The 131266-nt window shown below is 41.9% G+C and overlaps 5 protein-coding genes and 1 pseudogene across 7 annotated transcripts; 4 read left to right on the plus strand and 2 right to left on the minus strand.

Annotated features, from left to right (window-relative positions):
* Nucleotides 1-2974: 2974 nt before the first annotated feature.
* LOC133022114 (transmembrane protein 163a-like) lies at nucleotides 2975-49471 on the minus strand. The gene is made up of 8 exons (XM_061089123.1): nucleotides 49261-49471; nucleotides 44904-45023; nucleotides 12406-12449; nucleotides 11569-11660; nucleotides 9688-9784; nucleotides 4895-5006; nucleotides 3314-3455; nucleotides 2975-3120 (listed from the first exon to the last, which is right to left on the minus strand). Exons 1-8 carry the CDS (start codon nucleotides 49469-49471, stop codon nucleotides 3060-3062), a joined length of 879 nt encoding a protein of 292 aa, XP_060945106.1. The 3' UTR covers nucleotides 2975-3059.
* A 1725-nt stretch (nucleotides 49472-51196) lies between these two features.
* Nucleotides 51197-55757, plus strand: acmsd (aminocarboxymuconate semialdehyde decarboxylase). Its single transcript, XM_061088322.1, has 10 exons — nucleotides 51197-51349; nucleotides 52809-52853; nucleotides 53320-53416; nucleotides 53501-53550; nucleotides 53799-54035; nucleotides 54193-54286; nucleotides 54641-54736; nucleotides 54850-55022; nucleotides 55250-55348; nucleotides 55559-55757. The coding sequence occupies exons 1-10, from the start codon at nucleotides 51293-51295 to the stop codon at nucleotides 55619-55621; spliced, it is 1011 nt and encodes a 336-aa protein (XP_060944305.1). The 5' UTR covers nucleotides 51197-51292; the 3' UTR covers nucleotides 55622-55757.
* A 1402-nt stretch (nucleotides 55758-57159) lies between these two features.
* Nucleotides 57160-62505, plus strand: LOC133021210 (cyclin-T2-like). The gene is made up of 7 exons (XM_061087973.1): nucleotides 57160-57338; nucleotides 57992-58073; nucleotides 58194-58322; nucleotides 58662-58722; nucleotides 59250-59312; nucleotides 60016-60456; nucleotides 62436-62505. Exons 1-6 carry the CDS (start codon nucleotides 57181-57183, stop codon nucleotides 60093-60095), a joined length of 573 nt encoding a protein of 190 aa, XP_060943956.1. The 5' UTR covers nucleotides 57160-57180; the 3' UTR covers nucleotides 60096-60456; nucleotides 62436-62505.
* LOC133021289 (cyclin-T2-like) lies at nucleotides 62269-64525 on the plus strand (annotated as a pseudogene).
* A 978-nt stretch (nucleotides 64526-65503) lies between these two features.
* Nucleotides 65504-73848, minus strand: map3k19 (mitogen-activated protein kinase kinase kinase 19). 2 transcript variants are annotated; one of them, XM_061087972.1, is made up of 11 exons: nucleotides 73669-73848; nucleotides 73297-73384; nucleotides 72377-72499; nucleotides 71746-71903; nucleotides 71405-71439; nucleotides 69139-71286; nucleotides 68739-68843; nucleotides 67778-68016; nucleotides 67392-67644; nucleotides 67081-67289; nucleotides 65504-66908 (listed from the first exon to the last, which is right to left on the minus strand). In XM_061087972.1, the coding sequence occupies exons 2-11, from the start codon at nucleotides 73350-73352 to the stop codon at nucleotides 66788-66790; spliced, it is 3447 nt and encodes a 1148-aa protein (XP_060943955.1). In that variant the 5' UTR covers nucleotides 73353-73384; nucleotides 73669-73848; the 3' UTR covers nucleotides 65504-66787. The 2 variants fall into 2 exon arrangements, with proteins under 2 accessions (XP_060943955.1, XP_060943954.1); XM_061087971.1 differs by having other exon boundaries at nucleotides 72377-72502.
* A 9747-nt stretch (nucleotides 73849-83595) lies between these two features.
* Nucleotides 83596-123195, plus strand: LOC133021781 (receptor activity-modifying protein 1-like). 2 transcript variants are annotated; one of them, XM_061088758.1, is made up of 3 exons: nucleotides 83596-83955; nucleotides 108903-109041; nucleotides 121290-123195. In XM_061088758.1, exons 1-3 carry the CDS (start codon nucleotides 83898-83900, stop codon nucleotides 121543-121545), a joined length of 453 nt encoding a protein of 150 aa, XP_060944741.1. In that variant the 5' UTR covers nucleotides 83596-83897; the 3' UTR covers nucleotides 121546-123195. The 2 variants fall into 2 exon arrangements, with proteins under 2 accessions (XP_060944741.1, XP_060944742.1); XM_061088759.1 differs by having other exon boundaries at nucleotides 108906-109041.
* Nucleotides 123196-131266: the final 8071 nt, after the last annotated feature.

A 131266-nucleotide genomic window follows, 5' to 3' on the forward strand; every position in this document is an offset into this window, starting at 1 on the left:
TGTGTGGTTTCGGGGATTTGGCACAAGGTCATTCAGCTGCAGAATCTGTTTCTGAACTATTTCAACAAAACAATGACACAAATCCTATTCTGTACCACTCATCAATAATGATTTGAGGTTTAGGATTTGTGCAAACAAGAAATAAATAATCATGAGTAATTTTTACACAGATATAGAACAGTCTTAGTTAGCTGGAGTGTGAGCGTTGACACATGTCATGGGACAAGGGGGAAAAAACATTTTTTTTATGAATGAAATACAAATGCAACCGTTGTGATTATGGGCTTACAGACAGATTGTACTCCTTTTTTCAGTTGTTGTACTTTTCCAGTGATTTACAATGAGCACAGAAGATTCCAACAGCACTGAGGAGATAGAGCAATGTTTCTGTAGCATTTATCTTAACAAGAGAAGTGGCCTGAAAACAAAAGCAAAGTGACGATAGAGAGGTAGAAAGGATTGTGTTAACGAGATTGAAAGTCTCCACTTTATCCGATCACAACGGTTTTACCATATGGGCGAAAGAGCCAGTAAAGTGTACTGTCACCGAGACTGTGTTAGGATGAGTTTGTTCTGTGCCGTATGTGGTGGCGTCAGCATGTAAACACTGTGCTTTGCTTGTAGAAGTCATGGTAAAGATTGTCATCTATGCATCGGAGAGGGGGGGGGGGACATTACCAATCAGTATGCTGTTGGTGAGTTGAACTGGTATGAGCTTCACACCTTCAGTTTCTGGCTTATACTTCAAACAATGCAACTGAAGACAACATCGAGGATTTTGCACCTTGTCCAGTGTGTCGACTCACAATTGATAATTACAATGTAGAGAGGATGTAGGTCCATTCGGAGTCGCTGTCCAAGACCTTGTTACTGTCTTCAGCCTGGGATCGATTCCAACTCTCTCCCCTGGTATCCAGTGCACTGAATACTAATGGGCTCCTTTTTTATGTGTCTTATGAACACAAGGGGGCGTACAAGCATTATAAATCCACATTCACAGGAAGTAACTAGGCCTCAAACTGTTTACGTTCACTTAAGGGAATTTAAATGAGGAGGCAATGAGCTCATCCAATATATTTGCATATAATAAAGCATTTGTGCATTGTTTACATCTGTTAATTTATCATAAAATGTGTCTCATTACATTCGTATAAAATTAGTCGAGCAAATTAAATCAAATTTGTGAACGAAATAGGTCATTTAAATAAGACACAGCTGAGCCTTGGACAGCACTGACAGATCACACCTACACCCAATCTGAGGTTTCCACTTACAGTGCAAAAAACGTACAGTTAGAACTCGTCGTTTCATTTCACCAATAATCTACAGTAATATGTAAAACAACATTTACAGTATATGCACAATAGAGTAAACATGTTTAACTATATGCAACACAGATCATACTGCAACTATGAGCTGTCTACTTCAAAAAGCCTGTTTATGTTGGCCTTAAATCGCTACGACTATTTGTGTCTTCGGTTACTGATGCACCTGAACAGTGTAATAAACATATTTACAGAGCGCGTTGTGTGTATTAACATTCTGTTCATGTCACATAATAAAGAATGATAACAATGGGAACATGCAGAACAGAGCAGACACATGGAGGAAACACGATCTCTGCTCATGATACTCAGTGTAAATGATGATATTCCCACAGGCGGCCTTATCTTTGTTATTGTGCTTAGATTCATCTGAAGTTTCATATTCCTCAATATATATAAATGTAATAAATAACCCGAATTGATCAAGTACATAAAGAAAATGCGGATAATAGCCAATGTTATTTTTGTGATTTCTCATCTATTAATTATCTAAGCCTGATAGGTTTTTACAGCAATATTAATATTCATGTGCTTTTTTCATCTCACCCTTATAAAAACATTGCAAATGATTTGCTTTTAACTGGTAAAACTTTGTAATGTCACTGTAATTTTCAAGTAAAAAATGGTTTGATTATGGATTACAGTTAATAACTAACCAAGGTATGTGTTTGTGTATGTAAACAAATCAAAAGACTATGCATGTACAATGTGTGGCATGGAAACATTACAGTCACTCAGACAAAACAGGCTCAATACCCTGAACTCATATCATGGTTAGGTGTTTTCTTTCTAGGCACTGAGCTAAACTGGGAGCAACTACTGGTGAAAACGTTGCTAATTGTACTATACTGTACAGTGCAGAAGGTTGTGCAATATAACACCAATAGGTCAAATAATGCAGCTTTGTGCAATCAGGTTTCCTGCCATAGTCTGGTAAATATGTGTCATTAAGAGACTCCTGTTGATTTCAGGCCCGGGGGTTTCAGACCGAGGCTGACCTCCCCGCGGACACCGCTGCTTTTCACCTTTCGGACAAAGGGCTGCTGACTCAGCAGAGGCGCTTTCTTTCTCTCTCTTTTCCACTCCCTCTCTCTTTCTCTCAGGAAACTATTACGATCTACAGTGGCTGCATTGAAGGGAGGAGGCTGGTGAGGTGTTGACTGCTTCTCTTTTGTGTTACAGTAAAGGAGCCGCTGTACTTAAGTATAACTGATGATAATAATAATCGGATAAATAAATAAATCAGGGGGCAGCTCAAGATGGAGTTTAGCTACGTCACTTTACAGCATATTAGCAGCACCTACTGTATTTTACAGGCCGTACAAACCGATTACTCTTGTTGGTTCGTGAGTCTTTTCCTTATTCTACGAGTGTTTCTTATGTATTTGTGGTTTTATGGATCAAAAGTGAAGAAGAGTGGAAAAGAAGACTTGAACTGAGCAGGTCTTCAATCATGTCCTTTCCCCTCAAGGTCTCTCAGACATTTCTGTGTGTGTGTGTGTGTGTGTGTGTGTGTGTGTTTGCATGTGACTGTGCTATCTACAGTAAATACAGCATGTTTGTAGACTGTATGCATGTGTTTGAGAACATGTGTGTGAAACGTCCCTCTGTTATGCAGAAGTGTAGGTTTAAGTAACTAGAAAGACAGAGATGAGGGAATAGAACAGGAGGCAGTCAGGATGTGTATGATGTGTGTGTCTGTGTGTGTAGAATTGCTCTTTTGGTCAACAACTCTCACTCAAAACGTTCATAGTTCCTTGTCTGCCTCACACGGGGCACCATGTCCCTCAGGAGTCTGTGGAGACAGAAGCATAATCTCATTGGAAAGTGAGGAATCTAGTATCTTAGCCTGGTTTAACACAAGTCACCCTAGATAACACAAAGCTTTAATATGATTAATAGAATAATGATGGCACTGGAATGCACCTGGAAGAAACAATGAAATAGGTCTAATAAATGTAGAGGATTGTTGCTAGCTTATCTCTTACTTGACACCGTATCCGAAAATGAGGAGTGCCATGAGAACTCCGATGGTGCCGTCCAGGAACCAGACATCGGGATGCTGCTTGTAGACTTCAGCACTGATCAGAATTGAAAATCCCATGACAGCTCCAATCATAGAGTTAAAGGCTGTGACACACAGAATGTGGAAAATATTAGGCCATGTCTACACAGAAATGAACATGGCCAATGATCTCAGCACTTTACAGGGCTGTCAGATATTGGGTTTAATACAACTCTGTATGCCATACTGTTCCTTATCCATAATTATTTATTGAGGTGACTTTAGTTCCTCCTTTATTGTAAACTAATCTACAGAAGTGTGCGTGGTAATAATACTATCACTGAAAAATAGTTGTGTTTCCAAATGGTGGCAGTATTCCTTTAAACAAACCTGTAGCGTGCAGGTGGCAAATGACGGATATTTTTGAGTGGTTGAGTGTTGTGTTGCTATTTTTTAAAAACCTCAAAGATATAAATGTCCATATGGACTACTGTAATTGTTGACTGTACTTGAGTTACCCTCTATGTTCTTCCATAATTACATTTCTCCTTGTGAAAGCGTGCACTATGCGTTATTGTCTGGCCTGCAGAAGGTAAAGTCTTGAGGGAAATAAATCCTGGCTCTGAGAACAGCAGACTCAGGTTTACTAGATTGATGTGTTGTGCGTTCTGAGACCTGAGTATTTCAGTGTATGTTGGTGAATGTGTGAATGTGGGTGTTGTACTTTTGTTAACTTGTGTCTATGAGCCACTAGTGATAACCAATTACTTCTTTCAATTCAGTTGTATAAGCAACTTAAACCATTGAATACATAAAGGCTTACTGTGTTTTGTGGTTTTGGTTAAATTATTTAAGATACTGTTTTCTTTTGATTTTCACACTTGTTTTTATTTGTGTGAGGTTACTGTGTTCTTATCCTGCCCCTGGCCTGTCAAACTTAATTTAATTTGAATGACATTATTGTCATTACTTCTACTCATCCCAGGGGCAGTTCCAGCTTCCTTTGTACTTTGCGTACTGACACTTTTAAAGCATTTATATTGAGCATATGAAATGTGTTTTTGAAATATGTTGTTAATAATTATGTTTATGACCACTTTGCATTATATAATTATTGCTATTATTTATTGCCAAACAATGTAAATATTTAGAAATTAGAATTTGATGCAAATGTTTGAATTCAACTATCTTATATATATATAAAATTAATACATCAAGGTGATTTTCTGTTTATGCATATTTTTTGTTACTTCCTCTTTTATTTTGTTACCTACCCTTGTCTCTCGTTTCAGATCATTTAACTTCCCTTCCTCCCCACTGAGGGTTTGGTTTTCGCCGTTATTAGTTTCACCCGGCAACATTTTTCTCTCTCAAAACCAACACAACTGAAGTGACTGACCCTATTAAAAACTGATCCCATAAGTGAAGAGTGATGTTCTGCTCAGTATAGATTCAGATAATAAAAGTTAACTCAGAAAAATACTACTTTTCTAGAGCAATTGTACAGTCTGATGAATGACTATGATTGTTGTGGTATTGCATGTGTCTGTATGTTGCATCCTACCATCAGTGAAAAGTGCCCGACTAGTAAGCACTCTTCCCAGCATGAACTTGGCCACGGCCAGCAGAATACAGGTGAACCCGCTCACTATGGACACACTGAAGAGGAAGTCATCCTGTGGAAAGACAGGAGGAGAGAAGCTGCATGAAATACGCACGTCGAATGATAGAACAGGAAGCAAAGCAAAAGAGCACAACAAACAATTGGTTGTGAGGACAGCACCATCATTATCAGCAAGACTGAAGGACCCACAGCTTTACCCATTAATAAAATATGCAGACTTGACTTGGCGTGTCAACCCAAGGACAACGAGAGGATGCCTCAAAGTGCAGCGGGGTGTAGTGTTGTCAGCATTAGTCTCAAACAGGCTCAGCAAAAAAACAACGCATGACCCAGGAGTATCTCCCTTTCACATTTAATTGGCTGCGGAGATGAGAAGAAGGAAAAGAAAGGAACAAAGAGTGCCATATAATTTAACCTCCAACCTCCCAACCACTGAATAGTAGTGATGGTTGTCTTGGGCCTCTGCTAACACACAGAGTCAAAATACTTGCATTCTGTTGCTAACCTGTGTCCTTTAATCTTCTCTTTGCAAAAGCAACTGCACATTTTTCTGAGGACTAGTTGGGACTGTGTGGGTGGAGAAACTAGTTGTCTTCTCTATGTGACACCACAGCTGTCTGCACTGGAGTTTGTATTTGCACAAATAATATGATGTTCTGTTCAAATAGTAATGCGACTGTCGGCGCGGCAGTGATGTGCTCCAGTGTGACTCAAGTGGATGTAAAATGCTTTCACATGTCTGCCTGAAATAAACTGTCTGACAAGCATCTGCACATTAATTAAAAAACCTGCACTATGTATTTGTATTGTGAATATTCTGCAGCTCAAATGCTTTACAGGGGTTAATTTCTTTCTGCTTATATAAGTTTATATGTCTGTAAAAATGGATGTTGATTGCAGATCTGAAAAGTGAAGCCAATGCATTGGTGCCTGAAACCTGCACTCTCTCAAATGACCAACAGAGGGCCACTCCAGAGAATGCAAAAAGAAGTCTATAAAAAAATTAACTCTGGTGATGTTCATTTAGTAAATTATGGTCCCATTCAGAGTCAAATAGATGATAAAGCCAATATGCATTAGAGCATGGATAATGTGTGATTGACAGCTAGCACTGTCCAATGGGTGCAGGTCACAGGTGTAAGTAAGTTGGGGTACAGCGTCTTTGAGCTCCGTCAGGTCACTTCTGGATTTAAAGAAAATAAGACGGTGCCGGACAAAACGCCAAACTTCAGGCTTCAAAACAAGAGTTTGAGAGAGTGGAAGGACAGGTTTCCCTTTCTGTTCCTCACAGGTGATCCCTCATGTGTATATCTGCTTGTAGCATCAGTATGTGTAGCCATCTCTCGCTCTCCAGCAGGCGAGGAGAGCCAATCTGAGTTCTCTGTGTTTTCATCAGCTGCTGGATGCAGACAGCCTGCTATGAGAGCAGAAACCCAGGACGTGAGGGGGATGAGGATTCCTACATTTTCTGCAATGCTCCGTCTACTCATGAGATTTTACAGGCCAATATGTCAGAGGTATAACAGCACTTTACAGTCCACGTATTGTGCAGCAGATTTAGTAAGGATGTTGGATTTACTCAAGAACAGTGTGTATTCCACAGGGCTCATTCTGTCCTATAGACATGTAGAAACTGAGCACATATGATAAATCATCTCTGACTGCGGTCTGATGAAGACATCTGCCAAAACGTCTGTTGCAAAACGTCTGAACACATGACCAAGCAGATGAAAGATAGACACGTTAATGGAGGGAGACAGACTGGGTGAGCTTGTAGGGAGAGGTTAAGGAAAGAGAGATGAAAGAGGGCTGAGGGAAACAAAGAGAGATAGGATGTGGAAGGAGGGAGGGGGGGGGTTAATAAACGAATGAGGCAAAGAGAAATTCTGGACAAATGAGACTAAGCTTAAGAAGACGCCAGACTTTAAACCACCACATCTACAAATTCAGAAAGACAAGATATCTCTTCAATACATAGATGATCAACTACATGCACTGGGTTACATACCCAGGATACAGAGTTTCTATTCTGTTATCAAGCAGAAAAAGAAGGAGAGGTAGGTAGGACAGACGGTGTTGGCAGGAAGCAATTGGAGTATAAAAGGAAAAGATGAGGGATAGGAAAAGGGAGCGAGCTGCTGAAGGGACGTCGGGGAGCGTCAGTGAGACAGACAGTGGTAATAGGCTCTTGCTTGTGTCAGGAAGCTCCTCTGAGGCCAACCACCCACAGTTTCTATTAACATAATGGCACTGGAGCATCAAACACAGTCTGCGGAGAAGCTGCTGCCCTCGTTCTGCCTCTCCACCGGCTCCGTACTCTCTCTGGTTTATGGTTCAATCATAACAAGCACACACTTAAAGAGAAGAGGACACACACTTTGTTTGTCCACTATGATAATGACACAATCTCACATGAAGCCTCCCCACATTCATCCTTCCCTTAAATCTAGCCGACATAGGCTTCTCCTTCTAATCCATGTGTCTGAACTGAGTACCCTGTTAGTCTGTTGCTATATTTACTTTTACTTTAAGGGAGTAATCGATTATTAATTTAGTTTTAAATTACCACATGTCCTATTGATATAACTTAGCCTATTTATAAAAATGGAGGTTGTGCTTATACGCTGAAGCATCTGAGAAACAAATTTGTTGGAAATAAAAAATTTAAAACAGTTATATAACTTAATTTATCATAATGACTTTGGGGGCCACAGGCAAAAGGGACCTTGGGGGCTATAAACAATTATCATTGCTGCTGACTAGCGCAATAATCCATTGACCCTTCTCAGCTCAGGGACACAGCTACTAGCAAGGTACAGGGCACAACATGGAAGATAAGGTTCAAAGAGTTATAAACAAAACAGGTTTGAATATGTATTTAAAGAAAAATCTACTTTACAAATGGGCTATGAGGAAGGAAACTGATTTAACAACTATGTGAGGCACCAAACATAGACAGACCTTTTTTATTTATTAACAAATAGACTCCACAGGGTTTAGATAAACTCTTTAAATGCTGTCAAATGAATGAATAAATAATGATGGTACCCCAAGTCTCAAATGTCCTCTAATTAGAGTGTGTGTTGACTTTAAACATCATCAACAGGGGGGAGTGAAGATACTGTGGGTGGTGAGGGAGCTGCTGGCTCTTTAGCTAAATCAGGAAGTGGATCTTAGCTTTTAAGCGACGCGATAGGACACTTCAGTGAGGAGGATTTGGTGGCATCTTGTGGTGAGGGTGCAGATAACCCTAACCCAGATTGCAGATTTGACTTGGTGCCATGGCTTCACTGGTTAGTTAGTCACCTGGACAGATTGTGAGGGTTAAATATTTGACAAGCCAAAAAACAGGGTTCAAAGTAGAGAACTGGAAACGACGTGCTGGACACTCCCCAAAGAGAGTGAGGGTGGAAGAGCTGGGCAGTGCCCCAGCAACAGAAGGAAGAGCAGTTTTCAAGCCTTATTCATAGTCTTAACACCTCTAGAGAGCTGTGTGTGTGTGTGTGTGTCTGTGTGTGTGTGTGTGTGTGTGTGTGTGTGTGTGTGTGTGTGTGTGTGTGTGTGTGTGTGTGTGTGTGTGTGTGTGTGTCTCTGTGTGTATGTGTCAAAGAGGAAAAAAGGAAAACAAGTCAGGTGGAGGGAGACAAAAACTCTGACGTCTAAAAAGCAACGGCACAGAGCTAAAAAAAGACACAGAGCCCACAAGGATAAATGATGCGTCTGTGTGAGTTTGCCTGTGTGTACAAGTGCTGGGTGTGTTTGCCCTGATTCAAACTAAGTGGGTATTGTTCATATTCATCTATTTTTGAATGTCTATATAAATGTGTGTATGTGGGGTGCAGGCTGCCTGGAACTCACACACACACACCTGCATCTGTGTACGCCTCTTATTGTTTCATTATGATTAAATGAATAACTAGCATACTTACAACTATGTAAGAGCTGCTCTCGACCTGGATCGGACAAACCAGATCTTTTGCTGTGTGAATCTTTTCTTTTTTGTTATAATGACATAAGGTGTGGAATTGCCCTCAGTCTGACATCACATCACAACTGGCTCACTGAGATATACATCAATATTTTGACAGTTCTAAAATTATCACAGTCAGTTTCTGGAATCACTTGATAGTGCACTATCTGGTACTTATGGCTTTGAATTTTGAATGAGAAATAAATATATTATGTAGCCTCACCATGGAACATCATGCTCATGGCATGTGCACTACTTTCTACTCACAATTAACCAATAGAATTACACTACAGCTGTGATGATGATGGAAAAACCACTGATAATTAATTCAGCCTGAACTTGCTGCTCATTAAAGAGCAGAACACTAAGTGTCCATTATTTCGGGAATAGAGAGCAGGAGATTACTTCCCGACATAACTTCTATAAGAAGTAATATCGTCTATCTTGAAGCAATGATGACAATAGTTCAGGTACAGGGTTATGGTTAAGGTTAGATAACAAAACTGAGGTAAGGTAAAGATTGTGTGTATGATTATAAATAGAAAAGCCTAAATTAAGTATTGGTCTAAGATGTGATCTGCAGCAGAATCAAACCTATCACCTCCACATTTTCACCTTTTTACTAAAACTACTGTACATACTGCACATTAAACACACATGTTGAAATTGTTTTTTTATGCATATTGGGTTTGTGCGTGTGTGTGTGTGTGTGTGTGTGTGTGTGTGTGTGTGTGTGTGTGTGTGTGTGTGTGTGTGTTCTTACCACTTCTGGGAGCATCTTGGTTGCCAGATTATGGATTGCCTTTCCAAGGATGCACAAGGACGAGAGAACAAACACGACCCCAAGAACTACACACGCTCTGTAAGAGACAGAAAGACAGGGCAAGTTTTAGGTTGTTCCACAAAGTGGAGCCAAGCAACAACTTTAAAAGGTTGACACTAGCACAGTGACACTTGTCTCCCAGTGCTTGGGTATTTCACCTGCATTTGAATCAATATCAACTATTTGTTTATCAATAAATCTAGGTGACGGTGAGTTGAATGGTGGTCTACAAGATGCTTGCATATGTACTCTCTCTTGTTCTTATTTTAATGGAATAAGATATTTAATCTGTGTCCCTTGCTTTTGCATTTAAACTGTCTCTTCCTCTGACACATTCTGAGCCCATCTTTCTCACCACAGAGCAGAGACACTGTAGCTTGACAAGTGCAGCGATGTGGTGTTTCCCGTGTTTTCCCCTGGTTTTGATGGTTGAGGTAAAACTGTAGTAATTCACTGAGAAAAAGGCAACTTTTTGCTTCTCTTCTTGCCTTGAAAAATCTCTTTAATTTCGTGGCAATTCCGAGTTTCAGTAAAACAAATTAAACTATTATTGCTGTAAAGTGCTATAGGCATGCATGCATTAAAAAAAGGAACTGGGCAACTCCTGCAGACCACATAGTTAACATTATAATGGGAGACAGACTTTACTCTCCAACCAACAACATCATATCTCTTCATCAGCTCAGCCCTAACTTTCTCAAATGGGTGTAAATATCTCTCTGTCTCTTTGGCATCTACGTGATATGCGTCTGTTGTTTGAATACAGCACATGTGGATACGTGAGAGAAAGAGTCTGTGTGTGTGTGTGTGTGTGTGTGTGTGTGTGTGTGTGTGTGTGTGTGTGTGTGTGTGTGTGTGTGTGTGTGTGTGTGTGTGTGTGTGTGTGTGTGTGTGTGTGTGTTAATGGATGGTAGAGTGGCAGATTGATCTCTCATAATCTGCCACCCAAGCCGAGGTGCTGGAGTAAGACGAAGGAGGCTCTCAGCGACCTGACAGCCACTTGATGAACTCTCCTGAGCTGGCGCGGCCCTGACAACTGATTGGTGGAGGCGAATGTTAAGCAGTGATGTACACTCTTATAACAGTGGGTTACTCAGTTCAATAAGAAATGAATAAACAGACATGCTAAAAAACTTTATTTCTGAGCTCCGGGTATTTGCCTAAAACAACGGAAAAGCCTAAAATAACAGGGCTTGGTAAGTAACATGAAGTGTAAAAATGTCAGTAATAAATCCAGCAAACTCTTGATATGAAAGAGGAGTAGGATGGAGAGACAAGGCCTGAGAAACAGATCACTACACCTCTCTGCATCCATTCATCCTCACATCTATTTATCGCCAACACCTGCAGCAGATGCTAGATGTTCACATCATAATCAATTTAATCAACCCTTGTTGTTCCATCAATTTGTAGACACGACACACAGGAAAGGAAAGATAAATGTAACTGATAGATTGGTGAAGACATGAATATAAACAGTGATGAGAGGAAGCTCTTCCGTTAAAGCAGATTTGGTTTCCTTGTTTTCTGCCCTATTTCCCCTTTCTTCTTGCGTGCAGTTGGTCCCCGTTTGGTCCGTGTGCCTTTCTGGCTGTATGTGGCAGTTTGTTATTATGTGTTTGCCTGATCTCCCAGTGTGTAGGTTCACCTGCCTCCTTACAGCACCTCTGTTTGGATCCCATTGTTTTATATGAAACATCTTAAAGCTTCATCCCTATGTTTACTTCCTGGTTTGCACTCTTTCTCCACTTGGTTCCTAACCAATTCATCATTAACCTCATTAACATCAACATTAAGTTCAGCGCTGTGTTCTGTACTCACATGTACTCTCTGTGTGCAGAGTGCACCGCTGCTGCGTTGCTGTAGCGCCAGAGGACAATGAATGATGACATGACGTCCAGTGAGGCATCAAACTGCAACAGAAGAAAAAATCAAGTAACCAAGGAGAGAAAGGAAAGAGCGGGAAGCTGGAGCATTAGAGTTAGTTAACATCTTTGCATGGGAGTAACTCTCAAATGGGTTTTTGAAAATGTCCCATCTTTATCAAGAGCATGTCCTTTCAGTTCAACTGTGCTGACTTTACTTTCTTTTAAAGGCTCCATATAGGTGGTTGCCACAGTATATGACTTTGTGCTTGATTTTCCAAAAAACAGCATGATCATTATCTTCATCATCACATATAGAAACCAGTAAAATCATTGTGTAAAGATACCCATGATGAGCTGCTGTGATCTAACCCCTCTGAACTGTGGTCTCTCATAAATAGCCAAGCACTTTCTAATTAAAATCTGCTCTTAAATAAAGAGATAGCTCGCACTGCAGATTACAGCTCATTACATTTCATTCACGTTATGCTAATCACATTTTTCTGTGTGTTGATGATTTTCTCTGATTAGTTCTTAAACTAATCACACTCTCAAGTCTCTTCTTGAAGTGGTGAGAAGCTTTATTTTGGCAAAGGGCAGCAAATCTCTCCAGCAAACACAAACAGCAGTTTGACATTCAACCTGGGCTGTGAGAACAGTCTCTGCCCTGTTACCTTGGAGACAAAGGGACCAATAACCCTTTGGATAGCGAGATTCATTAATAAATCACCGGGACCCAGGTTATGACTAATTGATCAATGAAAATGGAGGAAAAAAGTAAGGTGGAACTCACGGCAAATCCAAAGGCTGAGGCGCTGTGTCTCATGAATGATAAAGCTGTAGAAAGAGAGAGGGAGAGGGAGAGGGAGAGGGAGAGGGAGAGGGAGAGGGAGAGGGAGAGGGAGAGAGGAGAGAGAGAGAGAGAGAGAGAGAGAGAGAGAGAGAGAGAGAGAGAGAGAGAGAGAGAGAGAGAGAGAGTTTGTTATAACATTAACATAAAGGAGGGTTTGAGAAAACATCTGCTTGATGGTGTTAGATTACTCATATCAGGAGCACAACATATATATACTGTATATATACACACACACAACATATACATATCCACATGCCACAAGGGAGACAGTCAACTCTCAATCTGTGTGCAGGAAGGAAAACTTATTCAGTGTTCAAAGCCCAACATCTTGCTTCTGGCCATGAATCACTCACTGTTTAGTCTCCACCAACTAATGAAGAAACTGTCAGGCTCTGCAGCAGCTGCTGAATTCTCCTCTATACGTTAACGTTTTATGTTTAAATAGCTGCCTATTGCATCGGTAAACAACCAGGCTGATGACAGTGCTGAACTCAAATGTTGCTGTAGCCAGTAAAACCAACATAATGAGTTAAGAGTTTAGATATTAGTATGTGGAGCTGAGGGAAACTGCAGAAGAGATGTGGGATAATTCTCAGTCACATGAGCAACACCTTTTAAATTAGACAAAGCCATTTGATCCATTTTTCATATAAAAAATATGTGCTTCTTTAAATTCTTCATATTATTAATCACGTTCACGTTTTTATTTGCATTGAGGTATTAGATGTTGTTATGTATAAGCTAAATAAGCTCATAAAAAAAAGGGTGTAGCTGAGTGATTTCTCGATGGAATTACATTACTTAATAAATAATAAACACAATTGTGGCATTTTGTGAAGATATAGTTTTGTTATACAACAAAAATCCTTCAGTCAAAACCATCTGAAGGCTCCAGCGAGTCTGAATGCACAGTGTTTTCATGGAGCTGAGGAGGACTTTACTTCACATTTGTTGGAGAGCACTCCTCTATCCCACCTTTGCTATTTTGCCCTTCTGTCCGTCCTTGTGTTTCTTTCTCTCTCTCTCTCTCTCTCTCTCTCTCTCTCTCTCTCTCTCTCTCTCTCTCTCTCTCTCTCTCTCTCTCTCTCTCTCTCTCTCTCTCTCTCTCTCTCTCTCTCTCTCTCTCTCTCTCTCTCTCTCTCTCTCTCTCTCCCTCATCCCCATGTTTTCCGGACAGCGTCTCGGGGGACACCATATCGGCTGTTAAATCACCATGGTAACAGGAGATTCGAGGGCAAGCTGGGACTCGGTTTGAAGTAAACAGAGCTTTCATCGCTCCGCTCGTTCTTTGTCATCTCAATCTTTTTCTCCTGATGTCCCTTTTCTCTGCAACTGACAGATTATTAATTCATTTGACACAGATCTCTTTCTGTGTTTCTTTCTTATCCTGTCTCAATGTCTCTCACCACCACATCGTTGGGAGTTGGACTTATTGGCTGATTTGTCTTAATTATTTTCTGGCAACACCTTTCTATGTTACAGTGCCAGGAAATTGAGTGACACAGCATTTTGCCTGGTACTGATGAATACTTATAGAACCACTAATTTTAAAAAGAGCAGCTTCACTTCACTTAATTTACATAAAAACAGAAACACAGCACGGAAAACAAAGAGAGAAAAAGAAGTGAGCAGAAGGAAAAGAACAACATAGAGGGAAGAGGGGACATTGAAGGGAGCGGAGAGGAGAGGCCAGACCCCGGATACAAGACAGCTGGTTCCACTCAGGCCGGGTGCGTAACACATGACTGCCCACCAGGGCACACTCGCACACACACACACATATGCTGTCTCTCTGTTTCTCGCTCTGACACCATCACCCCGAGTCTCCCTCTCTCTTCTCCAAGTCTCTCAATTGTCTTCTCTCTCACGTACGAGCTCGATGTCTGTCTCTCACACGCAGAGTCTCTGGAGACCTCTGACCCATCTGGACAGTCCAGAAACGCAGCCGAGAGGCGAGTGCGGTTGATTATACGCAAGAACCAAATACAGGCAAATCAAAACAGGGTGCCGCTTCTCTCCCTTCTGCATGTCATGTCATGATGGGTTAGCCTATTTTCCTTTGTCCATTTTGGTCTTGTGAGGCTTGTGAGCTTGTCAGATTTGCAAATATTTGATAGCAAAGCCATGTTGTGGAACATTCTGCTTTGTGCATACATTACATATGTTCTTAACAAACCTCTAAAGTCATGCTTTACTTGCAGAGGCCTCAGCTTTAACCATGAATCTTAAATTAAGCAAGAAACCATTAGATTGGGGATGATTACCTCTTTCTGGAACCCTTGAGCTACAGCTACAGAATACTGGTCGCCTGTTTTATCAAATGTATTAATATTGAACATATTGCGTGTCCAAATCACACCAAATTCAACAGGGCACTTCCTTCAACCCTTAACAATACACATGCCAAGCATGACACCAATAATATGAACGGTTCTCGAGATATGCCTTCCACATACACACAAACAGAGATTCTGGAATTGGTAGATGAAAAAGAGATGCATGATATGTCACAGGGAACCTAACAGCAGACAAATCTTTTAATGCTTATTACTCAATGGAACCCTTCTCCAGGAGTTTCAAGTTGCTACAAGAGCCAAGCCAATATATATGTCGTAAAAGTGAAGGTGTAATCTTCTAGAAAACGAAGCTAAACAATTCACATCTCTTTCTTTCTTTAACCCCACATGCCCTTTGTTATAAATCTTGTGATTTTTCACTACCGGGTGAACATGCAGTAACATGGTGGGTTGTGACCTGTGGTTATTGGCACGTGGATGCATAAAGCCTTTGTGTGTGACCGTCTACATTCCAGTGAGAGGCTCTGGTATGAGAGTTCAGAGTAGCACCGAGCCAGAACCCTGTCATGGTTTTAACCTCGTTTTGTAGGTTTCCTCAGATACACTCTGATATCACTGCTCAGGAACAGATGCCATAACAAATCGTCTGTGCTGTGTAATAAATAATTTATCTGAATCTCTGGATTCAAAATCGATGAAGTGAGTCAGCTAGAATGCTAATCAACACTTTACTGGGGGAAGCAGTCTGCGCATCTTTTTTTCCGCAATGTTTGAACACGAGTTCAGCTCCATAAAGAACAGATGTCCCCCCTCTCTCTCTGTCAAACTCATTTGGGAAGCAGTTAAATCTCCTCTGCTACATCACCACCTTGGGGCGTGTTTCTACTTTCATGCACATCATGTCTGCCCCAACTTTGGTATGTTGTAAAAAAGTAACTCAGTTCAGCTTTTATACACAAGGTCATCAAGCCAAAAGAATCCTCTCTTGAAGATGTACGTTTCGGGCAGTTAGCTCTCAGCAAATCGATGCCTCTCACAGGGAGAGCAGACATTACTCTGTGCAACATCCTTTGGGTTGTTAGTTAATCAGGGAGGCAAGTGTGCATGACCGGTGCTAACAAGAATGGTGGAAAAAAAAAGATGGAAGGGAGGGAAGGAGGAGGAAGTGTGAGTGGAGCGAGAAGGGAGGGAAAGGGGAGAGGATGGGAGAAAACTCTCAAGGATCTGGAGGAAATGTAAAGAGGTTACAGGGATCAGGAAACGTAGGCCCACTTATCCACTGGGAAGGTTCTGGTTGGCTTCTGTGATGTAATTTTTCATGATGGCACCACCTTCTCCAAAGGACAGCACAAAATTATTGACTATATCCTTGTATGTTTCTTCTGGCCAATTTCTCATGTCATTCTTTCAGTTGCTATTGGGGCGATCCTCATCATCACATCATCTGATCCTCTCAGGTTTGTTTAAGTGTGCTCCCACGAATTGATGATATTATCCAAGTCAGTTAATTTACTGCAAACTAATGAAAACAAATTTTACTCCCAGCCGGCTGCAAATTAGTTTTTGTTATTTGCTTCTGTTTACACCACCTCGCCCTGCAGGCTTTTGAGTGTAAAGACATGGAGCTAAATAAGGTCCATTGGAACAGAGGAGGACAGAAATGGAAGCAGTGTGAGGATCAATGGGGTTGAGGGATGAGAAGAGGAAGATGAGAAGGTGCACGAAGAAGCAAAAGCACAAAAAAAACTCAACAAGAGTCCCATACTGTGTGTGTGTGTGTGTCTTAGTGAGCAAATACACATCGTATATAAGTGTTTTCCATCAGCTCCCAGGTCTTTGTTATTGTTTGGCACCTTTATCCACTACGAGAGAGCACAACAATAATCCTAACCTGATCCTCCCAGTTTACGGCCGTCACACACGTGGCCGTGAAGTTTCCCTTTTTTTGTGTGTTTCTGTTCTGTGCTGTTCCTTTCTGCTTCACGTTCCCCACGGTCCACTTCTGATGTCCTGCCAACACCGACACTCTTCACCATTTAGCCGCAACAACGACTGCGACTTGGCAGCGGTTAAATCCTAATTAGCAGTGAGTTACGCAAGAGCCGGGGCCAGAGCCAACACTTAACACCCAGGCTCTCTCACTCACTCACTCTCTCTCATCTGTCTGTCTCCACCAATGTTATGGCAGAAGAGACATCGAGCAGCATAAGAGTTAAATATCAGATTCTAAAGAATTAAATGATTGTATTATTATGTTTGAGATAAGATATTTGAGTGTAAAGTAAACCCAAACAGCTCACATGAAGAATATACCAAATGCTGCCCAAACTTACTTAATAAAGTAATCTGTCAAAACAAAATTTTTCTGTATGCTGTAAATATTTATTCCAATTATGCCCTGCAGGGGGATTAGTGATTTATCATCTGACAGATCTATCTAGAGCTGCTTTCAGACATGCACTGAACAATAGAGAATATCTCTGGACAGGTTGTGTATAAGAACAAAGCATCATTTACGACACTGATGTCGTAAACATGATTTTTCTTACGTACTTTATGTAGGAAAGAGAAACTGTCCCATCTTTGCATATTAAAACTATTAAATTAAATGGTGTGTTTGTGTCTCAGCCCAGGACACTAAAACTAGATTTAGTAGTTAAAAAAGGCTATAATTGTCTTTGACTTAATATCTCATTGAAAATGATACTGACTGTGATGGTTCTAAACATATAAATGTGTTCAATCTCACTGTTCACACTGGACTCATGTCTGAGTCTTTGTCCAGCTGCGTGCAGACAGGCCCAGTCACACCTCCTCCTGTTCCAGCATCCATCAAACCACCTCTGCTGCTGACTGCATGAAAACAGTCCATATCGAATTAGCAGAATCATTTGCAGCCAAAACGGAATGTAATTACGTCCCCTTCTCTGTTCCTCAAGGGCAAAGGCTCAATTCTGGGATTCGAAACTCAATTACATCACAAGGAGCCAAGTAATCATCGGGGAGACGAGGGTGCTTAGAGGTGGGAGGTAGGAGATGAAGGAAGAGGCAGAGAGGGCAGCAGATGGACAGACAACTGGAGTGAGACGGAGAGGCAGTCACTGCGGTTACATGTGTCCGATTGAAACCCGATTTCTGGCGTTGTCCGGTTTCAATCGAAGATCCATGTCATGTAACTCCACAAATCTAGATTTCTTGTGTCCGACTGAAGTCGGATAACCACCCCCAGATAAGTAGATCGGATTTGGCTGTATATCGGACAACGCGCGCATGTAACTCTGGAAGCTAGACAACAACTGGAGATGACGTCTTTGCGCATGCTTGAGATCCTGCCCCCCCCCCCCCCCCTCCCTGGTTGGACCCGGAAGTCGACAGTTAGATAAAATGACGCTGCCCGGTGCCGGCCGGCACAAACAAACAAACAAACCATTCTAATCAAATGCGTCGTTCGCATTCGCAGTACTCCTAGAGTAAACATGCACAACATCATGTAGAGGGACGTAGCTTCACCTTGCTCTCCGTTCGTCATCTTTCTCGCATGCTGAGTTGAAGGCTGTTGTTGTTTTTTGTTGTTAGTGGTGACGAGGTCAAGCGGAAATGGCTGTATCACCACTAGCTGTAATGAAAACAGCGCCACCTATCGTAGCGGGGTATGAAATGCTTTCGGACAAGAGTCGGATTTCTCAGTGCCATGTACCCTGAGATAGAGCAGTTAACCCCCCATGGATAGAGAAACCGGGCTTCAGCCGAAATCGGGTTTATGCCATCATGTAAACGTAGTGAGTGAGGGAGAGAGAGAGCAGCTGAAAAGACAGAGAGAGAGAGAGAGAGAGAGAGAGAGAGAGAGAGAGAGAGAGAGAGAGAGAGAGAGAGAGAGAGAGAGAGAGAGAAGAGAGAGAGAGAGAGAGAAGGAAGCCACTCTTCTCCTGCCAATCAGTGATTCTCTGAACTTCCAGTCTAATCCAGGTGACTCATCTGTGTTAGTGCTGTAAAAAAAAAAAAATCTCCCCATAGACTCCTTTATTGAAGCTGAGGAAAACCACTTAACCATCCCAAGATGAGGGGAAGGGATTGGAAGTGTGAAGTACGGTTGTGTGGTTCACCAGCAGCTCATTTCATTATCACACTGTGCGGTGATGCTAGATGTGTTATATTATATGTGATGAGAAGGGACGAGCAACAAAGGCAGGTGATTGACAGGTGAGAGACAAGAGTAAGAGAGCTGGACGGAGAGCAGAGGAAGGGAGGAGGTTTTACAGAGAGTGATGGGGGGAGGGAGGACAACGAGGACGAATTATGCATCATTAAAAGTGAATCTGGCAAATAAACAGGGTTTGTATGCAAATGCACATGTCTGGGCTGAAATAGAAATTGTGCAACAGGGTTGGAATGGAATTTTTTTTTCCCTGTTCCATTATTAAAGTTTGGTTTTAATGGGTTGAGGCAGAATCTCAATTTCAACCAAAACTTAAACTTTCACTCACAGACACTTTTAGTCAAAACATGTGCAAGGTGACCTAGTGCAGCTATTTGAGTTTGTGACAGTAAAACTCAAATGAAACATACTGAATATTAAAAATTATGTAAAACCCCTGAGAGAATCGGCCGCAAATAGCAATAAATCAAGTTTTATATGTAAAGCCCATATTCACTAATGACAATAAGCCTCATACAGCTTGACAAGGTGCAGTATCATCTGCCCTTAACCCAGAGTCAGACAAACCAACGAAAAGGGGGAAAACGGTAGATGAGCAGATACAATCAAACGTATTCAGGACGGGCCACAGAATGTGGATTAAGACCCATTTAGGCCAAATCTTTCAACGTGTAAATCAGGGGTTTTCTGCATAGAATAATTGCGAGGACAATTTTGTGCTGCGATGCTTCCCGATAAAATTCTGAAAAACGGGATCACTGTAAGCTGCTTTCACTTTAGAAAAACTGTTATGTGTTGACAATGTCAACAAGATCCACAATAATATATCACACAGACGGCACTTAAACCTTCCCTTGTGTTTATCTTATTTGGGATCAGAGCAACTGCCTGAAGGAATCTGTGAGAGAAGTGATATGTGAGGTCAGGGAGCTGCATGAATGGGAGCCTGTGAAGACGATGATGCTTTTTAGGTTGTAAATTATCCATGTGCTGATGTAAGTTTAGCTAATACTCACCCAACTGTTTCTCTAACTATTATTGGCTGCACAAGTGAGGAGCTTCAGAATCATTATCCCCTTCTTGAGGAAAGAAGAAACAGGATTTCCATGTAGCTCAGTAGAGCAAAGAGGTAATGCCATCAGATTTACACTCTGGTCAACAAAGACACATGTGGGTTCTATTTTTATATGAAACACTTGCTCCTGGCAGCTTTTTTATTTGTTATCTGCTAATATATCACATCTGTAGAAGTCCCTGAACCACATTGCACACACCATATCAGTTTCCTAATTCTGCCAGATGTTTTCAAGAAACCATGAAAAATGTTCACTGAAAAATCAAGGAAAATGTTGAAATATCTCCATCTCCTGCCAACAAGTTCAACAACCTTTCCAACAATCAAACAAGCAAACCAACAAACATATAGGGGTGGAAACATAATCTCCTTAACTGAGGTAGTAAAACCTGCAGCGATTTGATATATTAACATTTAACTGAAACCAGGATCTTTCACGAGCTTTAACCAAAGTGTTGCATCATTCAAACATGACCACCTCCTCATACCTCCTCACATCAGGTTGAATATAATCCAGCATTATTATATTTCCATTTACTACACAAGAGAAGAAAAAATTCTTTAATGTCAATTATAAGAGGACAGCCTTGAGTAAGTGTACTACCAGTTAGACACACAGTAAGAGTGTGTGTGTGTCTAAAATTGCTCATCGCTGTCCACTGAGGCAGGGCGTTAAAACAAAAGCTCTCAAGTTGCCTCCTCATTAATTAGTGGTTCTTAACAGGCAAACACACTGATTACAACACACGCACACAAAGCAACAATCAACTGCACGCAAAATACCATAATAAAGATTGTTGAGCAAAAATGAAAATCTTACATAACAAGAAATGAAACCCTCATTGGAGCACACACACACACACACACACAAACACACAACCTTTGCCTCCTCAGCAGACACATCCAACATGGTTGCAGTCGCTTGCTTAGCAGTGCAATACTGTGTTTAATAATTCAGGACCTCCAGCTCGGCCCGGCCCGGCTCTGCCCTGCACCGCGCCTCGCTGAGTTCACCCTGCGGAAAAAACCTACTGAGATTCTTCCTCTCAACCCCCCCCCCCCCCTCCCTTGTTCTCTCCTGCCTCCTTCTTTTTCAGCTCCCCCCCTTTTTTTAAGTCTTCCTTTTTCCTGTGGGTGGTCCTCTTGTTCCCTGCATGGTCTGTAAAAGAGAAATCCCTGCATTTCTCTCTGCCCATCATCCTCTGTCTTTCTCTCTTCTCCTCTTTGGTGCAGTCGTTTGTTTCATATCTTTCCATTTATCGCCCTCCTTCATATCACTTCAGGTTTACCGTTAATCCTCCATCCACACTCTCCTCCTCCCTCTCTCTACGCTCCCTATCTATTTCCATCCCTTTCATTTTGCTCAGTAATTTGTCTCCTCTGCCCCTAAACCCAACAACCCCTTTTTCCCTCGCTCATCTTTTTCTTTCCTACAGTACCTTATTCCCGACACTCCCTTTGCTTTGGCACCTCCCTCGCTCCATCAGCTCTCTCCCTTCATAGTAAGTATTGATTTGTATTCGGGCAAAACTGCAGGCGATGGAATGGGCACAGCGAGGGAGGTGCCATCTGCAGGCAGCCTGGCACTGGGGACTCATGGGGGGGGGATCGTGAGGAGATTGAGGATAGAGGAGCACACGGCTGATTGGACTCATGTTTCCTACACACCGGCAGGTTTTTAAGAGCTTCTTCCTGGAAGCGTTTGAACAGGTTAGGAAACTCAAAGTGGAGCAAACATTCTCATCCTGTGTCTTTTGTATCATGAAGGGATTCACCGCTCGACTTAGACACACAAACTCACACAGGGCTCATTATTAATCGCAGCTCGGAACATGATGCTTAACAGTTGTGCAGAAATTAAAAACCCGGCAGAGTCGTAAACGGGTGATGTTAGTATCAGTGACATGTCCTCAAGCAACTAATTTTCTCTTAATGTCCTCACAGCTGGGTGAGTTACACTGGGATGTAATCAGCCAGAGGACATCTGGTGGCAACCAATCTGACAGTTATGAGGAAATCCATTAGTGGCAGATATAATATCCTCCACAAGGCCTCCACTGCTGTTGTGTTCACTGTCATCACAGTGACAGTGTTATAGTGTTACTGTTGTTTAACTAGTTTTGATGGATGGATTGTGTGATGGAGTGATTTGTCTTGAAGTTGCAATATAAGTTTTCTCTTCTAGGAAACTTGGATCTTGTCTTGAGCTCGTGGTGACAATCACTGCATTTACCAATGACATGACAGCAGGGCTTGAAAACTGACTCTACTTTACTCTACATGACTCAGCAAGTTAATTCAGTGCAGAGACAAAAAGCCACAAGCACCATAAAGCAAGAAGCACAATTATACACATCCAAATATAAAACTGTTATATTCTTCCTGGGTCCTGCTTCATAGATGTACAATTCTCCACATTACAATAAAACAAACAACATCTAATTGAGTCCCTGTGGATATTACTTATTATGTATAAATGCATTGTGCAGCTACTGCCACAGGAACAGTCAGTATTCTTGGATAACAAGTTGCTACACACAAAGTATTGATTGATACTGAAAATAAAACAAAGATGAATCACACTAATAATTTCAGTTTCCTTTTTCCAGCAAATATCGCAATCCATTAATTTGGCAAAGTAGGTTTGTCTGAGCCTCTTCCAGAGTCAGGTTTGCATCTGTCACATGTCATTAGCTCCCCGACTCAATTGCAGTGAATCCTCCAAATAATCTCCAGCTATATTCTCACATGGGCTCATTCAGACAGTATCTGGAGTTTTAACTAAGGGCAGAAGAGTCTCTGGAGAACGTCCGGAGCCTCGGACATATGCTCATAAACTGCCCACAAGAGAATGTCAGGAGATTACCCAGAGTTCAATACACCTTGTCCATATTAGATTATTAAAATTAAATTAGATTATGTAGAGCCGCACTGGAAAACCAGGAAATATAGTCACAGTCAAGGTAATAATGTAAAAAGGGAGCGAGAGCATTTGAGTTTCATTATTAGACATAATTATTTAACCGTTTTTCCATCTCTATCCTCATTTAATTGCCTTCATGAAAAGCATAGGAACCTATCAAATATTTTCTATTCAACATTTAAAGTTAATGAACTTGGATGTTTGTGTTACTTTGAGCATCGATACTCATCAGCCCTCACACTTCCCACAACAAACTCATAGTTGAGAACTGTGAGTTCTTCCTCTGGGTCACGCAGCGCTCCCACTGGCAGACGTATAAACACCCCCCCACTGTTTACCGAACTAATTTACTCTCTTTGATATGTTTCGAGTCTTCCAGCGGGATTCAGCGAGCGATAATTAACAGAAGTCCCACCAATTCACAAACAAGACAGCCGCTGCGGTTTCCTTTGACCAGCGAGGAGGGATTCACTGTTCACACTGTGGTGAGGCAGCTAACAACTGTATCACTGCTCTGACTTGATGGGCTGCTGGGGCACAACGTCAGAGAGACAACACCACTCAAAGTTCACAGGTTCCTCCTCCTTGACAGAACACGGACCATCTACATGTTGAATAAAACCTATCCCGGTTTCTGTCATTAAAGGTAGTTTCTATTGATTCAAATGTTTCTTTTTTCGTTAACTTTTGAATTGTTTTTTGATGCAATACAAACAGGGGGAAACGTCATGATTGACAGCTGAGACTGACTCATGATTGGCCGAGGGTGTGAACGGGTGGCACTTTCATACAACAGCTCCGGTTCAGGGTCAGTGCTGCGCAGACTCTGGTTTCAAATAAAGTGAAAAGCACAAGATACATCTTTACAGTTTGAGTACCGCACACGTGTGAGAAAAACACACACACACACACACACACACACACAAATACAAACACACAAACACACAAATAATTGTTCTTATGGCAGAATGGAGTCGCACCTGAGTCCGACTGCTTCCTGCGTTAGGTTCTACCAAACACCTGAGCCATAACTCTCTCTCTCTCTCTCTCTCTCTCTCTCTCTCTCTCTCTCTCTCTCTCTCTCTCTCTCTCTCTCTCTCTCTCTCTCTCTCTCTCTCTCTCTCTCTCTCTCTCTCTCTCTCTCCTTGCCATGTAAATAATTTCAGTGTTGGTTTTCTACAGTGATAAGTGACTGGCAGACAGACGTGTAACAATGCAATAATGTTCTTTGCATTGTCCTGAACCACTAGAATTATTCATTTAACAGCTCAACAGATTTGCTCACTGAATCATTCAATAATTGACCAAAGTTCAGACCTTTTAGTCCTTCACTCACTGAACTGAAACACAGCCAACCACCATATATCTCTCATTAACCTCTCGCTTCCACAACAGGAAATTGCTGTCGCTTCGACGAACATGCCAAAGTCTTTGTTCATAATTATAGATATTTTAAAAGTTTTTTTTAAAATAACCATCAGTTGGGCTAATGTTCACTGTGTAGTTCGCTCCTTCAATGAACCACTGAACACAAACCGTTCACTGGCAGTGAAAGAGTCTGAGTCTATTCACGTTGTTTTCTGCCTATTAATTGTGATATAGACATTCTTCTGACATGCAAATGTAGTGTCATTCAATTGTAGTGCTGTCATTTCATATTTTATATTCATATACATTTTATTCTGACACTAATGACTCACTCACTTTTTCTTTTTTCTATATACTTCATGTGTTGTGTTGTATTGTGTTTCATTTGTTGTGTTGCCACGGCTGGCTCGATAAAGTACAGACCACAGTTTCAATGGCTTGAATCATTCGCTCCTGAATGAGCATTTCCCTGCACATTCACTCACAGGCTGAAGTGAGAGTTTAACTGAACTGAGAAATTAACGGGTCATTACAGGAAGCCATTCCGTTCAGTTCATTCCCCCAGAAGATGTGTTTAACACCAGGCATGAAACATGCGCACAAAACTACAGACAGTCTATGTACCTCAGTGGACTAAAGACGCTCTGTGGCTCATTGTCAGTGTTTCCAGTGTGTGGGTCTCTGTTTCTGTGACCTTGAGGAGGAGCTGATTCAAACATAACTCGGTGAGGATTCAGCACGCAGAGGAATTGAGAATGATAAAAGGGAAACTGAGAGAGAGAGAGAGAGAGAGATGTTGGCATATTATTGAAAATATGGGATTTATTTTAACCTGCACATCCCTATACGTATACACATGACTCTGTATGCATGTGTGTGAAGTGGAAGTGAGGCAGGTCCCTGACGACAAAGGTTGATAATAAGCTCTCTGGAGACTGTTCTGCATAATCACATTTAGACACACACACACACACACACACACACACACACACACACACACACACACAAAACACACAACTTTGTACCTCTATCCAATAATCCATAATTCATGATGCATTCCCTAGCCCCCCATACCCTAACACTAACCACTAAACCTAAATACATAACCATCAAAAACATAAAAACCATAAGAGATTAAAGACATTTAGATATTGTTGAATTCAAATTGAATCTTTACTACAGAGCTATGCGAAGGTAAAATACTCTTTTAAATCTGTGCGGCAGTAATAAATGACGTGCCATCATAGAAGAAATACCTAAATGACTTAATGGGCACAGACCCAGGGGACACATAAAAACCTACAGATGAACACAACAGAAATACACCACTATTATACACTTACTACGACAGAGAGACACCTGCCCTGGGCCCATTGTCTGCGTGCCAGTCTCATAAATATTCATTCACCCCTGTGACTTTTGTTTACAGGGGACAATTTAATAGTGTTGGTTGTTTTGCTGGGTCTCCGTGTCCCCGCTGCTCGACTCATTACGACGCTGAGCAACACAAACAAACCAGAAAACCAAACAAGCCACATGCTTATTGGTGACATCACAGTCTCAGCCGCTCTTAAACAACAGTGTCTACCATTGTCTGCAGGCTCTTTAAATCTCTCCGCACTGGTTAGAAGGTTGAGGAAAACAAGTCAGTGGGTCACTCACAAGATTGTGGTAGTAATTTGGATGAAAGACTTTTCGGTTGATTTGATCAGCGTTGGAAATGTGCCGCAGAAGTTCAGGATCAATTCGAAGCATCCGTGGGACATCATGAGTCGCAGAGAATCATCTGACTGGGGTGAATACTGGTGACTCACAACATCAAGTCCACAGCCCCCTGATCTGATCAGCTTATTAAAGGATTTCCTCAGTGTTAAATGTAGTAAACAATATTTGGAGAGTTTTTACAATTTTGTGGTCATATATTCTAGAAAAACCAGAGGATGAGGAGTTTCTGGATGTGAGAACCCCTTCTGTCCTGGTCTCTCGTTTCACCGTTCACCGTGGCAACAGCACAGAAGGAGCTGAAAAGCTTCAGAGTGGGAAAATAAACTGTGACGTATCGGACCAATCAGTGTTTAGTAGCTGAGGAGAGTGCTTGAAGCAGTTTGAAATATAGTTAAAAACATAAACAAAAAAAAACCTGAATAGGATTTCACATCATACTTTATTAGTATGTTATATTACTTTGTGTCTTTTACATGTTTTCATGATGAGCTAACGGAAAATGCTGCTATGTTTTTAACTCACATATCCAAGTGCTGTTTTTTATCGCTGAAAAAAACACATGGATGTGTTAGAGAAGTGCTCAATGGTGCCATCCTGGATTGTGTCATAGATTGAATTTCATACTGTTAAACTCTTAACTTCAGATAGATTCTGTTTGTCTACTTATTTTTTAGTGAGATTCTCTGCATCCGTTTGTGATCCAAAAAGGGGAGGTGTGTACAATATATGAGAGGATTGTGGGGTATCTGTAACTGATTTTTTAGAATACAGTCTGTAACAACCATATGTCCTGATCATTTATTTACAAGGGGTTAGCATTCAAATACAAATCATTATTTATGTTCCACTTTTACTGCAGGGATGTTGATCTTTCTCCTCCTGCCATACTAAACACAGGGTGATCTAGCTTTCAGTTATAATCTTTAAAATGCATTCACCAGGCCGGTTGAGGGTCAGTTGCCATTTTCGGGCCCAAATACTCCTGAGAATGCAACTGCAAAACCAAGCAATTACAATGTGTCCAACAAGGACCAGTGATTTGAATGTCTAACATGTCGTTGTGTGTCACTGCCAACCACACCAGAAGAGCAAGGACAATGACAAATCCACACCTATCAGCACCCACACGTACAGGCTGGGAAATAACACTCCCAGTGACTCCAGTCTTTAAAATTGGAGTTGGCTCTGCTATGACATCCAGAAGGGAGCCGCTGTATTTACAGGATGTGCTTTCAGGGATGCAGCCGTGCAGGCAGTGTAGCTGGGGACAGGTGACAGCTTGAAATCCATCTGAGGAGCCTTTCACCGGTCTGTTTGGGTGAGCTGACAGGATGCAACATGGGGAACGTTCTGTATCAGTTAGTTAACAACCAGGTACCAATAGAAAAATGTGCCATTTACTGTAACACAGGCAATATCCTCCATGTTGTCAACATGTCAGAAACGTGCACAACTGGTTAAAGCAGTGGTGTGTAGTGGAGGAGAGATCTGCCACACAGAGAGCCACGTGGTTCTGGGTCATCAACATCTGCTCAGTGTTGTTTTATCTTGTTCTTCGTAACTATGTTTCTGTAACTGATCTACACATTAATTTATCATCTCATTCACTTGAAAACACTCTGAGTCACTGTTATGAAAGACCATTGAAGACTAATCTATTTCTGTCTTATCAGCTAGGATCATGACACTCACTTTCTCACACACACTAACAACCACTCACACACACACACACACACACAGAGGCTGTAATAGGCATAATCTAAGTAGCCTTGGTTGTTTTGCAGAGTGTGTGTGTGTGTGTGTGTGTGTGTGTGTGTGTGTGTGTGTGTGTGTGTGTGTGTGTGTGTGTGTGTGTGTGTGTGTGTGTGTGTTTGTGTGTGTGTGTGTGTGTCCTGGCCATGAACTTGCCCTGCTGCTTGCTCGGATTCAGACAGCACAATAGAAAACACATGTAACCTCTCAGGTGATCCAGGATAGTTATTTTCCCCAAAGCTGCACCAGGGTTTATCTAGAGCAGGTAAACGCTGCTGCTTGACACTAGAGGATTTTCAACTCTTGACTTATCTAAAAAAACGTAGAAGACCAAAGACATAATGACACATTCAACCGATTTTTTATCTTAAAATCGCACACAGTGGACGATTTGGCCAGAACATCAGACCACACACTTCTTCACTTTCTTAATGGCGGTTGGCAAAGTTATTGTTATGAGCATTAACGCAACCTTCTGAACTGGAGGGTGGAAACTCTCGTGATTGAACCTGACTTCAGAAGACAAACAAACATTGAGGAGGACATGCTCTGCTCAGGGAAAAAATAAACACATTTTAAAAAAAAGATTCAGAGATGGTGGAGTTGTCTTATACATTTTGCAGCACAAGCTGGAGGTGAGTTGGAAATGTAAAGTTGTTTTTTAGTCGTAGATGTACAAGTACAGAACATCCGGTTGGTGATGCTTTCCGGTCAGTTCCGTTTCATTGGCTATTTCTGTTGGAGCCGCTTATCGTAAATATCCAACATGTTTGCTCCGACTCAATCGGTAGCTTTAAGATTATTTTGTAAACCCTCACACTTCAGGATTATTTGGGCAGATAATCTGCACGGTCAGGAACGGCCCCTCGATCGCGGAAGGGGCAAATCAGGTCTGAAATTGGGCCAATTATCCTCTAGAGTGCAGCAGCCTTGAACTGTCACTCAAATCCCACTCGATCAACTTAGTCTAATTGCTGCTTGTACTGCTCTGCCACTGCCTTTCATACTGCTGCCTCTGTCTGACTGCGTCTCACTGGGCTGAGCTCAAAGGAGGGCTTGATTGTTTTTATAGCCACCATGAGCAGTGGGCGCTGGGTTTCTGTCTGCTCAGCACTCACAGGAGGATACTGTGATTCAGTGGTGGAGAAAAGAAATGATCCCAGAGGTGACAGAAGAAACTGGTGTAAACTGTGGATGAGTGGACCGGGGGGGCAGCACTCACCCTTTGTTTTCCTCCACGCCTGCAGGAGCTGCTTCAAATACCTTCACACTAACGAGAGTGACTGAATAAATGATCAATTTTAAATGTATTCTACTGTTAAAGGAGAACTTGTGCTCGTATTCACGTTCATAGTTTTAGGGTCACGTAAGTTGTAAATGCTCTAATGTTAATAGAACTATTTCCTGATGCTGTCCATGGACCAACACTTTGTTTTAGCTCCTGTCTCCTTCATTCTTGCCCGGTTTCATTAGGGGGTGCTTGTGCCAGACTATAGCTGCTAGGCAGGCATAATGCAAATGTGGGGCATCATGATAATATCTTAATTTATATAGCAATATAAAGCAATATAACACATACAAAAAAAAACATTAAAATACAGTCATAATGAATAAATGCACTAAACTTGTGAAATTCAAGCACGAGTCAGGGAATGCGGTACAATAAAAGTACACTTCAAGCTTTGATTTAAAAGAAGCTACTGTCTCATGAAATCGTGATGTACTGGGCACTGACAAAGGGTTTCAGAAGCTTTAGGAGACTTTGGGCTTTTTGCAGATAAAAAAACTATAGAACACACTAGAGGCAAGGGAAAGCTAATAAAGCGGAACATGTCTCCTTTAGGGAATGAGTATTCCCCCTGCAGGCTAAAGGTGAAGGTCAAACTGAGAGTTGGTCCGATTCAGTTGAAGCTCAGGCTGCAGGTGTTTCTTGCACAGAATCGATACTTTGGGTATTCCAAGATAATCTGAGTCTATGAATCATAATTAACCTTTGTCCAATTGAATTTTTATACAGATAAACAGATTTTCCCAAAAGAAATAGGAAAACTGCCAAACTCATCTCTGTCAGCACAGTAACACTAATCCTTGTTCAGTTGCTCCTCCGTTCGTCTCAGTCTGATTCTTCACCATTTTGAACTCACTATCTGACGTCTCACTGACTGCTGTCACTCATTACCCCTCTTGTTCTCTACTTGACTCCACTACCTGGCCTTTCTCTCACTCTCCCTCTGCTTTGCCTCCATCTCAGTCTGGGTTTATAAAACCCTGACAGGTGTAACCCTGTTTATAACCTCACAGAAACGGAGAAGCTGCTACGCCGACATTGGTCTCACCAATTATAGCTTGTTGCTCTCCATGAAGATAAATGACAAATCTGGCCGTCTCCATCCCAATTTACGCGTTCCAACGGCTCAATGGTGCACGACTCAATAAAACATTCACGCACTAAGGAGGGAAAATTAGGCTTTCTCAGTCCCTTCTCTTTCAGGCCACCCTGTCCAGAATATAAAATGTTCCAAGGTAATAAATTGCAGTATGATGGAGCCCAGGCCTCTTGGTATTGATTGAGATTGTTTCCTTTATACAAACTTATGAACAGAAGCTTAAGTAATGTTAGAATGTTTCAGCCTCCAAAGCACAGAGAGGAGAGAATAGAAGTACTCAGAGGCGAAATGGGAAATGTTTGACAGTGTGTGGGTAATTTATTTCTGATAGAAGACATCAAAAGGTTTATGTTTTATTTCAGTTTATACAGTCAGTGATAGAATGTGAGAATAAAACATCAACACTATTCTCAGGACAACGTTCTGTGCCATAAAACTCACTGACACCTTCTGGATTTCGTGAGGGAGACCGTGTTCCTGTGACACAGTCTGGGGCGAGCGGCACGACTTTGGTAGTTTGCTGTGCTGTAGTTTGTGTAGAGTCACTTCCCCACACTGCTAAAGAGTGAACCCACGGAAACCCCAGCCTCTGCTACTTCAGTCTTTTTGACACGATCTCAAGACCTCAACACGGAAGAGGTTAAACACTAGAACCAAACTGTGGGACTAACACTAGAAGTAAGTCATTACATCCACAAGCACAAACATTCTCCTCTGACGTTTATATCCGATCACACAGCAACACCTAACGTCTTTGGCTCTTCTGTGAGGAGTAAAAATAGTCAAGTGGTGCCGCCTGATAAAAGATGCTGTGAGGCTGCCTGCAGAGGCTGTGCTATAATTACGCTGCTGTCGGAGAGTTTTTGACAGTCGAGCAAACACACACATTAAATTCTCCATAACTTCTGATAAAAAAAAAACGCCTAATAATGAATTCCCGACAGATCAACAGCGAGGTAAATAATGTGTTGTCTGAGAGAAGTTTTCAGAAATCAGAACACAAACCAACCCACACTCATCAGCGTCTGTCTAGAAGTTATTTGGTGCTGTCTTGTTGTTATTATTTGCCTTGGATCTTTACAATATCTATTTCAAAGTAAAATCCACAGCAAGACGATCCACAGCAGAGGTCTAGAACTTGAAACAAAGTTTCAAACAAGCTTGTGCCTCATACTTTGTTTGGGAAAAGAAGCATCTCTTACCCTGCATGTGACCTGAATCAGCCCTGGAGGCTTTTCAAAACATTGTTTCCCTGAGAAAGGAATCAATAGGGGAGCATTACTGCAGAGAGGTATAGGATGTCCGTCCTGGCTCCATATTTAAACCTGCAGGAGGCGACTTTGCATGCAGGCCGTAACAACTCCTATGGTTATAAACAATAAACAATATCAAGAAATTAAATTATATTCACCGCACAATGAGATTCCAAGCCCAATGTCCATGTGAACAGACTTAGCCGTCAATGCGATCTTGTCTTTTACTGATAGGTTATGATTTCCATCTTCCACTTTGCATAAAACATTTTCAATCAAGATACAAGAAATGAATGCGCACCAGCTACATATGTATCATCAAAAGGGAAAATCGATGGCTGCATGGCTAAAAGCCTGAATCCCGGAGTAGACAAAAAGGACGCATAACAAAATGTGCAAGAATGTTTTGAAATTTGACTTTTTCCGTTTTGTTCCACTCAGTTTCCCTGACTTAGTTCCAGAAAAACCTCAAGACACTCAAAGAATTATACAATTTCACAGAAGACAATAAAGGCCGATATATGCTTCTCCGTTTTTGACGGACACGGACAGATAGGACCGCCCTATCCGCCGTGGAGTGCTTTTCGTGCACCTCTGATTTTTCTAACTGTGCGTGTTTATTTCGGATAGCCTACGGACAGCCCTTGGCTGTGATTGGTCCGCTAACGACATCATTTCCGTACGACGTAATTTCTGTACGACGTCATTTCCGGACCTCAAACGTCCTGCTTCTTTCCCTGTGTCACAATAAACACAAACACAACTACGATTCTACGATTAATGTGACGTGTGTGTTAAGCCAGCGGAGTTGTCCGGCTGACGGTGGCTCGTTAGAGCACTGACGGCATGTGTGCACGGTAACATACGGTTATAACGAGCTTTCAAAACAGCGCTAGCGGGCTAGCAACCATGCTAATTGCGGTGGTAACAGTTCAAAAACCTGCTGTCACGACTTTAATTCCACTTCTATCATGACACTGTTTCTACAATACCGCCAGGTTAGAAGCAAATACTGGGTAGTAGTTAGTATCGGGAGTCCCTGCTGACTGTGTGTGGAAGCTGGAGTTGAAGCTAGCTGGGAGGGGAGCTAGCTAGCTCCGTGTAGCTTCAAGCTGTGGAATTAGCAACACAGTTCGGAAACAAGACCGGGGAACCGCTGCGCTAAGAAACAATTACATCAGCATTTTGACCTGCTGGGTGTCACTTTATATTATTTAGTTAGTTTAGCCATCGTAGCCTACACTGTGTGTGAGGAAAGTGGGGAGTAAGTAAATAAACAGCGTGGACTTCTGATTACTCGTGAGGTAGGCTTCTTCAAGCTTGTCTTCCGTTGAGCCACCTACTGTTCTGGGGGTGAATTGTTTTCACGGACAACTATAAATGAAAAAGTGTCCGTTCGATCCGTCCGTTCGTCCGTCCGTAATGGATTCGTAGTAGCATAATGGAGCCTCAACTCATTGTGAAATTGGCTACATTAGCAAAAAGTCTGTTTCACAACCTATAACGTCAATGTGCGTCTGTTTCAGCATTCATCATTTATTTAGTTCCATCACAAGATCCCAGTGATGATTGTCACTGTGTAACAAACCCTGTGTGACCACATGACACCCACAAAACGTCAAGGGTTCTCACACACACACACACACACACACACACACACACACACACACACACACACACACAAACATACACACACACATTTTGTACTTTGACATCATTTTTATACCATAAACAGGTTTATCTGCAGAATGATCAAAAGAGAAACTTTAAATTTTCAATATACACAATATCCATCCTGGAACTAACAATTCTGAACATTTCTTCTCAATGATGGCCTCAATGATGTTGAAGATTAACATGGAGGAGGATATTTTACATATACAGTATGTATTTAAATATTAATTTATAGCAAGTCTAGTGTACAAGCAATATTAAAGTTCCCATTATTCAACCAGCTCAAACATAATAGTATTAGTATAAAGTATTTGTCTTGATATGTACTGCATATACATGATTTTTGCCCATTCATTCAAGCCAAAAATCTTGTGTATTTTCACAAAAGGAAGACACACATAAATCATCTATGGAAACATAGACTTGACTAAAGGTAAAAGAAAACAACTGAAGGCTTTAGTAACAAATGAAATATGGTTGTATCAATGGCACAGTGTTTGCTCCAAGACAGTCAGCTGCTGCTAACTGTCTGCTGCAGTCACAGATTTACACAGTAGCATTATAACTAGGGATGGGTATCGTTTGGTTTTTATCCGATACCGGTTCCTAACCGATACTTTTAAAACGATACCGGTGCCTAAACGGTGCCTGAACCGATACTTTTTTCAAAAAAAGTGCACAAAACAATGCGTGACTAAGATAGGCTTTTTTTATTGCCAAATATATTAACTGTTTAAAGTAGATTATAAATATAAATAAATACACAACCCTTTTTAACTTAAAACTATGAATAACATACGAACTGTTAACAAAAGTTTACACTATACTTAAATAAATACAAATAAATACAAAACACACACACTCTGACTCGTGACTCTGACTTCGGTGCCTGAGCCAAATGAAGACTGAGGGTCGCTTTTCCATCACTCGGAGACCCCCGTGTCTCCGCGGCGGGGGCTGTCGCAGGGGGGCTTCGGCCCCCCGCCTTCGTCCCCCTAAAATGCGATCGCTTTTATGAAACATTTCTCGGTGTGGTCTTCGTTCCTCCCGCCCCGACCCTTTCCAAGCCGACCCGGCCGCGGCGCACCGCCGAGGAGGAAATGCGCCCGGCGGGGGGGAGAGGTCTCGCGAGGAGATCCCCCCCCACCCACCTGCACGCGGGGCGCGGGCAGCGCGGGGACAAGAGTCTGTCCACCGGCAGCCCGGCGGTGATCACCGCTTCCCGTGAAGGAAGAAGCGGAAGTGTGAGGAGGCGGGACGAGCGGAGACCTCAGGCTTCGATTGGCTCAGGCACCGAAATGAGGCACCGAAATCTCCGTTGCATTTCGGTCCGGGTAGGTACCGGTTGTATCGGTACCCAACCCTAATTATAACTGTCACAAATTTAAATAATTTTATCCGGGAAGAGTTTGTGTGCAGGTTCTTTAGTTCAAGCTCTGACATTTGAAAAATGCAAAAAGTAAAAAAACAAACTAACATGTTTTTCTCCCCAACACAATCTATTTAAATGCTGGCATGACACGTACTAAATAATAATAACCACATCATTTCTCGTCCACTGATCAGCTAATGGATGTAGAGGAATGACCGAGCTCCTAATGGGGGAGAAGAAAAATGGTTGTTCTAGTTAAAGGGGAGAAATGAAGACTGTTATTTATAACTCTGACATTATCCTCAACCTTATAAAGATTTCATTACTAAACAGACACACACACACACACACACACACACACACACACACACACACACACACACACACACACACACACACACACACACCACACACACACACACACACACACACACAGTGGACACGTCAGTCACTTGTGAGTAAAATTAGACTGTGGCTCATATCTTGAATTAATAAAATCCTTGAAACAGGAGTTAGTAGCAGGAGCGCTGTAAAAGAAACATGCTTTTCTCTGTCTCTAAATTCAGGAAAGTAGCACAGTCCATCAACATGTTTGCAATATTTCTGATTCCTCTGCTCTACATTCGAATCGTCAACCTACGTCATTCGCTGACATGTGAAGCCGGAACATCTATAAGCGTTCGAATCTTGTCATGTGCGTGCGAGATTTGTCCCGTTGCTCCACAGAAGGAGGGGAAAATGTGAGTGAAGCATCTGGTGTGAGACAGCGAGAAACGCTGAGGACAACCTCGCTGCTGCGCTGGCAGGAGCTTCAGGGGGCGGGGGGGGGGGGGGGGGGCAAGGAGCAGGGGATGTGTTTAGTGTGATGGTTTGGTACTTCCACAGAAAACCACACAGTTCTAATGCTGTGTCGCTGCACTGAATACGGTTAGAGAGCCGCACTGCATCGGACTTACAAGTTCAGCTGACTCGAACTTTTGAATGCATCACAATCAAAAGATCTGTGTTTGTTATGTTTTAATATGAAAGCATTTCATTCTCTACCCAGGCATTCTTCAACAGCAGTTAAGTGATTATGAGTGGATTTCTGGTCTATTAAAATCTATTTGTCTCAAGCCCTGAAACAAATGAAGCTCAGCAAAAGTTCAGTCAGCAGTCGTGTCTTTGTGCACGTGCCTCCAAAGTCACAAACACAGTTCCTTCATTCTCTCTTTTCCTCCAATGCGAGCTTGACCGGTTGCGATTGGATGAAAAGAGAGAATGAACCTGTGAGCCGTCAAGGTTTAAAATGTTCTCTCTCTCTCTCTCCTTCTCTCCTGTCATTCAGCTGTCAGTTCAGATCATTGAGTGACACGCCCCACCTCTACACCGGAATCCAAGTCATCTTCATCAGTCGGTTTGGAGTGAAGAAGAGAGAGGGAGAGGCGGAACGTCTTCTAAAAGCACAAACAAGTCCAGTTCCCTATGTATGTTGTGCACTTTACATAAACAGCTGATAGGTTTAACGGCTGGTTGGCTTTTCATGAATTCATACTCTCACACCTGAAACAAACTACAGTCTCTCTAAACTGGAGGTGGTGCAGTTTTACAGTTTTTTTTAAACAAATAGCATCTCCACCATCGATCTTCTCCATGAGACACAGACACAGTACGTCACAGTAGGTCCAGGCACAGCAGCTAACAACCCCAGTGACCTCCCTCTATCCCTGGGAAGTGCCCTTGTCCCCATTCTGCCAAAACTAAGATACTACACAGTGATGCTTCATGCTGCTGAGGCCAGTGAATCTTAAAACCAGACGCCATTCATTGTCTAATTGCTGGTAAAAGGTAAATACAGTCTCATCACATGCCATCGAATCACGGGTTGTAAAAGAAAGCACTGTCACCACACAATAGGAAGACAAAGAGCACATTGCGAGATGTCTAACCAGCAGTGTGTGACCCACTTCCACTTCACTATTCTCTATTGTCTCCCATTGTTTAGGTGCAGACCCTGAAACAATCATCCATCTGAGGATCGGACCCGGAGCACTGAGCAGGTACTGTATTTGGAGGAAATTCATTAGAACGCATTTGAGGAGTTATCTGTGACAAGAGTATCTGTGACCTGATCTGCCACGTTTGTAATTTGCATGAGTGTAATTTGTGTTTAGTAAGTATATGGATTCAGGGCAAATGATGTGCTGCAAATTCCTCTGTCCTCTGACCAGCGATTCCAGTTGGAACCACTCATTTTTTGACCTAATACCGGGTTCCTCTGCTGGCAGCTGGGTGATAAGTGGAGGGGAAGAGGGTGGCACTTTGCATCTGGGCTTAAAAGCAGTAATTGAGGAAGACACCACAGCCATTGAAATGGTTCTCTTGGAATTAACTGCAGAATATATCAAATTCAGCTTAATATAGGAATATATCAGAGCATAAATACAAGCTGAATAACTGCTAATGGTCCAGGAGACAATTAACAGGCATCAAGGTTCTGGGGTCTGCTGCTCTCTGCCCTGTTGTCTCCTCTGTGGCTGTGTCTCGGGTCAGGGGCTGCATCCTTCAGAGGAGGTGGTCTACCGTAGCAGGTGGTCTTCGTAGGGCCGGGTCGCTACCAAGGCAGAATCGAAATGAGACGTCTGGTCCACAGAGGATTTCTGGGATCCACATGACCGCCTCGTCCCGCCCTGACATTGGACACGACTGGAGAGTTTAAACGTTTAACCGTTTTCTAACATTTGTACTGTTAGCTGTCCGGTTAAGTTGAAGCATGATACTCAAGCATAAGATGTCTCATCCCTTGCCCGCGCCATTATCGGTTCATTAATGAAGTTGGAAGGTTGAGCTGCAAAGGATCCACCTGTTGGTTGTTCTGGTTTGGTCCTGGTTCAATCTTAATTCCTGGGGTTCTCCCTGAAGACTAACCCTAACCCTGATCTCTCAGTTCAACTCATTCAGGATCATCTGCCTGCCACTCTTCTCACCCCTCTGAGCTTTATTGTGTTGATAAACACAAATGGCTTTTGGGAACTGCCGCTTCTGTCTCTGCATTCTGTGTCTGCAAACTGGGTCCAGTTTCTTGTTTTACACACACAACAGGAGAAATAGTAAAGAAAGTAGATTGACATTTGGCATTAAATATTCTTTAAAAAGTGGATTTATCACAATGAGGTAAGAGCAACAAAAGCAATCTGTGTCAAGCTTTATCCTAATCAGTGCAGTGCAGTGATGAAAAACTAATGAGGATGAGTCTCAGTGAATGTCTGAATATCACATTTGCCACAAAGTCCTGCTGCTTTGGCTTAAAATGGAGCCAGAATGATGAAGCAAACTAGAAAGAAGACTTTGACTGTTTTGTCACACACACAGACACATTAACGATCCTGGTTATTCACACATCGGTTCTACTCTGCTGTGGTTTTCCTGTATGTTACTTTACTTCCACCTAAATGTATGTTTGTGTTGTACCAGCAACTTTATTTGTTATTTGCTTCCCAAATGTCCATGGTGAATAAAAAAAGGTATTAAATTGTCCCAGTTTTGTCCCACGGTTATAAATTCCTATTAACAATTAATAATTAGGAGACTGATTTACATAACCTGCTGACTGCTGCTAAAAACACAATGACACACAATGACCCATTGAACCGGGAGATTAGGTTTTATCTGATGATTACAATCTGCAGGTAATCACAGAAACGCTGCACATCTGGACAATCACACACAAATAGAAAGCAAAGCACTAACACAAATTAATAAAGCTACTGGCAAGAAAAAAAACAGCTGAAGGCTCGGTGGAAATGAAATATGAGAAACAACAACAACAGAATGTAAATAAATTTGATTTCTAAATCCGACACCAAATAGCCTGGCACTCTCTCCCTGCTGGCAGCTCGGTACGTTACCAGTAAAAATAGACCGTGCAGCCGGGGTGGAGGGAAAACAAATGAATAAATTATTCTGTTTCTAACCCTGAGTCAGACAGAAGGTGGGGGCGAGGGTGGAGTTGGGTGTGTGACTAAGGTGCAGGGGGAGAGGGGGGCGGGGGGGTAAAATAAAGATGGGGAGTGGACGCTGAAGAGGGAGGGGGCTTGCACGGAGAGGAAGGTGAAGTAAGTGTCGGATTGGGGCGAGAGCAAAGCACAGAGTGAGGTAGAAGTGGAGAGGGTTTGAGGGATATTTGTACAAATGCTTTTCCTCATGCGACTGCCCAGAAATGACGAACGGCCTCCTGACACCACCGTACAGCTGAATGCAAACATCTCCATCGTGTACACGCTACTTTCTGTGCGTCACAAGTTTAATCTGTTTCGCCCCGGCTGCGTTGTGCTTTCAGATCCAGAGAACGAGCGTGAACAGAAGGAGTCATCGTCCCTAACGACCGAGGATGAGTACTGACCATTGCCCAGCACTTCATCACAGTCACTTGAAAGGTGTGACACGGGGAGATTATCATCCTGTGACCTGTCATAGCTGCAGACATCTTGTGTTTCCAGTACAAACATGTTCATTCTTTTAATGTTTTATTACAGGAAATCTATTGTCATTAATAACCACTGCATATGCATCTTTCAGACCCGATGTTGTGAGCAAACTTTAACCCAAGCGCACAAACATTCTGGAGCCAGATTATTGATCAACTTCATAATTATCATTAAAACCAACAGCATTATTTCTGCTTACAGACAATCACGGATGAAGAAATCACCTCTTTGTCAGAGGTAGAAAAAAATTATAAAGTATTCTTAAAAAATATGGCTAGAAATGCTCAAATATCCACCATGACCTGCTCGACTTTCCCGACAAAGCTCTCGCATGACTGCACAATCTGTGTGGGAATATTAACTAATATTTTTATCTCCGCTATAAAAATAAAGCATGACGTGACTTAAATACTGGTATCAGGTCATGTATTGTTTCATGGTGCAGCAGTAATATGAAGGTCTCACTCACTGGCTCTTGCATGAAAGGAGAAAAACCAGAGTCAGACCTGTGACAGGAGTCAGGTTGGAGTTAAACAGACGGTTTGCTTGTCCCCCCCCCTCCCTCACTATGTGTCCAACGTGGTTTCAGTGTGACAGTTGCATCACGCAGCTACTTTTGAATACACCTAGCTCCTCCTATCTACATCTGCATCTGAGTTGTAGCTCACAAATCCATGAAGAGATGGTTTATTCATAACTATGTTGAGCTTTTACTCTTTGTATCTAGGTTAAAATCTGTGTAATTACAGCTCTACTGCAGAGACGGAGGGAACGAGAGAGCAAACTCCCTCTTTCATCCTGATGTGTCTTTGCTTAATAATTCCTCCTCCATCTCTGACTGTTCTACTTTCCATCTTTTCCATTTCCCACTGTCTCACCAAACCTTTCTTCCTCTCTTATCCTCCCAATTTCCCATCCTGACCTGATATAAAATGATCCCTTCCTGTTCCTGTTTGACACTTTCTGGATCCATTCTTATGAGGAGCGTGTGTATGTGCGCTATGCACACTTCTATGAAGGGCGCATATTACTGTCTTGATTATGTGCCCTTTAAATAACAGTGACAAACTCTTCCACTGACTTCACACTAGGGCCACAGCTTTGCACCGGGTGTAAGATAGGACCCTCGTCTGCAGACCACCCCCCACAGCCTTCTACTAGAGGGCCGGCACAGGCAATCTGAAAAATTACCATTGCTGATGTGCTGGATGTTGCTCATTCTGATTATAGAACAGCTTTTCCGCCGGCTGCTTAGTAAGCACAAGACGCTTAGAAGCAGAAATCTCTAATACCTGATAATGAAACAGGAAGTATTTACCTGGGCTGAGATCATGAGAAATATTAAAACACACATGAAAATGCACAATTCGTGTTATATTTCAACACTGCTGGAGTGAAAGTAATCCAGCACAAGTAGATGATGACACACGGTGTAAATCTTAGAAAAAGCTATAAATAACACTTTTTGTTTATGTCTTTTGTTTTTTTACCTTGCTCACAAAAACTCCTCTCTTCTGTTTGATTAGAGGACATCTGCCAAACCCGTACAGCTTCGCAGCAGACGACAGTTCAACTACCGTTTCAAATCAATGTGCAAGGTTTAATAATCTGTCAGCAATTTCAATGTGTTAGCTCACATTCTAAACAAGGTTAACCAAATATTCACAAACCTAAAGGGACCCGTCTGAACTTTTTGACCACTGGTCGAGAGCAGGAGTTTTAGAAAAGGGCCTCTTATTTTGTTCTTGTGCAGGACAGGTGCACACTGATAGAAGCATGTTGGTGTCAAAGGTTTCACAATGTTCCTCCGATCAATTCAAAATACCATGTCTCAATCAGAATAAGAATTGTCTTGAGACTTTATCTGTGGCTCGCTCGCCAACGTCTGGCTATCGTCTCAGCTTCAGTGGTGGATGTCTCTCCAGCTGAAGAGTCAAGGCATGAAAAGCAAGAGCACGGGCAGATAGACGTGGACAGGCAGGTTGCTGAGTGACACACAGGTCCGTCAGCCAAAAAGACGCGAAAGAGGATTTCAACAAATGGGATAAAAAGAGAGCTTTGTAAAGAGAGCTCTTCATTTCTGTGAATGAAGATCTATTGGGTTAAAAGGTATGTCATCTGGTGGTTTCCTGTTTGTTCATCACATTTGTCAAGGTTTGTCTCCTTCACCCACTGGCTGCTGTAGTTAAAAGGCACATGTTGCCTGCTGTCTGTGCCCTCTCTCTGAGCCTGATCCGTCTGAAGGAGCCTCGCAGGCTTCTACCTCTTTCACGGGTGAATGGCTGGCGAAGAGCACAAAGCTGTGCTTCTCCAGGAAGCTTGAGAGCTAACACAGAGCAGCCTTTCATGACATTCACGAGTCAATCCAATTGAAAAACAGGGCAGAATGGGATCGGCCTTGGACCCTCATCCCTTCTAAATGTTAAGCTCCTGCTAAGAGTTTCTGAGGGGTATAGGATATTTTTCTTTTTTTTTCTTAAAGAGAGAAAAAGAGAAAAGAGAGGCAAAAGAAATTGAATAGAAAATATAAGAGTAAAGAGGGGAAATTTTTACTCTGCTGGAGGAAAACCAGCGGGACGGCTCGAAAGAATCCAGTCATCGTCTTACTTTGCACACATAAGAGCGGAGAAGAAAAATACATGGTGCAAGCGAAAAGGAGGTAAAGAAAGTGGAGGGGTAAAGAAACAAGCTGACGAGACACAGGAGATAAAAGATGGAAGGAGAGAGAGCGAGACAAAGTAGGGCACGGGGGGGGGGGGGTTGAATCTTCCTGCCAGGGCTCGTCCAGCCTCGTCCCCTGGCGCCGGCGCACCTTTCAAGAGCTCCACTCCACACCTCCATACTCCAACCGTCCCTCACTCTCTCCGGTCCCTTGTGACGAGGTGTCTCCTCCCTCTCTCTGCCTGTGTATCTTCTATTCCTCCCTCCTCTCTATGCAGAGCAGCGAAGCGTTCCGTTCATTTATTCATTTCCTAACCCAGTGCCCCTGACCCGTCCTCGGGAGGCTGCAGGTATGTCTGGTGGCGAGGAGATCGTCAGCCCTTCCCTGCACCCACATCCCTCCTTCCCTCCTTCCCTCCTTCCCTCCTTCCCTCCTTCCCTCCTTCCCTCCTTCCCTCCTTCCCTCCTTCCCTCTTCGTCTCCCAGTAGTATTTTTGTGGGTCATCGTGTTCCTGTGTTTAAGTCTCTGTGTTCTCTGTCAGACAATCTTCACAAACACACACACACATTCCCGACGACACTGTGCACGATGCTTTTGTGCTTTCTTGCACTGGTTTGACTTGCAAAACATGTGTGTATGTGTGTGTGTGTGTGTGTGTGTGTGTGCATATACAGTATATCTCCTGAGAGCTGATTTCATTCATGCCAGCTTTTTTGTTCGAGTTCCCCCAGAGTTTCATATGAAGAACTTGTGAGAGGGTTATCCAGAACCCACACCAGAAGACAACCGGGCAGATCTCAGGTCCATTTCATCACTTGTGACAATCACAGGGACATTGTTGATTGAGAGGCTTACTCTGACAAGTTCAGAGTCTCACCAGGTTTCATTTTAACTAACTACTCAAGACCAGATTAGATGAAATCAGGGGAGACAAGACCCCATTATGTCAGATCTCATAAAATAAGCTAAGTTATGAATGATGCAACTCAAGTATTCAATCTGCCTCTAGCTGTAGACTATCAAGGAAAACTGCAGGCACCAATGCCAAAACAGTAAAATACAATCCATCTATTCATATCAAACCTTTAAACAAAATTACAGTCAAAACCGAAGGCTTGATGCCCAAATGTTTCTCACTTGTTTCAAGTTTAGTACTAATAATCCTGATAATAAAGGCGTTAAAAGGAGATCAGGAAGCCTTCCTGCCATGTTTGTAGAAACTCCAGCTTTCTCCTGAAGTTGATCTATTATTATAATACATGTATTAGAGCCGCTTCAACTGAAGCACAGATTGAATATATTAATAATGAACGCTATGTGGCTGACGGAAATAATTACTGAAGGTGACATATTTGGACAGAATTCAGTCGGCTTTTTTTAATGATTATTGGCAGACTTCTTGTTATTCATTATATTTGGAGCTAACTCCTTCAAATGAAGCAGGGTTTTATTTTGGATTAGAAAACAGTGATTTTTAACCAAATGTTAAGTTGTAGTAACACAGAGTTCCTCTCTTTTGTAATCAGCTGCTTTGCTTTACAAAACAAGATTATGCTTCGTCACCTAATAACTGATGATACGATGAAGACAACATTGTGACTGGAGAATGACACGTTACGAGCTGTGACAAAACCACTTCCCCTTTTTTCTGCACCGCCTGTAAATCACAAGACAACAACACGTGTGTAGAAAGGTTCCATCAAGCATGTCGTCATCTGAAAAACCTCAACCCTGCATGACTAGGCTGAGTCCGACAGAAGAACAAATCCCTTTTTTTGCTCCAGAGCTGAGGTCGTGCAATAACAGCCTGTTTGTCACGCAGGCGCCGAGAGACTCATCGTTACCATCAGATTTTAAATATCACATAACACATTCTGCTTTGACACTAGGAAAGCTCCTCTGAGGGTGAATCTGAATAAAGAATGGAAATGGGATATATAGAAATCTGACAACTGATTTATCCTAAACATTATTAATTGACATGGTTATGAAGCACTTACATTTATCTTCAAGGAATCAATTGAATAACAGGAACATTGAATTACATGAATGTGACCAGGAGGAATGAGGAATCTATGTGACGCTGCAGAGTTCACACACACACGTGTCGAGCTCAGCTTGCTCCTCCGCGGCTTCGACCGATCTCATTTGCCTCGACAAAGGCATCCGTTGACGACAGTGTTCCTTTGTGTCACAAGATGTAAGAGACCGAATCAAAATGTTCTGCATTGCAACTATGAAACTTCAGCCTCGCTCTCCACCAGACAACAACAGCACTGCTCAGTTCCCCCCCTTTTCAATGAATCATTGTGAATCGTCCAGTTGCTTTCCCCTGGTCAGCTGACTTTCATCATGTCAGTGCGGGTCAGAGGCAAATGCTCTGTCATTCTGCCCGACAACACGATTACTTGTTTATTATACGGTTATTTTCAATTAGTGACAGATTACGTGTCCCAGAGTGACATTGAGCTTTTTCCTCAATTCCATAACTGAGTTAGAGAAGGGCCTCTTGTGCAAAACAAAAACTCTCGGCCACACTGTGATACTCAGTTGACAGTGTCCTCAATGAACTGGTTCCTGGTTTGTAAATAGATTTTTTACTAAATTCAAATTATTTAATTATTTAATCATTGAAAATAAACAAATCTAACAAGCTATTACCAGAGTTATTTTGAGTTAAATCTAAATTTACGATTTGCTTTGTTAAAAACTAAATGGAGCATTTGTGGCATTCAACCTAAAAATAGTAATAATATAAATATAAACTATATCAACTGCTTTTTACATATAGTGCAGTGTCTGTTCTTGCATGTTTGGAACGTTCTGATCTCGGTTTCAATCTGATAAGGTGAAGTGAAAATGATCAAACTTCAAAATGATCTCACAGCGATTTGGCCCTACGGTTTGACCAAGTAACCGACCACTGCTGGAGAAGAAGGATGTGGAAGACGACTTGTTCAAGTTAGTCCACAGACTGAAGGCGCACTGACAGCTACAGACCACAGGTCACTCGTTTATAGATATTTTTATTAATATGGAATGTATCATCATGTGTCCAAATTGCTCCAAACTCTGCACTGGGCTCTAAACAATATGCATAACAACTGGGAATCTGACAGACAGACAGACAGACAGACAGACAGACAGACGGACAGACAGACTGGTTTGTGATGCAACTTACTTCATGACAACATCACCTCTGCAGGGAAGTGAGAAATCAACTGACACTCTGTCTGTCCACTCACCACTGAACCCGCACAACATTTCAACAACAAAGTTATTCTACTACACTGCCTCCTGTCTATTAAGTGAGTGTTTAATTGCTTACTGAAAGCTGCCACAGCAAGCATGAGTGTGACCACGATGGAGACCCAGGACACCCAGAGCGCCTTCTTCCTGTAGTTCTGGGCCTCGTGGGGCTTCAGGCGCATACTGCTCTCCAGGAGACCTGCAGAAAACCACATATAAACTCTGTTACAAACACAGTTCCTCCTTTGTGTTCCGTAGCACTTGTTTTATTTCACGCCTCATTCATTGATTAAATCAACAGCAACTAATGCTGATATATGTGATTATTTGAGTTACAAGGCTGAAAGAAGTACAAGGCTCCTCTTCAGTCTTGAGCTGTCAGTAGTTGGTTACTTGAAAAAGAGTTGAAGGTGTAAAGCTTGTGTAATCCTGGAGACCCACAGAGCAGTTAGAAACTTTAACTACGTGTGTTCTATTAGCAAATTGAGTAAACACCATGATCAAAATAATGCTTTATTCAGATTAAGGTAAAGAGTCAGATCATCATTGGTGTCCATGTAAACATAGTCATCAAATTGAAGATCTTGTCAGTTGGTATAACTATATGCTGGCTTCTGGATCAATGACATAAAAAACGCCCAGTTACCTTGAATAGGGGTTTGAACATTTTGGGTAATGTTAGTACACATGTCAAAAATACATATGTAACATGGGCCTAGTCGGTTTTTTGACATTATAATGACATATCTTTGAGGTCTGCCTTTAATTGTGAGCCAACCTAAGCAGCTCTTTCAGGCGCACTCCACCTTTCACAGACTAAACAAAGTCCAAGTTTTTCTTACATTTCCTAATGACTCCAGAAAACCATGTTTCTGTGTGAGAAGACTTTGCCTGAGGTCACAGAAGAAGCAGCCCAAATTCTCAGCTGCCTCAAGCTGTTCCATTATCATGAAACATGAGGCTGACTGCACATTCATGTATTATTTATAAGCCTCAACTTTTATGTCCAAAAGAGCTTTTAATGCTATCACATTTTTTTTACAGAAATGTTTCTCTGGAGTCACCTGTGTTTCTTTTGCGGCTACGAAAACAGGCAGTGAATTATAGGAATTGATGCCGAGGGAAAACTTCTTAGCTTTGAACCGACTAAAGCAAATGTTTCAGATGTAATCCAGTAATCGTACTTGGGGATTACTTGAGTACTTTAATGTCTGCTTTGAAATTCAATGAAAGGAAATTCAAAACTATATTTGTATTTAAAGCGAGGTTTCACATAAAAGTTATATTTAAGCAATTGTTTTGAAGATAAAGAGATTTTTAAAAAATTGTGTGTAAGGGGGAATTTGCTCTGTGAACAGTGTGCGTCATGGACATGGCATCATTCCATGAGCAACTGCTGATTAGGTCACATGATTGCCCTGTAAACTGCTTCTCTTAGGACCCAACTGATGACAGAGTTAGTTTCACAAGGGCCAAATTATACAATTTTAAGTTAAAAAAGAACCATCATGTTTTAATACTTATAAATTCGGGGGGGGGGGCACAAAAGATGCATGGAAGAATTTCAAAAGAATGTGTTAAGCACATTTCCCAGTAGCATGTGTTTTTTAGACCCTCCCTGCCAGGTAAACTCCCTCGCCACCCGGTGGGGAAGAGAAGAGTGAAATGAGGAGTGACAGAGAAAGTCAGGTAGGAAAAGTAGAAGAAGAAAGTAGGAGAGAATAAAGAAATGAGATGTGGGGAAAGCAGATGAAGGAGAAGAAGAGGAGGAGGAAGTGAGAACAAGAGGAGGAAAGGAGGGCGAAGGTGCCCTGCAGCAGGTGTAGCCTCGGGTAATGTGAATTCACAGTTCTGTTTTTTACGGGTGAAGTTTACGGTCAGAAGAATCTTAACACTTTTCTTTCAGTTGTTACTGGTTGTTTGTCCTACAATGAAAGAAGAAATCTCAAATAAATTGAATATATATTTTTATAACCAGTCATGACAATGCTTCTCCTCTTTCAAAGGTTATATTACTATCTTTTATTATCCAATTGAATCAATTATGTCAGCAGTTTATTTTGTAAACAACCATAAAACATTATGATTAGGTCTTGTATGGTCATGCTCTGAGAGCACTGAATAAGGATGTTATATGTAATTTTCTGTGGATATTAGCATGGACTACCTGTGATAAAATATGAATATGAATGCACATAAATGATAAAGCAGATGAACAATTTGTTTTGGTCAATGTGTTATGCTTCTTTTTATCTCCAGGCAGACTTTGTTACCTGCAGGCAGCCAAACGCCTGCTGAATTGTGATTGGTCAAACCAGAACATGGAATCAGAAGACTTCCCCTCGCCTACAAATTCTGAATATTCACATGACAAATCTGTTTAGAGACATTAAAAGCCATGGCTGCTTCCTAAGGCTCGACTCCAACCCTGACCCTGTACACATTGGTGCCATTTCATCTGATTCAGGTTGGAAAAATAAAAAAAAGCCTCTAGCCTGATAAATACAGCATCACTATTATGTCCAGCTTGAGCAAGTGGAATTTGCTAAGGAAAACAAAACAATCACGGCAGTGAAATTTTGGTCGTACTATCCAGGTCATTATCAGCTGGATTATAACACAAAAACTATTACACATTCCCCAATAGAGGCTCCTCAAAAACTTTCAGAGTTAAAACGTATTAGACAAACTGGCTAAGCAGCTGTGTGTGTGTGTGTGTGTGTGTGTGTGTGTGTGTGTGTGTGTGTGTGTGTGTGTGTGTGTGTGTGTGTGTGTGTGTGTGTGTGTGTGTGTGTGTGTGTGTGTGTGTGTGTGTGTGTGTGTGTGTGTGAGGGCATGGTGGAGGGAGGTAGTGAGACAGCATTGCTCACATGATCCGAGGCTGGGGGATCAGACAGAAGGCATGTGCTCAACATCTCCTCACACACTCGCTCAATGTAACAAACACAGGCAGGGTTGTGTGGGCGAGTCAGTGTGAAAATCTCTATGTGTGTGTGAGTGTGTTTCTCTCCTGACACTTGTCTCTGTCGCACCTTTCTTCTCTAAAAATAGTTTAACATCAGGCTTGTTGCTGTAAAGGCTGACTACACAGCTCATTTGCAAGAGGAAATCTTAGACCAGCTGATAGTGTTCTACTGGTTCACTTCCCACAGGGATGGTGACTAGGCCATCATGCTTTTGTGGTACAGGACCCAAAACTCTGGGTTAGGGTTAGAACACTGGGGTCAGAACTCTGTTACTGGTTTTAAACTGCATCTTAAACCTTTCTCTCTGGGTGGATTATAATTCATTTATTTTTATTCAATTTTATCCTTGTTTAATCTTCCCGTGAAACACTAACGTTGTTAAGAAAAGTGAAATATCATAAAGCTTATTATTGTGAACCAAATTGCCTGATGTGGGGAAAAGGTTTCTATAAACAAACTCGGACTGACAAAGTTAGAACAATGTTCACCAGGCAGAACAGCTTTGATTAAAGATGCCATTGAGCTGCATTGAATCCGTGGGTTTTGGAAGTTGATTCGTGAGAAGATATTTAACACGCAGACAGAAATTAAACGAAAGCATTTTTTTCCCCCTTAAATTCTTCATTCCAATCTGCATTGATGATTTATCGTGTGGCCACATGGTGTGTAGTTTGACTCCAGCTATTAGACATGTCTAAATCCAATTAGCACCATTAGCTGCCATAAAACTAAACACAAACACCATTTCTGTTTTCTCATAACAGGCTCAAGCACTTAAGTATACAGGCTACGGTTTGATTACAGTTTATTAAGCGTCAGCTTGATTAAAACAGTGAACAGCTTCATTACCATGTCACTTATCCACTGAAATCTGATCCAGTAAACATACAGTGTATCTTATAAACACAATTAAATCTCTATATCAACCCACTTAGTGTTCATTGTATAACAGAGGGCCTCTGATTAATATGCAGTTTGGAATGTTTTGTTTCATGGTTTTATGTTTATTAGATGATGAATGGGATTATGTTAGGGGGGGAAACCACACATGCACATGTGTTTAAGCAAATGTGGATTTGCAGTTGAGGGTTCACATGTGATTAGTATTATAATTTAGCCCTAAAGCAGACTGGGTGCCTCATGGGTGCAGGTTCTAAGGGACATGCAGTGAAAATCCCTCCAGGCAACTTTGTCCCCCACAGGGGATCAAGTTGAAGGGAGGTATAAGAATGAATCAATGGATGAATGGATGAGGGAAACAATTCAACAGCTCTGGATCCTGCTGATGTCAGACTATCATCAATTATTCAAGTAAGAGAAGCGTAAAAATATCTCACAGGGCTATACAAAAAAAAAGAAATAGGCTACCACTTGCACCCCTCCACCCTCCACCCATCACAGGTTCACAGCCATAAGTTATTTGTTTAAAGTCAAATCCAAACAGAGAAGACAAGAGCTGGATGAAGTTACCTTCTCCCTCCACGCTGTCTGTGATTTTCATCTCATGGCCGGTGGTGTAGGGCTCGGACTGCCCGGGGCTCCTGGCTTGTGGCTGGTGATGGTTCTGGTGGTTCTGGTGGTGGTTGTTGCTGAAGCCGTCCGGGGCGCACTGGCCGTTCCGCACCGTGCCATCCACCACAGTCGAGTCCGGGACGGGGTAGGACTCCTGAGGGTCTGTCATGGTTGCAGTTGTTGGTTTGTGTTGACGGGCTCAGGAGTGCAGAGGTCTGGGGAAGGTTGAAGAAAACAAACTGAACTCAGAGGCTGCAGGATGGATTCACAGCAGCCATCCAGCGCGTCCGGCTCCAAGCCACCGGGTTCCACTGCAGTTGCGCAGAGGAGGAAGAGGAGAGATGGCGCTGAGGGAGGATGGAGGAGGGAGGTGGGGGGGGGGGGGGGGGGCAGAGGGTCGCTTTCTCCGGCAGCAGCAACAAACAAAAAAAGAAAAAGCAACTCCGTCCCTTGTGGAGTGGGATGAGCGAGGAGAGGCGGTTTTAACCCGAGAGCCGCTTTGAGACGCTTCACGGTTTGATGCTGAGATAAACTGCTGAGATGCGCCGTGAACGAGACAGGCGGTGCCAGCAAGTTTTTTTTTCCTGTCCTCCTCCTCCTCCTCCTCCTCTTCCTCCTCCTCCTCCCCATCTTCCCTCTCTCCTCCTCTCTCTTATCTCTGCACCCCATCCACTCAGATGTCTGCATGGAAACTGTCATCAAGTGTCACACACTTCTGGTTTATGTCATGTAGTTATCTAATAATGTCACATAAGCACTTTTTTTATCAGTTTCTTTATGTAGTAGTGGGTTGGGCCTGTAGGTGTACATCGGTTTTTCGTGGTGAATTCGTCCTCAAGTCCTATAATCTCCTGGTTGATTATCGCTAAATCTGAGAAATCAAACGTTTTCACCTGCCTGCTGCCCTCTCTCATACTGGGTTTATTAGGCTGCAACATCAGCCACGGCAAAGGCAGGGCTGTGGGCATGTGAGAAGAACAAGAGTTATAGTCTTGTGTATTTTCAATTCTTTATTACTCAACAAAGAGATTACGATGACATCAATCTACAAAAACAAAAGCACAAAGTGAAAACCATATACAAAAAATAAACAAATAATGCAGTTTAATGCTAAGTGGATCACTAAAAGTAGAATACAATTTGAAATATTTTCTAAAATGTGAACCCTTCATCTTATCGGCTTCACTTGTGTCATGTGTGTTTATATTGGGCGAGGAAAGTTATTTTGTTTTGAAAAGTTTTGAGCTTTTGTTTTTATTATAAGACCTCTGAAAAAGCTGTCATGTAATACATAAAAAAATAACCACAGTTAAGTAAGTCATTCACAATTACATAAAAGCAAAAAACATTGACTCAAATCTTCATTGCAGATAAACAAGGGAAGATGAACACAAAGTTTTGTAACTCTGCACCATGGACTGTTTATTAAAAAAGCTGAGAACGGTAGAACGGTTTGAGGAGGACTCACTAATGAAAATGAATAATTCTGAAGTAGCTCCAGAGCATCAACACAGGACAATAGAATGTTCGAAACATGCAGGTTTGCTGAATGGAACAAAGCTTGGTGTCTACCAGTGGATTTACATTCATGAACATGGAATTTTTCTATTTTAATGACAAAATGAATCATACAATCTTCCAAACCACATTTTTTTCCAAAACAACACAAAACCTTTGACAAACCATTCATATATGAAACTAGACAAATGTTGCCATCAATTCAGGGACGTATCAGTGTCAGTGGTGAGTAAATAATGACGGCTCGAGATAGCTCACCTTGGTTAATATCAGCTACAAGCCTTTAAACAGCCCTGTCAGACTCCCTGCTTGTTTTATAGATTAGTTAATAAATGACGAGGTTGTCCCAGCAGGCATTAACCTGTCGGTCACTGGTTACAGGCTGAGGGCGGGGAGAGAGTTTGCTTCCACACTTAGCTGAAGAATCCTCCTGCAGCAGACTTCTCAAGTTTTCCTGAGAGTAATCACAAGGATGAAGGTTGATATTCACAACCACATTTTACCAAAGGAGTGGCCCGATTTGAAGCAGGTAGGCACAAGCTCACTAGCCCTTTTTTTTGTTCCACCTCCAGCCTTGTGCCTTGACAGCACGTTGTTTATGGGCTGGAACTAATTGTGTGTGGCTCAGTGGCTCTAAGAACTCACCATTGTATCAGGTGTGTGTCAGGCAGAGCAACTCCTTGAATTCAGTGTTATTAAATAGCAGTAAAACAGACGTTTCCCGCTGGAGTGTCACCAAGGAGTTTAACCCCTCCCATAAGTCAGTGTTCTTTATGGATGGTTAAACCTGAATCAATAGATGGCAGCGGCCTTGCTCTATCTGATCCTGCGCTTACGTCTCTGTCATTGTGGAGGCCTGGCTCTAGCTAATGATTTCCTACATTTACTGCTGGACAGGAGACATGAAAACAGGGCCTGCTTCTTCCATTCTTTCTGCACCACATGTGCATTGCATGTCTGTTCCATCTATCTATCTATCTATCTATCTATCTATCTATCTATCTATCTATCTATCTATCTATCTATCTATCTATCTATCTATCTATCTATCTATCTATCTATCTATCTATCTATCTATCTATCTATCTATCTATCTATCTATCTATCTATCTATCTATCTATCTATCTATCTATCTATCTATCTATCTATCTATCTATCTATCTATCTATCTATCTATCTATCTATCTATCTATCTATCTATCTATCTATCTATCTATCTATCTATCTATCTATCTATCTATCTATCTATCTATCTATCTATCTATCTATCTATCTATCTATCTATCTATCTATCTATCTATCTATCTATCTATCTATCTATCTATCTATCTATCTATCTATCTATCTATCTATCTATCTATCTATCTATCTATCTATCTATCTATCTATCTATCTATCTAAAGTACATCTGATTCATGTTATCAGGTCAAAATCAATATCAATGTTTATACAAAGTGGAGAACATCATGAATCACATTTTTTCTGAGCTGCGGAGGTCTGAGGTCTTATGATCTTTAAAATGATATTATGGTTAACTTCTTATCCACTTTACTGTTACACATTTATATCACTGAAGACAGAGACATTTTAAAAGTGAAAAGGTCTAAAACCAACTTAACATTTTGAAAAACTCAAACCTCTCAACTATCTCTTAAAGTAAACTCAGTGTTTCTTATCTGCAGGAATATGCAATGAGGCTTTACCGACTCTATTGCTCACATAGATCATTTTGTGGCTGCATCTGTATGCAAAAGAGACGGCAGCTGCAGTTGGGATTCCGGGCTGTCGATGTGGAAATTCCTCTTGAAATAAGATGATACAACACACTCAATAGAGACTTTCCAGTGCACAAGGAAACCCAAACCATGCTGTCTTTTATACATATATTTCACATCATGGATTAAATACATCAGATGTGCATTGTAATGTGTGGTAATGTGTCTTTATTATGCAAAATGTAATAACTGCAGTCTTGCATGTGTTTCAGAGGTATGGATATGATGGGTTTGTCCAGCTTCACCACCACTGCAAGGTGAGTAAATGTGCAGGCAGGTACACATATACAGAAAGGGCAAAGGAGCCCTTATGCAACTGTACTGTACTGTACTGTACAGGCACACAGCAGATTCTGCTCCCGACTTCAGCCTACCCTATCGACAGTGTGAGCAGCTGCAGAACGCTGCACGGTGTCCCTGCATCAGCAGAGAGATTCACTTCAAACACAAACCGCAACACACCAGAACACACAGGAGTCTGACAGCTGAGGGGCCGATGCAACCTCAGCTGAATGAGCCGCCTGCTGCCACCATGTGGTTGTAATTTGACATTTTAGAAAAGTCCAAAAGTCAAAAGTAGTTTTAATGATTTAAAAAAAAGAAAAATTCAAAGGTTAAAATTGCAAAGAACAAGTGGAAAAATCTGCCAAAGTGTCTGGACTATAAAAGAGAGACAGGGAAATTGTTAATTGCAGTAAAACATGGTGGTACGTTGTGTTCCAGGGTGAAGCCGATATGATGAAGGATGGGAAGCTGTTCCGAGTGATTGATGAAAACTGCTGGGATGCAAATGCTCGCATACGAGACATGGATCAACATGGTACATGCACATAGATGGAAACAAGTGCTGCAGCTTGTTGTCTGATGGATGACTAAAAATTATGTTTGTCTTCCTGATATTCAGGTGTGACAGTCCAAGCCCTGTCTACTGTTCCTGTGATGTTCAATTACTGGGTGAGTGAACTCTAAGTCAGAGCATAGTGGATCCAAAACAATGCAGGTAAAGAATTATGCTCAAGTGTTGAAACTATGGAGTGTGGTTCTCTCTGGCCTGAATTTCTTTATTCTGCAGTACTATGGTGGCTTTTATAATTGCCTTCAAAGCTGCAAAGATAAGAAAAGATAAAGCAAACGTGACTAAGACACATTATCGGCTTCCATGGATACATTTACCGATTCTAATTTTCATTGATGGGTTACAGGCCAAACCTTACGACACACTGGATCTCTGCGGCATTTTAAATGACGATTTGGCCCGGACGGTACGTAGCAACCCCAAGAGGTTTTTGGGCCTGGGAACGCTGCCCATGCAAGCACCCGACTTGGCCGTGATGGAGATGACTCGCTGTGTGAAGGAGCTTGGCTTCCCTGGGGTGCAGATTGGTTCACACATCAACGACTGGGACCTGAATACCTCTGAACTCTATCCCTTCTATGCTGTGAGACACATGCTTAATATCATATATGTGCTTATGTTGTAAAATAATGGCCCCGGTAACAGTAGTTGCAAATGTACATGTAGATGTGTATATTTGTGTATAGGTCAAGTTCTCGTTCATGGAGAAATACTTATCTTGCAGTGTGTCCTCTCAACAGGCAGCAGAGGAGCTGGGCTGCTCCGTATTCGTTCACCCATGGGACATGCAGACAGATGGGAGGATGGCTAAGTATTGGCTGCCCTGGCTGGTGGGTGAGGGAGATGGAGTTATATCTGATGCACTGTTATATCTGATGCACTTTTGATATTATTTATTTTTTGTAAGCGATGACAAGCTCACCTGCGCAAGCTGGCATATTTATGGTATATATCATTGTATTCATTTTTTTATTTAAATGTGTGACAGTTTTTCTTTTTATTGTTTTATTGTTGCTCTTTATATGTTGTGACACACTTTGTAACTCTGGTTTTGAAAAGATTTTTAGTAATATTATTATTAAGTAAAATGCCTTTTGATTTGACAATAATTCTGTCTTTACACCAATAAGACATTTCATCATAATGTGAATTTTGAAATTAAATTTTGTTGTCTCCTCCATCACAAAGGCATGCCCTCAGAAACAACCATGGCTATTTGCTCGATGATATTCGGAGGTGTCTTTGAGAGGTTCCCTAAACTGAAAGTCTGCTTTGCTCATGGAGGTACAGAACAGAAGAGAGTAGTTTACTAAAGCTACAACAGAAATAACATAAGCAATGAGCCTCTGTGTTGTTGTTTGACAGTGAATATGAACGGTTATTCATTATGGTTGCAGGTGGCTCTTTCCCATTCACCATTGGCAGAATTGAACATGGCCACACGGTCCGTCCAGACCTGTGTGCAGTCGACAACCAAATCAATCCACGGAAATACCTCGGGTCTTTCTACACTGACTCCCTGGTTCACGACCCCATCGCCCTGAAGCTGCTCATCGATGTTATTGGAAAAGTGAGCTTGGTTCCTGGTAGTTTCATCAGGAGTTGCTTCTGGAACAGCACATTATCCATACGAAAATGGCGTAGCACTAATAATTAAAGTCATACAATGATCTTCTGATGTGTGGAGGTAATCTTTTTCATTATAGTTGTTCTGCTGGTGACTGTGAATATTCCTGCTTTAAAAGGAAATTAAAAAAAACTCTACGCTGGAGACGTTTACATGTATTTCTCTTTCAGGAAAAAGTGATGCTGGGAACAGATTATCCATTTCCACTGGGAGAGCTTCAGCCAGGATCACTTATTGAGTCGATGGATGAGTTTGATGAAAAACTGAAGGTAACATTATTATACAGCTGTCAGGAATGGACTATATAACCAAACTGGAGGTAGAAATAGCTTGTCAAGAACAAAAAGATTTCAGCTGAAAAATGCCTTTAATCCTACTGACTTTCGAAAGGCAATATTGTAAATTAATGTTTGAATGAGTTTTAACCCTTTTAAATACTGTTCGCGAATCAATCTAATGTGCATCATTTTGTTTTGCAGGATAAGTTACTTGCTGGAAATGCGCTGGAATTTTTGGGACTGAAACGAGAGCAATTTGAATAACATAAAGATCTGAAATATAACTGATACACTAAGTGATTCAGTGCAAATGCTTCATTCAGATGTGTATATTCCTAAGATTTAAAACAACCAATCTTGTTGTGGTTTGATATAATAAATTAATTAAGTATTTTGTGAATTGCCTATTGGTTTGATTTCAACATAAAACACCAGCACTTCTGGGCAGTACTACTGTGTAAGAATGCATGGGATCAGAATTCACAATGCAGATTTCACACTGTAATGATAAATGTACAGATTGTTTTCCCTCTCTGTTAGAAGTCATGCGTAAAATCACTGGTCTCTATACATTTAATTATAATTAACTGTGAATGACCACGAGGCTGTCAGTCACTACACCATACCTTAACCCTGGAACAACTGGATTACCATCAGCAGATCATTTCTTTTTCTAAACTTCATGAGACTAATCACTGTTCATAATGTGATAATTTGCTTGTTACAACTACACTTCATTTACTAGGAATAAACAAATGCATATGCTTACATGAGTAAATCAGAGTGGCAGTTATACAATCAACAAATGGCAGACTTGACTCAATTAGAGTTGGCTTTGACAACATGCTCTAGTTCAAAGAAGCCATACAATGATTCCTCTTAAAGTTATGCTCTAGCATCACGATAAACTCAGCTGATAGAGCAAAAAAATTTTTTCTTGTGTAGTGAACCAAAATAGCTTAATAATCCGACATTCAGATTTGAATTTATAAACAGTCTGTAGGGGAAATTGCTAAATCAATTTTTGCTTCATACATATACACAATAACAATATGTCCAAGTTATGAACTACTCTTTGTTTGTAAGTTAGAAGCATTACCAAAAAACAACAACTATTGGATCAATCACCATGAAGCTTGTGGAATGAATCAGGGAAGAACCTATTAAAAATGTCGGTGTCAATGCAGATCATGGGCTGATCCAGAAGTACTATTTAACTTCCTTTAACATTGCGAAACAGGGATATTTTTTTAATGTGTCCCAGGAAATAATTGAAGAATCTTATCTTAAGGGAACTGATGGTGTAGGTATGTCCTCTTAAACTCAATATTTTATTATTGATTGTAAACGGTCAATACAAACCTTATACATTCCCATCAAAGGAGAGTAAACACGATGTTGCTCAAATTTAAATTAACGCATAAAATAACGAAGGACAACATTATGGAGGACCATACATGACTTGACTATAAATAAAAAAAGAAATAAATGTATAAATAAATACAGAAATAAATAAGTAAATAAATACAGAAATAAATAAATAAATATGGAAATAAAAACAGAAATGTCTAAATAAATGTCTTAAATATATTTCCACATATATTATACATTTATTTATTTCTACTTAAATAATGTATGGTCCTTCATACAACATAAGACCAACTACTGTTTCAAAATCATTTCCTCAACCCTGCACGTGGGAGTCACAGAACATGTGGACCACGGCCGAACCATCGAAGAAGAAGAAGAATCGGTTTCCTGTGCGACGCCTACGTCACGTCCGCTCTGTCGGTGCCCAATGCCCGAGTGAATGTCGGAGAGCAATGGCGGCGTGCCGGGGATCCTCGTCCAAGTGGTTTTTCACCCGGGAGCAGCTGGAGAACACGCCTTCCCGCCGAGGAGGAGTCGAGCCGGACCGGGAGCTCTCCTACCGGCAGCAAGCCGCGAACCTGATCCAAGACATGGGCCAGAGACTCAACGTGTATCCTTTGTAAACAACCCCCCCCCCCTTCCTCCACTGGACCGGGGGCAGCCATGGCGCTAACGGCCGCAGCGGGCCCGTTATCGTTCGGCCTATTTAAACCCGGGCTCCGGGAGGAAGTTCCGACTCATTTTGCACTAGTGTGTCTTGTTTTTCACGTTTTGTTAGAATCACGTTACAGGAGAATGTCTTAACTGTGTCTCTCAGCGTGTGAATGTACCGGTTAGCTCAATGCTAACACAGCATGTTAGCTAGCTAGCTAGCTGGCGGTCGACGTCTGAAAGGCCGTTAGCCTTTAGCAGCTGTTTGCTAACTACTTGTACACTCGAGTGAAACCAGACTAACCTCCTCAGTCCCACATAACTTCTGTTAACAAATAACCACGTGCTCCATTTAGCAATCTAAGCTCACATTTATTTACTCCCTTTTCACATTGAGGAAACACACTTGTGGTTAGCATTAAGCTAAGTCACCGGCGGCTCCGCGTCTGTGGCTCGGCTGCAAACTTTTCTCTGCTGCGACCCTATCAGCAGTTTAGATAGTGCTGAGTGACTCAGTGATTTGTGTCTTATCTTGATAATGTAGCATATGGCTCAACATGTTCGCCACTGGAGTTTGTCACTGTCCACAATTCTCCTTAACTCCCCCTCCAGCTCTCAATTAACAATAAATACAGCCATTGTTTACATGCATAGATTTTATATGCACCACTCGTTCACCAAATTCCATAGAAATGTAAGTATTCTGCTGCATGATCATCAGCTTAGTATCAAATGTGATGTCAACTGTGACAGATATATCATCCCTTGCGTACAGATTGGCTATAGAATTGATTGTCTCGATGCTCTCACGCAGATAATATCTCCCACCACCTTATTCTTGGCTGCTAAAGTTGAGGAGCAACCCCGGAAACTGGAACATGTGATCAAAGTTTCACATGCTTGCCTAAACCCCCAGGAACCGCCTCTAGACACGAAAAGTAACGTAAGTTGGGGGAGCTCTGCAATTTTGTATGGTTGAAAGTTTTTCTTTTTTTTATCCTTTTCCACACGTGTCTTTCAAGTTCTCTCCGTGGTCATGGTTTCCCTGTGTACAGTTAAAAACTGGCTGTGTTACAATCCCTCGCCCCGCTCTAAGGGCCTTATGTTTTCTCATCTGGCCTGCGGTCGGTGTGTAACACACACTCGCACCGACGAGACGTAAGGCTAGCAGTAAAAACAAGCCTCTCTTTATGGAGTCCTGGCCATTTGAAATCAGATGTTAGAGGGAAAGATTAATAGACTCATTACAATTGTGTTGTAATGACTGTCTATCAAACTTCAGGCATACCTCCAGCAAGCTCAAGAGCTGGTGCTTCTTGAATCCATAGTGCTGCAGACCCTGGGTAAGTAGTGGTGACTGGAGTGGATGACTTGAGCGAGAGAGAGCACTTTTGTTTATCATAATCACAATCATCATTGTTTTACCATTATCAGTAAGGGAGTAGTGCTATTGATCACTGTTGAGTTTATTTGCCGCAGCCTGATAAGTGACTTGTTTTATCAGCTTCTGTTTGGGTATCCTGTCAAATGTGTATTTTCAAGGAATCATGTAAAGGTGACATGTCATTTACGTAATTGCCGTCATGAGCTTTGGTTCTGAATTAATTTTTATTGATCTCACTTTTTTCGTCAAACCTGTTTTTGCTCACTTATTGATTGCATTTGTTGAAATGTAATCCAGAATGAAAGTGCTCGCAGTTGAGTTTATTGCACTTAAGTTAACCATAAAGTTCCACTATTCACATTTAACACAAAGCTACTTACTTGAATCTGAATTGACGCCCTATTAAATGATTGCTAGATCCTAAGATGACATGTCACCTCCCAACTGTGCTTGTGTTGAACTCACCTGTCGTGTATTTTGTTCCAGGCTTTGAAATTACTATTGATCACCCACACACTGATGTGGTGAAATGTTCCCAGCTAGTTCGAGGTAGAGGCTTCCTTCTTTGCTCTTTGTGCCCTCTGGTCTTGTTTGTCCCACCTCAGATAAGGGTGGGGAGGGGGGTGAAAACCTTGCAGACTTAATGGCTACATGACCACAGGCCTTGTACTTTTGATGACCTTTTTTAGTTTGTTTGACATGGCACTTAAACAGCAACATTAACTCACACTTGATAAGGCCAACACGAAGATTGAATTATTTGGGTTAGGGGTCTTTTCCATTTCGGTTTCTCAGTGAGCTTTGCAGAAATTTAAGAGAATAAATAGTGTTCATCCTTAAACAGGTGCTATTTATAGAAAATCAAATCTTTAAATTAGTGCCTTGAACTTAGTTTCACTGTTTTACAAATCTTTGATTACATACAAGTGACAACTTGCCAAATGTAATATTTGTAAAATAATATCCTAATTTTAACATACAATAATGGGTAAAGCAATCAAATCATGCTACCCAGTTATCTTTCAGTTTTCCTTGCAAATTCAAATTTTGAAAAATCATCAATCGTTCTGTAGGTTTCCAAAAAGTTGCAACAGTGTTGTTCAATCTTGGTTTTGGCCTAATCACTTCAAGGAAAAGTTACTAAAGGCAAACATTCAGTTCCTGTCCTAATAATAGTGGAATGCTTTGTCTTGCAGAAATGCTAATCCCCTTTGCCTTTCCCTGTCTTTCTCTTTTTCTCTGTCTCTCACAGCAAGCAAGGATCTGGCTCAGACTTCCTATTTCATGGCTACCAACAGGTTGTTATCCTGCCCCTCCTTTGTTGCACTTTGACTGCACACCATAGCTTCCTGTAATGCAGGGTACCTTTTCGGTGTCCAACGGGCCCTACTTGCGCTGGTGGTTATTGGGACGCTTGCCTCTGCCCCAAAGCTTCCCTCCCTCGGTCAAAGGAAGCGGGCAGAATGGCTTGTAGCGTTACCGGCCCCGGTTGCAGTGCGGTGTATTGTACAAGGGACCATATGTTGGCACAGATGGGTTGAATGCAAGATGTGAAGTGTAGTGGTGCGCTTGAAACCCACTTGTTTGTTCGGTTGCCAAAAAGTGCATAAGTCTAAAAGAGAAAAACACTTTGGTAGCCTGAATAGCAGCTAAAGATTTCACGATGTAAACATTTCTCGTAGAGGTCCTTCCGGTAAGTACCACAAATTAATTTTTAAAATTTACCCTTTCATATCCATTTTTTTGAAAATGTTTTATCTCTACAGATATTTTCAACTATTGCAGTATGTGCTTTTCTAATTCCCTGCTCTAAAGATGTGACAAGAAAAACCAAAACGGGAACAAATATTAACATGCATAATATGTAATGCATGTAAGACATACATAAGGGATCTCTTGATACAGATACAAATACATATTTATCAATTATTCTAGTCAGGACAAAAGGTTTTTCTTGACACTTCTTTAAGTACAAAACTAGGTTCTTTAAAAAAAAAAAGAAGTTTATTAGCAACGAATTTGAAGAATTAGTTGGAAGTGTCTGGATGCTGACTGCAAATGGTGTTAGATGTTTTGACACTTGAGTTGGGTTGGGTACATTAACATTTCACATTTGATTTCAAGAAATGTAGCATTGCTTGCTACACAGATACACTACCACACAAGTATAAATGTTTAGGCTTTCCATAGATTCTGATTGACCTAATTATTTTTAATTAATTTGCTTGATTTTGTTTGGTACCCAACCCTACCCAAGAGTGAAATCTGCAACCTACTGACAAAATCATTGAGTTAGTCAAGGTGACATCCTTAATGATCGAATGGATTTTGGATTTGTGGAATAATGACATAGCTCTCTTTATGACTATTGTAATCCAGCAAACCAGACTCCAGGCATTGTTCTTGTCCTGTTGCACAAGGTTACCATCCAGCTTTAGATCAGATTACACTTTATTGTCAGAATCTCTTCTGGAATTTGTCTTGCATCCCAAGATGTCATTTGTCTCACATAAAGACAAACATGTTATCACACAACAGAACAAAACAAATTACCAAATCCCTTTGAAATGCAGTAATCTGAAGTTGCGGCTGCCCTTACTGTCGAACATGTACTGCGGTTTGCTTGAGATTCTTAAATTTAAGACTGCAAAAGTGTCTGAAATGATTGGAGTATTAACATTTATCTAAAAAAACAACCTTCGTGCTAATGTTGATTAACAGATGTCTATCTGGTTCACCAATTTTGAGCATGTCCTCCCCATGAGCAAAGAGCTGAACCATGTGGCAGGTTTAAACTCTGTGCAGCAGCACCTCATGTCTATATTTAACTGTCAAAACTTGGATGGTAGCCCCTTGTCAATTTGTATTTGTTATATTGGACGTAATATGAATATGTTGTACTTTCTTAATATGATAAATACTGGTTGATTCCAAAATCCTCTAACTCTATTTATTTAGAATTGTGTTAGTCATTTAACAGGGTTTTTAATCATAAGTTGTTGTGTTGACTATGATATTTAATGTGGAAAGTCTCCGCAATGAGTGCATGTACTTTAGAATGACTCTAGACCAGGCAGAACTGCTGTAATATTGTAGATGTTGATGTGTGGGACTTGCTAGATTTATGGCTTTAACATTGTCTAAAGCCAGACAGACCCACACAGAAGGGGTTGTAGGAGCATCATGTACAATGATGCAACTGTCACATGGGTGGCCTCAGGCTCAGTGTTTCACAAGGGGAAGACGACACTTAGCTAATACATGTGGCCCTTCACTCACTTCCATAACTTTAGTTTTTTATGTCCCAACAATTAAATCAGCAGTTCCTTAACACAAATCATTGTGTCACGGTGCAATTCAGTTATGTCCTGTTATATTACATGAAGTACTGCAACTGATTAGATGTCTCCTGTATTGTTGGGAGTTTGACATGACCAAGTTTAATGTATCAACACAATTAATTTCTGACCTTGTGCAACCAAAGCCACCAGAAAATTAAAGCCGTCTGCTCCCTCTTGTGTTTTTTTCTCTTTTCTCCACATGTTGGATCTATTGTGACCTTGCCTGGCCTCAACCAACTCCTATACCACACCTGATCGACACCTTTACATATGGAATTCATTCACTCCTACACACACTCTATGCTGGCACATTCCTTCACACATTATACAGCCTACACCTCACAACCTTCTGCCTCCAGTACAAGCCCACAGTAATCGCCTGTGTGTGCATCCATCTGGCGTGTAAGTGGTCCAACTGGGAAATCCCAGTTTCCACTGATGGGAAACACTGGTGGGAGTACGTGGACAGCTCTGTGACTCTCGAGCTGCTAGATGGTGAGATTAATGAGATTAACCTGTATTTAGCATGGTAAGGTTTTCTGTGTACATTAACCCAGGGAAAATTCAGATTAAAAATGTTTAAGTGTAAATCAGAGGCAATTGAATTGTTTACTTTAGCTGCGGAATATGAAGATGTCTGATGTCAACATTCATATCCTTGTAGAGTTGACCCACGAGTTCCTGCAGATTTTGGAGAAGACGCCCAGCCGTTTAAAGAGGATACGCAACTGGAGGGTAGGACATATTTTTGTACACCTAACCTTGCCCTTTAAACCAGCCAAAATAAAACGGTTAGGCAAAGATTTATACGTTTGCAAGATGCTACATGAGCAATTTGTATCACTGCTTTTTGTTAAAAGTCCTCGTCAGAGGGCTTACTTTGAACTGAAAATCTTTGCATGGCTTCAGAAATATATCTCTCTGCTCTCTAGGCAACACAAGCTGCCAAAAAGCCCAAGAGTGAGAGCTCCCAGTTGATGGACGGTACTTTTGTTGGGCCTTCCATGCTCGCAGACCAAAGTGATGCCCTACTGGCTGGAAGTTTTTCCATGCCTGAGGGTGCTACCATGTCCCTGGACGCATTGGCCGGCACCTATAATCCTGCTAGCCACAGTGAGTGGCCCCAGGGCAAACAGAGCCAAGCAGGGTACCCTTCCACCTGTATAAAACAGGAACCCATCAGCATCCTCCTCCAAGAGCAGACACTGTCTTTGCAGAGCGCCTCTTCCTCGTTGCTTCAGCACCCACCAATAAACATAAAGACTGAAAAAACAGTGGACTTTAACCCTGTCAAACAGGAACAAAAAGGAGCTGGTGGAGCGGGTAAGCACCAGATACCTCCTCAGTCTTCATACCCTCCACCTCAGCCATCTCCTGCTCCAAAGCTTTCTCTGGACAAATACAGAGAGAAACTTGCTGCAGAGCAGGCTGTCTCAGGGCAGAAACGCCGGCAGGAGCAGCATGGAGGAGCAATGGATTGTGATGTTAGGGGAGAAATGTCGTCTTCCTCCTCTGCTACCTATGCACCATCATCTGTGAGCCAAGTAGAACATAGAAAACATTCACACCAGACGTCTCATGGTGGCCCTGGCAGCACTACTGCCTCCCCATTGAAAATTAAAGTCCCCTCCTCCTTAACTTCAGGGCAAGAAAAACGTCATCACAGTGACAAACGGGACAAAGCTCTGCTCAAACTCCGCCTGGCTGTGCCTGGGTCTGGCGGCAGCTCCCAGCTGGATAGAAGTGGACAGCCCATCAAAGACGAGCTTAAGATGAAGATAAAAGTTTCATCATCGGATTGCCACAGCTCATCGGATGAAGGCATGGCCGCCACCAACAACAGCAAGAGTAAACATTCCAGCCCGCTGGTGAGTAAGGAGAAACATCGTGGAGGGGAATACAACCTCCATCGCCATCACAAGCACAGTCATCCTCACACGCACAGTGGCAACGGGCGAGGAGGTCCAGAGGGCCCCGGTGGTGGGGGAGGCCTCCTGCGGGGAACTCCAGGACCGCTCGCCATGGAAGGCACGACACTGGCTCAACCTGGTTCCACCATGCGCAAGAGGGCACACCCAGAGGTCGGCCACAACCACCACCCTCCCTCCTCATCCTCCACTTCCTGCTCAAAAGTGAGCAAAATCTCCAAGGGTGGCACTGGTGCTGCAGGTACTTCATCTTTTTCTTCCTCCTTTTTCCCTCCTTGCTCCTCTCCTGTACTGCAGTGTGTCTCATCTGGCTTGCAGCTCTTTGGCTAACCTCCCTCCCTCCCCCCCTCCTCTTCCTTATTCTTGTTTCTGCTCCTCCCCCTCCTGTCACACCCAGGTGGGCTGCGGACCTCTCAGCAGTACCCTCCTCCTAGTGAATCGCCACACGAAGTGGGAGAGCAGAGACACTGATTCCACCACTCTGGAGCTATGACCACCACGTGGAGATGGAATGAAACCACCCACAATTGAGACTTTATAGACTATGCTTACCTCCTTGTCAAGTGCCCTAGAAAAATAACTATCTAATCACGAGACCTTTATTGAAAGGCAGAAAAATCATAACTCCATGCAAAGTATTGTTCAAATTCTCAGTTCCTGACAGATGACAAAGAAAAAAATGCTTCCTGACTGTCATATTTCTGGGCTGTGAAGCTCGGTCCTGTTTTTCTGTTAGTGTGTGGAATTGCTGCTTGGTTCTTTTTCCTCTTTAAGTGGGTCTAGGAATGTGCAATGTGTGGGTGTTAGTGGTGGGGAGAGGTTGAGTGTGTTTCCATCGGGAGGAAAGTCCCTCCGTACATTTAAAATCTCCACATGGAGAAACTAAAGTATTGCGAGTACTACAAGTCATTTAATCGAATCACAATTTTGCAGTTGAATGGAGGAAGCCAGTGGCCAATGGGAGATGGGTTCCACTTATGTTTGCTGGCATTCCATTTAGTGCTGTTGATGGATGCTTTTTTTTAGATGTAAAGTTCATTTCCTCAATTACTTTTTGTCTTGATTTCTTTTTATACTTAAGGACTGTGCATATGATTTGCATGTTTCAATCATCAAAGGGATTCAAAAGGAGAGCACTTATTTGCTGTTTACAGGAAGTGGAGATACATGTACATACATTTGTGTATGTTTGAAGAAAAAGAAAAAGCTATACCATGACTACTCAGGTTTGGAGCTGCTTGTAAGTATGTCAAAATAACTATAGTACCTATAAAGACTTTTATTTTGTTGATCTACAGTTAAGGCATCATCGGATGGATGTTTGCAGAATTCCAGTGGTGTGTTCTTCTCACAGCCTTCCTACAGAGGGTGCTGTGCTGTTCTATCACAGGAAATACCAGTTGCCGTCAGCAACACATGCACATTCAACATCTACTTATCACATCAGAGTGATTGGTATTTGTACCAAAATTTATTTTTTTGACCTTTAAGTAGACCTTTAAGCTAGATGCCAAAGGTTTTGCCTCTAAAAGAAAAAAAAGGACAGAAGTAGTTTGCTATTATAGTTTACATAATCCTTTTTATTTTGAAGTGCATCAGACATAATTCCATGACATGAGGCTGTAGCCCCTTAGACGTGAGTGCATACAAGGGATACTTGTATCATTCAATCAGCCATTTACTGTACTTGTTAGGAGAGAAAAAAAAAAAAATCATGGTTCTTTCCATTCCAGAACAGTGACTGGCCATATGCAAGAAAGCTTGGATCCAAGTATCTGCAATATGGACATGTTTTTTTCTTTTGTCGCTGACATCCTCATCCAGGTGGTTGAATATATTAAAGCCACGTACCTTTCCGGACATGTCTCTACATAAGTTTTATACCTTGACCTCTACTCTAAAATCTTGACACGATCCAGTCTCCTCTTGTTTCTGATTCGGTTACTCATTTACTTGTAGAGCGCACTTAAAGACTAACACGGATAAGGCTGGATTGTTTTCTACCTTCATTAGGGATTTTACAGTCGTGCACACAGAACAACAGTTGTGGACAAATGCGCATATGCCACTCTTAACATCCTTTTTTTTCATTTCAATTCAGTATTACAAATAAACTTTAAACTTGCTGTTATCCTTACAGTATATAATCGTGTTGTTGCTGTCATTTCATTGCACATGTGTTTATATATATATATATATGTTGCTATACTGTAACTATTTGTGAATTTCCACATGAGGACTGGTGCCTGTACACTAGCTTTAGGTAATGAAAGGTTCTGGCCACAAACCCTAAAAACTCATCAGAGGAAAATTATCAGAGGTGCTAGTAAACACTGTAAAGTGAATTTTATGGAATTGGTTTATAATAATACAGATCCTGCAGTAATGGTTGGTTCTACAAGAACCTAAATATGCCACAGACTTGAGTTAAATGTATGGTACGTAAAATTATGGTATTTATTAGATTGGCACATTCATAAGATCCCTTCAGAAAACCCGATCTACAGGTAAATTGTCATCTATTTTCATTTTAAAGGTTCTATCAATATACTGTGAAATGAATGAATGTGCTTATTGTGTAGGTCCATCTAAAATTCAGCTTAGGAATGTAATGGCCACATTGCCCCATGCTCCCAAACACAAAGCAGGGATAGGTGACGGGATCACAACAAACTTCAAGTGTCCTGATTCTTCAACTTAAATTCCACAAACAACTGTCCTGCTTAGCTGTGTTTTGTTTTAGTGTTACTCCATGTTAAGCACAGTGTCCTGCTGGGTGACCACAGCAGTTCTTCTTCGGGTTCAGTCCAGTCTCATTTTTGGGGATGAACGGATGCGTCAGGAGCTGGTCTGCAGACGGCCGTAGTCTCTGGTCACTAGAGTTAAGAGACGAGTGAAAATTAGGAAACTTGTATCTATACGTAGAAAGTTATTCATCAAAATGTTTCCCCCCAAATTCAATCACAATCACATTTCACACTAAATATTTCAGTTTTTCATCAAAATAGATTTTTCAAACATTCAACAACAGAGTACTTATGGTTTCACCTTGTCAAGCTGTTTTTTACGAAATCCTTGGCATTATCCGAGAACCCATCCGGTAAGGAGGGCATTGAGCCCCTTTCAGATCCAATGTAGAACAAGGCGGCCATCTTGTCCATGTGTGCCAGTGGTGGTTTCCCTGTGGCCATCTCAAACACTGTGCAGCCGACACTCCAGATATCGGACTTCCTGCCGTATCCAGTATCATTGATCACCTAAGATGGGAGGAGATCACAAATGTCAAAACTTAGTAAAACATTAAATAGACAGGTCAGCAAATCAAAAAGAAGACCACGTTAAAACAGCCCCGTGCATACCTCTGGTGCCATCCAGTAAGGTGTGCCATGGACGGACTTTAGCAGGTCCCCACTACTACTTGCGGTGTGGTTCAGGCAGCTGAGACGTCGTGCACACCCAAAGTCTATGAGCTTGATGACGCCAGTGGGCATCAGCATGACGTTGTTTCCCTTTAAGTCGCGATGAACCACCCTGTTCAGGTGGAGGTAGGCCACCCCTTCCAGGATCTGATGGGTGTACAGAGCCAGGACTCGCTCGGGCAGAGGACCAAACCTGAGAGCAGCAATGAAGACGATGTGTGTTGAAAGCATCAGTGAATATGATATGACATAAATGAAGCTGTCCTGAAGCTCAGTGTTTTTGACAGATCCTGAGAAAGTGGTTAAATGTATTGATTCAACCGTACCTGTGAAGGATGCTGGAGATGGATCCTCCTGGAACATACTCCATGAAGATAGAAACCATGTGCCGATAAAGACGGGTTCCCAGGAAGCCCACGATGTTGATGTGGCTGAGGGCCTTCAGCAGATCCACTTCCCCCTGCAGGTGGCCGTACTCGCTCTTTGCCGCTTCAGGGTCAGACGAGTCCAGACTGACCTGTTTCACTGCTATCAGCTTGCCCTGGCTGGTCAGGCCACAGTACACCTGGTGAGAAGGCAGCGGAAGTGGCTGGAGTTACTTACACATCTGGGTCTGCTGCTGTATTGTATGAAATCATAATCCTTAAGGCAATAAAGGAGGTGAGTCATCATTGTGTTAAGCTTCTCTCAAAATACCTGCACAGTGACACTTGACCTTACATTGGATGAGTTGGCTTTAATAGGAAATCATTTATAGGATTTCTATTGAATTCTGAACTAAACTCTGCCACATCACTAAACATGTGGCAGACATAATGATTTATGTCTTAAAAAAATTATTTTAATTTGATTCTGTGCTGTACCCTTTTCTTTTTCAACGTAATAAAAGTGGGCGGCAGTGGCTGAGGGGTAGAGGGGTCCTGAAGGTCGGCGGTTCGATCCCCAGTCTGAACCATCTGCATGCTGAAGTGTCCTTGGGCAAGATGCTGAACCCTCAATAGCCCCCCATAGAATAACAAAGTGCTGCAGGTAGATGCACTGTATGAATGTGTGTGTGAATGGGTGAATGTGAAACTGTACTGTAAAGCGCTTTGAGTGGTCTTCATCAGACTAGAAAAGCGCTTTATAAATACAAATCCATTTACCATTTACATCTCGCCCATGTTGAATAAAGAGAAAAGTAATGCCTGCACCCACTCAAAATTTTAAAGGTTTCTTCCTTGAGTCATGTCCGACTCCTCCAAGACAACTCACAGAACAAACAGAAAAAGTCAAAAGCATACTCACTGTCCCGTAGGCTCCTCGGCCGAGCACTTCACCCTTTGTCCACGTGATGGTGTCATCAACAGCCCCCCCAGAGCCAAGCAGCACTGCAAAGTTTGCTGAAATATCCTACAATACATGAAGGGTAGGCAAAAAAACAAAGTGACCTGGATAATCAAGCAGTCTGCAGTCATAAAAATGCATTACAAAAAAACAAAAGGGTGTTTAGTGCTGGGTTTTGTTGGAATTTTATATTATTGGTACGATGAGGGACATTTCAGTCAGTGAAAATGTGAGCAGCATCTTAGCTCTGTTCAAACCAGATGGTTCCATAGCAAAAGTAATATTATAATACACCCCAAAGAATTTTGGTTTACGAAAAAAAAAAGATTGTTCAAGAATAATATGAACAAAAAATGTTTACCTCAGGAAACATGTTTCTTCCTGTTGCAAGATCTTCTCTGACGGACTCTTCTTTGCTCGATTCCAGGTTTTCCGAACATGGGCCTAAGGAGGAATCCCTCTCATCCAGTGAGATTAGCTCCTCAGCCAGACATTGCAGCAGGTCATCTGTAAGCGGGCCGTCCCCGACTTCATCCAGAAACTTCTGGTAAACTGGGGACACAATAGTGTTGCTGCTGCTTGAAGATGTCCTAGCAGCAGGGATTTCTTGCATATACATGGACGTATGGCTATCTTCAGCATAAGATGAAGTTGTGGCCATTGTCAGTGTTTTGTCGTCGGACTTTAAAGTTTCAGTGTCATATCTTGAAAGAGCCTCCACTATGGTAGATAAGATTTGATCTGTAGCCTTTTCTTGAGCACTAGTGTGATAAATCTCACCATGATTAGAAAGAACTAACTTTGTTTCTAGTTTAGTCGTTTTGTCTTTCCTTGATGGAGATGCGAGGTGAGGTCTCACCCTGGAAGACGTGAGTCTCGGTTTGCTTTTAGATGAAATCACCATAATCTCGCCCAGGCTTCTCCTCAGTTTACACTGCTGTTGTTTCAAGGGTCTCTGTTTGACTTTCTGGGATTGTTGCACCTTCCTGGGTGGCGCAGACTGCACTTGTCTGTCCTTGGTTTTTTCACAGGAGCTGGAAACCCTCAGGTTCTCGTAGATAGGACCAGCAAACATCTCATAGATGGCTGGCCCTCCTTCCCCGCTCTGTATCTGCTGAAACATGTCTGTGTAGGTGAGGAAGTCCAGTGCAGATTTAGACCTTGTTGCCCCGGCTGCACTGAGTCTCTTCTGCTGCCTTGTGCTCTTCAGCTCCCGCCCCGGTGGTTGAGCTCTGCTGATGTTTGACTTGTCCGGATTTGCTCTTCTGCTCTGCGGGTGATCAACGACCTTCTTTCGTGGTGATGGGGTGTCAGAGCAACGATGAGAACCTTTCACAGGGTTTAGCTTTGATTTGACTTTGACTGAGGCCTCTCCACTAATAATTAGCTCAGGGCTTTTCCTGGTTTTATCCTTGACTTGTGTGGACGGGCACTTCAGATTAGTTTTGGACTTGTTCCGACTAATGATACTTCGCTCTTTATGTGATCGAAGATTGAAGGACTGGTTTGATTGATGATTTGCTCTTTGTTCACGGGTCATGCCAGTTGTTGACTCCTTGCTTTGGGCAGCGTTTAAGACTTTCACCATCTTCTTATCTGTCTTGGAATCCCCATTTGACACTGGACTGTTTAATCCTGCTGTAAACAGCTGCATCTCCCCCACAGCAGAGCTGATATTCAAATCTATCAGCTCAGCACGACAGAGGATTTGATGAACTACCTGAGTTTCTTCATCAGAGGAATCCTTCATTGTCACTTCTGTTTTTTCTACATGCCGGAGTTCTTTTCTGTGATTCCCTCCAGAGCCTGTAGCAGCATCACCCTGTTCATCATTCATAGCAGATATAATTTCATGGGTAATGTCACTGTCAGGGTCTGAAGTGCAGCCTGCATGTTTCTTCTCCTCAGACTCTGATGTGATTGGCATTTGATTGTTCACAGTGTCACTTTGTTTTGCATAGTTAGATCTTTTAAAGCTATGATTGTAAACATGCTCCTTTGAATAAAGCATATTTGGGGCTTTGTATTCACGATAAGAGTTTCTTGTTCTTTCAGTGCTGAGATCACCTTCACGGTGGATAGGGTCCAGATCCATGATATGTGCTGATCTGTGGATCAGTGGAATCTGACTGATTCTCGACTGAACTTTAAAATGCTGCCTGGTCTCCTCAACCAAATCAGTGGGGATCCCATCCTTCGAAAGCTGCAACACCGTGTCTTCATCAAACTTCAGATTGCTCCTCTCTGAAGATCTCTCCTGAATATCCCTCTCGTCATCCTCCAGATCAATTGAGCTGCTGCTGGACCCGCTCTCCTCACTGCCAGCGCGTGGGCTGCCCCGGAACAGCCGCTCTCTCCTCAGCCAGGCCCTGGAGCAGAGTGGGCTCCGGCTGATGGGCTTCAGGGGGACACAGTGCTTCAGTACTGGCAGAGCTGCACCGTCTATGGGTCGGCTACTCAGCGGTGCCAACAGCTTCGGTGTTCGATGGTTCAGAGCCGGAAAGGGACCCTGTGAGAAATGAGAAAACTTATGATAATGGATTGGCAAGGTAGACAAATAATTGTAATGTTAATATGGCAAACAAATGCTTGAAGAATATATAAAAATCTATTTTAGTTGAACTCACCTTTTGTTCATGAACAGTATCTTGAGAACCAAGTCCTGAAAATTTAAATTTAACATTAAATAAAAATTAAATAAATTTAAACAACTTAACCAAACACTTGAGTATCATCAGCAAATCGAAGTACTTTGGGTTGTCTGGGTTCAAATACATCATTTTACCAGTAAGTTGTCAAACGAAAAAGGTTTAATTCATACATAATATGTGTCATTATGAATATTTATAACATGTTAGATGGCATAAGGAGTAATAGGAGTAATACTGCTTCTTAATTCTTAAAAAAACGAGTGAACTATGATTATCATATCTGGAGGTTTAAACACTCGAGGTGTACATGTACATACGGGTCTGGATGTGGGCCCTGGCCTGCATCATAGTGTTGGAGCACAGTAGTGGTTCCATGAGGCTGGGGGCCGACCGACTGAGCTGGCTGGGCTCAGCTACAGACAGCCGGCCGGGGGAGGATGGGCATGCAGCTACTACCACACTCCTGGTCCTCTGCCTGGGAGGGAAAAGTATCAGATGTACACAGAAAAGGGAATTATGAATTTCACTTCGCCACAGCACTTAATGCAAATGATAGAGCTGTTTATAAACAGTGTTGATCAAATGTTAATAGCATAGCTCATTATTTTTTACTTACAGCCACAATACTTCAAGGTAATGAAAGGAGTGCATGCTGGGGGCTACACCAGAGAAAAAGTGTGCACAAGGAGTTAACGTTTAACTAAACCTTTAACCTCTCAACCTGAAATCCTAACTTAGGTCCACAGAATGTGGTGTGTTTAAATGAAGGAGTGCCACAATGTCCGTGTGGAGCTTAGATCAGGAAACTGAAATCTGTGTCACTTGAGGCAGTATTTTCCACTGTTCTACTCTCCTGTTCTGTGATTGTGACAAACACAATAATGACCTGGCTGTCTGCTATTGATTGGCCTTTTTTAACAAATGCCAGAACATAGTGAGTCTAGCTACCTGGGCGTAGGGGGGGCTGGGATGCAGGGGGTCCTGGGACTCAGTAAACCACACGAGGCAGCAGGATCCACGTGGCTCCAACGCCTGCTGCTGTTGTTCAGGCTCGGCAGAGACAAACCTCCTCTGCTGAGGAGAAGAGAGAAGAACACAGAAGCGTTAAGTGGAGACTCTTGTCATAGCGATACAGATCAGTTTGTGGGGGGGGGGGGGGGGGGTCAACTTAGAAAGTCTTGTTTATAATATAAAAAAAATGCACCTGAGATTTGTTTTCTTATGCTGAACTGAGCCAAATGCAAAATTCCTAATTTTCCTCATCTCTCTTTATCACTGAAGGTTGTTGCTATGAAATTAGAGACCAGCTTGGACCTGTTTCAGTGATGAGATCTCCTCATGCCAGACAATGGACTGATTCACAAAAGCCCCCCCACCTAACCTGTTTGGGTAGAACAGGTTGTCCCCTGGACACGGTGACAGGTGCCTGCGTACAGGTCTGAGAGTGAAACCGGAGAACACTGTCCTACTGTTGGTGCCGGTTGTTGACTATAGATTGGGAAGAGCGTATTATGTATACAAGAGACTGCAAGTGTGTGTGTGTGTGTGTGTGTGTGTGTGTGTGTGTGTGTGTGTGTGTGTGTGTGTGTGTGTGTGTGTGTGTGTGTGTGTGTGTGTGTGTGTGTGTGTGTGTGTGTGTGTGTGTGTTGGGGAGGAGGTGGGGGGGGTTAACTGTACACGCATAAAATGTTTTTGTTTGTTTGTGTTTACGTATAAACAGATGTTGATGTGTAAGCACTGTTTATCCAATCAGCTCAGTATCATTAGCATGTAAATAGTTTTCTTCACAGCTTATATGCATTAAAAAGTTAAAAAGTGTGTGTTTGTGTGTGTGTGTGTGTGTGAGATAGAGATTTCCTCTGACCCACCTGCCTCCTTTCCCTGCGTCCTGATAGGCTTGCCTGATGTCTCTCAGCGTGTCCATGGCGTTTTGGAAACACAGGGGGATCCCCTTATCTGCTCCAGACAAAAACAGAGCAACACAGTCACACCCACCGATCCTGAGTCAATCATCTCATGTTAACACACTCTAATATCAAACTCTGTTAGGTTTATACCACGTGACTGTCCTGAGAGACACCACTTCCAAAACCTTTGAGTTAGTATGATGTTTTTCTAGACAACCACAAGCATGACAGCAAACTTAAGTCCAATCTATCAAGTACACCAGCCACGAAACTAAAATACAGTCTTCACAAACAACAAATCCATGGTAATCGTAGAGAAAACTCTGACATTACCTGTTTCTGAGCCCCTTGGTACCCTCGGCCTCCATTTCCAGACCACGCTTTAAGACTTATTGAAAGAGTTCCTGTCTGATCGCCCCTTCATTCTGTCTTTGCTCCCTAGAGTCACATGTCTATCCTCCCAGTAACCCTCTCTGTCTCTGCCAGTGGATGTTGTATCCTCTCTGTGTCTCAGCCATGCTCTTGTGGCCGAGGTGAAACACAGACGAGCTCAGCTGAGAGGACGTATTGTGTGTGAGACCCCTCCCATCCCGTCACGCCCCCCCCCCCCCCCCCTCACTGCCCTCCGCTCAGGAGGCGATGGCCTACCTGGAATGATGCTGACCATCAAGAGGCAACAAACAGTTAAAGATGTTATCTTTTTCTAGTAGTAAGCTGAGATCTATGACACCCCCATCACTTTGTTGTGTTTTCTCCTCAGCTCTTCCATCCTCTCGTAATAACAATGACAATCTAACTGCTTTAAAAAGCCCCCAAAGACAAATCGAATGAATTCCAATTCCATATATGAATAGTTAACACCAGAGAAACACTTAAATGGGAGTCAGTGGAGGAGTTCTTACCTTGGCTGAGATCTTTATGATTGTCAGACGGAGGAGGGCACCCTGGAGACTCCAGCACTTCCTGGAAAGAACAAAGGTGGGCAATTTGTTAATTATACGTGTCTCAGTCTTAAAACACTGAAGCTGAAGGGCTGCAGACATTCTGATGCAAACTGATGAGATAGCAAGTTGACAAATAATCTAGAAACTTGTAGCTGTCACCGAGATGTAGTTGTGAAATGTGATATACTCTCAGCTCTAAGCCCTTGTTTAAATTAAACAGACTACTGGGCCTTGGCAAAGTTATGCACTCTACTTGAGTCTTGAAAGCTTTATTCCATGTAAACCTTACAGTATAAAGTTCATGTTTAGTAGTTTTACTACTGTGCATAGACGTCAGTGTGACTCTGAGGTCTGTATTGTGTATTTTCCCTGTAAACCATCTGCTATTCTCTCCCTGCTAACCAGCTGCCCTGCTCCTTTCCTCCTTCTATCAGTAAAGTGTAAGCCACACATAGCACCCCTCCTCCACACACACAGACGCACGCACATACACACACACACACACGCACACACACACACACACTCTCATTTATCTATACATCCAATTACTGCGTCCACATATTTGTATTTTGGGAGACCACTCACTGCCCGTTTACCCTTTGTGTGTGTTAACTCTGGCCACAACCTTTCTCAAACATACACACATGTTTGTCAGGTTCTGTGAGAGCTATGGTGCAGCTTGGTCTGTGGGTGTATTTTTCAAGAAAAAAGAATCACAAGTACTTACTGTGTTCAGTATTGACATTAAAGTGGATAAAATTGTGTATTTAATGTGTGAATGACACCAAAATACCTCTCTCCCACAACTCAGAACAAGAATGACTTGATATCTTGACATTGAAGTGACGGTGGTTTGTCATGTATCACTTACCCTGGCGTGGCTGTACAGTGGACCGGGCTGCTGAAGGCTGTGTGTGGGTGTAGCTGCTGTGGACGGATGAGGATGAAGGCTCTCGATGTCCAGCTCTATGTCCGAATCTTCAAACTCTGAGTCTAAATCCTGGTATGAGGATTCGTCAGAGGACAACGATGAACCGGGGGCAGCATCTGAATGGGAATAGAAATGATTTTACAAAACAATCAGGTTGAAGGAATAATTACATCAGTTGCTCTCTGGTGAGACGATCACAAACTTCACAGAAAAACTCTGAGTCTGGGTCCACACCCCGGCACCTTGTCCTGTTTACACAAGACGGAAAAGTTTCAAAACAACTTCTCTTACCTTTTTAACCTATTTTTCCAGCCTCTGTTTCTCTATCGTCATTTGTAATGCAAACTGATTTACACTCATGACAGCTCTTAGCAGCAGGGTCTCTCTCTCTCGCTCTCTATCGGTCTCTCACACACACACAAACACACACACACACACACACACACACACAAACAAGCCTTTCTTACACCCTCCCCACGTAAGTTAAGGCCATGAGTGCAACTGAAGAGGTTTTACTCTGAATAACAGGATTGTGAATGAACCTGGTATGCTGTTTGTGTGTGTGTGTGTGTGTGTGTGTGTGTGTGTGTGTGTGTGTGTGTGTGTGTGTGTGTGTGTGTGTGTGTGTGTGTGTGTGTGTGTGTGTGTGTGAGAGAGAGAGAGAGAGAGAGAGAGAGAGAAAGAAAGTGTGTGTTCTTGCACATGAGGATAAGGAGGATATATTTAGAGCAGCACACACACATACTTGGCTTTAAACACGCAGACAAATAAGTGAATGGTCAGTGAATCAGTAATGAAAAGGAAGTGAATTCAGGAATTGGGTATTTTCTTTCTTTTTTACTTTGCAAGAAAGCATGTTTTCAACAATTTTACCAATATTTCATGGATCTTGATTTAAAAAACAGGCAATTTAGGTAACTGATATATATGAGTGTTAAATTAGGTGCAGTTTGAATGTATTCCAGTTGATGGTTGGTTCCTGCTAGAGGTCTGTGTCCTAACTGAGATCCCCCTGGTTTGTTATATGTTTTCAGATTACATGTTGTTTGTATATAGACGAAAGAGGGTGCGTGGCTCTGTCGTTTCAACAAACCCTTTTGTTGACTGTGTAATTCTAATCAGATTATAATAATTATCAAACATGACAATGGACAAACAGGGGTATAATCCTGTTTAAAGCCGATCACATGCACCATTGGAATTTAGGTCAGAATTTTCCCACATCTTTAAAGCTGTGTCAAAAGATTTATTCATTAATTTGGCACCAAAAAAAACCGTCTCACAAATAAAACAGTATTTTTTACGTTTATCTCTGTATGAAAAACCTTTGTTTAATCATTAAGTAGACTTCCAGCAACACCAGCATTCATGAGAGGTCATGTTATTGTTTGAGGGTCGGTGGTTTGAACCTTGGCGCCACAGTACACATGACGCCCTAAATCGCCCCTGATGATGTAACATCGCTGTGTGAGTCAGTGTAGTGCTGTGTATAGAACAAGCTTGGTAAAGGTGACTGTGGCTCGTCCTGGAAAAAATAACTTTGAGGAGTCGCTAAGTCTGTATAAAAGCCGTCCATTGAGCATTGAACTGCTCCACTGTGTTTACCAGCTAGCTGCTAAATGTGTCTGTCTACTAGTAGACACATCCTGATCCTAATAAGGACAGATTCACATCATATTAGGATAAGGTTATGATTATGATAAGTTAAAATTGGGCTTGAATTAAAGTAAAAAAAGTAGATTAAAGTTAAGGTTTGAATAAGGTAGTTTTAAAACAAGGTTTGGTTTAAGTTAAGGTTAGAGGTTCGGGTTAGGCAAGTAGTATTTTAGTAAAAGTTCGACTATGTGTCCAATGTGATGTAATGTCAATATAATGTCCTCTGGAGTGATGCAGACTCGTGTGTGTGTGTGTGTGTGTGTGTGTGTGTGTGTGTGTGTGTGTGTGTGTGTGTGTGTGTGTGTGTGTGTGTGTGTGTGTGTGTGTGTGTGTGTGTGTGTGTGTGTGTGTGTGTGTGTGTGTGTGTGTGTGTGTGTGTGTGTGTGTGTGTGTGTGTGTGTGTTGTTCAGATATTACTCATGTCCTGGAAGGTGATGACATGTTTTAAGTTTAGGTTAAGGTTAGCGTAAGTTTCCAAGGAACCAATGTAAGTCAATGTTGTCCTCTGAAATCACAGAGACACAACTATGTGTCTGTGTGTCTGTGTGTCTGTGTGTATGTGTGTCTGTGTGTGTGTCTGTGTGTGTGTGTGTACCTGTGTGATGCAGGCTCTCAACCATCATATGAATGATCTCCTCCTTCAGGGGGCTGTGGATGCTTGCAGCGTAGTGGAGTGCAGAGCAGCCACTCTGGTCTCGTACCTGCAGATCACTGAACAACAAGTTCGAAGACAGATATGGATTTTTTAAACCTTTTGAATAAATGATATATAACATGTTTTTTTTTGTGTGGTAATTCCTTTTACAAAGAGTAAAGGTAATACAAATCAGGTGATGTGACTAAAGTGTGTCTGTATTTGCTTGTGTGTATGTATCCCACATGTCAATGTCAACTTTCTTACGCTGAAAGTCCCAGCAGCGTCCTCACCACCTCCACAGGTCTGTGGTCCCAAGGCAGCGGCGTCACTATGCTCTGAAACAGGTCAATGTCCCGGACAGCGAGCATCACCGCCGTCACACTGTCGCTGTTCGGAACGTCCACATCCAAACTGTCTGCCTGAGCCGGAAAGAAAACACACAAAAACACACACATCAATAATACATGGGTCATAGATATACAAAAATCTCTAAAAACTTTGTGCACACGTTATTATTTAGAAACAATTTTACAGGTAAACACTTAAGTCTTTTCAAATCAGTTTGAAAATATTGTAATAATAAAATGCTATATGTTCATATTAATACATTTACATAAAACAGGTTTTTATCTGACATTATTATGTATTCCTTAAAAAAAGTTATTAAAAAGAAAGAAAGACAGAAAGAAAGTACAAATTCTCATGTAGTACAGCAGTATATTAATTCACCAAGGGAAACAAAGACACTCATTCAAATAATGGTGGATAATTCGACTCATTGTGTTTCTAGAAACCTGATCCTCATCATCACATGCTTTTCTAACACAAGGACACAATAGCACTGGAAAGCCTGTTAAACCTGGACTGACTGTGATGCAGGAATCAACTGTCGTGTCTGGTTGTGTCGAACCACCACCTCAGTTTTATCTATAATACTAATTCATGACCTGTATTGATAATATCATATGATCCATATGTGTTTGTATTTATGTTGTATGACCTGATAATAACAAGAACAATACTTGTAGTAATAAAATTGATTATTATATTAGTTTTTTTGGTTTGAGAGGTTTGTAAATATTTACATGGTCATATTCATTATAATTAAGCTGTTAGATGAGCTATCTATCCATAAATGGAGTGGCTGAGTTATATATTATAAATCTAATATAAATAAATATTATTCATAAACACAAACAGAAGACCCAGTTGTGTTTTCCAAACAGGAGGACTGTTGTTGCCCTCTGTTGCATTAGCTCATCTGGGAAACCCCCTGAACACCCAGGTGGGAGTGTGTGTGTGTGTGTGTGTGTGTGTGAGCCTCACCAGCAGCTGCTGTAAGGTGTGCACGTCTCCCTGCCAGGAGGCCTGCAGCAGCCGGGCCTGGGGGGGCAGATGGGGCCTCGTCATCCACCCCAGCACTTTCCCCTGGAGCTCAGCAGGGAGGACGTGCAGCGCAGTCTCCCGGCTGCGGTTACACAGGGTCACATCGGCCCCTGTCCTCAGCAACCGCTGCACCACCTTTCCACAGATTAATAGAAAATATTCAGTTTAGGTAGATTATACTTTTTAGTTAGTAAAATTCCACTTGATATCTTCTGTGATTTAGTGATGACATCCCTTCCGCAAGGGGAGTGTCTCCCCTGTGTTGCCAGTAAGACCTGTTTGGTTCCAACATGACTCCCATGAGAAATTAGTTCCCGTTATTTTATGCAAGACAACATCTTATTGTTATTGAATGGAAAAATACAGGTCACGTGTTCGCTCATGCTTCCACAACTAAACCTGTAGGAATCTTACTTAGACCTATGGACTGATGTCAGAGCTGCTAAGTGTTACAACAGCAAGGGAACAGGAGGAAAACCCTGATAACACATCAATAAGCATTCTCATCCTCAACACACACACACACACACACACACACACACACACACACACACACACACACACACACACACACACACACACACACACACACACACACACACACACACACACACACACACACACACACACACACACACACACACACACATAAATCATACCTCAGTCCAGCCTTTGCTACAGGCTGTGATAAGTGGAGTGCAGCCTTGCTCCTCCTCATCCTCAATGTCCGAGACCTCCTGCCACTCCTGCCCACCCTCCTCGTCTTCAAGGCTCAGAAACCAAACATTTTCACTCATCTCTCGCTGCTCCATGTTCTCATCGACAGGAAGCCACCTCTTCCCTGTCCTCTCACCTCTCTCAACAGTTCACTGGTTTCCTGTCAGACCTGCACGACCCAAGGCTGAGGAAAAGCAGGAATTATTAAAAATGAGAGGGAAAAAAGTATCAAATGATCTTAAACACAGCAGCGATGTTTCTCTGCTCGGTTTCTACAGTCATCTGTGAGTTTGTGTGATCATCACGGTGATGTTATCGCTGATGTAACTCTCTGATGAGCCAGTGGTCCCTACAGAGTCAGCACAGAGGCTGTGACAGCGACTACTGTCACTTAATTAGATAACACACACCTTTATCTATTCAATGTTTCCATGTTTGCAGGAGCACGTGTACTCTCTCTGTTTGTGTTTGTGTGTGTGTGTGTGTGTGTGTGTGTGTGTGTGTGTGTGTGTGTGTGTGTGTGTGTGTGTGTGTGTGTGTGTGTGTGTGTGTGTGTGTGAGGATATTTCTGGGAAGTGAGGACACTTTTTCAATGGGCTTTGTGGGGGTTATTTATTTTGGATGGTTAAGGTTAAGGTAAGAGGCTAGGGGGGTGTATTATATCAATAAGTGTCCAAGTACAAACAGCTGTGTGTGTGTGTGTGTGTGTGTGTTTGTGTGTGTGTGTGTGTGTGTGTATGTGAGTGTGTGTGTGTGTGTGTGTGCTCCCCCTCTTGTTTAATATTTGACAAACACAAACAGAGCATTTAAGTATCTAATATATCAACATGTCAAAATCAATATCATAAATTCACAAGAAGAGTGTGTTTTAGAAGATTGAGTGAAACTGTCTGGAGATTGTTGACAGGTTTGCTCCTCATTCAGGGTTCTCACAGCTTTAAAGCTCAGAAAAACATTAATCAGGATCAAATGTAGTAATGAACTCATCTCTACTCACTGTGGAGAATTCATTTCACTCTTCGTCTCTCTTCTTCTTCAGGTTCCTCGATCAGCTACTCCATAAAACCTCTGATCCTTCTCTGGCAGACTCTCCTCTCCAGTGCTTCCTCTGCACTTTTCCTTGTTGCTGCACACCTCCTGCTGTAAGTTTACTCTGGGTTGCCGTGGAGACAGACCGACGGTCAGCCAGGCGAGCAGTGGTTTTAAATGCCAGCGTCTGCTGCGTGACGCATTAAGACAAAGTTGAATGCAAAGATTTTTTTACCCAACATCTTTATATCAGCTGTCGGGAAACTGTAACGTTTCTGCTTCTGTAAACGTTTATATACTTTATAGTAAACCTGATCTTTATAGTAAACGTGATCAAACAAGCAGCTTTTTCATGCTTTTGCCAGAATGGAGAGAGCTTCCATCACCTGTGGTTTGAGATGTGAGTCAGACTTTCAGCCTAGAATTTGTTGTGGTCTGATTTTCACACTGTCTATATTCCTTCTACCCTCTGTTCAACAGAGACAATATAATCTTGTTTATTCGATCCTCTTTACAGTCTTCTTTGCTTCAACCTCCTACAATTATCCCATCCTCAGAGTTCAATGGACCTCTAAATAAGGACAGGTCTCCTTGAAACCACTCAGTGGTATAAACTGGTAACTTACAGGGGTCAGATGTTTATAATGCGGGGAAAACAATATTTACCATGGCAACAAATCTGTTTTTAGGCCTCTGAACCGGCAACAACCCGAAGCCACTTAGTTGCACAGTAAAAATACTATCAGCTCATTATAAACCTGTAGCGGTTTTCTTATCATCATGTATTTCCCCCCCCAAAAAATATATTATAGAAAGAAATTTCCATGATACACTCAAATCTCTCGATGTTCACATTAACCATCCACCTTTTCTTCAGTGCAATATTTCATCATCAGGCTTCATTCATTCATCTAATTAAAGATTTTTTCTAAAACATCCCAAAATGTCAACTCTTCTTGAGCTAAAAGAAATGTGGTGTTCTGAAGTGTATCAAAGCATTTCTAGATTGTCTTTTCTTCCACTAGATGGCGATGAAACCTCTTATAGGCTCAATAAGTCATTGTTGACCAGCTCTGAGAATGGGACAGGTCATTTATTGAGCTGAGGCAGATGAGAGGGCTTTTTGCTTTTTATTTTATTTTATTTTATTTTAAACTTTTGAGTTATGAAGTAGCAGCGATCTGTGGCATATTTGTGTTTAAAAACAGACACTAACACAAGGTGGCTGTGCCTCAGGAAGGGTTGACCGTTTACCAGAAGGTCTGTGGTTTGATTCCCGGCTTCTCCTGTCTGCATTTTAAGTGTCCTTCAGTGTAAAATACTGAACACTACATTTCCCCTGTTAACTGTGCGAGTATAGAAGCCCTGTATGAATGTGTGTGTGAATGAGTAAATGTCTCTTGTACTGTAAAGTGCTTTGAGTCGTTGATAAGACAGGAAAAGCTCTTTATAAATGTCTGTTCACCATTTACATTAATTTCCATAAGCGAATGTGATGACGGATGATTGAGGGAAAAATAATAGTCGTAGAACAAATGTCAGAAAAGAAAAGTGAGGATGATTCACTATAAAGTAAACTACTGAGTATCTATGGGGAACAGTGAATGAGTGATAGATTGGGAGAAATTCTTATTTATTTCCCAAATGTTTAAGACCGAGCTCTTCCTCACTGGGAGCTGTTGGACCTGAGGTAGTAGAAAGTGAAACTGCAGAAGTCCACTGGCCTTGTGGCTGATGTCATCCAGCTTCAGACCCCTGCTGCTGTGGAGTTACTACCTCTTTGTGGTGACTCCTCTGGCTCTGTTCAGACCTGAAACCCACATCCATCCTGACAGATCCCATCACAAGTAGGCAGCTCCACGCTCATGTTCACACCTGCCATTCAAAAGCTTCCTGAATGTGACCACTTGTCATCAGATCTCATATCAATTACACGCCTACGTCATCTCCCATTTGACATATGTGTGTTTGTCAAATGAGAAATGACATTTCATTTCCTGAGGTGTTTCTTTCTTTGGTCTGTGAGCTTTCTCTGTTTCTCTGATGTAACACGGAGATACACAAAGTTTGTTTCTCTCAGTGTAGAGCATGAAATAGCAAAGGTTCAGCTAACACTCCCGTCCCCACCATCCCACGTAGATGACTCATCTTTGGACCTTTTGATATAAATGAATGTGTCTGTTCTCACTGGGTTCAAACTAAAAAACTGCAGCCAAAGAGAGACACTTTTTTATACAATTCAAACAACATAACACACATGTTTCCAGCTGCTCCGATCTTTGAAAATTATGTCATCTTAATATTCAACCTCACACTGATGCTGTAGCGCTGCATAGGGATTTAAATCAAATACATTTTTGCTCAAATCTGCCAAAAGAAGTTCAGTGTAACAACCTTTAATAAAACAGAAAATTCACACCATGAAGTATCTTAAGTCATTCATCTACAGCCTCCATCGTCAAATGTAAAGATATAAATGTGATTCTGGGGGAAACACATGAACTCTGTAGCTCCTTCATTTTATAGTCTATTTAAAAGCTTGTTATTCGAGTCAGCTGAATGAACTCTACACCACCACTAGATGGAGGTGTCGTACAGTTGTGAACCCTCTGGAGCTCACATCCACTCAGTGTGTCCACGCTGCTGCACCTGTCTTCATCTCCACACCGCAGCTTGAAGTTTGGTCTGCTTTGGTCATTGGTGTGTTTCCGATGAACCAGTGAGAAAGTACCACATCCTCCCTCATGGCATCACCCTCACCCTGCTACACTCGGGTCTGTCCGGTGTGTCCTCCACTCACCCACATTCGTGTCTTCCCATTTGTGAGAGAAGCAGCTTGTGTACACCACCACTCTCTCTCTCCCTCCCTCCCACTCTCTCTCTCTCTCTTCCACTCATGGTCCCAGTCTGGCGCCTCCCGTTGCGCACAGCCACAGCGCAGATGCCAACCACCTCGCCAAGCGCACTCCGGATTCCTCCCGACCTCAGGACGCTCCTCCTCACACAGATGGATGCAGCTGTACCTCCGAACATGCTCCTGACTTCCTGAGGAGCAGCATGAGTAAAGGACGAGCAGCTTTACGCACGGTGTAGGAGCAGCAGAAGCCTTTGGGCTCTTTGACGGGACAACTGGCATTACGTGGATTTCTTCACCTGTAACCCACTTATAGTGATGCCTCCCACTCACTTTGAGCTCCACTAAGTTGCTCTCCCCCTTTCTCACCCCTCTCCCAAACTTCAGTCAGCGGAGCGTTCTGACAGGATGGGACCGCAGACCAGGACAGCTCTGTGCAAACACACGCTTCTGTGGTTCGTTGTAGGTGAGTCCTGACACACTGAAAAAGCTTTAAGATGCGTGATGGTTGCCTCAGGAAAACATCTTAAGAAGGTGTATAGATGCACCCTGCAGGCTCGGTTTGGAGCTGAAGGGTTTGGATGAAGCCTAGATTTAAGGCGGATTGCCTGTACATGCAGAGTCTAAGGAAGGCAAATACTGATCAGCAAACACATCTACATTTACCCATGGAATACTTGATTCCCTCTGAGTTTATACTTATTGACCACCTAACCTGATTTTACAATAGGATCAGTGTTGTGGTGAAGTGTAAACAGAATAATCTGTGTTTTAAATACAGATTTGCAGTTTAATTGGGGAGTGGTGGATTTCAGGGAGGATGTGGTTAGAAACAAGAGGAGGTTTGAGAAGCAACTGGTTGGTTCACTATAAAGGCTTTATCTAGATAGATAGATAGATAGATAGATAGATAGATAGATAGATAGATAGATAGATAGATAGATAGATAGATAGATAGATAGATAGATAGATAGCGACTTGGTTTAACATCGTGGAGTCCTGACTATTATAATTATTTATTTTATTTCGTCCTTACTCTTGAAATGGAAATACAATCCACTGCAGTATGTGCACACACGCTCCCCCCCGAAGATGTTCATGCAGCTTCCTCTACTCTTTTGCCCTTTGCCTCCTCGTCCTGTGTTTACAGAGAGAACGATGTGACTCACAGCAACAACAGGTTGCCTCATGACGGTTTCACCACATTCCCATTTAAAAGATCAGCTGTTGTGTTTTTTTGGACTCTATAAAATCAGTTTTCAAAAGAATGATTCCTCCCTGAAAACTCTTCTTATGTGAAGCATCTAAACTGCCACTCTCACAGGGATACTTTAGTCAGTGGAGCACAAAGTTGATACAAATATAAATAATCTCTGCCATTGAAGTCTTCAGAATCATTTTGCTGAGACAGAAGCTATTTTTAGTTCTCCTTGGTAATGTGAGCAGAACGGATGGAGGAGTCCCTGATTCTCTTTCACATGGATAAGGAGGGATATGACAGAGAGACACGTCCACCCTCCTCCCCTGACATCATCATCATCCATCTGACGGCTCACTTTTCAAATTGAGATTACAATAAGGGGAACACTTTGAGGAACGGCTCGGAGGCAAACATCCAGCCACACTGACGGTTTGACTGGGTTTACTGGGTTTACTGGGAGCGATCACAGTGTTTGATGCAGTGAATCATGTCCACCAGGTCCCTACACAGTGGGAGTGGGTGGGCTGTTGTTTTGTTTTACAAGTGGGCAAGTTTTCAAATCAGCTTCTCCACCATAACCACAAAAAAAGTTAATAAAAGAAAAGCTTGAGTTAATGAACTTTGTTCGGACGGCTTCATTCAGATTCAACCAAGCTTTCTGAAATCTGCCCGATTTAAAGGATCATCTCAGACTTTTTGATGTCTGACATTATAAAATACTCACATGCTTTTATACGTCGGGTTTTTAAATGCTCATTCTAATCATTCCTCCCGTCCACGTGACCATGAAGTGATCCCCGGCCGAGCAGGTACAGACTTCAGAAGTCAGTGGTTTATCTCATCCAGCAGTCATAGGTGGGTTTAGTGGTTTTGTGTCCAGGCAACAAGACTACACATGAACACCGAGGCTCATCCATCGCTCTGCTACGGCCAAACAAACCTACAGAGGAACATTTTCTTAGATAGATTCCTCAAACCTGTTGAAGCTGCATTTCAAATTAAACCTGCTTTGATTGAGGGCAGCAGAAAAAACACACAACACGTACATATGGACTTTTTAAGCTGATTCACTGGACCCAAGAGTCCAACAACAAATGTATCGTCCATCTTTATTTATAACTTTTCACAGTGACAGTGATGTGTTTTTCCAGCAGCATCACTGGCTTCACCGAACGTAATCACATTTATGCAAATAATCTTGCACAATCACCATCCCAATCCATCATCTTTATGCAAATACAGCTCCTATTTATTGATTTTGGTGTTTGTATTTCCACTGTTACATGTTTCGGGAACAGGTAAGAATTTGTTGCATCACTGTGAACAGATGTGACTGTTTATCCAAGGGAGATGCTGAGGTTAGTTGGCCGACGTCCTGCAGCACCAGCAGACACGAGTGTGAACACAAGAGAGTGGGAGGGGAGCAGCTGAGGGAGGGAGACACTTGTTGACCCACCCCCAATGCTCCAGATACATTTCAGGTTTCTGTGACATCACCGCCTGAGAGAGTGATGTTAACGTCTTTCAGGTTTTCTCCAGTAAACTCTCATCTATCTAGAGAATATTGAAGTCGTTGGTTTCTTCTTACCTTCTCTCACTGTCTCCTCTCTGCTTGGACACAGGAGCATGTTTTTCTGCTGCATTGATCTCGGGGGGGTGACGTTTTTTAAGAATCTCCATAAATCATGACGAGAGCAAATAATGAGATGTGTGGTGTGTGTGTGTGTGTGTGTGTGTGTGTGTGTGTGTGTGTGTGTGTGTGTGTGTGTGTGTGTGTGTGTCCATATTCGTGTGCTTCCTCTGTGACACATACTGGACTTTGGCTAATTAGAGAGATGAGGAACAAGGGATGAAAAGATTAGAGGAGAGCTGACGAAAGTAGCTGTGCCCTTTGACAAAGCTGTTTTTGATGTGCAATAGAAAGATTCCTTCTAGCACCTCCTCTTCATGCTGATATTCTCCCCCCCTCTGTTCCCACCAAGAGCTCCTCATGGGGGACGGACAAATTTAGTTTAACAACATAACCTGAGTTTCACTCAAGTAAAATTAGTAAATGTTTGACAAAAATGTGCTCAAGTAAAAGTATCACATTATGTATTCTACTCGAGTAAAAGTATGATCTCTGTCTATAATGTCACACTCGTGAAGACGCATATCCCATGACCACTTGAGGGGAAATTTGCTTGCGGGTGTAAACAGGAGGCTTTTGGTGGTTACTCGCAGAAAAATCTAGGATACATACAAATATACATATAACTGATAGCTTGTCAGCAGTTGTATCATTGTAAAATCCTGAATTTAACTGATCAACAACTATAAGAAGAAGACAACAGGGTCAGTGACGTTTGTAACTGATTATCCATGTTGTGATCTACATCGATCTAATCTACTTTATAAATACAAAAATTCAAATAATGACCCAGTGTTGTGCTGCTACACTGGACTTCAGTCTTCGGCTTTTCAAATCTTAGCCTACAGTGAAGTTTGCTGCAATAAAATCAGGACCCTTCAGTCCCTATGTGCTCCTCAACGGAGGAATTATTTCTAACTCTGCTTTAAAGATCCCATTTCATCCTCTTTCAGGGAGATTAGCGTCCAAAGGCCCGGCCACTATTGGAGAGCGACTGTGTTGAGTCTGTGCACAGTCGTCGGGAGAGAAGGAATTTCAGGGCGGCTGGGAGCAACTCTTCATAATTAGTTGTAGATCATTGGCAATGCTGAGGGAAATCAACGGTCTCTCTTGTCACATTGCTTTTTGAAATTAACAAACCACCCATTGTGTTTGTGTGTGTCTGTGTGTGTGTGTGTGTGAGAATATGTTCAAATTACATTTAGCTCACTTGTTGTATCCCATTCGCCAAAACTGATGTTACTTTAAGTGATGAAAGATTTGAATGATCGATACCAAGTCATGATTCCTCATTTGAATTAACAGCATCTTCTGGCTCGTGCTTTGAAACATTTTGGGGTGGATCTGAATGTGAATGATTTTCTAATATTGAAAAAATTGGAAATTTTTTAGGATTTTCACTGATTTCTCCGAAAATAATTCAAGGATCTTGAAGAAAAAACTGTGTGAATGAGTGTGTGAATGTTGGTGCAGATCCGAATTAGTAATAAGTAAATAATAAATAATATTCTGGATCTAGAACATGTTTCTGAGTCAGAAAAACCTTATTTCTGACGGTTTAGTTCAGAGTGGCCACTAGATTTGGTCTTTAAAGCCGATTCATGCTCCTTGACTCCCCCAAGTTGGCAAGTTATTTTTCCTACTGTCTTCATAACGGCTCATATCTTTGTAGAAAGCCCTGGCGATGTAAGAACTTGTGAACATCAGACCTGCTTTGCCTTTTTTTTTTTTTTACGTTATGGGTTTTCCTTGAAAGATGGCAGCTGAGCCAACCTCAGTTGATCTCTTGTTAATGAATTTATGAATTAATGAGCTGAGAGTCTTTGCCTGTCATATCAACAAGGCTCCAGTTATAACGTTGTCGTACACGAACACCCAAGGCAACCCTGAAACCACAGAGCTCCCGCATAACAAATCCAAATTTAACATCTGAGTCTGTGTCAATTATACAGTCTCTACCCATATGTGTGTGTCTGTGTATTTCACCACATTTCATGAATATGAAACCACGAAGAAACACTCCTCCTCCTCCAAATCCGAGACACCAGCCCTCTCACTGAGAAACAGACGATTTTACAGCCCATTTATCTGGGCCGCTGCTCTCATACATTACATTTAACCTTACGTAATAGTGACATAGTGAGCCTGTCGCTGTGGTTTATCCAACCAGCACATCAGGCTGGAAGTTTTCTTTTGAAGACTTGTTTTTGTGGCATTTCTGCTTCAGTTGAAAGAACATGATGACACGTCACAGTGGTCGTGTTCGGGATCCGCGGCCACGACGCTGAGAGCTCATGGCACATGAGTCATGTAGAGTCACCCAGAAACAGCCTGAAAGGGATTTTTCCAAACATTTATCCAACCAGACTGGTCAAAATATGTTTACCAGTGACCTGAGGGAGGAGTGACTGACGAAGAGAGACGGGTATGTCTTGTAGTCAGGACTTGTCTTTTACACAGTTTGGTGCTCGTGACCAATGAGCTGCTCAGGGGAACAGTTTGGGACTCCTGGGCCGCACGAGGCATGATAACCACCAAAAGAAAATAACTGGACCATTGTCATTCTTATGGTGTCAAAGTATTGCCAAGTATTTAAGCCTGAGAGGTGAGAGGCAAACAAATTTAAGGAGGTCATGTTTTCATTGGTGTTTGTGTGTCGGTTTGTTAGAAGCAAAACCTGCTGGACGGATTCCCTCGGGATTGTTGGGAGGATATGTGGGTCAGGAAAGAAACTTAAAAATATTGGTGCAGCTCCAGGAAAAGCAACAGATCCAAGAAAAATCTGTAATGTGTAGAGCAACATGAACAGGTGAAATTTGATGCGGATCCCAAAGAATTAACTAGATATCTTTTTATCAGGGCCGATCTTCAATCCGTTACATGTGGTAACCAATATGTCTTTCAACTCTATTAGAGATTGGGATATTTTGCCTGCACTGAAAGTGAGCAGTTTGCAGAACCTCTCTGGGCACATGGTTTATGTATCTGACGCAACATGTGCAAGATGATGAGAAAGAAGCCGATCAGCCTCACCCGAGGTGTGCTCTCTAAGTGCGTCCTTCTAGTTACACTCTGATTTTACTAAAAAGCTGTAATTAGAAATAGAGAATAGGGATAAATAGAGTTTGTGGATAATCAGACAGATTCAGCAGTTCTAAACTCGATTTAGAGCTACATGAGATTCCCATCAGCCTCAGCTGTACTGTGGCTTCAGTGCCATTCCCCGTCAGATCAGAAGGTCGATCATGGGAGTGACAGCAGGTGTGTAGGATCAGCTCTCAGAGAAAGGCGGAGCTGGGCAGACTCAAGGTGACGGAGAACGGGGGAAGTTCGCTGCATTAGATGACATGAAGTCAACCTGTTGCATTTATCTGCTGTATTTGTGCAAATAGGTTGAATTGTGAGGTCAGCAGTAACACAGAGTCCAGTCCTGGTTCTGTCTTGAGTGTTGGTGTCTCTTTGTCTTTCTGGTGAGCTCACCTTTTACTTACCAGCCGGGTGGTAGGTTCCACTCAGGTGAGGCTATAAAGCAAAAGGCCAGTGAGAGAGGTTTTGTGTTTTCTTTCTCTAGTATGATTAAGCTTTTTTTTGCATTTACCAGGGATAGTTTTGTCTTTCTGTTGTAGAACCTTTTTGTTACATGTAATGCAGTACATACAAAATGTAATATATAAATATAAACTTCATAAGTTAGCTCCCAGTATGGAGAGGTAGCTCTCAAGTGCAATCTCCCCCCAGCTTTATAGGATATAAATAATAAATATGGCATTTCTGACTCGTGGGTTTTCTGCTGCCATTCAGTCTCCAAACAGATCACAAGGTCAGGGATTTGAACTAGTGACCTTTAATTCCTCCGCTCTGTTTGTGACGGCAGCTTCCGATTCCCGATGCTCCATTATGCACCCGCAAAGCTGCACGGAGCTCGGCCGCAGATCTGATTTCAGAGCCTATTTATTGCCGGAAATCCTCCCTCGTAGGTCACATTTCTAAACAGCTGAGTGAAGGAAGTTCATGTTGGATCCGCTGTAAAGGTTTCAAATGAAAAATGTCTTTTACAGCTTGAATTACACCACGGAGCTCGAATGAATGACCTTCCATCTGCGTTTCCTCGTTCTTATTTATTTCATTTGTTCGTCTCTTCAGTGCTTTTGATGCGTAATTCACCAATTTACTGGAGGGGACTGGGCTGGAAAAATTATATATTTATTTAAATATATAAAACCATCAATCAATATTCACTAATCACAATTTGAGAGGATGTCTTCACCTCCCTCCCTCTCTCTCTCTCTGCACATTAACCTGTTTCATAGCTGGTCCTGACTGGTGTGTGCCTTTTGTTTGTGCTTGTGCATGCGTGTGCACTTGCAAAGCAGTAACCCAGTTTTCACTGTCACGCCTCAGCAGCTAATGAGCAGCGTTGAGGGCACCGCTAGTTAGTGAAGCATGTGTGAATGTGCATGTGTACATTGTGTGTTAAATACTGGTGTGTGTGTGTGCGTTTGCTGCCCATAGTGGAATCGCCATCTGCAATTATCCAGGCGCCATTGAGCTAACAAGTATTTCAGCACCTCGGTCAGGGAACACAAATTACATGCCACTCTCTCACACACATATGCTGTCATACAATCTCCGACAATGGGAGTCTCTCACACACTCGCATTCATAATAACACAAAGGAATTAGTACACATGTAGGACACTGTATGTGTGAACAAAGTCGGGTGAAGCAGCGAGTGAGTCACACATGCTCCCCTGTGCCATGAGCGGTGCCCTTTAGTAAGATGCCCGATGCTCCGTTGTTGTCAAGTGACATCAGAGGCTGAGGTTGTGTAACGACACATTAACTGTCACTGAAGGCAGTAACCTGAGGAGTATCAGTCATATTTTAATAACTATAGAGGAAGTGTTCTGATCCATGCTGTGAACTTTGAGGGTGGAGTTACGGATTCTGGGGAACAAGCAGTGTTGCTAGATGGGAAATTCTAAAGCGAAGTCGTTTAGGTTTTAATGGGATGAAGCAGCTGCTGTAGAGCCAACCAGTAAAACAATATGGCATAATGTGAAGATTATTATTAACTGCCCCCCCCCCCTATATACTATGCATTAGCAGAAACACAGTTGTTGCTGATCGGCTAAGACATTGTTGTGCTGATTGGGTCGTCCAGCTTTCTTAGTTTCCCAAACACAAGGCCAGGGCTGTGAATTCAGAGGTTTTCCAGTGCAGATATTAGCATAATTTGACAAGAAGTTTATTGAATTAATATAGCTTACCCTGCCTATTATTTTCTAATGCTTAAATCTTGCGAACATAATCTTCAAAAGAAGTGAACCTATGTCTCCCACTGCCTCAGCTGTTTCCTGACTGAAGCTGAATCCCCATAAGTGAAGTGGTGGACAATTACACTCAAATACAGCATATTGTACCATATAGCTTCATATATTTTTAAGTATGTGGAATCCCTGTTGGACTCAAGCCCCTTGTACTGGAAGTGGAACTGGCTTGCTCTTCCCACTCCCCATTAACCTTAACATAAACAAGGAAGCCCCCCAGGAAACATGTGTTACTTGTTCAAATAAAAGTTTAAAACCAAATGCACATCTTCAATTGCATTTCAGTGCCGACATCCAACTATACATAAACCATCACATTGTTTGACCATATGTGCATAAATATATTCATGAGTGTGCAGCTGAATGTCTAAGTGGAGGCACACAATGCACAGTAAATGTCACATTAAGCTGAAGCTATACAGCACGCTCATCTAAACACAGGCAATATGCAGACGCTTTCCATTTGAGCAAATGAGCTCTGCTCTGTCCCAGCGAATACCCATCGACCACATTTAAGTCTGGGTCTGTGTATATACATACATTTGCATTAGTGCATTATCATGCACAGGTCACCTACCTGCAGCAGTGTTTGTCTAAAGCCTGTCGGGGCGTTGACTCTGTATTTTAGGAACTGATAGCAGCAGTTAAAAATTTTTACTTTTACCCACAGGAAGTGTACTATGATAAATATGCAATCTATAATTTAAGCTCTAAAGTAAAGTAAAGTGGTTTGTCTTACTCGTTCTGTTCAGTGTGGTTAAATGGTTTACTTGGACCTAAGCTGTGAACGATACATGTTGCTGCCAAGTTTTCAACTGTTTTACCCAAAGTTTAATATTTAACACTTCACTCTTACAGAATACGAGGTCTGCTGCTCTGTGTGGTCTACCTCTTTAAATAATTTAAACCACATAGACCATGTGCTGGAATCAAAGGTGATTATTCGAGTAACATGTCCGCTCCAGACTGGAGGAAGTGAGCCGGACGGCTTAAAAGGCCCAACGCTGTGCTCAGGCAGAATATGCAGTGTTAGCTGTGAAAGTCAGTGGAAAAATGTGAGTGGGTGTGATCAGATGCAACACACACACACACACACACACACAAACACAGTTGGTACAGCCCGGCAGTCTATTCTGGGCAGAATTCTAATTCCACTTTCCGTCTGAGCCCAAAACACAGATTGTAGATCAAGAGGAATAATTAAAATAGGAAAATTGGGTTTCAGTTTTCATTACATGTGGTCTTAAGAGAGACTTGAAAAAATGTGGAGCCTTTCCTCGATATGCTCGATGCGCCTGTGTTCAAGCTGCAGGACCGCTGTGTCCTTTTTTGTCTTTGGAGTGAATGCATAAAACTTAATGGTACATTCTAACTTCTTCTAGGTGACACATTTTATAGTCATAGGAATATCTTCAAACTTGGAGCCAAGTTTCTGTTGGAGAATGACCTGATCAGAAGGTCATGGTGACTGTGAACTCACAACACATGTTTTTGGAAGAATATTTGAAAGTCTTCTAAATCCTAGAACAGACCACAGGGTGATTATTTTAGTTTTTCCTATTTTCTACAATTTTTTATTTGATTGCTAAAAAATTATATAAAATAGTCACTTCCATCTGATCCTGTATTCACACGGAGCATTACCCAGTACATGGAGTAGACCAGGAGTAATGTTTCCTGCTCACTTAGTCGGATCATCCATATTTATCTCTTATACCTTGTCAGTCAACTAGTTAAAAAATGTTATCAACCATTTGACATGCTTGTAATTGGAAGCCCTGTATGAACTGATTTTAGGTGTAACCTGAACTCGTGATGAAACTTTGAAGGCTCAGCCCTTTGCAGGTGAGTCGGGCGGAGAGGAGAGAAGAGGATTGAGTTCCAGGGCGCTGAGGTTCACAAGAGACAAAGACAGGCTGACAACAGGAAAGCAGCGTTTGACATCGGTTGAAGTGTTTCACAGCAGAGAGAGTTTATAAATGACAGGTCCTTATTTGTGCAATTATGCATTATGTATATTAATCCTGACCATTGCTGCTACCACACAACATCATGGTAATTTATAATGTTCCTCTCCTGGTAATCTCTCCTCTTCCATGCACCCTACACACCACAGTGTTTAATGAAATTATATTATCTAATAAATTACAGTTTTTCTCGATTGCTTAAGCACGATTTTCAAAACAGGGCCCGGTGTTTCAAAACACTAAACACAATTGGTTCAACCACACACCCAATCGGCAGAACACCTCAGATCCTTTGCAAAATGAAACACTCTTGTAAAAACTATACACTAATTTGTCAAAACCATATTTTGTTACCATATGAGACACACATGCTTCATATGACTTAATTCAATTTGAACCAGTTACACACTGCTGCTGCTAACCTAAAACACTTTTAGCAATTCCAGTTCTCAGTGATTAGAGTCCTGTAAGTGAAGTACACAGAGAAAGTGCAAATAGACAATAAATTCACCAAACTCTACACAACACCAATGCTGCAGACTCATGAAAATAGAATTTATTTCTCTCCATATTCCCAAATCAGTCAACATTGAGAATCAAAACAAAACATGTCCCAGTTTTCATGCTACTACAGGAGTGTGCATAACACTGTAAGATCAGCAAATATCAGACAAGCAGAAAATTCTGTATCCAGTTCAGGTTTCAATGAGGACTACCTGAGCCTGGGGCCGGAGATCGTAAACCCTCCACCGCCATGCAGAGAAAAACTCTTTGATTGGGTTTAGAAACGGAGAGTATGGTAGAGGGTATAGTACTGTGAACTGTGAATGGTGTTGAAACCAGTTCTGGACCAGAGCAGAGCGGTGGAATGACACATTGTCCCAGATGACAATGTATTGTATCTGGTGCATGTGGTTTACTGCTGTGACGATGTCGTGCAATCGCTCCAAAAATGTGAGAATGTGAGGTGTGTTGTAAGGGCCCCTACTGGCATGACGGAGGAGGACCCCATTCTGTGTAATGGCAGCGCAAAGGGTGACGTTACCCCCACGCTGCCCTGGGACACTGATTATAGCCCCGTGGGCGTGGCCAATGATATTTCTGCGTCTCCTTCTTGCTTTTGTCAGGTTGAACCCTGCCTCATCTATATATATGAATTCATGCAGGATTTCCTCAGCATCCATCTGTAAAACTCTCTGAAATACAGTGAAAGACAAGATTGTGTAGTTCAGCATAGGTCTGGTATACAGTACATTTAAATTATAAAGGTTACGTGTGCAGTATGCAACATCACAGTGCTAAAGTGAACGATACAAACATCAACATACTCATGCTGCAGCCGCAGCCTTCTCCTCCTCTGTGGATTCCCCCTCTCACCCTCACTATTCTTCTTTTTTGAGCACAAGCTCCATTTTGGTTGAAGTCAGGTGAACTCAGCTGCTGCTTTTGTATAGAGCTTAAACCTGACTGGTGTGTCTACAATTAAGCAATCCTGTGTTTGCACACCCGATGGCTGTGTTTAACCAATTGGCTCATAGGGTGGTCATTTGACAGTCAGTGCTTAGGAATTGCAAGGAAGTGACATCTTCATATACTTCTGTGTCTAATGTGTACAAGTGTGTTTAGTGTTTTGCAAATCACTGTGTGTATTGTTTTGCAAAAAGTGTGAAGCTGACATTGTGCTTATAGTGGTGCAGATCTGGGCTCATGTTATGCTCCTTGAGTGTAAGGTTTTGATAATTGTGTAATACTTTTGCTTTTAGTGTTTAAGCAATTCAAAAAAACTGTAATACCCCCGCCCAGTTCTTTCCATCTCTCGCTGTTTTTCTGTCTCCCCTCCTGCCTCCCTTCACTTCCAGTCAAATAGTATCATACTGCTTTTGCAAGTATGCCAGTGTGGCTGCTGAGCCTGAATTAGATATTGTTAATGCCGTGCAGACACCCAACTCTTTGTCTCCATCTCGCTCATCCTTCTGTTCGCAGATGATGTCAAGTGAATCAGACAGAAATCTCAGCTGTTTGTGGCAGTGACTGTGCTCTTCAATGGCTCAGAAGCGCCGCTGGCACGACAGCAGAGTTGGCTTTGTATCATTTCTCTGATGGGATAACAAGAGAAAGAGAGAGAGAGCGGAACAAACAGCGTTTGTGTTCTTATTGAGGATTTGTGGAGAAAAGGCACTCTTATGAAAACACAAAAACTAATCTGAAAATCAACTAGAACGATATTGAGGCCCTTTATCAGGAATGTGACCTGACAGAACCTCTTTAATGTCCTCTGGGGTTCTGGTTGTTAACCAAGATACTTGGACAATGCACACAAAAGGCAGAGGATTTATGCCTCTGTTTGATTTAAGGGGCAGAACAGGAGAAGAGAGATTTCATTTGAGAGTTCCCATTGTCCCGCTCCAGGCAGCATAATGTATAGATGTAGGCTTTACTGCAGAGCACAGCAGGAAGCATACACACACATCAGTCCACAAGCTTTTGTTAAAACCCCGGTGTGTGTGTGTGTGTGTGTGTGTGTGTGTGTGTGTGTGTGTGTGTGTGTGTGTGTGTGTGTGTGTGTGTGTGTGTGTGTGTGTGTGTGTGTGTGTGTGTGTGTGTGTGTGTGTGTGTGTGATTACAGAAAGCTATAATTAATGAGACAATTTTGCAGCTTGCACTGGCTGTTAGGATCAACCTCTATGTTTTCAAAGTGTTAACGACGAGTTAAAATGATGTGAGAAATGAATTCAAACACATAAGTAACGTGGAAACAGGATAAAAATAATGAAGTGATATATACACAGCAGCAGCAGCAGCTCGGTAGTTCCACTCGTACTTTAGCCACTTAATAAGTGCTCCACTGCAGCACAGGAGTGGATGAGTGGTTTGGTTTCAGCAGCTGCGGGCAGTGCTTAGACGAGGGACGAGACAACCATCAGCCCCCCCAGACTCACTCCCACCCAAATTTTGTTTTAATCAGACCATGAACTGAACATGGCAGTTTCCCCTCAGCAAATTTCAGCTCTCTAATCCCTGGTGCTTCAGAGTGGAGCCAAAAGCAAACCGCATTATCCCAAAGGATGAAAACAGACGGGATGTATGCTCAGCGACCTTGGGCGTTGTGGTACTTTTTTCTAAGTTAATAATTTCTTTCTACCAGAAATGAGGATGTGGTGTGTCTGCATAGGTGCGATCATGAATGCTGTGATCAGGTAGTTATCAGGACAGCTCCCAATAAGTAAAGCCAAAGTTTCGCCCCCTTGTGGTCGGATGGAGCGTAGTTCAAAAAACCCTGCCTCCATATTAATAAATGGGACAAGGACTAAAAAAGAAATTTGTTTTCTGTGTGTTTTACATGTTTTGCACTAGTGTTACCAAGTTTTACTTAAAAATATTTGCAATGAATGGATCGGACAATTTTCTAATTCACAAGTAGAATTATTTTTAACCATCCTTAGACGTATGGAATCAACTGCACAACATACATGAGTAATAATATGATTCAGTTATTAGTTATTTGTATCGTAACAAATGTCAGCAAATGGAAGTTCTGGTTTCACTTTGACTCTTTGCCCTGTTATAAATGGAGTAATGTTGTTCTCTTAACGTAAACTGGAGATTGAGCCAGTCGAGCTGAGCTGTTCAAGGGTTAATGTGAGGTAAGATTTTTAGCTTGTAATATAAGTGAGCTTTGAATGGTGTAAATAAAAAGTGTGTAAAATTAGTTTTCTTATTGAGGATTTGTGGAGAATCCTCTGACCTGTCCCTGATTGACAGTACCCGTGACTGTGGTCTAGTTTCTACAGTGACACACCCCAACTGTGATATCAGCTGCTGCACCGAGTGTGAAAGCAGAACACTGGTTAACCATATTCTCAGTGCGTCTCTCACGCTCGGCTGCCGCAACAAGATCAAAATATGTGGTATATGAATGGGACTTCTTCCTCTGTAGTGGCATTAAACTTGTTCACACTGGCCCCCAGGCAACATCAGCTGTAACCAACTTCCATCCACTATTCATACTGTTTATCCTATGAGGGTCGCATGGGGGCTGAAGCCGATCCCAGGTGACATAGGGCGACATGCAGGGAACCAGTCGATTGCAGGGCCAACACACAGTGACTCACAAGCATTTAGAGTGCCAGCTGTACCTAAGATGCTTTGGATAAAAGCTTTTGCCAAATGACTAAATGCAAGTGTTACCGTGATGTATTCAAGATATTCAGAGCTGACAAACAGCAGCACTAACCATGATAAACCACAGACACACACACACCGCAGAGCCTCTCAGAGGAGAGCTGCTCACTCCGCTACAGCCCATCTCCCCCCCGCTCAGAGGAACATAATGTGCTTCTAGTGACTCTCAAAGCTCCACCAGACTCCACATCTCTCCAGCAGAGAGAATGAAAGTTCCGACAGCCGCTTTTCACGGCTGGTTAACTGTGACTCTGTCCGTGACCTAAATTTACCCTGACTGGAACCCGGACAATTCTGAGCTACTGAAACAGTAGGAGGAACATTAATGAAATACAAATTCTGAGCAGGCTACTGTTACCAGAAATAGAGCCACTGTACACCATGTGATGATGTCTTGACGTTGCATGGAGACACACACAATGAACTGTGTTGACGGGAAGCTCATCTCTTTTTTTCCATGTCTCGCTTGCACTCTAACTTATCCTGACAAGGCTACAGCCGTTTGCTTCACCTCAGCGGCTTCACCGGCCCCTGAGCTCGCCTCTAATCAAACCCCCTCTGACACTGCATGGCTGCAACCGATCATCACAGCCAATAAAGCATGTGTGTGTGTGTGTGTGTGTGTGTGTGTGTGTGTGTGTGTGTGTGTGTGTGTGTGTGTGTGTGTGTGTGTGTGTGTGTGTGTGTTTGTGTGTGTGTGTGTGTATCACATGTCCTTTAACTTCTTTGCTGAAGTCTCACTGACATTTTGTGTAGCCTAATTGACTCAGCTGGTGTCCACTCTCCTCTGTTGGCTGTAATGACCTCTCTCTCTCTCTTCCCCCCCTCCTCCCTCTCCCTCTCTCGCTCTCTCTGTGTTTCTTCTGTACATTTGTCTTCTCTTTCAGATTCTATCACACACTAACATGCATCCACTTTATATCCAGGTATATGCTGCACTATACGCAGGCCTTTTTCTTTCAATTTACAAATCTTTAAACCCTAACTGGGTTAAAATAGGTTAAGCTGTTAAGCTGTTTCATCCGTCAGTAACTCGAGATGTTCCACCGCTCAGGGATCGAGTTTAGAATCAGATCCCTGAGTTTGTGTGCACTCAGTTCAGAACCGGCTCTCAGCGACGTCATGGCTCTGGAGGCTCAGGACATCGATCGACACTCATGATTCTGCCCTCACTCGCTGACAGACCATGTCCCTGTGTGCCTGTTATATGCTTTCTGAAATGCTTTGCCTGCACTGAACCTCCATATAACGCTGCTTATCCTCTGTGTGCCCTAAATGACAGCGTCTGTTCATTTATATCGGCGGTCGTTTCCTGTAGCTCCACCAAACTGAAGCTGATGTCACGGATTTGAAGCAGTTCTTTGAGAGTCAACTGTTGCCGACTTGCAACACATGGAGTGTGTTGAGAGTAGATTAATGACAAATAAATTAACAAAATTAAAAGTTTACATACATAAAGGCAATTTGGTGAGGCTGTGCACAGCAGTGGTCAAAGAAGTACTTTGAGGTAAATGCCAACATTAGCATTTTAAAGGGATAGTTCACCCTAAACTAAAAATTCAGTTATTCTCTGCACACCACTATGCAGATGGTGAAGTGTTTGGGTCAACAAAACACTTTAGGAGTCTCAGGGGCAAAACAGCGTTCCAGCCAAATCCAATTAACTTGAAGTAACTGGTGACTTCTTCTTCAAATGTAAAGAAAACAACAGAAAGAAAACCTTAAAATGCCTCCATTCCATAGCTGCAGTCTCGTGAACATGGCTCCGGGCTGAGGAAAACAATGGACATTTAGAATATTTAAATTATATTAAAAACATGGTTCAAAAGACAATATTTAAAATTGAATTTCTAATTGTATAATTGTTCTGTTAAAGAAAGTTGTCTGGATTTAAATATAGGTTTTGTAAAATGCTGAAATACAATATGGGCTATTGAAGAAGACAGCCTTTGTTATGCCTCGGAAAAAACCGAGCTACGTATCACGACACATGTTGGCACTTGTTATCTTGCTCCCTCTGGTCATTGCAGATAACGTGCTTCAGTGATGCTGCAGCTCAGTTGTGTGCCTTCCCAGCCACAATAATTGTATGCTATTACCAGAGAGACCCGGCCAGGGCAGACCTCTATCTGCTCTGAAAGCACTGTCTGCTATAATGATTAGCTGCTGATAGATGGGATTCAACTTGACGGAGATAGATGTTGTAGCACACACACACATGCACGCACACGCACACCACCTATTCAATAATTGTCTCAAAGCATTGCATGCTTGTGTGCGGGGGGAAGGCATGTATAGGTGTCGGGGGGTGATGGGCTTTGCAAAGGTGCGTCTGTTTGCAAAATGCAATAAAAGTGAGCTGTCTGTCAGAGAGGAGACAGTAGATGACTTGAGTCACTGTTTCATCAATTAAGAAGTGTGAGAAATGTGTTTTAAAAAAGCTGTGTGTCTGCATAATACATCCTTCAAACAGGGGAAATGGACATTGAACCCATGCAAAGTTTGTATTGTGAAAGAAACACTGGACATTAAACAGAGTCGGGCAAACCACCCGAATGCTATCAAAAGACGACTAAAATGAAAATTGGGTTTTTCTCTGGGTTTAAACAATGATGAAAACATTTTTGGATAATGCAAGTTCACGAATCAACTAAATATATAACATAGGTAAAGTATTTTTAGACATTCTGAAAAAAAATTGTTTTACATATTGTATCTTTAACATCATTATCTTGCCTTACTGTATTCCCCACGGCTTCTCCCTGTTCTCATGAATTATGGATCATCTACTTATCACCACCTCATACACAATAGGACATAAAGAATAAAGCCCTCTTTCACGATCCTTCCTTTCATGTCATGTTGAGAGCGACGTGTGCATGGTCCTCGTTCCGTGTCTTGTGTCTTAACGCATAGTAGCCATATTTCTGCTGAGCTTAATGAAAGGTTTTTGTCCTTTGAGTAGCGGGAGCTGGGATGTGATGCAGCTTCACTCAGCTATACAGAGACAGTCCATCATTTTCCTCTATCGAGCTGTATGAACATTCTCCCTCGGCCTCACCACTTTAAAAGGAATAATTCAAACTTTAGGGTCAATATCAAAAATATGTCGACCATTTTAACTTGATAATATGCTCATTTAAATGTTAACTATACTGTATAACTATTGTATAACTGTTATATAAATCTTTATATTACATTCAAAGTCATTTCATTCTCCAGTTACCAAACTATTTCCAGACAATGCATCAGCTGCTTACATCAAATTGTAAAGTGAAGTAGTAACCGGAACGAAATCCATTTGTATGTATTTCAGTGTGAGTGACAGTGCTGGAGGTAAAACAGTAATAGGATGTAATGACGGCAGCTGAGGCACAGCTACCGGCGTTCCTCTCCTCTAATTCATCAGACATGCTCGGTTTGCTCAACAGGCAATAAGAATAACTCACTTTACTCCATAGCTGATAAAGAGACAATTTTTTTAAAATATCTGTCACGTCTAGATATTAGGTGAGGACCCAAATGCAGATGCAGGAGGAGCAGTGAGTTACTGACAGAGCCGGTGAAATAACCTTTTTGCAATGTATGAAAAGACAAAATTAACACTGTCAGCGGATTACCTGATCACCATAACCAAAATATTTAAACAGTATTTGCTTTCTGATCGATATAAAGGGTTGATCACTATATCTGTAATTTGGGCCTGAAAACAGACCGGCAGGAAGTGAAGTGCTCTGAAATGATAAACAATGGTGAGCACAAGATGTAATAGGAGGTGATCAAAAATTATCAGAAAAACATATCTCAATGTGCAAACGAGATTGTCTTTCAAAATGGTCCACTTTGTCAAACTATTTCAGACTAATTAAAAATTTACCTGGGACAATTGGCAGAATCATTACAGTTTACTGTACTACACTGTACTGTACTGTACTGTAGTGTACTGTACTGGCTGGTGCTTTGGGAAGTGATGAAGCTGTTTAGTCTGGTGAGGCACAACAAAACATTTTTGCCTTAAAGGTTTCTTAATGAGTCCAGTCATATTAAATACATCACACAGTGTATCCTCTGGTGCATGTATATTATATAAACAGGTTTATTTGTGGAACAGTGCACCATGTTTACATCATGTGGAAATACAAGCTGAATATTTGACACATAATTTTTGATATGAGCAACAAATATTTGTCTTCAAGCACATGGTGAGGTTTTTGTTTGTTCACATCAACATAGTTCTTACTGCAAAGTCTATGATGACTATAAAGTAAAATGTTTGCAAGACGATGGGAAGAGTTGTGTAGGTTTCTAAAATATTCCTAAAACCTGAGTAACTTCACAGGATCTAAACTGAGCTGTCAGAGAGATGGGAAGAGACGTCGTCTTCTCTTTCTCCTTTACAGCTTCATGAATTAAGAGGATTTGTGCCTAAAGAGTGTTTAAAAGTCAAGGACGTGGGTGTTTTGATGTGAAGTTGGGTGATAAGCTCGCAGTGGTCAGAATTGACTTCAGATCAAAAGCCTGAGATGAATATTTTATTGCTCTTTGAATCATCTGTAAGAAAAGAGAGACAGAGGGAGAGGCAAGGTGCAGGTTCATTTACTAACATGAAATCTGATTGGCTAATTAGTCTTAACCTTAGACAGAAACCATCTGCCTGCCTCTGCTGGCTCGTTGTCACTTACAAACCAGAAGGAGCCGCAGGCTGCAAAGTGTGAATCATTTTAAAAGAGACGATATCACCCATGAGTCAACGGTCTGTCACTCCTCTGACACCGAGTCTGTGAGCTGTCGCACAGTAGAGCGGCTGCCGACCATGGACAAGGGGAAATCGTTATAAATGAGGACGTTTAGTTGATCTTGAAACATTTCCTGCTTTTGTTTAGCTCTTGGGTTGATTTGTATTTTGGGTCGTATTTCTACAGCTGGGACCATTATTTCTAGAGCCAGAACCACAAGCTGAGAAACAATCAGACATTTTGCTGGTTTTTAAAATGCGGTTCGTAGTTCCAGCTGCGCACAATCCAATGGACTGTCTTTATGTTGTGTTCATAATGTCACTTGAGTCACTTGTCAGTTGGGTCTGAAAGCGACAACTTTTAAAACTGAAAAACTTTTCCATGTGGACTTTGAGAGAAATACTTACTAGACCTCCACAGCTTACTCCTTTTCTCTTATGCACATACACAATTTTATCCTGCTGTCCCCTTTGTAAAGACTGTAAATGAGCCTATGAGTCATTCTATAATTAGAGACTACACAGCTGACAATGTTGGCATTGTTTATTGTCAGAATTGTACAATGTGCTAACTTTAAAGGGGTTAATTAACATTGCTTAACTAGTGTTATTATACATTAATTACAGGGTAGTACGAACAAGTGTAATTACATAGCAATTAGATAAAAGAATGTGATTCACAAGACCACAGCAGGAGATTCTCAGTCAGACGGAAAAAAACAACCCAAAAAACAATAAAATGCACCGACGATATCCAATCTCCAATCACTTAGATTCAAGACTCGATTTGAGCTCTACATCCTGGCCCTGTGTGGTTCACCAAACCTCACCTGAACATCTGGAGATTTGTGTTGCTGTGAACGCGTCTCACTCACAGATTGTCACCAGTCTGTCTTCTGCAGATACAAGTAAAACTTTTCAAAATCTGCTTCATCAATCGAGGAGCTTACTCAGCCGACCCCTGCTGCTTTGTGTGCTCTGTGGGACTCTGCCCACGAACAATTAAATTAGTGACAATAACAACTTCTGACACAAAACACAGAAAACAGATCTATTTTTATTCAAGCCTTGTGTTTATTGCTGTTGGTTTCTTTTATGGATCGTTTCTCATGCACTCTTTTCATAGCGAATAGATCCTTCAACTAATCAACATCAGACTGTAGGCCCTGTCATAAGTGGCTGAGTCTATATTTTACATATTTTTGCCCAGAACTGTGGAAAACGTTACATAACACTGCGTTTCTCTGATGGCTTCAAGTTTGTGATTTAGAGATCGAGATCTACAATTAAATGGGTAAGCCATCCTGTTGAAAAATTCAGTTCAGACTTCTGAGGACTTGTGCAACTTCCTTTTCTTCAGACACCATTTTCAAAAAAGTAAGTTGGAGATTCCGTTGAGTCCAAACAAGCTGTGAAGTCTCATCCGTTCCCGGGACTCATTCATATTTAGTCCTTTCGTTTCATCTCGTCATCTGCTGCACGCCGGCTGCATCCCTCACTCTGCAGTCACTTTAAATACGTGATGCATGAATCTTTCAATAGTGTCTCGTCTTAACCTATTCTGTCATTGCATAATTGAAACTAATTCCCTGTGTAAAAACTTGAGCTTTTAAAGGAGCAGTGTGCAGGATTAAGTGGCATCATGCAGCAAGGATTATTATTCCAGCTAAGTGAATACGTCAAATATTAAAGAATTCTTCTCGCCCTGAACTGACATTTAAATGCCACATCGATCATATTGTGAAGAGAATGAATTATGGTATTAGTGTCGTTAATAGTCGAGACACTGTTTGTCATCCACTTGTTTTGTTGTTTTCTTTACTCAACACAGATGATGATATGTCACTAATATCTGCTGCTGGTCGGCAACTCATCATCAAACTAGAAGACCTTCAAAAAACTGATAGTCATCATCTTGTCCTATGTTCTAAAATGATTGTGTTTAATCCGGAGCATGAAGTAAAAGCCACAGTGAGGTTATGCAGATGATTACAGGTCAATAGAATAGAATATGAGATGCTTGCATAGGGACAAGGTTTCATTCCAAGTTAAATTTAAAAGGTTTCAAGGCCATAATGATGAGCTTATATATCATCAAGAAAAGTATGACGGCTACTAAGGAATGTCAGTGTCTACTTCCCCATAATTGCAGATAATTGGAGTAGTTAAATAAAAATTATTGTAAGAAAGACCCACTTAAACATTTTCAAGACCAATGCTATGATATTTGAACACATTTAAGACTTATTCAGGCCTAAAAATGAGATTAATACATTTTAGATTCATTTGGATGCCTCGGAAACCCTAATGGACATGGATGTATATGCAATATGTACAGAAAGGTTATATATGTGTGCACAAACACACAAATCTCCACTCACTCAGACACTAAATGCACATGGTAACTGCCGCCTTTATCTAGCTGACAGATTTTTCTGTCAGCACCAATAAAAGAGCAGAACAGAGAAATTCTCTGAGTAATGAGATCCTAACAAGCGGCTCCATTTGTTCTGCTGCAAAGCTCTTACATCAGCCCCCCTCCCCCCTCCCCCCCCACCCCCGGGCGCAGTTTCTTATAATGATTAAAATCAAAAATATCCTATGAATAGAACGAAAGTCCAATTCCATCTCTCACATACAGAATTGCACACAGCATGCAAATACACACACAGTCAATGCAGCCCCCTGAAGCTAGCTGCTGGGTGGGCTCGCACACAGGGAGCGGTGCATTCTGGTAGATGCCCCACGGAGAAGATAGGGCAGCATGCGTAAGGTTGAAGGTCACCCACTACCTACTTCCAGGAACAAGTCAACATGAACTGCAAGTATGCACTCATGCTTTTATGGAAGAAGCCTTGTGGGAGTTCAGAAAAACAGATTCCCTCGATGAACAGAGGGCTTTAAAAGTCTGAAGTTTAAAACCAAGTCTGAGGAATGTGTTGGTGAAATGGAAGTAAGTGGTGCAAGGTATTGGTTTCCTCTAATCCCAGCGCCGACCTTTCAGTCCAAACCTCGATGCCCTGACATGAATGTTCAGCCTCGCTCACTATCGCCCTGAGAAGGTGACCTCACTGCAATATGTTCCCTTTCTGCTCCAAATCAATAAAACAGTTGTAGAATGAAATGAGAAAATCTCAAGTCAATATTGACCCTTTCTTCAGATTCACTGAGCGCTGCCTCACTGTGAGTGTGACGGGAGTCCTGGTGATCAAATGTGTTTGGCACAAGGTGAGTCATGTTAAAGAGGGGGGTATGGTAATAGTCTGTCAAGTAACAGGAGGAAGAAATAAGGAAACAGCTGTTTCTCATCGAAACACAATTGTGTTTTAAAGAAAAAACCTAATAGTTACAGTAAACATGCATTTTACACAAGTGCTCTGTTGCATTCATGGAGAGAGAAATATACAATATATACACTCAGCTCTAGATAGATAGTTAAATGGATAATTACACATGGGAGAATAAATACAGTAGACTTCATTTATGGGCCTATTTGATATATGCACATATTGATGTACATACAATTACAAAATAAATGATCCCAATGCAAGGATTCACATCTACGTCCACTAAACCCAACAAAAACATTAAAGGTATTTTTTGTCCTCATTGCTAAATAATTGAAATGCAACGCAAATGCACAAATATATTCTGTACCTCTTTTTGAACTTTAGGATATTATTACTTTGCTTGATATCGTCCCTCAGACCTTTCTGCAAAATCACAAGCATGAACTGTCAGAACACAACGATGTTGCAGATTAAATGTTCCTCTGAAATGAAACCCGTCTCTCAAAGAATCGTTTGACATCAAGCGGCGCTGTCGACTCTGATGCTGCTGTCGTCCTGGATCCTGCACAGGCAGTAACGTCACTGTCAATTTATTTAACTGAGATAAGTGAAAAACATAAACTAAAACTGGTAGGGAGAAAAGTCATAGTTAAAAATTGCGTTGCGTTGCGTTTTCTGTCCATTGATCCCATAGATTGATCTACAAATGTGTGTAATATCTGTTTTTATTTCTGCTGCAGCGTTAATCCATTGATTACTGTTTCGAGGAGTGTTGTCATCATTATGTAATTCCTTACATCCTTCAGGACAAATCAACATGCGTGGAAGCAATGGAGTCGTCATTAGTGCAGTTCAATTAGCCCTCTGACAAGAACATCATTTATTATGTGAATATGCAGCCTGAGGCCTGTGCACCCACCAGGGATCTGGGTTCTTTCTTACTGTTTTTTATCATTCTCCCTCTCCATTAGAAACTCGCTCCTCTGAACACTGCTTCATATTCATTACGTGTTCATAGCGGCAGCTGTTCTGCACATTTAAGCATTACAAGGTTATGTTGGGTTGTGTAATTGATTTACAGCTTTCTGTAGATGAAGCGGTGTCTTGTGGTCAGAGCCAATTTAAGCATCTATTATTTAACCATTAGATCAATTTTCTATTCTAAATGCATTAGTGTGGTTTGCTGAAGATAAGAAGTCTCATTCTGTCAGTTTCCAAAGTGGTTGTATTATAAGTAATGACTGATTGGTCAGCAGTGTCAAGGTTAGCAATGTAATTTACTGACACATCAGATAAAGTGCAGGTTAATCATATAAATATATGGGTCATTATGGGTTGCATAGAACAAGGGTTCTCAAAGTGGCGTCTCGGGACCACTAAGGATCCTTGAGGAGGCTCCAGGGGAGTCAAAAAGGGGAATCATATATTTTCACTATAATTTCCTCCATAAAGACAAGACACAGATCGAAACCACACACAGCGTCACATCTGCTGTCGCTTCTTTTCAACAGAGCAACCTCACAAAATTACAAAGCAGTTACTTTGACCAGTGAAATAGATAATTAATCAAATACACAATATGTTGTTTGTCACTGCCTCCTTGAATGGATAAGAAAACTATTACATCTGCAGTTACAGCAGGAAATAAGATGATATTGATTCAAATCTAAAGTGCACCACATATTGCTGGCGTTCAGGAAACTGGGTTTTGCAACCTGTCATGGATTTTCAATTAATGTTGACTTAAATATGAGTTTTTACTCTTTGTTTTGTTGTGTAGTCCCGAACACTTTATGTTACACAGAAGATTGCAGACATGACAAAAATCCGGTCTGCAGATAAAAATGCAAGCTCTCACATCCTCTCTCCCCATTTTTGCATTTCCTTTATGTGTCCGTGTCTCCGTCTCATAAACACAGGCACTTGATCTTAATCTTTGATCGCACTCTTTGATTGGAGGCTTGGAGATGAACCTTTTCACCCGCTCTCCTCACAGCAGGAGACAGAATCTTTGTAAGAATGTAAACAAGTTATTTGTGCATAGTTTTCATATTTTATTTCATACTTTTTTTCCTCCCCCACACCCACATCTACAAAATGAAGCCGACTGAATCTTTCCATACATTTTCGTTTCTATTCCCCCTTGACTCCGCAGGGTTTCATATAAAAATAAGCATGTGCATTTGGCACTTTTCTTATCAGATGCTGCCATTGTGTTCCCTTCTACGCACAACTCTCAGGGGGCGTGAATAGAGATGGATGAATAGAGATGTACAGAGAGACAAGAAAAATGAGAAACAGCAGGTTATACTGAAAAAAATTAAAGAAAAAGGAAATGAGTCCTAGGGGGATAAATGAGAGAAGAAGGTAAAGAGGAGGTGTTGGAAATAATTGGAGGCTGCAGAGAAACAGGCTGAGGAGGAATGAGAAGACAGCTTTTCTGCACGAGAGAGGACTACTAAGTTATAAAGCAATAAAAAATGTCGTTTTCACCCACAGCTCCTTAAGGAAACTTCTAACTAATTGCAAACGGTGCTTCATGTTTCCATGAGTCCATATGTACTACAAAGCATTTCAGGATCCTCATATCACTGTAAGGGAGGAAGTGCACCCACGCTTAAATGCAAAGTAAACAACCTTAGTGTGTTTGCTTGATTTATAGAGATATTATATGTTTCTTTTATTTTAGTTAGTTCTTATAACTATTAAGTGTTATTCAGGGCTAATTGGTGCTATTTTATCAAGCGAGTTTAGTTTGAAATTGTTTATATGGTGCTTTGGTTGATACCACTGTTGAATCTACGTACTAAATATGAAGCTTCGGGCCAGGAGACACTTAACTTTGTGTGTGTGTGTGTGCGTGTGTGCGTGTGTGTGTTTCTTGGGGGTCTTTTTAAGGCAATGTTACACAGCAGATCGTGTAATGTCCAAGAGATGGGAAAACATCTCAGATTGCTTATGCACGCACACATACTCAAAAGATGGGAAATTATAAAAACTTTTAAGAGCTCCTCGGACTTTACTCTGTCTCCCTCCCCACATCTTCTCACTCTCATCTCCCCCCCCCCCCCCTCTCAGCAGCCTCTCAGTGTGTGTCGTCGCAAGGATGCGGACCCCACTACGAGTACGCCATCGAGGAGTTCTGCCTCGCCAAGTTCAGGTTGGATATGCAGGAACTGGATCAGGGACACTGGTGCAGCTGGGAGGACACAGTCGAGTGAGTAGACACACACACACACACACACACACACACACACACACACACACACACACACACACACACACACACACACTTAACATTAACTTACATTACTTTCACACTTAACATTAATCCAAATCAGCTTTGCATGGGGCTTTTGCAATGACTTTGTAATAATGACATTAAACTCTTCAAATAAAAATCAATGATCCTTAATCATCATCTCTATCTGGAGGTCTTGATAATCAGCTCTCCTGACATCAACATTTCTGATAAGAATTTGATTGATTGAATGATTACTGACATCTCTCCAACATCCCTGTAGCTGATTGACTTCCCAAGAAAATATGGTCTGGTAACTGATCCCAGATCCCTTGGGCCTGTGCTCAGTAGATCCCTTCAGTCGTCCATCCGTGTCCAGAGCCGGCCATGCCAGCGTAGGTTCGGACAAACCAAGCTTAATTTGGATAAAGGAGCATAGTTTCTATATAAAGAAGGCTCAGAAACGATCAGTCAGCCAGCCCGTTGAACTATGAAGTAAAAATAGTCTCAAGTGGATAAAATCATACTTCACAGACTGTGCTCTCCTAGTTTGGATAAATAATAGATAAATGCCTGAACCTTAAAGATACTTGATGTCTCCTTTTATGGCCTCTGCTTTTTATGTGGAGGTCTTGTCATATGCAGATGACACAGTTTTTTAAGTGGCAGATTCTGAACAAGTAGATGCTTAGTCGTTGTAGTGGAAACAATGTTTACATTAGTCAAACTGCTGAAGTCAAGAGGAAATAATGTCCTGATGGGTTAAAGGCAGAATTTATAATCTAAGAAGTGTGAGTTTCCTGCTGGGTTTCCCTGAATTTTTCTTTCAAATCACTTTGACAGACAACTGAAAAAAGAAGGACAAAACCAAAAATATTAAAAGATATGTTATTGAAAGATTGAAATGTAAAGGTCAAGGGTCAGGCCTGACAGTTGCTCCCCCACTTTGAGGAAAAGTTGCAGTGGGGATTTCTAATTTAGCTGAAGTGACATTTGTTGTGTGTTTGTGTGTGTGAGTGTGTGTGTCTGACTCCCAATGATATTGATATAGATTTTCCAGAGATTTACTTTAACCTTAACTATAACTGTAACTTGCACTTTTCTTAACCTTAACCTGACCTTCCCTTTACCTCAAAACCTGTCTTACCTTCAATATTTAACGATTTTACTTAATGAGAATTTCTTTCCTCATTAAGGTCTCATGGTTCCCATAAACTGCCTGTGGACACTAATTTAGTTTCCCACATCATGAATAATATCTGGACAACACACTTAACTTCCTCAGCTCTCTTGTCTCTCTCTTGTCCTCAGTCGTCACTTTCCTGTCAGCCTGAGTTCACACGGCGCTCTGGCCTCACGCAGCCGTGAACACTGAGCTGAGCAGCAGCAGCTGAACCGCCCGTCACCCTCTCCTGCTCCTAATTTCTCCCTGTGACATCTCTCTTGTCTTTTCTATTTTTCCTTCCTCCTTCTTTCCTTCGCTTCTGACTTTTTCATTTCCCTGATCTCGCCCGCAGATATCGCCTGTTCATCTGCCTCCTTTCACTTTAGCGACATCCCTACATTTGTTCTCCTCATTCCCCAAGCGCAGTTATAATTATTCCCATTTGTTCTCCGGTCGATATGTTGTGTCCACATCGACATTCCCAGCATGCGACCAGCAAAGGGCAGCAATTGGTAACCACACCATCACTCACAGCTAAGTACAAACGATACTGACCAGCTACAAATTAATATGAGAGCCTGTAACATGGAGGAGATAAAAAATATTGAATGAGCTACTGTAAAGAGAAATAAATCAGACAGCCTCATAATATATAATAATTAAATAATAATTAAACAATTTTAAACTAATAAGACAGCACTCACTTCCAATATAGGAAAGGTGCAATACATAACGTTTGTTCCACTAACTTCTTTCTCCTTTGCTTAATTGATTTTTCAGTTTCATAAACTATGAATAAAACTTTCTAAAAATTCTGGATTTTTCCATCATGGTCAGAGAGATCATTAAAGTGCTCTGATCTACTCTGAGATTCTTCAGTTTAATTAAATCTGATATATGAATTCCAACATCTCTTCTCGTACTTTTTGTGGAGACCCTTTAATTTCCAATTTCCAATTTCTGAGAACAAATCGTGACATTTTAAAATCTGCCGAAAGATTTGATAATCATATGGAGCCCAATAGCTGAAAAAGCAGTAAATAGACATAACATGCTAAATTACTTGTGTGATAAACCAAAGCATTCAGGTTTTTCACTCCAGCTGCGATGAAACTAATGTCATGTGTATATGCATTCAGAAGCAAGCAAACATCACAGGACGCCCTGTGCATACTGAGTCCTGTTTAAATGTCTACGACTGGTCGGGCAGCTCAATGAATCAATATCACATCTGCCATCAGGTTTGTCTAATTACTTCCTGCCACACTGACCAGGCTGGTGACATGGCAACGCAGACATGTCATTGTCACCTCGCCGTAACTGAGAACTTGTGGGGAAATCCCTCGTAGACATTTTATCCTGCAAGACACTTAAAAGGCCTTATTAATAGAAAGATGAAGAAAAGAGACATTACAAGAAACTGAGCTTTGAAGAAACGCTGATAAATGTTTAATTCTGTCACAAGTGTCTCTGGGTTTTGCTCACTTTGTTGACACAGTTATCTTTAACCGACACTGATCAAATGATTCTCCTACTGACACAGCAGGGGGGAGGACAACGTGGGGGGTTTGCTAATGAAGCGGGCGCAGGTATCTGATCAGTGAGTTCAGTTGTTTGATAATTCAGAGGACGAAAGTTGCTGAAATAAATATTTTTGCACAGCGAACGCTCGGGTTTCGCACAAGACACTCGGCAGATGAATAAATTTGACAAGTCGGGCGAGTGCAGCTAGGGAGACGCAGACCTCCAGCTGGATAATCCCACCCTCCAGGTTCAGTTTGAACAGCTTCCAGTGTGTTGTTGGCACTGCTGAAATAACTGAAAGCACTCAGGCTCAGCATTTTAAACACTCTTATGCCATGGGTCTCCAAAAGCTCACACACACTTATATGTGCAGAAAGTTTGTGTCACACTTGTGCTACTGCTAATGTCAGTACACTGCAAAAGAATATACTGTATAAAGGCTCACGTGTGTTACAGTTGTGTTCTCTACATATTTCTCACTTTATCCAGTTGATTCAACTCTTGTGTGTTTGAGGAACAAATTACAACAACCCTATATGCTGTATATATATTTAATAATCAACTGTCCTGTAAAGTCAGATTATCGTCCTGGTTTTACTTAACCTCAAAAAACATTTCACTTTCCATTTTCACTTCTCAAGTTGGAACAAACTAAATTGAAACCACTACATTTCAAGTAGATGATATCTATCAGCTGATGAGCTAATGATCAATCAGAACATGAACACGTGCAACGACAAGCTGAGGCAGCAGCTGTCGAACCCTGAGCCAAGGCTGTGCCCGACAGCACAAGCGCCAACCGGCCAACAAGCCGCCACAGTCCAGCCCAGGAGATTTGACTTCCCTCTCCATCGCTTACTTCCACTCTGCAGTTTTCTCATTCAGCCGTTTAGAGCTGTCACTAAAGTTTTCATAGTGTCTAGGGGCCTGGGAGCTGCTCCGTCAGGTCGGATCACTCTCCTCCGGAGTGCACGTGCATTCCAGGTCACCGGGAGGATGTGGAGAGATTTAATGAGCATCTGTTAAGCTGATGGTCAAGAAAACGTGCATCCAGGAAACTATTTGCTGTAAAATGGGTCAGTATGAAATATATCTTGGAGGAAAACTAAACAAAGAGGCGTTTACTGTAGCTGGCAGCGATGTTCAATTCAAAGATAGAGCAATTATAAAACTGCTGCGGCGGAAAAAAGAGAATGATAAAGGATTTGGCTTTCAGCTGTCATGTCCAATTACTTGGTGCCGATGAACAAACAGAGTAACCACTAAATCGCTCCCAGCCGACGTCTGGGACTTGACAGTGATCGTTTCCAGCCAGAAAAACAGGAAAAAAGTCCATCTGAACAAAAAGAATTTGTGCTTTTAATCCAATGACCACAGGGATTACAAAACAAATACAACTGAATCACAGCCTTTCATCTTCCTATGAGAACATTAGCGGACAATAAAACCGATGTTAGCGTCCAACGGAAATCTGGATGACTCATTCCCCTCCGCCGTCCAAATCCATGTCAAAGAGCCGTCCCGCTAATTGTTTTAAAACGAGGCTTCAGGAGATGAATTAGAAACGATCCTTTATCCTCTTTACACTCTGACTGACAGCCAAGGCCAGATGAGGAATAAAGATGTGTTTACTTGCCGGTTCCGGGAGCCAAGGTGCGGCGGCAGATACAGCGCCGGGTCCGTGCTTGTAGATAAGACACTGAATTAAATGTGAGCTGTGGTTAGAGGTCTGTCACAGTTTGTTTTATGTTGTGTAGCAGGCGGCTGTAAAGAGTTTGTGCACATAGAGAAACAATGGTACTCTTCCTCTGACTATCTCGCAAATGCAAATGCAGGGGTTAGCATGATTTTTTTAAATATATATATAAAAATGAGTCGGTGGATTGTGTCCTGTGTGATGATCTCCTGCCAGACCTGGAGCAGGGCATCAGTGAGCTCTGTGGCGGTACTGGGTGGCGTCAGATACACAACCTGCACACCTGTAGCCTGCTGGAGGTAATTTTTTTAGGGCTCTGGTGGTGCTCCTCCTGTTCCTCCTTGCAGAAAGGAGCAGATACTGGTCCTACCGCTGGGGTGATGCTCTGCTGTGTCCAGCTCCCCTCGGTCTCCTGGTACCTAAAAGAACTAACTTTTATTTATCTTATCAGTTTGAGATTTGAGACCCTGGAATAGTCCGAGCTCCACAACGGCAGTTATGTGCATTTGATGAAAAGATACAGAAAAAAATTCAGCTGCCCTTTGCGTTTTTACGATAACTTTAACATCAACAACTTGGAGATAATCTGCCGCTTATGAATATGTATGGATTCTGTTAACTGTTCTTTGGCTGCGGTGGATCCATCTGCCGGCCTCAGCAGCCGAGGAGCCTGTGGCTGCATTGGCTCGTCCAGCCGCTCCGTCTGCCTGTCGGGTTCGTCGGCTAATTGTGGCACATTATCACATGACTGTGCTCGGCGTGTCAGTAGCTTAGCATCGGCTCTAACTCACACACACACACACACACACACACACACAAACACACACACACAGAGAGACAAAACAGCTCCGGGTTTCTTTCATTTTTATTTTCATTTGAATGTGTAAACAGTTTCACCCAACTCTCAGAGGAAATCCCATTTTTGGAATAAAAACAACTTTCAAAAGCCTTTTTTTCCCTTCTGCTTATTAACCCCTGTGGCCTGGATGAATTACACAGTTTCTCACTGAATATTATTCCACACACTGCGGCCACTTCCAAAAAAGGCTCTAAGGCAACTGACAACATGTTGATTTTGGAGATCGTGAAACATTTGTCATGCTTAATTTGCATTTATTTGCATTGCGCCAAATCACAACCTTCATTATCTCAGGGCACTTTACGAAAAGAGGTCAATGATGGAGAAGCACGACAGCGATAAAGCACTTGTTGCATAAATACAAGCACAAAACAAAGTAGAAAAGATTGTCTAATGAATCCAAAACAAATGTTGTGTTTTCATGTTTGTTCTAATTAAGTTGTAATTCTCTCCATTTGCCCTCGTCTGTTTTTCATGCTGCAGGCACTTGGTTTAAAAATAGCTTTCTTCCTTGAGTTTCACCAGAAGCCTTTTTTCCTCTGTCGGCTGTTGGAGGGTATTTTGGTCGGCCAGTCATGCATGCCTGTCAGCCATCTGTAATAATCTAAAAACCCCCTTTGTGGGTAAAGACAAATCCAGTGAGCTCAGTAGTGTGGAAAGCTCGGACCCCCGTGATTAAACGGCTGATTAGTCTCCGATCAGAAATGGATTGTCGGGGGGGGTTTTACAGCTCTAATGACTGGAGGACGTCCAGCGTTGCCTGGTTTGCCCCCTCGACCGGAGCTGTTACGCAATGCATGCAAATAGCTCGGAGGACAAAGGATTTAATATTTGTCTCAATTAAGATGGTTTTTCGTTTGCGATGCAGCAGAAAGCAGCCTGTCAGCGTCTTTCAGGAAACCTGGATGTAAACTTATCAAGCACAACATCTACTTTTCTCCATTAATTCATCCAGCATTTAATCTTCTTTAGCGTCTTCCTGTATAATTTAGCTTTTCTGTCAGCCATATTTGAGAGCAGCTCAACTTTTGATTGATTGGAGTTTGTGTGTACACAGGAGCCCTTAGAGGAGCAACACAACAGGAGGTGTTTCCCTGCAGTAATTGAGCCAATCTCCTTGTTCTGAGCCTTCGCATCAATACTGCAAACACTCACTTAGTCGCTCTATTGGTCCCACATGGTTTCAGTGGAAGCAGGAGAGGAATCTGGGAGATTGTCTCTCTCTCTCTCTGTTTCTCTTTTGTTTCAAATGTTTGTAATCTTCTTAATGCGCCTTATCTCTGTCACTACTTTTTTATTATTCTGTTAGTTCGACAAAGCACATTGAATGACCTCTGGGTGTGATGTGCAATACAAATGGATTCGCCTCGCCTCCTTTTTCTCTCTCTTGTGTTGCTACGCCGACGTTCACAATGCTACACAATGGTCGTATATTAAAACCCAAATCCAATATCGTCACAGATAAACAAACACAGCAGCCTCAGCTTTACCTCATTGGAAATTACAGTTAGACTCATAGTAATGAGTTTTTATTTCCTGAGTTTTGCTTCCCAGGCTACATCCGTCTCCACCACAAAATTAATATGTTGCTGTGATAATATTCATTTACAAAAATATGTTAAAGTCGCACTTGATCAAAACTAAGGCAGTAAAAGTCTGGATACAGGAAAGTTTAGTGAATAAGTTTATTATTAATCTTTGCCTGATGTGGTTTTTATGGCTCAAATCGCCATGAATACAAGTTGTTTTACCTGTTTTAAGTGTGGATCTATTTTGGATACATGCATATTCAAAGTAGATTTCCATGTGAGCCAGGACAAGATGTTTAAAGTTCCTTGAGAAGATAGTTTGTTTTACCACTGGCTGTGCTGGGGAGCCGAGCTTTTTGCATGTGGGTCCCTGATTTGTTTATATTTGCACGATCCCAGCGACACATTCATGAACACACACAACTACAATTCACTCTTCTGCTGCCAGTTTCAGACACTGATTCACTCACAGTGTTTATAATAAAGCACAATATATGATACTGTTGCGTTTCTATGATATAAATCACAACCATAAACCAAATGAGCCAGAGAAGTTTAAGACAGAGTAAATCCCAGTGTTTAGAGTGTAGGATTCACAATACTAGAAGTATTCATCTGTGAACGCAAAGTAAAACCAAAGGTTTACTGGGGGATCAATGTTATCCTAAAAAAAAGGCAAATAATCAAATGTATACCTCAGTATCAATGTAAACAAAGCTGTCAAATACAAATACACAAGCGTGCAAGTCTATATGCTGTAATCTAAACACACACACATGCGCACACATACACACACACACACACGTGGAAAACCAACCTCTTCCAGCCCCAGCTGCTCACATCCTGGTATCGACTGATCGGAAACATACAGAGGATGAGAAATGAAAAGTGAGAATAAATATGAACAAAGAAAACGTGAGGTTTGTGTGAGAGTGTGAAAATAAACATGTACGTCTTCCAAACTTTGCAAAGATATTTTATCACTTTTGTTCTCACGTAGGAAATAGACACACACACACAAACACACACACACACACACACACACACACACACACACACACACACACACACACACACATACTGTGCACACAAACTCAGATGTTCATTCTCGCCCAGAGGGAAAAAGGATGCAGGAAGTTTGCAGAATAACAAAGTAGGAGGAAGAAGAAGAACATTCTGTGTGATGTCCTCGGTAGTGACAGTTTGTCCTGCTTCTTTTGGGTCTTAGACAGAGGAATCCTGTTTCTGCTCGGAGGCGATCTCTCCGAGCAGAGCAGGCATGACAGAAGCTTTCTCAGTGATAAATGCAAGTGATGAAGAGGCTTGTTTCTGGGTAATGGCCCAAAGTGAAACTTCCTTCATGAGATGCAGTTTAAGGTGACGACACCGGTCAGTGTTACGGGACGGGGGAGGTGAACTTTGACACCTGGACATGATTAGTCAGTGAGGACGGGAAAATAATCATAGATATTCATCTGTCTTTCATGTCCCTGTCCTCCGGTTCTACTGCAGTTTTCATGCTTCCAGATCCATTCTCCTATAAGGAAAACCTTATCTCATGTTTTCTCTGTGATAAAGAACAAAAGTTCAATGACCCTTTAAAGTTTTGCCCCAGAAAGCTGCTTCTATTTGATTTCCGGTGACTTACAGCATCTTTGTTACTTAGCAACCCCGTATCTTCCCCTGCACGTGTTGCCGGAGCATCTCGCCTAAACCTAGTGGGAGCTGCTGACCCTGCAATTTCCATCAATGGCTCCACAATCACCAAAATCCTTTTTGGTTTTGATGTTGGAATCAGTGAGGTTAGGTCTTTGAAACCAGCGGGAGGGTGATGAGGTCTGACACAGATATCACACGGTCTTGTGGGAGTGTCTCTTGATAGTAAAGAGCAGTTATTTGGTTCACAAGTTGATTTCTAGTAATAAAATGTGATAAAATAAAATAATTTGACAAATAAATGGATAAGACATACAGGAAGGAATAAAAATGAAATTAAAATAAAATGATGCTGGAAAAAGGTATGTTTTCAGTTTGGTTTGACGACTTCAAACTGGATAGTGTCTGAATGAGCTCATGTAAGAATAAAACTTCCTCCAGAGGATTCACTGCATATCTTGATTCTTCTGTCACATCCTAACTTTCTCCTGACAACACATTTCCACTGCAGAGATCTATTGGGTCCAGAGAAGGTGAAAAACCGACAGACGACCCTGTTGTCTTTCCGCTCTCGGTGAAATCATCCACCGCACGCAAAATAAAATTGTTATTCCCTTCAAATACTGCAATGTCAACTGAATAAATAAAAACATCCGTCTACCTTCACACCTGTCCACCTCACCCCCCCCCCCGCTCGGTTCTGTGAGGGTGTGGAATTAGGAGTCCTTCCCGAAGTCACTGGAGCAGCTGTGTCCTGTGTCACTTTTATTTATTCATTATCCAGGTTTTATTTATTCACACCGTGCAGGCAGTCGACAAATCAAACTGCTTAAAACAGCAAGTTGCTGCCTCATCCAGATTCATGTGTCCTGCACCCCCCACGTGTTTCATCATAAATACAGTCGGTGAGGCACCGGATCTGCCGGCTGCTTCTCGACTGGTGAAGTTATTTCACAGACTTTGTTGTGTTCATGTGTTGTAACGACACCTTGACAGGTTTTTCCAATATTTGCATAATAAGGAAGGGGAACGCCGTACCCTGACATGCACCTCCCCAAAAATGGAACTTATAGTTGAGGAGACGCGGACAACTAGAGCTGTGATTGGTCCAATTGTTAGCATCGCACAGACTCGCAGCCAGTTTTTAATTTGACTTGAAGAATGAACACAGATGACGTCTTTCTAGTCTTTGTTGCAGTTCTTTAAGAAAAGTAATGTTTTTAATATCTATCAGCTCCGACTTACTAACTCTCTCCCTTGTTCTGAAGTGAACACAGACCCCAGAGAATTTGTTTATCTGTCTTTTTCCTGTCCGCTAACTCTGTCTTTTTTTTTTAAAAGAACTATAAATACCTTATGGGAAATACATGCATAATTCATACAGGAATGTTTGCTCTGCTTCACAGATACTCACAAACACTTGCCCTGTGGCCGCACACAGTCAGTGTGCATCAGCAGCACTGAGAGTCTCAGTCACAGTAAACCTACATGTGAGGTCAGGACACAGCACAAACCTCTGTGTAAGACTTTTCCCCAAAAAAGAAACAGCGAGCTGCAGAATTGCTAAACGGCCCGAAGTCACACGGGCGGATTCACTCTGCGAGACCGGATGATTCAAAATATGTAGACTCAAAGAGAAATTGCACAGGAGAGATTATTGAGCGGGTGAATTGTTTGTGCTCACACACTTTGCACACTCTCTGTCAGGTTTGATCGGAGGTCGACCGCGGCTACACGAGGAGAAACCGGTACCCGACTCTCTCTCTTCACTGCCTGTGTCTCGACTCTGCGGCGACTTCTGTCATTCGGCAACTCACAAACAACATCAGCGCTCATTAGGCCGGCAGCGGCACCGTGAGAATTCTCTTTCTGCTGATTTGTAAAACTTCAAGGAGACGGCAGAGGAAGGAAGAACACATCCGGACTGAGTCAAGCTGATCCCCCGGACAGTGACCTCGCGTTGGGGCACAACATCAAAAGATGTTAGAATATTAAACATATGAAATCTGACCCGAGGGAATAAGCAGAAATAATCTTTCTATCATAAAGCTGCACTCACTGATACTCTAATATTTATTTGAAAGGGAGTCAGTAGCAAACCAGCAGATAATTAACTGCACTTATCTTCAAGTTTGCAGATCGTTGTTTACCATCATTCTGGTTTTACTGTTTCTCATGGTTCTCTTCATCCAATTTTCCAAATTTCCTCAGGAGAAAAGCTCTGACAAATTCGCTGCTCCCGCCCAGCAGCTAATGGCATACAATAAAAGTTAGCAAGTAGCTGCTGAACACAGCGGAGCCTTTAGCTGCAGAGCAATGTTTCCCTCAGGAGCCTGAGTGCGGCTCCAAGGAGACGGAATATTGGATTTAAATTAGTCCGGGGCCTCAAACCCGACTCCAAGTGAATTATAATGGTGCTTGACTCTGTATCAGCTGGCTGTGTAAACCAGTAACTGTTTTATTGCTATAAAATAGTTAAAGCAGTTGTGTGTGTGTGTGTGTGTGTGTGCTTTTGGAGCCTGTTATTAATACAACTTTAAAAGATGAGGGGAAAATGTAGATGTAAATCAGTGTGAATCAGTTTCCCCTCAAATAAAAATCTGTCTGTTTCTCTCAGAAATAACAATGAACCTCAGATATAAATAGACGGATGTACTGGGGAACAGTATGAGGTCGGCCTGGCCGTGCCATTAATGGACTTCAATCAATCAAAAGTCATAGTGCCAGGTGTGTGTGTGTGTGAGTGTGTGTGTACTTGTGAACTGTAGATGGAGAGGCCTTCGTGTACTTAACAATATTCATGGTTCAATTACCTCAGAGGAGCAGCACACATGAACGCAGGGTGCAGAGAGTGAACTGAGCGCAGAACAGATCTTTCTGCCTCTTTTCTTTTCTAACAGCGAAGGACAAGTGTTTTTTTTCATCTGAGACAATAAGAGTTTTCTTTTACCTCAGCTCATTTGTATAAAATCAAATTTTATCAAACTAAAGAAAACAATACAATGATAAAATAAAGACTTGAATGTGAGTGTAAAATATGAAACGTAATACAGTGTTTTTCTCAATGTGACCACGTGGTCAGTCTGGAGAATCACTGAATGATGGCTGGGACTGCAGGTTCAATTAGACATAATGACATTGATAATAATATTATACTGGTGTTTAACTGGTTAAATTATATTCCCAATATTCTCTATGCTGATTTTGAGTGTTAGCGCTTGTTAATTATAATTAACACAAAGTAAAGCTTGGGTGGCAGGTTTCGGGTCGAAAGCACAAAACTAGATTTTGATCAGATGTGTCAACGGATCACAGGTATTAGAGTTCATCCTCTGGGGACCATGAGCATGTGAATCAATTTCCCTGCAACACAACTTTTCAATAAACGTCTTCATGGGTCTTTAAGAATGTTATTGGGACAACTTTCGGGGCACCATTGTTCCCTTTGGGTCTCCACCCTCACTACAACACAGTTCATTATCATATCGATGTGTTACCTTGTTTGCGTCCCTAAGGGAATTTTGTTTGTAAGCTTAACCTCCAGATACCTGCACCAAACTCTGTGCTTCTCTGTCTGAGTGAAAAATGATTAGCAGCCAAGTCAAATGATGATTTTGTGTCAAAGACAAATTAATCAACATCACTTAATGAAAACCAACAGCGTTTTTTTCAAGTGTTGTCAAAAAGCCACGTGTTGATTTGATAAGTACAACAACAACACAAAGCACAACCTGTAAAACAGCAGCAAGACAAAGAGCAGATCACAACCCTCCCTGTCCCTCCTCTTGTGTGCAGGCTGTACGGTGACCTGACCAACTGCACCTTCCTGGTGGCGCTGAAGATGGACTGCTTCTGGCCCAACCGCCTGGTGGACGAGTTCTTCATCCGGGTGCACAAGCACTACTTCCACGACTGCTCGCTCTCGGGACGGCTCCTCAGGGACCCGCCCAACCGCATCCTGGGACCCTTCATCGTGGTGCCCATCTTGGTCACGCTGCTCATGACGGGCCTGGTGGTGTGGAGGAGCAAACGCAGTGAGGGGATTATGTAGTGAACAGAGTGATGCTGGGTGGGTGTGGGGGCCACATGACTCAAGACAAGAGGTACTTTTTTTCCACCATTCCCACCTGCAGTGACCAAAGGATGTGGTAATGTGTGGAAAACAGGTTTTCGATATAGGACTAGGATAACTACAAGATGGACGTGCAGTTTGGAGCAAGATGAAATCGTTTTAAATTCAGGTCCTGCCTCAGCGCTTCAACACATCTTCACTGATATGAAGCCTGAGCGGCTCAAATTATTTAATTTCTATCGACAAGGAGCTGAACCACTCTCCTGAATCTAATCTGGACCAGAGCACTGGTGGAGAGATTCTCTAATATAAGAAGAAAAATAAACTTTATTGAGAGAAACTGCCTCAAAGATTTTTGGGGATGTGATGGTGATATGACAAAACACACAGGGAGATAACCATCACCTACATCAGCAAACAGGAGGAAATGCAGAACTGTCCAGGAGATCAGTTTCACACTCTGACCAGGACTCAACAAGACACTTACTCTGACCTCTTCTCTGGAACACAGGGACATCAGATTGTGTATATATGTATACGTTCACTGTAAATGTAAATAAATCTGTCAGCTGATAATCAGAATGTCTTTGAAACACAATCAAGACGACAAACCGTTCTCCATCTAATTCATTTCTCTCTTTCTGTGTGATGTTTGGATACATTTATTTTAAAAAGACGTGTATTGGATTTGAATTATATTCCTATATTATATAATCATTCAGATGGTTCACTGTGGAAGAAGAAATGGTTTTCATCTCCTCTGCTCATATCAAGCACCCTTGGTCTCATCTCTCAGCCTGCAGCTCTCTCTCTCCCCTGAAGGAAACGCAGAGAGGCTCTTCCCCAGCTTCTGCTTCACGGAACCGGCTGAACAAAAGACAGAAAATAACAACGTCAGACACCGATGATTGGTAGAAGCTGTGTTCCGGAGACAGGCACGGGGAGAAAGTCACCCCGGAGGGGTCACGGCCCCAATTTGGTCCGGCAGTTATGATGTTGTGTTGTGCAGTTTCCATCCGTCCATCACCAAGGAAACTAAGATGGAGAAACGCCAACCTATAGAAACTAGACATTAATCCTCTGTCATGGATTTGTTTACCATACAGAAATAAAATAATCGCCCGAAAAAATAACCAGATTGATTTGAATATAAGAGAACAAACAGTCAGAAACTCACAGTGGGAAAAACGACATTCTCGTCTTCAGAAAGGAGATCAAACACACAACACATGAAGTCAGCCAACGCACATCGCTGCAGAGCGCTGCCATCGCCTCTAGCAGAGCTCGTGTATCATAGACCTGAGGTTTCTATTGATTTATGATCTCCCTGTGTGGTAAAGTGTGCTGCGTGAACTGTTCCCTCATTGATATTTTTTAATGCTCTCTCCCCTTTATGGATGCATTGACCTATAACCTGCCTGTCAGCGGAACACACTTTCAAACACACACCCACACTTCCCCAGCAGGATCTTACTTTGTACTTTGTGCCAAAAGCTCTTTGAAAACAGCAGGAAACGTTGGCTTTGAAAGGTTGAATTCCCTTATTTTTTGATTTTGCTGGGGTTACTTCTAATGATTGATTTTAAAAATCTATGATAATGGAGTTCAATAAAATGTCTGATTAATGTGTGGGATGGTGTCACGCACTAATTTTTCTTTCAGGTAGAATGTGAATGATGAATGCTGTGGTAATGTACATGTAGCTGAGTCATGATGAATGCACTGGGTTCATGTCCCAGAATTTTGCTGACGTGTGAAAGTAAGGAGGAAGGAGAAGATATAGTTAGTAAAGTGTAAATAAAAACAGCTTCACGTATTTATGGCACACTGATATGTGTCCTACGGAATTATGGTTAAATTGAATAATGATTGTATTGAAGAACAGCAGATAGGACAGGCAGAAACATGGAGGTGTAAGAAGCAGACAGCATTATGTCATATTCCCAAACAATGTGTTAGTAAGTCACTAATGGAAGTGAAGCCAAGAGGTGACTCTTCATTAGAGAAAGATCCAAGACAAGTTTAAAATAAATTCAAGTCATTTAAAACAAGTTCAAGTCTCAGTTCATTCGAGACAAATTTAAATGTGAAGTGTGAAGTGACAATTTAGACAAGAGTCAAATCAATTGGACACAAGTGCAAGTTTCAAGTAATTTGAGTTGAGTCAAAGTCATTTGAGACTAAGTCTCATTCAAGTCCATTAAGGAGAGTCCGTCCATCCATTATCGATGTTGTTTATCCTCTCAGGGTCACCTGACATTGGGCGAGAGGCGGAGTTTACCATGTATAGGTCAACCGCGTCGTGCAGAAACAAACTGCCACTCACACCTGCGGCCAATTTAGAGTCTTAAATCAACCTAACCCCTAATCTACCTCGAGGAAACCCACAGGACAACAACATCAATAATACGTGGTGCCAGATTTTAGTATTCTGACTGGAGTTCCCATTAAACTGTGGCTTAATCATGACTTAGCACTTTGTAGCATGTGAACAGTCTGTAGTCAACATCTGATTAACCAGCCTGTGACATGATTAGTCCGCTCACCAATAGTGAGCCACGCTAGTTGTACATATTTGAATAATAATAATTATACATTTACAAATGTTCTGTATTTCAAAAGACATTCGACAACATTTCTTAACCCTCACATAGCAGCTGTGGTTGAGTGAGGTAGAAGTTTCCTTGGACAAGATTCTGAACCCAAAATGACCCTGATCATAGAGAAAAGTGCTGCACATACATGCACTGTGTTTTAATAGGTGAAGTGTAAAGTGTAAAAGTCGTCATCAGGCATAGAAACGTGCAATAGAACTACAGTAGATTTACCACAAGAGTTTATTTACAGGATCTAATGCTAAAACATTGATGCTACTTTTGATACTGAAATCAGAAAACGGTGTATTCCCCACTGTCAGGGGATTTTCTGCGAGTCGTAACCTCTCCCCCCCACACTGCCTCACCTCATTAAAGCACTGGGTTTCCCTCCTGGGTAGAATGTGGAAGAGAGCGACAACCTGAGGAGATCCGGATGTTGAAGCCTCAAGTGACTGTGAGGGGAGCAGATGTTGTGGCAGAGACATCGATGCACTTTATTCTCTCAGTAATAACAACCAGGGACAGTGGGTGGGTTGAAAGGTCAGAGAGGTCAAACTTTAACACACGATGAAGAAGGAAGAGTTTAGCTTGTATTGCAGTTTAGACTCAATCAATCTTAATATCCTCTCTTGAGGACTTTTTGTAAAGCCTCAGATTTCATCATGTCGTTAGTGCCGGCCCTTTGGTATCAGTCGCATCATTTATGAATAGTTCATGGTAATATCTTCATTTCTGTAGCACTTGTAAAGTTACAAAGTGTTTTCAGATCATAGGCAAGTGCTACATAAAACACAACATAGAAACATATGTACAGTAAACGCAGCAATGAGAGAGTATAAGTACTGAACCACATTAAAAACTGTAAACGGCTAAATCCATAAGCAAAAAATTGAAGTCAGGCAATTTGATAAAAGTAGATATTAATCCTAAATATAAAAGAAGCCACTAACTAAGATGTTTCAGCGCCTATGAGCTGTTATTTTAAAATCTCCATTCCCTTCCAGAATTTCCAGGTTATCAAGTGGGATGAATTTGTGGTACAAATTGCCTCCTGTCTGTAAAGCACAATAGACCTTTTTTCTAAATGGTGCCTTATCAAACCAACGTCATCATAATATTCATATTTTAAGCTCCTCTGAAAAGATGAATCCTACGTGGTTATATAAGGTAACCCTTATCAGGAAGAGACACGTAATACCTGCACACAGTTATCAGCTGTTTCACAGTTAACTTGTAATTTTCATCAGTCATTTCCGTGTGAGCGGAGGAGGAGCTGCTGGGATAAAGAGGTTCCTCTCTCACTGGAAATGAGTTCTCAGCTCTGCCTCGGCCGGTTTTCATTTGTGTCTGAAGAAGGCTTGAGGAGAATTGGACTTTTTTAAGATTAAGTGTCAATGCGTTTCAAAAGCACTCACAATCTCCTGAGTCGAAGCATTTTTAACCAAGAAAACACAAACATCCTGTTAAACTTGTCAGTGTGGGTCAGTCACACAATTACTCAGCATCGTATCATCGTCCCTTGTTTCTTTAATGCAAACAGCTTTTTAAACTGAAAACCAAGGCAGCAATGATGAATTAATGACTCACAGTATTATCAAATGAGCATAGAACACTTACCACTGCCACCTTTGTCAAAAGCTACATTTTAGTTTAATTTCAGCAGTGGCTGTAGTTAAATTACATTTAATAGCAGTGGTTGTATTTTTATTTGCGTCCCAAAAGCTCTGTTTGTGCACAGAAATGAATATGACACACCTGTTGGGGCCACACTGGGCTAGAGTTCATGAATAAGTAAGAGCTCATGGTAATTCGGTTTTAATAAAACACATATATACAATATATATTCAAATTTGAGAGCGACGGCCACAGAGGATGAGACTGGGAGCGTTTACTGTGCCTTGGAAGATTAGATGGCTCCATCTGATGGGAGCCCAACCGCCCACGTATAGCGCACAGAGGCATACGTTCGCCTGTTCTCTTCCCGAGCGGAGCCATTGAACTGCAGACAGATGTTCGGGATCCGCTTCGTACCAGACACCGAACTGACAAACACACACTGAGGGTTCATACAGTGCGAAACAGTTATTTTCATCCAGATTCATTCAAATCCACAGAGCTCTCACCAGCCTTCACGTCTGTCTCCCTCCTGCAGTTTTTACAGTGAGCCAGGTTTAGATATATCGGGTCTGAGAATGTAAATGGAAGCTGCAGTCGGGTGATGACTTCGACCTTTGTGATGTGACAGCAGCTCCCGGAGACAAGCGAGTGAACCTTCACTGCCTCGTGCCTTCATAGTTCAAATGCTCTTTGTGACACTGTCAGAGAAGGTCCCTGGATCTCATGGGTCATCTTGTATTCTTCTTTTATCACCCACTATTTAAAATAGAATGCAAAGTTAATACAGGACTTGACAACAGTCATATCGAGGTGTGGAGTTAGAAACACTCTCCATGGCGGCTGTCAGAAGGCGACTTCTTTTTTTTATCGAACAGTAAGTATCGATGGATCCAGTTTGGTGGATTCTGTATCGTGCCAGCTGATCGTAGTGGTAATGGAGGATCCTTTGTCGCGTTGGCATCGGATGGTGGTGGACCACGACCGAGGCGACGGCTGATGATGGATTCTAACTGGCGGCAGTGGACAATGACTGTGGACTATAGTTGATCCCATACTGATGCTGGATCGTGATCTTGCTGGCTGCTGACCAGAGACTATGATTGCAGCAGGACTACTTGACATATAGTATTAAAGTTATCCTTCAAAAATGTTTACCCTCAGCGATGCTGCTAAAAAACTTTAATCCCGATGATGTTTTCCTACACTTGACATCTATTGCACTTCTGTCCGTCCTAGGAGAGGGATCCCTCACATGTGGCTCTCTCTGAGGTTTCTACATATTTTTACCTGTTAAAAGGGTTTTTAGTAGTTTTTCCTTACTCTTGTTGAGGGTTAAGGACAGAGGATGTCACACAATGTTAAAGCCCTATGAGACGAATTGTTACTTGTGAATGTGGGCTATACAAATAAAATCTGATCGTTTGATTGATTGAAGTATCTGTACTTCAAAAAAAGAACGTGTGGACTTGTCACCTCTGCACTGTGCATATAATAATTGATGGTACAAACCCAGAAAGCCCAGTTAGCATCTCCACCTCCACATATTTTCTCTGCACCACAGGTGAACACATGCTGTCAACGCTGCCATCAAACATAAACTGCTCATTTAGTAAATAGCAGAGGTGATTTGCTTATCTTACCTCCAGGGACCTAACCATCTTGTTTAATTTCCTCCTCTAACACAGTCTCTCCTCTAATTGCAGCCTCCTCAGCAAGGTTCACGAGTGCAGCGGGAGGATGGAGGCGCCTGCTCTTTCAAACTAATTAGCTCACAAACTATGCTTGAAAACCTCAGAAATTGCTCACGAGGTCGTCAGTGTGACACGCAGCCGACAGCAGCAGCACTTCCACCTCCTCATCACATAACAGAGCAGAGGAGGAGATTTTTTTTCATTTTAGGAAATTTGAGCTCAGAATGTTTGATGGAATGAAACTAAGTACATCAACTCAAGTTATTTTTAAACGTTTAGTGCATAATATTGATCTTACCGTTTCTTTCAACTGAAAACTGTATTTTTGATTTGTATATTTGAGCGTGAACATTTTACCAATATTCAAAAGTGCAGCATTCAAAATATCGCGGAAAAAAATTAAGGAAGTGGCCACTTGGGGTAAGGAAAAAATATTCCCTGCCAGCCAAAAAGCGAAATATCTTATCACGTACACTTTTTGGGGTCCAGCATCACTTCTGAATGCAGAATGGAGGGAACGGGGATCAAACCGCGGACCCTCTGGTTAGTGGACCACCCTTTTTACCACAGACAATGCAAAGGGGCTTTATCCGAGTTCTTGTAGGAGTGTTTTCACCTGTCTATGGTTTTACTGGTCTGTGTCAAAATGTATTGATTTGTAATGGTCGTGATCGTCAACGATGAAAACATTTACTTCTCAACAGCAATAAACTTAATATCACTGCATCTTGATCTTACTGTTACAAAGTTTCCCGCAGCCACAGTTCATCCTGTCAGCAGCTGTGAGAATGAAGAAAATGAAGTTAGAATGTAGGAGGGGGGGGGAGAACAATCAGGCTCTGACGTCAGACTCCCACTCTCCTCCTGCTGATGTCCCCACAGGACAAGAACACACTCCGTAATGTCATTCACAGATGTCGGCTGTTAACATGAATTCATGTCAGTTATGTTCACTGCTCTGTGTCACAATTCAATTCCTCCTCTTCCCCCAAGTGGCTCTGGTGTATTTCTGTCTTGTTTACGATTTCCCAACAGAACCCAGAGCAACGTTTTAATTTACCGGGGAAAGATGAGTCCAGAAAAATACATGAATTGGTCAAACTAATATATAACATATATTATCACAAGCTTGATATAGATCTGGTTTTGTTTGACAGTTTCACACCTAATCACCTTAAATCGCAGTATTTTTTCCATCTCGGTGAATATCCTCTGAAAAACATGAATTACCAGGCGCATACTGTATGTACATATAAACTCGTTGTGTGGCAGCAATTTATCTTCTCAGTCACATTAAAACAGTCTCACGCTCTGCACACAGAGGCCCCACAGTGACCCGTCTCCAGAGAGAAGGAGAGAGAGGGGGGGGGGGTTGCAGGGGAGAGAGAGAGAAGGTTGGGGCTGGAGGGAATAAAACAAGGGAATTAATGCATAGCGACAGAAAAAGCTGAGGAGTGAGGGCCCCTTGAAGAGATGTTTTAGGATTGACAGTAACATCATGATGGACTTGCAGAGGTTGTTGGATCATTGGAGTGAATTAAAGTTTTAGTGAAGGGCCCGTTCTAAACGTGCCTGTATGGAACTGGCCGGTCGTTTAACCTGTGGTGACGCTGGCTGCAGTTTTTCTGTCTGAAAACTGAAAAAGCGACCTGGAGTAATTGAGCGGCAGTAAGTAAAGAGCAACTGCAGGAACCCTGAGGCTGCAGCACCGCTGCTGCCCTGTGAACCTGGTTTATTCAAAGCTCAGTGAAACTCCACTCAGTTCAACCTCCCAGGGGGAAGAAACACACACAAAGAAAAGTGGGTGAGAGATTGACGAGATGAACTTTGAACAAAGAGAAATTCAGAAACTAAATACACAAAGTTGACAAGACACAGGTAAAGTTCAGTGTTCAACAAACCAGACAAAGATAGGAAGAAGGCTAGAAGACTCACACAGGGAATAAAGTTTCAAAAGTGCAAAGATATAAATCCAAAGCACAAGGAAAACAACACGATCAAAGTCCATAAACACAATAGAGTCCAACAAAAGGACGGAAGGAACCAGTTGAGAATATTTAGCGTTTTGAAACTAATTAACAACTAAACTAAGCTTGAAGCCTCAGAAAATCACGTCTGAGGTCAGTGGTGTGGGACGAAGCTGAGAGAAAAACATGTGCTGCTTTTTCCTGAGCCCCGTCAACAATGTGCTGCAGACATTAAATCACTATATGTAAGTGTTATCTACGAGAAAAGAAAGTTGTTCTCCCTTAGGACATCATCTTTCTGTAGAAATGTAAATCAATATTCATAAAATTCATTTCATTTCATTCATTTCATTTTTCATTTTATGATAATGTCACAACATGACAAACTAAAGTAGAGTGATGAGTTTTCATTCTCTGCAATGCTACTGGATGTGTGCGATGCAGTTTAGCACATATATAGGTATAGTATAGTATAAGTGTTGTGGGCGTGCCTCATACTATGTGATATGTGCATAATGCTGCACATTCCTCACAGAAATACATTTTTGTAAAATCCAGAGCTGCAGCTTCAGAGTGCTGCCCGTCTCCTCCACGGGTGAATCCACTGTCTGCATTGGAGTTTTTGACGATTTCATCTTCTTTTGTCGATTTGCATTCGTATGAAAATGTGCCACACAGCTAGATTAGTTTTGTGACTTGTCGTTTGAACCGTGCACGTCAACGCTCAGAGCTATGGACAGAAAGAAAAAATCACAGTTAAACGGCAATTTCACAAAATGCATGTTTGTTTGACGTTGCTCCGACCCGACGGGGCAGTAAACACCGGGGATGGAGCTTTATTTAATTACAGTGATGTAGTCATTGTTTCTGCCTCTGTTTAAGTTGGCATGACTAAATGTATTACTGTTTGCAGCCTGCCAAGCTAATCTCACAGCACAATGAAGTGCCTCCCACGGCTGGAAAGAGCGTGTGGGCAGCTTTTGAAGCAGAACAAAGGAAACAGAGAGGCACTAACTCTTAGCCACACGCTGTGGAGCATACATGGACACAAGTGGGCCTGTTTACATCTGCTCATTCATCGCATTCGCATGAGACACACCTGGACGCGCACAAAACTAACAGGGTAACATGCAATGAACCAATCACGGTGCCAATCCCCCATTTCATTTAACAGCCACGTGTGTGTGGTGGGTTGCCATCATAAAAGCAGAACTGCCAGATAGTGAGAGGAAATGTTTCTCTGCATGGAAGTAAGAACATATTTCTATCGTGATGATGGGGCTCTAATATAATACTGACCTTAGACCAGTGTTATTTTTTTTTAGTCAAAAGCACACTCCCTCATTTTCACATCCTCGACGGCGGCAGAAGCATTTGCTATTCAAACCATTGGCGCTGGAGAGGAAAGTGACATCAGTCGGAAACTTGAGTCACGTTTGGTGCCGCTTTGCATTTGGTGTAAGACGTGAATCAGAAAGTCAAACTCCTCTACTGGCGATGGGAAAGGAGTCAATCACCTTTTTTAATGGGTTTTCCTACATATAAAACAAACACCTATATACCTTCTAATTCTGGTGTGAATATCGCTGCACTGCATGTTTGTGTGTTTTTGAGTTTGCTGCTGAAATTAGTCAATAAATCTTTAGAATTCATCCGGTGACGTCATTCAGAAAAACCAACAGACTTTTACAAGGTGCTTCAAGAGATAAAGCATATAAATCATCACGTTTAAGACAGACTTGTTTTGTGTCGCCTGCAGACAGCAGCGATATGATTCATGCTCGATATCGTTTGACTAAGTGACGGCTTCCACACGCTGTGCTACTTC

The sequence above is a fragment of the Limanda limanda genome, chromosome 16 (assembly GCF_963576545.1).
Source record: "Limanda limanda chromosome 16, fLimLim1.1, whole genome shotgun sequence".
NCBI lineage: Eukaryota > Metazoa > Chordata > Actinopteri > Pleuronectiformes > Pleuronectidae > Limanda > Limanda limanda.

Bases quoted from the DNA above. Each gene is read 5' to 3' on its own strand.
- LOC133022114 (XM_061089123.1), bottom strand. From the start codon at position 49,471: ATGACAGACCCTCAGGAGTCCTACCCCGTCCCGGACTCGACTGTGGTG. The intron at 11,661-12,405 runs GTGAGTTCCACC...CTTCTGTTGCAG, and splicing joins CCTCAGCCTTTGGATTTGCC to TTTGATGCCTCACTGGACGT. The intron at 3,456-4,894 runs GTAGGATGCAAC...TGTGTGTCACAG, and splicing joins TCGGGCACTTTTCACTGATG to CCTTTAACTCTATGATTGGA.
- map3k19 (XM_061087971.1), bottom strand. From the start codon at position 73,352: ATGGACACGCTGAGAGACATCAGGCAAGCCTATCAGGACGCAGGGAAA. The intron at 71,287-71,404 runs GTGAGTTCAACT...CATTTCTCACAG, and splicing joins ATACTGTTCATGAACAAAAG to GGTCCCTTTCCGGCTCTGAA. The intron at 67,290-67,391 runs GTATGCACGGGG...CTCCCATCTTAG, and splicing joins CTTACTGGATGGCACCAGAG to GTGATCAATGATACTGGATA.
- LOC133021781 (XM_061088758.1), top strand. From the start codon at position 83,898: ATGGGACCGCAGACCAGGACAGCTCTGTGCAAACACACGCTTCTGTGG. The intron at 83,956-108,902 runs GTGAGTCCTGAC...CCCCCCTCTCAG, and splicing joins GCTTCTGTGGTTCGTTGTAG to CAGCCTCTCAGTGTGTGTCG. The intron at 109,042-121,289 runs GTGAGTAGACAC...TCTTGTGTGCAG, and splicing joins AGCTGGGAGGACACAGTCGA to GCTGTACGGTGACCTGACCA.
- acmsd (XM_061088322.1), top strand. From the start codon at position 51,293: ATGAAGGTTGATATTCACAACCACATTTTACCAAAGGAGTGGCCCGAT. The intron at 54,287-54,640 runs GTGAGGGAGATG...TCCATCACAAAG, and splicing joins TTGGCTGCCCTGGCTGGTGG to GCATGCCCTCAGAAACAACC. The intron at 55,349-55,558 runs GTAACATTATTA...TTTGTTTTGCAG, and splicing joins AGTTTGATGAAAAACTGAAG to GATAAGTTACTTGCTGGAAA.
- LOC133021210 (XM_061087973.1), top strand. From the start codon at position 57,181: ATGGCGGCGTGCCGGGGATCCTCGTCCAAGTGGTTTTTCACCCGGGAG. The intron at 58,074-58,193 runs GTAAGTATTCTG...GCTCTCACGCAG, and splicing joins TCACCAAATTCCATAGAAAT to ATAATATCTCCCACCACCTT. The intron at 59,313-60,015 runs GTAGAGGCTTCC...TGTCTCTCACAG, and splicing joins ATGTTCCCAGCTAGTTCGAG to CAAGCAAGGATCTGGCTCAG.